Below are 144,179 nucleotides of genomic sequence, written 5' to 3'. Positions count from 1 at the left end.
GATATGCCGCAATAAGAATGGCTTCACCCCAAAACCGAAGAGGCACATGTATAGAAAACATGAGAGAACGTGCTACCTCAAGTAGATGTCTATTCTTGCGTTTGGCAACCCCATTTTGAGGTGGAGTGTCGACGCAACTAGTTTGGTGTATGATGTCATGGTTTGCTAAGCAGGAAGGAAATACACCACCCAAGTACTCAGTTTCGTTATCCGTATGAAGGATTTTGACTGTCACCCCAAACTGAGTCCTAATCATATTATGAAAATTTTGAAAGCACGAGAAAACGTCACTTTTTTGGGGAAGTAAGTAAACCCATGTGGTCCTAGTACAATAGTCAATAAAGGTAACAAACTATCTATGGCCAAATACAAACACAGTCCGAGAAGGACCCCATACATCAAAGTGAATGATTGAAAAATGAATTTTACTACGATTATTTGAAATAGGATAAACATGCCTAGTTTGTTTGGCCAAAATACATGCCTCACAGTAAAAATCATTCAAATTACACCTTTTAATCAGATCACAAAATAATTTGGACAAAATAGGTAAAGGAATGTGGCCAAGATGACTATGCCACTGTAATAAGGTAAAAAGTGCAGGAAAGGTGGAACTAGTGACCATAGAAAGAGCTGATGGGGACCCATCCATTAAGTAGAGCCCCCCTTTCTGTCTACCACTGCCAATCGTAAGCCTCGTTTCCAGGTCCTAAAACACACAATGAGAAGGAAAGAAAGTTATTTTGCAGTTCATATCATGAGTAAGGCTACTAATAGACAAAAGATTAGCCGAAAACTTAGGAACATGCATGACATTAAATAAGGTAAGAGAAGTCGAACAAATAATAGATCCTTTCCTAGAGATAGGGGAGAGAGACCCATCAGCCATTCGAACATCCTGAGCAATAGGGACAAATGAATAAGTATAAAACAAAGTAGATGAGCCTGTCATATGGTCGGTTTCCCTTGAGTCGATTACTCAGGAGGGATAAGTCAAATTGACATTGTGACAACCAAAAATACCAGTGGAGAATTGTGGATCAACAAAGGGAACAATGACAGAGGCTATACTCGCACTGGAAGTCGGTATTGGAGAAGATGAGTCAAGTCTGGACATCAACTGGCGAAGGTGCTAGAGCTCATCTAAGGAAAGAGGTGTTGGAGTACTCAAGGTGTCAGAACTGGCTTGATTTGCAGATGTTTGATTGCTACCCTTGATTCCATTTTTACCTCGTCCATGGGAATTTTTTGGACGTCTATGCAACTTCCAACACTTGTCCTTTGTATGACGCTCTTTTCCACAATACTCACACTTTACTGGGAGGGCGAAAATTACCGAACTAAATTTATTATTATTATAACCAGCCACCAATGCAGAACTATCAGATGTTTAAGTTTGTACCATACCTGTCCTTTGACTGTCCTCGGTATCTACCATTGCATAGGCTTAAGCCAGAGAAGGGAAAGGCTCTCTAGAAAGGATTTGTGCGAGAATTTGATCAAATTCTATATTCAATCCTGCCAAAAAATCATAAACTCTCTGTTTATCTTCCCATTGTTGATAGGCAATAGCATCTTTAGCATTGTTTAGTGTAAACTTCGCATAGAAATCTAAAGTCTGGTAATATCCCCGAAGAGTGTTATAGTACTGAGAAAGAGGAAGGTCATTCTGCTGTAACTGATTGATTTTTCATCTAATTTCAAAGCACTATGCATCATTGCCAACTCTAGAGTATGTATCTTTAGTAACTTTCCAAATAGTAGCCGCATCAGGAAGGAGGAGATAACTCTTTGCTATGCTAGATTCAATGGAGTTGATGAGTAAACCCATGACCAAGCATTCATCTGTATACCACTTGGAAAGTTGCAGACCAGGTGTGGAAGGTTTTGTAGAAGTCCCATCAAGATGGCCAGTAAGACCACGAGCACCAATAGTGAGGGAAATTAAACGAGACTACCTAAGATAATTTATCTCATTAAATTTCACAGTGATTATCTGAAGCGGAGAAAACTCACGATCCTTATGAATGGAAGACATGGGAGACTCTTCAGATGTACCAGATAAAGGAGATATGGGATCGCCAATGGTGGGTTAGTAGAGCGGTTAAAAGCCCAGACTCCCATGGGGAGGTCTTGGGTTCGCACCCATCCAGTGACGTTTGAATTCCAATATTTAAAAAGCACTTGTACCAAAAAAAAAAAAGGAGATATGGGATCAGTCATTATCGCAAGGAGAAATTATTCAAATTTACAAATAGCCCCTTGAAATTTTTTGAAATTACAAAAAAGTCCCTAAAATTGTTAAAAATTGCAGAAAAATTCCCTGATTATTTCTTCAAAATTACAAAAAAATGTCCTTGAAATTATTGAAAATTGTAAATAAAAAAAAATCCCTTAACTTTTTTCAAAATTTACGAAAAAGTCCCTGAAATTGTTGAAAAATTGCAAAAAAGTCCTTGAACTTTTTTAGCATTACGAAAAAGTCTCTGAAATATTTTCAAAATTACGAAACAGTACCTGGAACTATTCAAATTTGCAAAAGTTGTCATTGCTTCTCTCACGAACTGTTGTTGAATACAGAATAATTCTCACTAATTCAGTGAAAAGTATCTCCTTAGGTTATCTTCAATTGGTATATTGTTGAACCAAAATACACCAGGAAAGCACTTGTACCAAAAAAAGCACTTGTACCAAAAAAAAAAAGGAGATATGGGATCAGTCATTATCGCAAGGAGAAATTATTCAAATTTACAAATAGCCCCTTGAAATTTTTTGAAATTACAAAAAAGTCCCTAAAATTGTTAAAAATTGCAGAAAAATTCCCTGATTATTTCTTCAAAATTACAAAAAAATGTCCTTGAAATTATTGAAAATTGTAAATAAAAAAAAAACCCTTAACTTTTTTCAAAATTTACGAAAAAGTCCCTGAAATTGTTGAAAAATTGCAAAAAAGTCCTTGAACTTTTTTAGCATTACGAAAAAGTCTCTGAAATATTTTCAAAATTACGAAACAGTACTTGGAACTATTCAAATTTGCAAAAGTTGTCATTGCTTCTCTCACGAACTGTTGTTGAATACAGAATAATTCTCACTAATTCAGTGAAAAGTATCTCCTTAGGTTATCTTCAATTGGTATATTGCTGAACCAAAATACACCAGGAAAGTTTATAGGAAAGATTGGAGGGACATAACCACTTCGCTTAAATACCAGACTCCTTAGACAAAACTTTCCTAGACATACACTTAATCATCCAATATACATTTTCAGGATACTCTAAAAGAAAACAAACACATGAATAACGACTTCAAAAATTTTAGGGACATGTGAGGAATTGCTCCTCTAAAGTCTATTATTCACAAGACCCCAATGAGGTATTTATAGTTACAACTTAGTTAAGTCCTATACTAAGTAGGAAAATGAAATATAAAACAAATAGATATAAAACTCTAGACTTATTAGGAAACGTAATCCTATTCTAATTAGAAAACCTCAGTCCATGTTTTCAACACTTACAAATACTACAATTAGAACTTACCTTTGTCTAAGAAAATTTATTAGAATATGATTGGGAACTCTATAAAGATAATGAAGGCAACATACAAAAAAGACACATAAATCATGAAATAAAATATAATAAACAAGAAAATGAATGTTTAAAATCTAATCCTTATAGCATAGAATACCATGTAGACCAAAATACTAAAGAAATACAATATTTAAATGAAGTACTAAATAATATAGATGAATATGAAACAAAATTCATGAATGGAACAAGAGTAGCTAGTAATTAACACTCTACATCCTCATCACATACTGCACTGTAGAAATAAGCGATTGTAGTAGAATGGCTTATTGATCCATGATCTCAAGCCCTTTATTTATAATTAAGTGGAAAGTAGAATATTACAAGGAATAGAATTCTATATGAATACAAACTCTAACTTAACTCCTATACAAACTCTTATTAGACTCCTAATAGAATCCAACACTCCCCCTCAAGTTGAGGCATAGATATTACTCATGCCTAACTTGCCTACAATAGGAAGGAAATCTCTTTCTTTCAATCCCTTAGTGAAAACATCTGCTAATTGGTCTTCAGATCTTACAAAAGGCATGCAGATAAGCCCTTGTTCCAACTTTCCTTTGACAAAAAACCTGTCAATTTCAATGTGCTTAGTTCGATCATGTTGCACTGGATTATTAGCAATACTAATAGCAGCCTTGTTGTCACAATATAATATCATTGGGTTTGGAACTTGGACTCCAATATCTTGCAGCAAGCCTTTCAACCATAGTAGCTCACAAACTCCACGAACCATAGCCCTATATTCAGCTTCAGTACTAGATAAAGCTACCACATTCTGTTTCTTACTTCTCCAAGTGACTAGATTACCTCCAATAAAGGTACAGTAACCTGAAATTGACTTCCTGTCTGGAGATCCAGCCCAGTCTGCATCAGTGTATGCTTCTACTTTTAGATTATCAGTGGGTGACAAAAGTATTCCTTTTCCAGGAGTTCCCTTCAAATACTGTAGTATTCTGATAACAGCCTTCATATGAGCTAAATATGGATCATGCATGAATTGACTCACTATACCTACAGCATAAGCAATGTCTGGCTTGGTGTGAGACAAGTAGATAAGCTTCCCTACCAGCCTTTGGTATCTTCCTTTGTCCACTGGTTCTCCCTCTTTTTCTTTAAGTTTAGCTCCAGCTTCAATAGGGGTATCAACTACTTTACACCCCAACATTCCCACTTCTGATAATAGATCTAGGACATACTTTCTTTGGGATAGGAATATACCTTTATTTGATCGAGCCACCTCAATCCCTAAGAAATACTGTAACTTCCCTAGATCTTTAATTTCAAACTCTTTGCCAAGATAGTTCTTCAACTTTTGAATTTCTTCACCATCATTCCCTGTGATGACAATATCGTCTACATAGACAATGAGAAGTGTGATGTTAGTATTTGACTTCTTGACAAATAGTGTATGATCAGCATTGCTTTGCTTGTACCCAATAGAAGTCATTGCCTTCTGAAGGCGTCCAAACCAGCATCTAGGAGACTGTTTTAACCCATATATTGACCTCTTCAACCGACAGACTTTCCCTGCAGTATTGTCATCGGAAAAACCATGTGGGATTTCCATATAGACCTCTTCTGCTAACTCCCCATGTAAGAAGGCATTCTTTACGTCTAGTTGGTGCAAGTTCCAATGTTTGTTCACAGCTACAGACAACAGAACTCTGACAGTATTTAGTTTCGCAACTGGGGCAAAGGTCTCCTGATAATCAATCCCATAGGTCTGGGTAAACCCCTTTGCAACTAGTCTAGCTTTCAACTTGTTGACTGATCCATCCATATTTTGTTTAACCACAAATACCCATTTGCAGCCCACTGGTTTTTTTTCTGGAGGAAGTGTAACCAGCTCCCAAGTGTCATTTTTCTTCATTGCCTGCATTTCCTCTACCATAGCTTCCTTCCATCTCTTATCAGCATAGGCTTCCTGCCAACTTTTAGGAACAGATACAGATGACAGAGAGGATATAAAAGCACGGTAGGAGTCAGACAAAGAGTTATAAGAAACATATTTAGCTATGGGATGTTGAGTACAAGATCTGACCCCTTTTCTAACAGCAATAGGAAGATCAGAAGAAGATACCTCAGTAGAATCTGATTCTGGAGCAGGAGACTGAAGTGGTAACATATCCCCTTTCTCCACCTGCTTTAGCCGGTTGTATTTCTTCCTCTGATAAGTCTGCACCTCTTTATTTTGGTCAATCTGGTTTTGAAAGACCCCAACAGTGTGTCTCACAGGAGTGGTCTCCCCTTGGCTAGGTTCTTCACATGGTTCAGAAATTGAAGGGGGAGGATTAGAGTCCTCAGGTATACTGGCCGAAGTCTCCCCCTGGTCAGGAAACTCTTCTGGGACTCTTAAGTTGTGTTGGTGTGTGAAAGGAAGATCTAGAGTCGGAAAGAACACCTCTCCTCTAGGACTCTCCCCCTGGAGAGGTGTATAGTAAGGGCAAAACTCATGAAAAAGTACATCCATGGATACAATGGTTTTCTTGGAGGGAGGATGATAACATTTGTACCCTTTCTGAGTAGCAGAATACCCCAAAAATATGCAGCGTAGGCTGCGGGGAGCCAACTTACTCTGGTGGGCTGTGATTCTGGCATAACACACGCATCCAAAAACCTTTGGGGAAATAACAAAAGAAGAGGCTCCTAGAAGAATCTCATTAGGACATTTAAAACCAAGTATCCTACTGGGCATCCTATTCATAAGGTAAGAAGCAGTGAGAATAGCATCACTCCAGTACTGGTCAGGTACATTCATAGCAATCATAATGGAACGGGCTATCTCTAAGAGATGCCGATTCTTCCTTTCGGCCACCCCATTTTGGGCAGCCGTATCAACGCAACTAGTCTGATGTATTATGCCAGAGTCAGAGAGATATCTTTGAAATTCACCATCAATATACTCTGTGCCATTGTCACTGCGAAGGATCTTCACAGTGGCATTGAACTGAGTTTTAATCATATTATGAAAATCACGAAAACATCGGAAAACTTCATTTTTTTGTTTTAAAAGATAAATCCATGTAGAACGAGAGTGACAATCAATAAAAGTAACAAAGTACCTATGGCCAGTGATAGACACACGTCGGCAGGGACCCCACACATCAGTATGAATTAACATAAAAGGAATATTTTTTCTATTATGAAGAGAAGGTAAATAAGTAGAACGAGTCTGCTTCGCAAAAATGCAGGCTTCACAAAAAAAATCATCCTCATTACAAGAAGAAACTAAATCAGGAAATATTTTCTTAAGAGTTCCTAGAGGGGGGTGACCTAGCCTACGGTGCCACTGATGAAGGTCTGATATTACCGAATGGACCTGATTAGAAGATGTAGTCAGAGCAGAAGTAGATCCTTCAATCGGCTCGAGCAAATAAAGTCCATTGTCTAGTTTACCACGTCCAATCTCCTTCCCCGTTACCAGATCCTGAAAGACACAATAAGATGGGAAAAATGTCACTTTACAATTTAAGTCATGTGTAAGACTGCTGATAGAGAGCAAGTTAGTAGAGAAAGAGGGAACATGTAAAACTTTAGACAAAGACAGGGATGGAGAATGTTGAATGGTCCCTTTTCCAGCAATGGAAGAATAGGAGCCATCAGCAATTCGAACTTTATCCTTTCCAGAAGTTGGAGAATATTGTAAGAAAAAAGAGGATAAACCTGTCATATGATCTGTGGCTCCGGTATCAATAATCCAAGGAGTAGAAACTGAAGAAACTTGGAAGCTTGTATTATAGCATAGGGAGACTTTATATTATAGCATAGAAAATAATAAAGATATTCAGCAAGTAATAAGAAATTTAGAGAAAATAAACATAGTAAGTAATGAAAATCCATTAAAATATTGGGAGATAGGCAAACCCTTGTGTAACCCTGATCATAGAATAGATATAAGACAAGCTAAATATACTACCAAGGATAGTGATGAATTTAAAATGTATATGGCTGAACTTATAAAATATAAATTAATAAGAAAAATCAATTCTAGACATTCTAGTGCAACATTTATAGTCAACAAGTGTTCTGAACAAATTAGAGGAAACCTAGAATGGTTATAAATTATAAGAGATTAAATGACAATACATATGAAGATGCTTATAAAATTCCAGATAGGGATTATCTTCTTAGTTACATACAAGATTGTAAAATATTTAGTAAATTCAACTGCAAATTTGGATTCTATCAAATTAAAATGTATCCATAATCTATTGAATGGACTACATTTACCACAATTGAAGGACATTATGAATGATTAGTAATGCCATTTGGACTTAAGAATACTCCTTCTGTTTTCCAAAACGAATGAATGAACTATTTTTTGAACATATAAATTTTGCTATAATTTACATTGATGACATATTAGTCTATAGTAAAACACCCCAAGAACATATTAGCCATTTACAAATAATATTCAGAGAATTTATGAATCATGGAATAATCATTTCTAAAAAGAAAATGGAAATAGGAAAAATATATATAAAATTCTTAGGAATGAAATTAGGAGAAGGAACAATAAAATTACAATCCCATATTGCTACAAAAATTTTAGAATTTCCAGACAAATTAACAAGTATTACCCAAATAAGGTCATTCTTAGGATTAGCAAATTAGGCTAGACCTTTTATTCCTAACCTAGGAAAAATACTAGAACCATTATACCAAAAGACTTCCTCAAATGGAGAACATAGATGGAATAACCAAGATATAAAAATTATTCAAAAAATTAAAGAATTATTTAAAAACATACCACCATTAAGATTACCCACTGACAAAGACTATAGGATTCTAGAAACTGATGGATGTGAGGAAGGATGGGGAGTTGTCCTAAAAATAAAACCATCTGAATATCACCCAAAATCCACAGATTAATGGTGTTGGTTCCACTATAGGTGGGAAAATTTCTTATGCAGGAGTAGTGGGGACCTCGGTGCTACCTGAGATTGATTCCCTCCCTTCTCCTATACAGGCGGGAAAATTTCGTAGGATTGTAATCCCTCAACAAGAATACGAATTACAACGAAATCAATTACGGTTTTCTTTCATTGGACGAACAAATTTTTGCATCACTACCATGGATGAATTGCGAGAGATTGCTAGGGGCGCTTGGAAATCGTCTAAGGGGTAATCTGCATTCATTGGGGAAAGGATTTATCATCTTTCAGTTTCATAGTGAGGCAAATATGACTAAAGTGTGGCGCAGAGGATTATGGAATGTGGGTAAGCAATACATTTGTTTTCAGCGATGGCGACCGGATTATAATATCCATTCTCCTCAACCTGCGGGTAAGTTGGTCTGGGTTCGTTTCCCTGATTTACAGTATTGGCATGAGAAAGTGCTTCTTTCGATTGCTAAGTATGTGGGTCGCCCTGTTTCTCTTGATAGACGTACTCGTCAAGGATCAGTTGGTCACTATGCTAGAGTTTTGATGAAATTAGAGGTTGATGTTGTTCGTGCGAATGAGGTTTAGATCAAGCGTCTTAAACCAGGGACTATTCGAGTTTTCAGTTTTCTTCAGAAGGTGATTTTTGAGGATGGTATTCAGCGGTGTTCTCTGTGTAATCGAGAAGGCCATTTGGGGCTTCATTATAAGTTCTCTTCAAAGGTGGATGAGTTGTAGGTGCAACCTTCAAGCGTTCCAGCAGAAATTCCTACTGTGGATGGGATTCCTATTGCAGGTGTGCGAATGTAGACTCCTAGTTCACTTCAACAACCCATCTGTGTGGCTTTAGAGGAGGCAGGTTTGGAGGATTCGGCAGATTTATCCATTGAAGATTCGGTTGATTTAATTTCTAATTTGAATTCAAAACTCAAATCCAATAGAGTGGTTCCTTTTGAGGTGGTAGTTGAGTCGGGTAAGAGTTCCTCCCCTGATCTTTCTCTCTCTCTTGGAACGGATCCTTTTCAAATTCAAAAGATTTTGAATAAGGAATTGAATTCGAAGTTGGTTACAAGTCCTTCAAGTAGCGTGGACTGCTTTGTTGGAATAAGTGGAGCCCAACAAAATTTGAATGGAGATAATGATCAGTTGGTTGAGCATCAAGTGGGACCATGTGGGGCCCGACAAAATTCAGTTGGAGATAATGATCAGTTGGCCAAACAATTTTCGGAATTGAATTCGAAGTTGGTTACAACTTTTTCAAGTAACGTGGACTGCTCTGCTGGAACAAGTGGGGCCCAACAAAATTTGAATGGAGATCATGATCAGTTGGTTGAGCATCAAGTGGGACCATGTGGGGCCCAGCAAAATTCAGTTGGAGATAATGATTTATTGGCCAAGAAAATTTTGGAATTGAATTCGAAGTTGGTTACAACTCCTTCAAGTAGCGTGGATTGCTCTATTGGAACAAGTGGGACCCAACGAAATTTAAGTGGAGATAATGATTAGTTGATTAAGCATCTCGTGGGACCATGTGGGGCCCAGCAAAATTCGGATGGAGTTATTGATTTGTTGGTCAAGCAAAATTCGGATAATGAGCCATTAGTTGAGCATCAAGTGGGTTTAGGTGGAGCCCAACAAAATTTGGATGATTTGGAAGGCTCTTCTTTGGTTGTTCACTCCAGTATGGATGAGCAACAGCTTTTGGAAGTAGTTCTTTCTTCAAGCTCTCTTCCTGATCAAGTGGAGGGTGGCTCTCTCTGTCGTAAGCCTAGTCGCCCAAGGAAAAATAAGAAGGTCAGAGCAAACTGATGTTAATATATCATGGACAGCATTGATAAGGAGAGAACTTGATTTAGAGGATGTTGGTTGCTCTCGTTTCAGATTTTGATTCGTTATCTATGATTATGTGAGTTGGATCCAGTGAGGTTAGGTGTTTTTGGGGCAACTGATGTGGCAGGTTTGAGGGATGACACTTTGATAGTGTGTTTGTAATTTTTCTTTTCGCTTTTTAATACAAATGACCCTTTTAGTGAGAAAAAAAAATGTAGATATAATTCAGGAAATTTTTTTATTAAAATCTTAACATCTGTAGAATATGAAGTTGAAGCCTTAATCGAAGGACTAGAATCAATGGAATTATTTCTTACAAATAGACCCTTTACAATAAGAACAGATCGTGAAGCCATAGTAAAAGCATATAAAAATTATAATGAGAGAAAAATCAAGCATAGAAGATGGGTCATACTTAGAACACATTATTATAATAGAGGATATCAAATTAAAATTAAACACATAAAAGGCAACGATAATAAAACATCTGACTTATTATCTAGACTAAACAAATATTAAAGGACACAAAATGAGTGCACAAGATAGGCTAAGACATTTAAGAGACATACATAGACTAGAAGATAAAATAAAAGGAATGGAAGATGAATTAAATTATATGACAAGAAGAATTGCTGAAATAGCTCATGATGAACCCATAGATGTTATCCCAGAAGACCTACTTTGGAGAATTGATAATCACGCTTTAGTATCTAATAAAATATATGAAATATCTCAGTTAAAAAGACTCTTATATTTTAAACAAAATGAATTAGCTAAATTTGCTGCTTGACAATGCAGGAGGATGAATTCTTAAACACTTTTCTTGGGAGGTGGTCATCCATTTCTCAAGATCAACATTCAGAGTCCCAACCTATATCCTCTCCCCTCACATCAAACCAATCACAACCTTCGGGTACAACTAACACTCTTGCTCTAAGGAGGATCTTACCCTCCAGCATTACAGGCAATACGAATGCCTCATCATCATATTCTCCCGTCACTGGGACCCATAATCAAAATAATGGAGCATTTGTAAGAACTCTGAGAACCCAGTCACCACTTGAGACTATTAGAGTTGGACCTTATATTCTCTTTAAAAATACCAACATGATGTTCACAAATCACAATGAATATAGGATCAGTTATGAAGAAAAGATTGCCCTCGACAATCTCTGGCAATCCATCAGCATAAGCATTGGAAATAAGAAGCTTCAACCTTATGGGACTAATGCTCTGAATGCAGTAGCCCTGCTCTTTGATCAAATTAGAACAAAAAGGGGAAAATCCAAATTCTACGTGGTCTTCGACGGCAACACAAAAGGCGTATTCCTTGACTGGGAAGACGTTGTCCAAGCAATACATGACCACCCTACTCCAAAGTTCAAAGGATACGACACCTTTGAAGAGGCCACCATGCAAGCCAGGATCATTCTTGGCCCAAATTATTACTTTGGCCCTAAACTAAGGGCAACACCTCCAGCCTAACCCTCTTTTACTGCAATGACTTAGAGAAGACTATTCTGTGACCATTGTGAAAACATGAAGAAAGAAAATGCCGAATACAATGAAGAACTCATCTCTCGAGCAACCAGAATCACCAACCTCAACAAGGAAAATGCTGAAAAGGAGAGAGCTCTTCAACAAGCCAAAGATCATATGATCAAAATACATTAAGAAAAATTGGAGCTTCACAAACAGATCAAAGAACATGAAGAAGCTCTAGACATTTAAAGCAAAAACTTCAAAGCACAGCTAGAAGTTGCAGGACAGAACTAGCTCTAGAGTCATCAGACTTCCTTCAAAGTTTCAAAGAAGGGATCATATGAGAAGTCAAAAATATACTACAATCACATGCAAGCACTGGTGGGCCCATAAACCCACACTCATCATCACAACCACACATCATGCCACCTCCAGAAGATGCTGAATTTGAGGTGATCAAAAGAAGGAAGGGAAAAGACAATGAGAAAAATCTCCTTGACATGTAGATTCCTATCATAGGGTGATTCCCTTACCATCCGTCTCACACCCAAATGATGTTAAACTTAGGGATGGTTTTTGTGGACCTTAACAAAACCACAAGGATTTTGGCCCAATCCATAAAGGACCACATGGTGCATAGGACAACCATGTAAAACCTCATAATTGTCCTTAACCCTCGTCCGGGCTACAATAGGATCCATTCTAATACCAAGCATGTAAAATATTGGGTAAACTAGGCCAGGCTAGTATAAAACCGACTAACCCTGAACACGGGTTATAAAATAAAGTGTTTATCACACTTGAGCATGCTAAGGATAAAAATATGCCAGGCAAAAACTCTGCCTGTAAAATTGGGTTAATATCCTAAACCAAACCAATGTGGAAAACAGTAGTTTCATACTACGTGGAATGCCATGGGACGGTTCTTGAAGAAGTACCAAATCTACGGTCCCTAGGAGATCACATAGCTACATGCGTAGAGGGTGTTGCATGGAATCATTTTTTTTAAAAATTGAAGTGACATCTCAGTGGACAAAGATGTAAATATTATTAAAGGCTAAGGGCACTTTAGTCCCCTAAAAATGTACTTTAGTACTTTGTCTTTACTTTGTTTGTAAGTGTGACAAGTGGAATAGGGCATAGTGTCTTCCACTTGCCTATAAATAGGAATGACTAGTGTAAGAGAAGCACCCTTACATGAACTCTTCTTCCATCTTTGCTCTCTTTGTTGTCTCTCTCCAAGTGATGGTGCTCTCTTTTGTACTTAGTGCTCTTCTTGTAACCCTTCTTTGAATAAATAAATCAAGTCTTGCTTAATGGTAAGTGTCTTCTTTATTATTTCTTAAGTTTTTCTTAATCTTTTCGGGAACCCGAAAGGAAACCCAAGCACGGTAAAAATGTAAGGTCAAGGGCCTTTTTTTTTTACCTTAATTTCATAGAGGAAGGATTTGAAATGACATGCCTACAGTCGTGCCTCTACCATCTCCTAGGCCCCTCTATACCTTTTTGCATCGTATGCATATAGTTTAACACATAGATTAGCATTTGTATATTCTTTAATCTTTCTTTAATTACTTTCTTGTAAATTTTTGAAAAAATTTTCACGCACACCACCAGTCATGCAAAAAACTGGCCATGTGAGTGGGGTTTCACTTTCTCATGTGATTCTTCGTTCACCTCTTGTCACATCCACCCAGCCGGTACCCTACCTGGCATACCCGAGTATGTGATCCACAGTCCCGAAGATCAAGTATCGAGCAACCATGCCTCCCACATATGCGATAACACATCATTGAACAATAAATAAATCAAGCTTATAGCATATACATAATGAAATCATGATAAGGATAAGAAATAATATAATCGAGCGGCAGAAATAAATGATACCAATGTATAATATCAAAAGGAGAGAGAGTGAGCAGAAATCACTCCCTCGGTAACAGCGGAATGTAGATCAATCAAAGTTAAGGTTCACAAATCCAAATCTCTAAAAGAGAAATAACAAGATAAACATCTACACAATCGTTTCCTCGGTCTTATACAAAATGTCTTCATAAGAATACACATATGAGACCAAGCACGGCCGCTCCCACACCAGTGTCAAACTAATCCTAGTACGAAGCGTAATCACCCTCGGTATCTTCACTGTAATCTTCATGGTAGCTAGTACCTTGAGGGTAGTATGCCTCATTTGGGTTCGTCTCTGGGTAGGCGCCATCAAATCCTTTTGTACTTGTAGAGTAATATAACAAAACAATTGCACAGAAAGGAATGAGTTCGAAAGAACTCAGCAAGACAGTTATTCCATAATACATAAGTCACATGATCCAAAACGTAACACGATACAAGATGATATGAAAAAGATGATGCAAATATGATTCTAACTCTATATATGCTAGTCTCTATGGTAGACATGCTTTAAGTCATAGCACCATACTTCTTTGAATAGGTTTCCATCACTCTTCCCTCAACCATTTAAGATATCTTGGGTTCATCGTTGGTAATTGGGTCCTGCATCCCTCAAGACAATCCATGGCTGGGGTTTTAGTCACTTCTCTCTCATATCACCATTGGTATAAGTATTGGTGCATGTCACGGTAAATCCTAGACCAATGCAAGTCATCTACTCAGTCGTATCATGTTAGATCCGGATACTTCCCCTATGGTTACAACCAACTCGGTTTGGTCTCCTTCACACTAGAGTCACGTATCCTATGGCACCAACCAACTCGGACTACATGTCACATCCTCCCAGCCGGTACCCTAACTGGCATACCCGAGAGTGTGATCCACAGCCCCGAAGATCAAGTATCGAGGAAATCATCCTCCCACATGTGCAATAACATAATCATGAACAAAAATAAATCAAGGTTTAATATTATAAACAAGGTTCAAAACAAGAAATGAACAATCAGAATAATCAGAGTGCGGAAAGATACCAGATATCCAATGATATCAAAAAGGAGTGAAGTGAGGCGGAAACTCACTTTACCAAAATAGCAGAACGTAGTATAAAAATCAAAAGGGATTACACTGAAACAAATGTACTAATAAATAAACTAAGATCAAGCGTCTTCAAGTTTATAGATAACGTCTTCATAAGTATGGACTTTATCAATCCAATGAATCCGTTCTAACTCTATGCCGTTCTCAAAAGTAGTACGCAGCTTGATCCGCCGGGGGATCATCAAAGTAATTTTGATCGTTGCCAGCACTTTGCGTGTAATACGCTTCATCAGCTTGTGCTTCATTTCTCTTGCTCGTCATAGTATTACATACCCGTGCGGGATAATCTAACAAAAAGAAATATACAACAAGAATGAGTTTCGAAGAAACTCAGTAAGGTAGTTAATCCATAACATCATAGATAACATGTGGCAAAACATAACATGATGCAATGCAGTATGAAACAAGTAATGTATGTATGCATCTAACTCTATGTATGCTGGTCTCTATGGCAGACATGCTTTAAGTCATAGCACCGTACTTCTTTGGGTAGGTCACGCATACGGCTCCTGTTGGTAGTGGGTTCGGGCATCCCTCTCGGACAAACCATGGTAGGGGGTTAAGTCAACACACTCTCTCACAACCATTTGGCATAAGTACCGGCGCATGTCAGGGAAAAGCCTAGCCCAATGCAAGTCATCTACTTAGTTACATCAAGTCAGTTCCAGATACTTCCATTCCTCCCCTCTCGGGATCCTTTCCGGTATCCTTCACACTAGAGTCACGGATATTACTCACCGAACTCATCAACCCTATTGGTTATCCACATATGGTAAACGGGAAGCTCTCATGTCCTCTCACAGATATAACTCACCGGTCTCGAGCGCCCATGAGCCCAAGTCTAGCCATATGCAACCCTCCAATAAATGGCCCCCACAATGTGATTCCCGTCCTCTCATGGATATAACTCACCGGTCTTGAGTGCCCATGAATCTCCATTGCTACCACGGGTCGTTCGGTCTCAATACCCTTCCGAATCGGGTCTGATATAACAGGGGTATATCCTAGCCAAACACTGCTAGACATCCCTAGGTATGACAACCATTGATTCGGGAAAGTGTCGATGGGCAACCCCGGAAACATCCCATACTATTTCCGATAATGTCCAAGGACAGAAGTGTCAAAAGGACACTCCCCAATCCCAAACCAAACTTAAGCAAACACATTCTCAAAATCAGTCATGACATATACAATCAGCAACTTATTATATAAAAGAGAACGTAAAGTCATGATCAAATCATAAAGCAATATAGTAATAAGCAATCTTACATAAGTCTAATCAATAAAAGAAACATGATAAAGAGCTACTGTTCTCACAGTAGGAGATCAGAATTAAAATACAATATCAGTAGGTAATCTCATAGTTTCATAAAGTAGAAACCAGAGAACAAGCAATCTATGTAGTTAAGGAATCAACTGTCCTTACCTTCTAACTTGAATGGAATCTTAAAGAATCAAGTATGATCTTGACAAAACCTGAGAAGACAGTCCTAAACAAGTGCACACAACATGTTAGGAAAGATGCATAAAGGAAGAGATCATAAATCAATCGAAACAGACCAAGATTGAGGTTGCTGTACTCATTGGTCGATTGATTGGTCTGCTGGACCAGTCGACCAATGAGTCGACCAATCAAGACAGCAACTTCAAAACAGGGAATTGAAGGCTCAGATCAAGTCCAAACATCAAGGGGTTTTGCACACCTCTAGAGTGACATACCTAGGAGTTAGAAATGCCTTTTAATCAATACAGAGACCACTCCAAGACCATCAACTAATCCAATCTTCATCCGGGTGCAGTTTCCACCATTGGAACACTAGCATCAACACTCATGGATTCCAATCCAGCCATCAAGTCTTCAACAGAAATGGCCCAAAGGTGACTTCTTGCCTTACTTCGGGTCACTGGACCAACAATAAACAAAGTTTCCGGATTAGGGTAAGGACTGGGTTTCACACTACAGACTCATCAACTCTATTGGTCATCCACAAATAGTAAATGGGAAGTTCTCACGCCCTTTCACGGGTTGGTTACCGGTCTTGAGCGCCCGTGAGCCCAAGTCTAGCCATTTGCAACCCTACCAATAAATGGCCTCTTTTGAGTATCCGCAAGGTGATTTATGTCCTCTCAAGGGTTGGTTACCGGTCTTGAGCGCCCATCAAACCACATTACTACCACGGGTCGTTCGGTGTCAATACCCTTTCGATTCGGGTCTGATACAACAGGGACATCCTAGCCAACACTTTTATACAAGTCCTATACATGAAATCAAATAATCCGGGAAAGCATCGATGAGCATCTTCGGAGAACATCCCATACTATTCCCTCCGATGTACAAGGACAGAAATGCAATAGGACATTCCCCAATCCCAAATCATACTTATCAAATCACATTCTCAGTTTCATCATATCATACATAAGTGATACTTCATCATATTGAAAAGTAAGTCATAACATCACATGATCAATCATATATGTAATTGACAAGAATGAATAGTCATGATAAGCAATGGTACTACTATCCTAAAGTATGTACAAAATAGAACCTTTGATTTCTGGAATGGTGCACTCTCGCCCAAATGCCGGCCGAAAGTAGAACCTTTGATTCTGTTCCTGACGATGCATTCGTGAAATCGTTGGTGATGTAAGTCTTATGACGTTGAAATCACCCCTTTTTTTTTACATTTCTGATTTCTGAACGAATCTCTTGATGTTGCAAGAGTACCGTGGATAACTTCCACAAACAGGCGGAGGCAGCCTACCGGATCGAGAGAATGCATTCTGATCTTTCCAGGCTTCAGCCAGAGTCTTCGGCAAAGGATCGAGAGATTGGGCGTCTTCGAGAAAGACTTTGGGAGGAAGTCAAGGTAAGGAATATTGAGATCGAGTGTCTTTCCCAGGATTTGGATGTTGCTAAGGGGAGCATCCGTGGTTTCAAGCAGAGGATCGTGAGACTTTCGGGGGAACTGAATGATTCCAAAGCAAAGGTTGCTGAGCTACGGAATCAAATAGTTCCTCCCGATCTTGATTGTATCCTTGTCGAGACTCGGAAGGCTTGCATTCGTAAGTATTTGGACAGTAAGACTTTTTATAAATTGTTGGACATTTTCAATGATCTGGCTTATCGAGAGGGTCATAATGAGGTGTTCCAGTCAATTCTGAGGAGGGATTCGAACTTCGATATGGCTCCTCATCAGAAACATTGTCATCCCGAAGTCATCTCCAAATTACAACTTCCTCTTCCCGATTAGGCTGAAGACATTGTAGATATGCCCATTCCCAATCCGGATATAAAGCTCTTTCTTGACGATTCTCCTCCTGTGACTCCGATTATAGAAGAGATTGTAGAAGAGGAGGAAGAAGATAATGCCCCAAATGTCAATCCTAAAGGTGTCAATATTTCTTCCACAATGATCGGAGCGGGAGACAAAGTCTAAGACTTTTCGTCTGGCTCATCCTTCTTCTTACCTTTACCTGGTGGGAGCTTACGGAATTCTTCGCAGTGACCGAAGATGAAGTTCTTCCGCCAGACGAAGGGCTTGAGGTCTGGAAAAGCTAGACGAAGGGTATGAAATTGGTCCTCCCAGTCGTTTGTCTTATTTGATACGGGTGCATCTCATTCGTTCATGTCATATGCATTCATCAAGAAGACTGACCTAATCCCTGAGAAATTGTCTAGTTGTTTGTTGATTAGTACACCTACTGGTCCTGTTGTGAAACTAGATAAGGGTTTAGTTAAATGTCCTGTTTTGATTGGTGAGAAGAACTTGGAAGCCAATTTTGTACTTTTTGATATGAAGGACTTCGATGTTATTTTAGGAATTGATTGGTTAACAGCCCACAAAGCTGTGTTTCTTTGTTCCTCAAGGAAGATTCAGTTCCATATTTGTGGAAGTCCACTCTTTGAATTTCAAGGTGACAAAAGAAGGGTTTGTAAGAAGGTACTGTCTGCACTGATGCAAGTCTATGCCCTAGTGGATGATGCTTCATCTGAAGACAAGGGTAAGGTGGAGAAAAGTGTTGATGAAGTCAGGATTGTCTGTGACTTTGTTGATGTTTTCTCTGGCGATCTATCGGGAGTGCCTCCAGATAGGGATGTTGAGTTTTCTATTGATCTCGTCCCTGGTGCCGCTCCGGTATCTAAGGCTCCATATAGGATGGCTCCCGCTGAATTGAAAGAGTTGCAAAACCAGTTGAACGAGCTCATTGATAAAGGTTTCGTACAACCTAGTGTATCACCTTGGGGAGCTCCGGTCTTGTTTGTCAAGAAGAAAGATGGTAGTATGCGTCTGTGCATCGACTACCGAGAGTTGAATAAGCTGACTATCAAGAATAGATACCCGCTGCCCAGAATTGATGATCTCTTCGATCAGTTGAAAGGTGCAGCTGTGTTCTCAAAGATTGAATTGAGATCTGGATATCACCAATTGAAAGTGAAGTCTAGTGATATCTTCAAGACAGCTTTCCGAACACGGTATGGCCACTATGAGTTTAGGGTCATGCCTTTCGGATTTACTAATGCTCCTGCAGTGTTCATGGACCTCATGAACCGAGTTTTTCACGATGTGCTTGATAAGTTTGTGATTGTTTTCATCGACGACATCTTGATCTACTCGAAGAATGAAGAAGAGCATGCGAGCCATCTAAGTTTCACTTTGCAAAGATTGCGAGAAAAGAAGTTGTACGCCAAGTTTAGCAAGTGTGACTTCTGGCTTAAGAGAGTAGTATTCCTCGGCCATGTGGTTTCAGCTGAAGGGATTCGTGTCGATCCTGAAAAAGTCCAAGCTGTGGCTGATTGGGAAAGACCGAAGTCGGTAACAGAAATAAGAAGTTTTCTTGGATTGGCGGGTTACTACAGAAGATTTATTGAGAACTTTTCTCGGTTGGCTGCTCCTATGACTAGGTTGACCAGGAAAGAAGAGAAGTTTGTTTGGTCTGACGCCTGTGAGAAGAATTTCCAAGAGTTGAAAGATAGATTGACAAGCGCCCCGGTTTTGACTATACCTGATAGTTCCGGTGGTATGATAGTTTATACCGATGCGTCAAAGATTGGTTTGGGTTGTGTACTGATGCAACATGGCAAGGTTGTAGCCTATGCTTCTCGGCAATTGAAAGATTATGAGTGGAATTACCCCACTCACGATCTAGAACTTGCCGCTGTTGTCTTCGCTTTGAAGATTTGGAGACATTACCTCTACGGTGAGAAGATCTCCATTTTCACGGATCATAAGAGTTTGAAATACTTCTTTACCCAGAAGGAGTTGAACATTAGACAAAGGAGATGGTTGGAACTAGTCTCTGATTATGATTGTGATATTCAGAATCACCCTGGGAAGGCAAACGTTGTTGCTGATGCTCTTAGTAGGAAGAACCAGAAGAAGACTTTGGATTTGAATGCTTTGAATCTACCATTGTGGTATTCTATTGAGAGCTTTGATTTGGAAGTTGTCCCAGAGAATTCTGTTTGTTCTTTCTCGCCATGACGGCAAGATCTGCCTTAGAGATAAGATTGTTGCTCTGCAGAGTTCTGATCAAGAACTTATGGTCAAAGTTGAGAAGATTTCTTCGAATCCTGAGTCGGACCCCGACTTTGGTATATCCATGGATGGTGCCTTATTGTTTAGAGGTAGACTATGCGTGCAGGCAAATGAAGAAGTTAAAAAGGAAATATTGAAGGAAGCACACCAGTCAGTCTTTACTATACACCCGGGAAGCACCAAGATGTACAAGGACTTGAAGGAACATTTTTGGTGGATTGGTTTGAAGGCTGATGTTGATAATTTTGTTGCCAAGTGTGAGACTTGCCAACGTGTGAAAGCCGTTCGTCAACCCCCATCTGGATTACTTTAACCCCTCCCTATTCCTAGTTGGAAGTGGGAGGATATCTCTATGGATTTTGTAACTAGCTTGCCTCGGACAAGTAAAGGCAATGACACGGTGTGGGTGATTGTTGATAGGTTGACCAAATCAGCCCACTTCATTCCTATGAAGATCACTCATACTCTGGATAAGTTAGCTAAGCTTTATGTGGACAATGTGGTTCGTCTACATGGTGTGCCAATGAGTATTGTTTCTGATTGCGATCCTAGGTTCACCTCAAGGTTTTGGAATAGTTTGCAGAAAGCTTTGGGAACCCAATTAAATTTGAGTACAGCTCATCACCGGCAATCGGATGGACAATCTGAGCGAACAATTCAGACGTTGGAAGACATGCTCAGATCTTGTGTAGTGGATATGGGTGGTAATTGGGATGAACACCTAGCTTTGGTTGAGTTTGCCTATAACAACAGTTATCAAGCAACAATAGGCATGGCTCCATTTAAGGCTTTGTATGGAAATACTTGTAGGACGCCTTTGTACTGGACTGAGACGGGGGAAAGAAAAGTCTTAGGTCCTGAGATGATTGAGGCTACGAGTGCTATGGTTGATTTGATAAGAGAAAGGATTAAGTCTGCCCAGTCAAGACAGAAATCTTATGTTGACAAGAGAAGGACCGATTTAGAATTTCAAGTGGGAGAGAAAGTTTTCTTGAAGGTTTCACCAATGAAGGGTGTGATGAGATTCAACGTTAAGGGAAAGCTTAGCCCTCGTTTCATTGGACCTTTTGAGATTTTGGAAAAGGTTGGACCTGTTGCGTACCGATTAGCATTACCTCCGCCTCTTGCTGGTGTTCATAATGTGTTTCATATTTCGATGCTTCGGAAATACATAGAGAATCCGGAACACATTTTACAACAAGCGCCAGAAGGACTTAGTGCTGATTTGACCTACGATGAAGAACCGGTCGAAATCCTTGATAAGAAGGACAAGCATCTGCGGAATCGCACCATCCCTTTGGTGAAGATTCGGTGGAAGAACCATACCCCTGAAGAAGCTTCTTGGGAGAAGGAAGGAGAAGTTTCCTCACCTCTTTGGAAGCACAGGTACGCTTTCAATTTCGAGGACGAAATTTCTTTAAGGGGGGAGAATGTGAAACCCAGCCCTAACCTTGACCTTGAAAAACCCTGTTGTTTGTAGGACCGACAACTCGAAGTAAAGCAAGAAGTCAGTTTTGGGCCATCCCAGTGGAGGACTTGGTGTTTGGCTTTGAATCCATGAGTGTTGATGACAATGTGCTATTTATGGAAACTGAATCTTGATGAAGATTGGATTAGTTGATGGACTTGGAGTGTTCTCTATTATGGTTTGAATGCATTTCTACCTATTAGGTAAGTCACTTGGTGTGTGTGCAAAACCCCTTTATGTTTGGATTTGTTCTGAGCCTTCAATTCCCTGTTTTGAACTTGCTAAACTAATTGGTCGACTCATTGGTCGACTGGACCAGTCGACCAATCCACTCGACCAATGGGTTCTGTCTTTCGTAATTAGGTCTTGCTTGCTCTATTTAAGTCCAATCTCGAGTCTACTTCGTATTTTCTGCCTCCAAACTCTTTGGAACGAACCAAAGACCTCTGCAAGTCATCTCCCTTGCACTCTTGGTGTTTATCTTAACGGATCTTCGTCAAAACTTGTGTTCTTATACAAAAAGGTATGTTTACACTCTCTTCTTCTTCTTCATCCTTGTTTTCTTTCCTTTTTGAGTTGAGACAGAAGAGGAGATGCTGCATTCTCTGTTGCAAACATCTCTGAACTTATCTCTCATGATCTTCCTAAGGATTAATGGCTAAAGGAATGTCTGTAATCATGATCATTGCAAGCTTTTGAAGGAATCATGATCTAAATCATGATCTTGTCTTCGTTTGTCTTTGATTTAAATTCTGATCTTCTTAGATCTATTTTACTTACCATATTAGTAGTCAATCGCTGTGTTTTCCTTACATGATCCATGATCTATCAATCTCTAGTTGTTTCTCCTCTATCATACCATGCTTTCTTCAAGTATCATGACTAATACATCTATGGTAAGTTTTGTTTCCTTATTTAGATTCAGGTTCTTAGATCTATTTCTTGAAGACCTATGTATGCCTTCTATGATATCTTTATCAAAATCAATGATTCATTCTCCTATTGTTCGTGTCTATGATTTGTATTTTTAATTCTTCAAGAACCATGATTAATCTAATTATGGTAACTTTTATTTCCTAATTTGTAACTCTAAAACTTGATTCGATTGATGTTTTGAAGTCCTCTTTATGTTAGGATACTACCAATGTAGTTTACCCCTTGTTTAGTACCCTTTTGAACCACCAAATTCGGTTCTTTATTCTTAAAACTCTGATTTTGTAGGCCATTGTCTTTGTTGGTCGACTGATTGGTCGACTGGGACAGTAAACCAATCCAATCGACCAATGAGTACAGCAACTCCAGATTTGGTCTGTTTTGGATGTTTTGATATCTTTTCTTTTAGGGATCTTTCCTAATATGTTGTATACACTTGTCTAGGACCTTCTTCTCAAGTTTGTCAAGGTCTTACTTGAATTCTTAAGATTCCTTTGCAAGTCATAAAAGGTAAGGATGGTTACTTCCTTAATAACATAAATTGTATATCTTAGTTTCTATATTTGAATCTTGTTAGTTTATTTCCTTAATTAGATTCTTACAATGTTATACTACTGTTGTACTGTCTTGATATCAGTAGCATTACTTGTTTATATTAAATAGACTGATGTATGATTTACTTACCAGTTTTATACAAGTTGAATGTTATTGTTGATTTCTTTCCATATATGAAGTTACCATAGATGTGAGGTTATGGATTGATGCTTGTGTATGCTTAAGTATGGTTTGGAAAGGGGAGGTGTCCTCTTGACACTTCTGTCCTAGGACTACTACGGGAATATTATGGGATGTTTCCGGAGATGCCCTTTGGACACCTTCCTAAACTGTTGGATGACATATTTAGGACTGTCTAGTGGTGTTTGGTTAGGATGTCCCATTATGTCAGACCCTAATCGGAGGGGTATTGAGACCGAACGACCCGTGGTAGCAATGGGGATTCATGGGCGCTCAAGACCGGTAACCAACCCCTGAGAGGACAGGAATCACATTGTGGGGACCATTTATCGGTAGGGTTGCATATGGTTAGACTTGGACTCACGGGCGCTTAAGACCGGTAACCAACCCGTGAGAGGACGTGAGAGCTTCCCGTTTACCATATGTGGATAACCAATAGGGTTGGTGAGTCCGTAGTCAGGGACTATGAGGACTCTAGTGTGAAGGGTACCGGAAAGGATCGCCAGGGGCGAGGAATGGACGTATCTGGATCTGACTTGATATAACTAAGTAGAAGACTTGCATTTGGCTAGGCTTTACCCTGACATGCGCCAGTACTTAGACCAATGGTGATGTGAGAGAGCGGTGACCTATACCCCCAGCCATGGAATGTCCTGAGGGATGCCGGACCCACTACCAAAAGGCGTTGTGTGATGAGACCTTCCCAAAGAAGTATGGTGCTATGAATTAAAGCATGTCTGCCAATAGAGACCAGCATACATAGAGTTAGATTTCATACATTCATTGTTTGTCTCATACCATATTGCATTTATGTTTGCTTTGAAATCCTGCCATTTATGTTATTACAGTTTAACTGCCTTACTGAGTTTCTTTTAAACTCATTCCTTTTGTACAATGTTTTGTTAGATTATTCTACAGGTTCTGAGTATCATGACTGCTCGTATGAAGAAGCACAAGGAGAAGAGGCATATCTCCAGGAAGGTGATTGCGGTTACGACAATTACACTGAAGATTCCGCGGGTGGTTATGCTCCGTACGATGCTTAGTCCGACCATAGAATGGAAGCGCCCTTGTGCCATTTATGAGATTTATACTTATAGAGACGTTGTCTATAAGATTGAGAACAATTTAGTTACCTATTGTACCTGCTATTGGGATTAGATTTTATCTTGTTCCTTTTCTTTTAGAACTACTTTTTCGCTGGTTGTAGAGTGGGATTCCGCCTCACTTTACTTATTGATTTAGACATTCTGATTATCTTTCGTACTCTGATCATATATGTCACATCCTCCCAGCCGGTACCCTATCTGGCATACCCGAGAGTGTGATCCACAGCCCGAAGATCAGGTATCGAGTAATCAACCTCCCACATAAACAATAACATAATCATGAACAATCATAATAAAAGTGCGGAAGATAAACCATAGATCCAATAAGGAAAGAATGAATCATAAATAAATCAGAGTACTAGATATAATCAGAGTGTCAAAACAGATAAGTAAAGTGAGGCAAAATCCCACTCTACAACCAGCGGAAAAGTAGCTCTAAAAGAGAATCAACTAGACAAAATCTAATCCCAGTAGCAAGTACAATGGGTAACTAAATTGTTCTCCACTTTATAGACAACATCCTTATAAGTATAAATCTCATAAATGGCACAAGGGCGCTTCCACTCAATGGTCGGACTAAGCATCGTACGGAGCATAACCACTCGCGGGATCTTCAGTGTAATTGTTGTAACCGCAATCACCTTCCTGGAGATATGCCTCTTCGCCTTGCGCTTCTTCATAGGGACCGTCATAGTACTCAGTACCTGTAGAATAGTCTAACAAACATTGTACAATAAAGGAATGAGTTTCAAAGAAACTCAGTAAGGCAGTTAAATCCATAATAACATAAATGGCGGGATTTCAGAACAAACATAAATGCAATATGATATGAGACAAGCAATGAATGAATGAATCTAACTCTATGTATGCTGGTCTCTATTTGCAGACATGCTTTAAGTCATAGCACCGTACTTCTTTAGGAAGGTTTCAATCACTCATCCTCAGTTGGTAATGGGTCCGGCATCCCTCGGGACATTCCATGGCTGGGGGTTAAGTCACCACTCTCTCACATCACCATTGGTCTAAGTACCGGCGCATGTCAGGGTAAAACCTAGCCAAATGCAAGTCTTCTACTCAGTTACATCAAGTCAGATCTAGATACGTCCATTCCTCGTCCCTGACGATCCTTTCCGGTATCCTTCACACTAGAGTCCTCATAGTCCCTGACTACGGACTCATCAACCCTATTGATCATCCACATATGGTAAACGGGAAGCTCTCACGTCCTCTCACGGGTTGGTTACCGGTCTTAAGCGCCCGTGAGCCTAAGTCTAACCATATGCAACCCTACCAATAAATGGCCCCACAATGTGATTCCTGTCCTCTCACGGGTTGGTTACCGGTCTTGAGCGCCCATGAATCCCCATTGCTACCACGGGTCGTTCGGTCTCAATACCCCTCCGATTAGGGTCTGACATAACAGGACATCCTAGCCAAACACTACTAGACAATCCTAGATATGTCATCCAACAGTTTAGGAAGGTGTCCAGAGGGCATCTTCGGAAACATCCCATAATATTCCCGTAGTAGTCCAAGGACAGAAGTGTCAAAAGGACACCTCTCCTTTCCAAACCATACTTAAGCATACACATGCATCAATTCATATCATCACATATATGGTAACTTCATATATGGAAAGAAATCAATAATTACAATCACTTTGTATATAATTGGTAAGTAAATCATACATGAGTCAATTCAATATGAATAAGTAATGCTATTGTAATCAAAGTTATGCAACAGTAGTATATCATTGTAAGAATCTAATTTAGGAAACAACTCAATGATATTCAAATATAGAAACTAGATTCATGCTATCTATGTAATTAAGGAAATAACCATCCTTACCTTTTATAACTCGCAAAGGAATCCTAAGAAATCAAGTATGATCTTGGCAAACTTGAGAAGAAGGTCCTAAACAAGTGCATACAACATATTAGGAAAGATCCCTAACAGAAAAGATACCAAAACATCCAACACAGACCAATTCTGGAGTTGCTGTACTCATTGGTCGAGTGGATTGGTCGACTGGACCAGATCGACCAATGCGAAACGATAGCCTAAAAAAAACAGGTTTTAAGATATGAAATCCGAATTTGGTGGTTCAAAAGGGTACTAATCAAGGGGTAAACTACATCAGTAGTATTCTAACATATAGGGGACCTCAAAACACTAATCCAAACAAGACATCAAGATCCAAATTAGGAAACAAAAAGTTACCATAATTAGATCAACCATGGATCTTGAAGAATTCAAGGTAGAAATCAAAGACAAGAACAATAGGAGGATGGATCATTGCTTCAGGTAAAGGTATCATGAAAAGCATACTTAGATCTTCAAGGAAATAGGCTTAAAAGCATAAATCTAAATAAGGAAACAAAACCTACCATATATGTAACTATCATGATTCATGAAGAACACATAGTATGGTAGAAGAGAACAACTAGAGATTGATAGATCATGGATCATGAAAAGAAAACACAGCAATTGACTACTAACATGATCAATATAGAAGATCCAAGGAGATCAGAATTCAAATCAGAAGTTAAACAAAGACTAGATCATGGTTTGATCATGATTCCTTCAAAAGCTTGCAATGATCATGGTTAAGATCATTGTTCTAGCCATTAATCCTTAGGATGATCATGAGAGACAAGTCCAGAGATGTTTGCAACAGAGAATGCAGCATCTCCTCTACTGTCTCAACTCAAAAAGGAAAGAAAATAAGAGATGGAGGTGAAGAAGAGAGTGTAGACATACCTTTTGATGCAAAAGGAAGAGTTTCGACGAAGATCCGTCAAGAAAATCACCAAGGATGCAAGGGAGATGACTTGCAGAGGTCTTTGGTTCGTTCCAAGGAGTTTGGAGGCAGCAAATACGAAGTAGACTCGAGATTGGACTTAAATAGAGCAAGAAAAACCTAATTGCCAAAGACAGCACTCATTGGTCGAGTGGATTGGTCGACTGGTCCAGTCGACCAATCAGTCGACCAATGCTGACAGCAATTCCAAAATAGGGAATTGAAGACCCAGATCAAATCCAATCCTAAAGGGGTTTTGCACACATGTCAAGTGACTTACCTAATAGGTAGAAATGCCTTTAAACCAAGATAGAGAGCACTCCAAGTCCATCAACTAATCCGATCTTCATCAAGATTCAGTTTCCATAAATAGAACTTCATCATCAACTCTCATGGATTCAAAGCCAGACACCAAGTCCTCCACTGGGATGGCCCAAAGCTGACTTCTTACTTTACTTCGGGTCACTGGACCTACAAATAACAAGGTTTCCGGGTCAAGGTTATTGCTGGGTTTTACAATATACATGGTGTATTCTTTCCTTATTTGGATCTTTGGTTTATCTGTTGCACATCAATTATTATTGTTCATGATTATGTTGTTTATGTGGGAGGTTGATTACTCGATACCTGATCTTCAGGGCTGTGGATCACACTCTCGGGTATGCCAGTTAGGGTACCGGCTGGGAGGATGTGACACTAGAGATGTCCAGAATAAAAGTAAGACCTCCCCCATGTGTTAATTAGGGTTAGGTTGTACTTGGACTTCAACCCCCTGAGCAAAGCACCCTTGTATAGCAATATACTAGGGGGCGGTTGCTACTGGCGGTTGATTGGACCAAGCAACCGCCTAGTCCTGGTTGCGGGGTTTTGCCCTATTTTTCCCCCAGACTTCTATAAATTGCAACCCTCGTCTATTTTACGAATATTATAATCGGGATTGCTGTTTTTTGTGGTTAAGCAGCTGTGGAGACGTCTTGGGAAGGTGATCGAAGTGTTGTTAGTGTTCTAGAAGCTTCTACTATCTTTTCTAGATGATTTGGTTGAGGTAAGTGATTCCCTATTCACTCATACTCTACCTTTAGCTATGATTAAAGTAGATTAGTTTTCCTCTTTGGTTGTTCATGATCTTTCTATTACAGTCCCTACCTTTTTAATGATCTTGATGAGATCAGGTCCAAAAACGAAACCCTGCTTTCGTGAAAAGGACTGATCTAATCAAGGGGAGAATTCTGGATTACCAAATTGATGTCAATTGTTAGGTTTCGTATTTTCCTTGGTTGTGGGAGTGTTAGATTTGAAATTCGGACTATGATCATTCAAAAATTGGATTGAAAATGAATGATCAGAAGCCTGAGTTTCGGATTGAAACTCATTGTTTTTGGGGTGGTCACTAGTGGCAGTCGCTCAGCCTAAGCGAATGGCCCAAGCTGTGAAATCCAGCCCTTTCCTAACCCTGACCCTGACACGGATCCATTGGTGCTTGTAGGTCCGAAGACCAGGAGTAGTGGAAGAAGAGACTTGTGGGCCCTCATAGTCGAAGATTCGGTGTATGACTCAGAGCCTATGGATATTGACAGTGATGTCCCTTACTTGGATACACTGTCAGTGTTCAGTGAGAAACTGCACCTAGAAGGGGGGAGCGTAGTTGAAGTACGCGATGCACTTCCGATCTTGTTCCGAAGGTATTTATTTATTCTAAACTTGTTGATTTACTTGTAGGAGAAAACCCAACTCAATTTGGATCAGTCTGGCCTTCCATTTCCCTAATTGAAGTTGTTGTTCAGGCTTGGTCAATTGGCTAGTCGACCAGTCAATTGACCAGCAGATTAATAAATCCAAAAATCACAAAATTCCTTATTATTTTAACCCTACTTTATGGGAACTCATGAATAGAAGCCTAACCTAATCATTGGCACTCCAGAGCATGAGGAGTGAGCTTCCCTATGGCATTCCTTGAAGTTGGTGAAGGATCTTGGTCTGAATCATTGCCTCCCACCTCCATTGCTTCCTCAAGGTATGAATTCTCTCTCTTTTTCTCTAATCTACTCTTTCCTCCACTCTTTCTTACTATTGAGACTATGGCTGAAGTGCTGCAACCTTGCAAACACTTAGCCATGTGTTTCCCCTTTCATCTCCATTAATTTCTTTTCATTCTTGCTATGCTATGCATTCAATACAATCAATGGCATTCCATTTTTATGATTCTTGTCATTCCAGCTTGACTTATTGATCTAAACTGATGTGTAGGTGTATGCTAGGTCTGATTTACTATTGGTTTATGATTCTCTTTTAGTTCTTATCACTTCCTTAGCTGATTCCCCATCATTCCTTGCCATTGCAACAAATTCCATTTCAATTCTTGATGTTTAGCATATAGAACATAGGGTTTCAATTTGGGTATTCCTAATTGGACCATTGGATCATGATAATTTTCATTGTATAGTGTTCTTATATTGCTATGATCATTCCCTCCAAGTTTCAGATCGATCCGAGACCAGGAAGATTGGTTTCGGGGCCAATTTCCCTATGCTGCCCGTTACTGTTCCTCTTGGTTGACTGGTTAGTTGACCAGTCAGTCGACCAAAGGAAAACAGCAACTCAACATTTTCTCCTTTCGCTCGTTTGATCTCCGATTTGATTGTTTCCTTCTCTAATGTTGCATATATGTTGTCTAGGGTTCAAGCTCTAAGTTGGGGACTATTCTAAGTGGTATTTGCTATTATTCCAGATTCGATTAAGGTAAGGACAGTTATACCCATATGACATGGACTATGTGTTTATTCAATGATGATTGGCAACTTGATATGCTTTGCTTATCAATTCTATTTAGATATCACATGACTATTGTAGTTGTCTTTTAAAAGTAGTAATATGTTTAATTACTCTTATATATCATGTCTATTTAATTATTGTTATTTACATTACACTTGAATCATGCGATGTTATGATATGACTTTCAATATGATGATGTATCATGTATGTGTGATATGATGAATTGAGAATGTGATTGGATAAGTATAATTTGGGATTGAGGAATGTCCTATTGACATTTCTGTCCATGGACATCGGGAGGAATAGTATGGGATGTTCTCCGAAGGTGTCCATCGACGCTTTCCCAAATTATTGGATGACATATATAGGACTTGTCTAGGTGTATGGCTAGGATGTCCTTGTCATATCAGAACCGAATCGGAAGGGTATTGAGACCGAACGACCCGTGGTAGTAGTATGGTTTGATGGGCGCTCAAGACCAGTAACCAACCTATGAGAGGACATAGATCATATTACGGATACCCGAAAGGGGTCATTGTTGGTAGGGTTGCAAATAGTCAGACTTGGGCTCACGAGCGCTCGAAGATCGGTGAGTCATATCCGTGAGAGGATGTGAGAGCTTCCCATCTACTATTTGTGGATGACCAATGGGGTTGATGAGTCAGATGAGTAATATCCGTGACTCTAGTGTGAAGGATACTAGAAAGGATCACCCGGGGCGAGGAATAGATGTATCTAGATCTGACATGGTATGACTAAGTAGATGACTTGCATTGGGCTAGGCTTTACTGTTACATGCGCCAATACTTATACCAATGGTGATGTGAGAGAGTGGTGACCTAAACCCTAGCCATGGAATTGTCCGAGATGGATGCAGGACCCAATTCACACCGGAGAACCCAAGATACCTGGATGGTTGAGGGAAGAGTGATTTGAGACCTACCCAAGGAAGTATGGTGCTATGACTTAAAGCATGTCTACCATAGAGACTAGCATATGTAGAGTTAGAATCATAATTGCATCATCTGTCTCATATCATTTGCATCATGTTATGACTTGTATCATATGGTTTATGCATTATGGATTAACTGCCTTGCTGAGTTCCTTTGAACTCATTCCTTTCTATGCATTTGTTTTGTTAGACTATTCCACAGGTTTTGAAGAGTCCGATGGCACGTCCTTTGAAGCACCCTTTGATGAGCCACACTACCCTCAGGGTAGTCGCTACTATGAAGTTTATTGTGAGGGTACCAAAGAGGACTATGTTGCACACCAGGATTAGCCCGACACTGGTGTTGGAGCAGCTATACTGGACTTCAGATATTTATACTTATGAGGATGTGTTTTATGTGACAGAAGAAACATCTATTTAATGTTGTATTTGGAAATTCTTATTAAGACTGGATCTATAACTTAACTTTCTTGATATACTCCTTAGATATTGGTTTTGTAAACTTAACTTGAATTAGCTACTTTCCGTTGCCATGTGAGAAAGTGACTTTGATCACTCTCTCTCTTTCCTTTTGGATTCTATATATCTTGGTATCATCTTTATTCCGCACTCTGATTATCTATTTTATCTTATTCATGATTCTTTATTATATGCTTAAACCATGATTATTATTGTTCATGATTGTGTTATCGCATATGTGAGAGGCATGGTTGCTCGATACTTGATCTTCGGGACTGTGGATCACATACCTGGGTATGCCCGATGAGGTACCGGCTGGGTGGATGTGACACAAGCGACCGGCTGGTTTCCAATGAGCATGCAACTTTTGGATTTTGTCCGATTTGATTCATTTGACTTACATATTATTGTAACCTTATTTATAGGTGTCCTCTGTTTCCAATAAAAGTCTTATAATTGTTTCTGGTTTGCAATCCAGAGGAATTCTACTTATTTACAGGTAAGGACATACAATCTTATCTTTATGTAATGACTTGAACATGCTAGTCTAGTGTCTTTCAATACTGTTCTTTCACTTTATATACTGCTGTAACCATGAATAGCTTGCTGATCTTAGTGTATGCTTGCTGTTTGTACTGTCTTTACATCTACTTTATCAATTGTGCATGTGGTATGATGATGATGATGGTTTGTGGTTTTGATGGAAAGGGTATTCCATTGGGATATCTTAGCTTAAGATATCAAAGGGCTGTGGTATGGGACACATTCTCACTGATGTATCCAGCACTGTCATAACTACTGGATGACATACCTAGGTAGAGTCTAGAATTGCATGGCTAGGTACCCCACATATTACTACCCTTTCGGTAGGGGAATTGAAGCCGGATGACCCGTGATGACGGTGATGTGACTGTTTCATCCTACAACGGTAACCAATCCGTGCGAAGACTCAGTGGTTCACTGTTTGTCATACAATGGTAGGGTTGCATATGTTAGGGTTGGGCTCATGGACGTCCAAGGAACGGACCGGGTGTCGTGAGGAATCATGAGAGCATTCCTCCCCAATAGTATGTGGATGACCAAAGGGTTATGGAATGGAGTCCAATAGCGGAAACCAGTCCGTGAGGGTTCTCATTCCTAGGTTGCGAAGGATACTGAACCGAGTTGGTTGGTGCTATAGGGGATGTATCTAGACTTCATGTAGTATGTTATCATTATGACTTGCATTGGATTAGAAACCCCGACATGCGCCAATACTCATGCCAATGGTCGTGGTGAGAGAGTGTTGACTTAACCCCAGCCATGGTTTGAGAGCCAGTGTGGACTTTCCATTTTACCCAGGATCCCTACAGAGGTAACCAGTCATTGCCGGATCAGAGTGACTAGACCTACCCAGAGGAGGGCTGGTGTATATCTTAAAGCATGTCAACTATTAGAGACTTGCACAGTTAGATCTTAGCGGTATTCATACTTTGCACTCATACATATCATATATGCATTACTGATGGTTTGACCTATGGATGAGAATTATTGTTGTTCTTACTCAGTTCATCAGAACTCATCCTTTATTTGTCTATGTTATATTAACCTGTACAGATGGAGGATATATGCTGGAAGATGGATTGGTTTCCCATGAAGGAACCTTCTCGTATGAAGAAGATGTGGCACCGGCAATTGAAAATGGAGATAGCCTGTGCGGGAGCTCCTGCGAGCAAGGTTTAAAGTATCTCACAATACCATACGATACTAGCCGATACGTATCCATATTTGACCCAACCGATACGATACATCTCAATACGTCTCTCCATTGAATCACACTAAAATACATTAATCAAAAATGATACAATACTCAATACAGGACGATACGTCTCTTAAAATCACCGGACCGATACGATACTCGATACCGATACTTTAAACCTTGCCTGCGAGTGCATGGAATGCACTTATAGCACCCATTGATGGGCAGAGGAGACAGGTTGCCAGGCAATTTGCCCATTGTATAGGGAAGAATTGGAGAACCCCTTTTCTTGAAATACATGAGAAACATTATCTAGCTTTAGAGAAAGAAATTGGAAAGAAAATCATTTAATTCTTTTTATTGCTTCCGCTGAACTCATATTCTTTTTGATCATTTATTTCTTTCCTTGATTATTTTATTGGAGTATTTGGACTCCTATAATCCTTTTATTTAATTATTGAACTTATTCTTGCTCACGATTATCTTTACTTGCATTTATTGTTATTGGTGGACAAAAACCATGGATCTTGTGACGGATCACTCCCACGGGTTGTCGGGCGGGTAACCGAGACCGGCGGGTGGGGTGTGACACTTTTCCCTAGAAAACTCCTCGAATTATCAAGCGTTCAAAGGACTCTTTTGGTGTTACCTGAAGCCTTTTACCTACAAAATCCTGAATTTTGCAGGCGTTCGAAGGACCCATTCGATGTTACCCGAAGCCTTTTACCTATAAAACTCCTTGAGTTTTGTAGGCTTTCTAAGGTTCTATTCAGTATTGACCGATGCCCTTGACCTTAAAAAATTCCTTGGAATTTTTTTCGAGGCGTTCAAAGGTCCCACTCGATTTTACCCGATGCCTTAGACCTAGCAAATTACTTAGAATTTTTCTAGGCTTTCGAAGATCCCACTCAATGCTACCCGAAGCCTTAGACCTGAAAATTCCTTGAAATTTTTGAGGCGTTCGAAGGTCCCACTTGGTTTTAACCGAAGCCTTTTGATTCTAGATATCATTTTCCTTATGCTGTGTTGCCCTCAATCAAAATATTTGGTAATTGAATTCCAGAATTTGTGATATGTCCATTATTAATGAAGGAGAAACCCACGTGGTAGGACAGCAGGATCAGCAGAAAGGCTAGAAAGCAAAGCCCCCTAGAAGATCCCAAAGAATTATCAAACCTCCTGCTCGTCTGATAGAAGATGCTGCATGAAAGGGAGATATGAGTCACATGGAAATACCCTTCTTATGATTGGATTAAGATCCCTAGGTCTTACAGAATGTTGGTTGTTAGTATATGAGTAATATTATCAACCCTAGTAAAGGTAGAAAATATGTTATCTCTCTTGCCTCAATCGTCTCCTCTAGTATTCTGTTGAGCTCTATTCTCTTCTTATTCCCTTGCTGTAAATTTCTGTTGTTATTATCAGTTCAATTAAAAGTAGTTCATATCAATTTGCATTAAATAACTTTCAGTCTTTTACATTGAATGAACTTGGATCAGCTAAGAAAAATATTTCTTCAAATGTTTCGCATTCCACGATCTGTCAAGCTCGCGTTCAGTTGCCAGATGCTTCAATTTATAAGCTCCCAAACCTACTTGCTTTATGATCATGTATGGTCCTTCCCATGCGGGATCCAGCTTTCTTTTGTGGTGCGGGTTTGACGCTAGAGTGTTCCTTAGAACCAAATCTCCTGCTCAGAATTGTCGATGTTTTACTCGAGCATTTTAATGAGACGCTATTCTTCGTTCGTATTGCTGGGTTCGGGCGACCGCCTTTTCTCGGACTTCATCTAATAATTCGAGGCTATCTAGCAAGCCTTGTTTGTTCGCCTTTTCTTCAAACTCCCTCTCCCGAAGGGTTCTTGCCATTACCTCGACTGGTGCTAACGCTTCTGAACCATAAGTCAATTTGAACGAAGTCTCTCTAGTGGGTGTCCGTATAGTGGTTCGGTGTACCCAAAGGACATTCGGCAATTCTTCAACCCATAAGGTTTTATTGGCTTCGAGCATTTTCCTGATTCCGTCCAACAATGTTCAGTTCGTCACCTCCACCTGGCCGTTACTCTGGGGATATGCTACTGACGACATCCGATGCTCGATCATGTAAGTTTTGCAAAAGAGTTCGAACTTTAGATTGTCGAATTGTGTTTCGTGATCAGTCACAAGTATCTTTGGGATCCCGAACCGGTGGATGATTGATTCTAGCACAAATTTCTCCATTTTTCTTTCTGTAATTGTGGCCAAAGGAGCTGCCTCTACTCACTTGGTGAAATAATCTATTGCAACAATTAGGAATTCTCTTCCTCCTGATGCCTTTGGGAACTTTCCTACCAAGTCGATTCTCCACATCGCGAACAGAATTGGGTTAAGAATTGATGTTAAGATCGTGGCTGGTAGCTTTGGTACGTTCAAATGTACTTGACACTGGTTGCAGCACCGAACATATCTCATGGCATCTTCTTGTATCTTGGGCCAATATAACCTGTATCGGAGGATCATATGTGCTAACGCTCGACCGCCCATATGCGCTCCACAAATTCCTTCGTGAACCTCTGCCAAGGCTGTTTCGGCTCCTTCTGGTCCAACACATCTAAGTAATGGTCTTGCAAAGGACCTTTGGTATAGCCTCCCATTCTGAATGGTATATCTTGCCGCCCAAACTCTAATGGACCGAGCTTCTTTTGGATCCTCGGCGAGTTTGTTATCTCGAATGTACTCCACGATTGGGTCCATCCAACATCTTTTACTTTCTATATAAGATACCTCGTTCGTCTGAGCACTCGGGAAACTCAATTCCTCAATGTAGACCGATGGTCCTAGGGTTTTTTCCTTAGCGTTCGCCAATCTTGAAAGTTCATCTGCTATAGTATTCTCCTTCCTAGGTATCTGACGTACCTTAACATCTCGAAACTCTTTTCGAAGAGTTCGAATTAGCTCTTGGTACTTTTGTAATATTCCATACTCGCCTTCTACTTGGTTGACTATGAGTTGAGAATCACTATATATAGTTAATTCTGCTATTGTTAGAGCTTTAGCGAGTCGAAGTCCCATAATGAAAGCCTTGTATTCTGCTTCATTGTTACTTGCTTCGAATCCGAACCTCAGAGCATATCAAATGAGAAATCCCCCTGGACTCTTTAGTAAGATGCCTGCTCCCGATCCGTGCTTGTTGCTAGATCCATCAACATAAATATGCCACATGTTCGAGAGTGTTGGTAGGTTTTCTTCCTCGATCGGGGTTGTTGACTCTACTATAAAGTCAGCCAAGGCCTGTGCTTTATTAGCGGTCTGAGGTTTAAAGTTCACCTGGAATTCTCCCTACTCCATTGACCATGCCACCATTCTTCCAGATAGATCTGGTTTAAATAAAACCTTTTTGAGAGGGAAATTAGTCAATACCTCAATCACATGAGCTTGGAAGTATGGTCTTAGCTTTTGGGCTACTATCATAAGTGCCAAAGCTTGCTTCTCGATCGCCGAATATCTTGTTTCTGCGTCCAAGAGTACGTGAATGACATAATATATAGGCCACTGCTTCTTTTCCTTTTCCCGAATGAGAACTGCGCTTACGGCCGACAGTGAAATTTCTAGGTATATTTGTAAAGCTTCTCCTTTCTCAGGTCTAAAGAGCAAAGGTGGCTCCTCGAGCTTGGTCTTTAGCTCCTCGAATGCCTTCTGACATTCATCCGTCCATCGAGCCTCTTTACTTCCCCTTAAATCTTTTAGGGCTTTAAAGAAAGGTAAGCACTTTTCTCCCGATTGTGAAATGAATCGTGTTAGAGCTGCTATTCACCCCGTTAGGCATTGCACATCTCGAACAGTTTTTAGAGACTCCATGTTGATCAGGGCTTGTATCTTAACAGGGTTTGCTTCAATTCCCCTTTGGGAAACCATAAACCCTAAAAATTTTCCCGAAGATACTCCAAAGGCGCATTTCTCCGGGTTCAGCTTCATTTGGTATTTTCTTAAAACATAAAATACCTCCCTAAGATCTACAATGTGCCCTGCCCTCTGGAGACTTTTTACTAGCATATCATCTGCATATGCCTCCATATTTTTTTCAATCAAATCACTAAAGATCTTGTTCACAGCCCTTTGGTATGTAGCCCCCGCATTTTTCAACCCGAATGGCATGACTTTGTAGTAATAGCTTTCCCGATCGGTCATAAAGGCCGTGAATCTCTCAACTTCCTTATTCATCAGGATTTGGTTGTATCTAGAATAAGCATCCATGAAACTTAGTGTTTCGTAACCTGCAATTGCATCGATCAGAAGATCTATTCAGGGAGTGGGTAACAGTCTTTTGGGCATCCCTTGTTGAGATCCGTGTAATCAGTACACATTCTCCACTTCCTGTTCGACTTTTTTACCATAACAACATTAGCAAGCCACGTCGGCCACTCGATGGCTTCAATAAAGCCCGAGCTCTTTAAGTTCTCGACCTCTTCTCTGATTTCCTCGTGCTTTTCAATCTAGAAGTTTCGTCTTTTCTGAATTACTGGTTTGACGTTTGAGTTGATCCAGAGCTTATGTTCAGCTAATGCCCGATCAATACCTGGCATATCGTCGGCTAACCATGCAAACACATCTATGCTTTCCCAAAGGAACACCTATAATTCTTCCTTGAAGTTTCCTGGTTGCTCTTTGTCTCCTGGCTGTAATAGGATTCGTTCTAACTTTTCCATTGGTTCGAGTCTCTGCATGGTGTCTTCATCCCAATCGTCCCTTACCTCAATTGGTAAGGTTGTGGCTTTTTCAGGTCCAACCTTATCTTTTAGATAGGCTACATAACACTGTCGAGAGAGCCTCTGATCCGATGTTACTTGACTGATTCCCTTTTCAGTTGGGAATTTTATCTTCATATGCCTAGGCAATACTATCGTGCCCAGCTTTGTTAAGGAAGGCATGCCGAGGATGACAATGTAAGCAGGGAGGTCCCGAACGACCAAGAAATTTATTCGAATAGTGGATTCCTTCGGGAAATTCCCCATCAAAAGGTTTAACTGAATTGATCCTTTGGCTACAGCGGACGAACCCGCAAATCCATAAAGATGAGTGCATGATGGCTTCATTAGGTCTTCCTCGACCCTTAGCTTCTGATAAGCTTAGTAAGACAAGAGGTTGGCCGAAGATCCCGTGTCAACTAAGACTATGTGCACCTCTCATCGCCTAGTTTCTACTTTGATTACTATCGCATCGTCATGAGGCAGGCACACCCCCCCGTTCATCCTCTTCATTGAAGGTGATTGGATTCTCCTCTAATTTCTTTTGTTTCTGGGATTCTCCTATTCCCACGAACTTGGACTTCGCCTTTAATTTCTTTAGGGATTCAGGTTTGGTTCCTTCGAATATTGTAAGAATAGGGGACCGGCTAGGCCTGACCGCCTCTTTCCCCTTTTTTGACCTTGGAGCTTCAACATGGCACTCTCTGCTTCCCGAACGATCCCTTTTCTCGACTGTCGTCCTCTGTTCATTTTCTCAGCCTTTGACAAAGCTAGCCAAGTGACCCTAGTTTATTAATCTCTCAATATCAGCCTTCAAATGTCTACACTCATTTGTATAGTGCCCGTAGTCCTTGTGAAAACGGCAATATTTCTCCATATTCTTTTCTCCGGTCTTTGTTATTATTTTTTTACGGCCATTTCAAAATATCTTAGTTCTTGATTTGCATCAAGATTTCCAATCGTGGAGCATTCAAGGGCATGTAATCATCTTGATCGGGAGAGCGTCGTCTCCAAGTCGATCGTTGCTTTCTGGCCCGATCGAGGATGGGCTGCTTCAGTTTCTAGCTCCGTTCGGGAGCCTTCTGCTCTCTGTTGAGCACTTTTGGCTCTCCTTGACGTGCGTCGAGTATTTCCATCACTTCTGCTTGTTTTTGACACTGTTGTGCCAATTTTGAATAGGTGGTAGGAATGTCTTGAAGTAATAACTACAATAACTTTCTATTTGTGAGTCCAGTAAATAGAGTAGTTTTGGCCACCTGTTCGTCCAAGTTTTCAATCCCCAGGGTGACTTTGTTGAATCTCTTCAGGTATTCCCGAATCGATTCATTCTTCCCCTGCTTGATTGTGAATAGGGTTTCCTCCGTCTTCTTAATTTTAATGACACTTTGGAAACGACCGATAAACTTTCGGGTCAATTCTTCGAAATCGACAATCCTTCCTGAAGGAAGGTTTGAGAACCACTTCTATGCTGCCTCGGTTAGGGAGGAACCGAACACTCTACATAGAATTTCATCAAAGTTCGCTGCAACCACCATAGTCTGTTGGTAGTAACTAATATGGGCAATGTGATCTCCTGAACCGTCGAACAAAGTGAACCTAGGGAGTCGAAAATTGTGTGGAAACTCGTACCCAGCAATGGCCTCCGTAAATGGAGTTTTCCTGATGACTGAATAGATGTCATCGGTCCTTCTCTCTCAGGAGAGCTGCCCCAATCTTTGATTTATGTCACCCAACTCTCGACTGATATGCAAAGATTGTCTATCGTTAGCCCGAATGGCATCTCGACCCGAACGTCTTGATGTTGGGGAGTGAGTGCGAATTCCTTCGGCAATCTCGTTCTACATTCGATCCAGCTTGCTTGCAGCCTGTCATGCCGATCGTCTCTCCTTGGTAATTCCCCAGTTCTCAATTCTCTGACTCGCCTTTGGGGATCCCTTTGAGCATTCGGGCCGAAATTCTGGCCTTCGGCCTGTAGTTCGCCTCCTTCGTTGGAAGGCGCTCATGTGAGAGCTATACGCCCATCTGCTTCTCCCGCACATCTTCTAGCCTCCATCTGACCAGGAGCCTGAGGAGCGACTACTTGTGTCACATCCACCCAGCCGGTACCCTATCTGGCATACCCGAGTGTGTGATCCACAGTCCACAAGATCCAATAGTTAGTAAAATCAACCTCCCACATTCACAACAATATAATCAAGAACAAGACTAAATCAAGGGTAACAATATTATTCAAATGAATCAAAGTAAAGTAACGAGATAATCATCAGAGTGCGGAAATGATACCAATAGATATATAAAATCACATGTAGAGTGAGGCAGAATCTCACTCTACGAGTACAGCGGAATGTAGTTCGAAAGTCAAAGGAGATTACAACTGATTCTAAAGACAAGAAAGAAAGATATAATCTAACTAAGCTAGAGTCTTTTCTACTTTATAAAGAACGTCTTCATAAACATAGACTTCATCAATTACGCTCAGACACTCCCACTCCACAGTAGAGCTAATCTTGGTAACCAGTGAGACCACTCGAGGAATCCTCAAAGTAATCTTCATAATCGCCAACACCTTGCGTATGGTACACTTCTTCATCTTGCGTTTCCTCATATTGCGCTTCATAGCCATCAAGACTTGTAGAATAATCTAACAAAAGATGTTGTACAAAAAGGAGTGAGTTTCAAAAGAAACTCAACAAGGCAAGTTATTCCATAATAGCATAAATAACATAGTAACATAAGCAAAGCATAAAGTGATATGATATGAGACAAACAATGCATGTATGAATCTAACTCTATGTATGCTGGTCTCTATAGGCAGACATGCTTTAAGTCATAGCACCATACTTCTTTGGGTAGGTCTCAATTCACTCATCCTCGGTTGGTAAAGGGTCCTTCATCCATCTTGGACAATCCATGGCTGGGGGTTAAGTCACCTCTCTCTCACATCATCGTTTGGTCTAAGTATTGGCGCATGTCAGGGTAAAGCCTAGCCCAATGCAGGTCTTCTACTTAGTTACATCAACTCAGATCCGGATATGTCCATTCCTCCCCTCTCGGGATCCTTTCCGGTATCCTTCACACTAGAGTCAGCGTATCCAACTCTCTCAAATACAGACTCATCAACCCTATAGGTCATCCACATATAGTAAACGGGAAGCTCTCATGTCCTCTCACGGGTTGGTTACCGGTCTTGAACGCCCATGAGCCCAAGTCTATCCATATGCAACTCTACCCATAAATGGTCCCCACAATGTGATTCATGTCCCCTCATGGATATAACTCACCGGTCTTGAGCACCCATGAATCCCCATTGCTACCACGGGTCGTTCGGTCTCAATGCCCTTCCGAATCGGGTCTGATATAACAAGGGTATAACCTAGCCAATCACTGCTAGACAAGTCCTAGGTATGACAACCAATAATCCAAGAAAGCGTCAAAGGGCAACATTGGAAATATCCCATACTACTCCCAATGAGGTCCAAGGACAGAAATGTCAAAAGGACATTCCCCAATCCCAAATCATACCTAAACAATCACATCATAATTCAGTCATATCATCCACTATAGATATCTCATCATATGAAAGAGTATAATAAGACAAGATCAAATAAATAAGAAACATACATGAATAAGTATTCATACATGATCAAGTACATAAAGTAAATAAGGAAATAAGATCCTAATGTACTTGCAGCATTCATATCATAATAGAAACTAACATAACAGTAGCAAATCTAAGTAGTTCCCAAATTAGAGACTAAATCTATGCAATCTATGTTAATATGGTAACAACTTTCCTTACCTTAAATAGATTTGAGTATATTCCGGACAGACAAGAGGATGAATCCAAAGTTAGCAAACAAACCCTAGAATAGCATCACACAATCATTAGGAAGTAGTCCTAAAAGAATAAGCATTAGTCGAATCGAATCGAACGAAGAAATCAGATTCTGTTCTTGCGAGTTGATTGGCTGGGTTGACTAAGCCAGTCGACCCAGGCAATCTGCCCAAGAGCAAATCCGAATTCAAGAATAGAATCTTGATCCGAAACATATGCTACACAATCCGGAATGTGACGAAACTTGGAGAGAATGTCTTACACAGTAGTCTAAGACTAAAAAGTATAATTTAGACATCAAACAACCATTAAAACCATTACTTACTAATTTGGAATCATAGTTTCTATTTTGGTAAAAATCACGGTTTTCATTGGAAACATGCTATGAATGAAAGAGATGAACTAGAGATGATTAGATCTCATTCTAGTACAAGAACACAGTAGATCAGAGGTATGAATAATCATAGAGAAGCATCTACAATGCTAGAATAAATCAAAATAAGAATATGATCATAGTTTAAGAAGAAATCAGAAAAATCATGTTAAGAATGAATGAGATGATCATGGCATAAGAGAATAAAAAGAGATTGTAAAGATATGACTACAAGGTTGCAGCATCTTCATCATAATCTCAGTTCAGAGATGAGAGTGATCATGGAAAGAATAAATCAAGAACACAAAAGATTGAATACTAACCTTTGATTGATGAACAAGAGAGAGAATTTGCAAGATTGCAAGATTAGGTCTTCTTCTTCACTCTTGGAGGCTTGGAGATGGTTTCCCTTCGTTCTCTAAGTGTTTTGGAGGCTAGGGATACTAAAATCAAGAAGTCATGGGGTATATATAGCAAGATACTCAAAACAGAAGATTGCTCGCAGTTCAAGCAACTTTGGGTCGATTGGTTGGGTAGCATGGCCCAGTCGACCCAAGCAGTCGACCCAGGCAGACAACAAAGCCAAAGACAGGGATTTGAGGGCCTTCCACTACTCGGAATCAAACAAAACTTTAAACACATATATTTTACCATACCTAGCATGGAAAAATGGCTTTAAATCATATCCCACCATGCTCTAAGGTTATCAACTAATCTTCTCTTCATCAAGGTGCAGTCTCTTCTCTATATCCAACACTGTCTTCAAGTATGGGGCATCATCTTCAATCTCCATAGGTTCGGAGTCGAACACTATGTCTTCTACTAATATGGCCCATAGTTGACTTTCACTTATACTTCGGGTCTTCGGACCTACAGTCAAAGAGTATCCGGGTTAAGGTTAGGGCCGGGTTTTACAACTTGCCTGACTAGTGTATGGAGCATCTGCTACATCTCTAAGAACTGGACTTGCATTTGATGTGAAATCCAACACTAGCCTAACCCTGACCCTGACTTGGAATCCTTGTTGTTTGTAGGTCTGAAGACCCGAAGTGGTGGAAGAAGACAGTTGTGGGCTCTCTTAGTTGAAGGCATGGTGATCGATTCCGAACCCATGGACATTAATGGTGATGCCCCTTACTTGGATGCACAGTCAGTGTTTGGTGAGAAGCTCCACCTAGAAGAGGGGAAGATTAGTTGAAGTACTTAATACACTTCCAGACTTGATTTGAAGGTAATTCTCTGACCTAGACTTGTTGATTGAGTACTAGGAGAAAGCCCAAGTGAATTTGAGTTGATCTGGCCTTCCAATTCCCTGATCCAAGTAGTTGTTCTTGCTTGGTCGACTGGGCCAGTCGACCAGTAGATTATTAAATGCAAAAATTGCATTTTTCTTGATTATTTTTTGTCTACATAAGGGAACCTCGTGATTAGAACCCTATTTTATTCCTTTAGCCTCCTTAATCGTTGTCTCTTTGCTCAAATCTCTTCTCTAAGGTATGTTTTCTCTCACTCTCTCTCTATTCTACTCTCACTTCTTCTCTCTCTTGCTGTTGAGACCATGAAGATGGTGCTACAACCTTGCAACCACCACTTCATGTGTTCTTTCCTTTTCATTTGCTTAAACCCCTTTCAATCAAGCTATGTTATGCTCCCATTTTGATTCTCAAGCTTGCATTTCCATGATTCTCTTCATAGCAACTTGATTTCTTGTCCTAAACTGATTTGCATAGTATGCTAAGTCTGATTTCTTATTAGTATATGATTCTAATCTATTGCTTATCATTCCCTTAGTTGATTCCCTAATGTTCCTTGCAATTGCAATCGATTTCATTATAGAATATGATGTTTAGCATATAGATGTTAGGGTTTCAAATTGGGGATTCTTAATTAGACCATTGATTGATGGTAATTCTTTGCTAGATAGTGTTCTTTTACTGTTCCTAACAATCCCTCCAAATTTCGGAGTGATCCGAGCTCCGGAAGATAGGTTTCGGACAAAAAATCACTATTCAGCCCCAACACTGTTTACTTGGTCGACTGAGTCAGTCAACCAAGCCAGTCAACCAAGCCAGTCAACCAGCTGAACACTGAATTGTTGTATTTGCTCGATTTGATCCGTTTGACCTCCGATTTGCTTGATTCTTCTTCTGATATTGCACATATGTTTGTCTAGGGTCTAAATACTATCTTTGGGACCATTCTCTTGTGATCTTTGGACTATCTTCATCTCGATTTAAGGCAAGGATGGTTATTATCATAATTACACGGATTATGTGAATCTTGCCGCTATGTTGGAAACTTAGTAGATTTACATCCCTTGTTATCATATGACTGTTGTATGTAATTCAAGACAGTAGTACCATGTTATATATCATTTTGATTATCATGATTAGTCATTCTTGTTAATTGCATATGTGATTGACCATGCTATATTATATCTCTTTTCATGTGATGAAATATCATTTATGTATGGTATGATGGAATTGAGAATGTGATTGGATAAGTATGATTTGGGATTGGGGAATGTCCTTTCGACATTTATGTCCTTGGACATCGGAGGGAAAAGTATGGGATGTTTCCGACGATGCCCATTGACGCTTTCCCGGATTATTGGATGTCATATGTAGGACTTGTCTAGTGGTGTTGGCTAGGATGTCCTTGTTGTATCAGACCTGAATTGGAAGGGCATTGAGACCGAACGACCCGTGGTAGTAATGTGGATTTGTGGGCGCTCAAGACCGGTAACCAACCCGTGAGAGGACATAGATCACATTGCGGATACTCGTTAGAGGCCATTTATTGGTAGGGTTGCAAATAGCTAGACTTGGGCTCACGGGTGCTCAAGACTGGTAACCAATTCGTGAGAGAACGTGAAAGCTTCTCGTCTATTATTTGTGGATGACCAATAGGGTTGATGAGTCCATAGTCAGGGACTTTGACTATTTATCCTATTTGTATCATTTCCGTACTCTGATGTTCTTTGTGATCCTTCTGAGATCCTTCCTTGACTTTTATTAATAAATTACTTGAAAATTTTGATTTGTTCTTGCTTTTGATTAAATTATTGTGTTAAGTGGCTATGATCGTTCCTAAACTTGATCGGCGGGACCGTAAATCACTTCCCCGGGTAATCCAAATAGGGTACCCCCTTGGTGGATTTAGGGTGGATGTGACAGATGGTATTAGAGCCCAAGTTTTCAGACAATCATAATCATGGAACACAGTAATGAAGCATCCTTGAGTCATAGATCCAGAAGTGGCTCAAAATTTCTTAGAAGTGAATAATAGAAAACTTGGATTAGAAACTGAATAAATGGAGCATAATACATCTTAGTTGAATAATACACAATAAGTAAAGTTTATGACTTGTACTTGGGTTGTAGTCATGGTTAGAGTCAAGTTGTCAATTCTAAGTATTGTGTTTGTGTGCTGAGTTGTGAGTTGAGTCTTGAGTTGAAAGTTGTCATCATGAGTCGTCGTTGTGAGTGAGTCTTTGTTTTGAGTTGTTGTCGAGAGTAAGTTATCATGAGTTTGAGTCGTGTTGTCGTCACGTGTTGTCGTATGAGCCTGAGTTGGGAATTGTCATTGGGAGTAATGGTTGTGAGTGGTCGTCATGAGTTGCAAGTCATAACTAAACATTTACAATTTCTATTGCAACAAAAGAAAATGCATAATGTACAATAACACAAGTAAAACAAACTTAATTTCATTAATCACATAAGAGATTTTTACAAGTCTAAAAGTAAATACATCTGGGAAAGCATAAAAAGGAAACTCCTAGTACTATCTATCTAGGTGATCGACTCCGGTGATCTGTTTGGTCCCTCCGAGATCTGAACTCCTCCTCCAGTCATGCAAACTGCTCACCTAGGGTGCACATGTAGGACTCTATCCTCCTCTGTCCAGCCTCTATAGCCTCCTGACGAGCCTCGATCCTCTCATGTCACATCCACCTAGCCGGTATCCGATCTGGCATACCCGGGATGTGATCCACAGCCTGAAGATCAAGGATCGAGCGGCCATGCCTCCTACATACATGATAACATAATCACGAACAATATAATCAATGTTTAAAGCAAGTAATAATCAGATCAAGTGAATAAGAAAAGATAATCAATCAGAGTGCGGAAATTATCAAGTATTAATTACATATAAAAGTAATCTCAAAAGAGAAAGAGTGATCAGGAGTCACTCCTTCAATAACAGCGGAAAGTGGTTAATCAAACTTAGTTACAACCAGTATCAAGAATAAATCCATAAGAGTTAATACAACATATCCAGGTGTTTAACAGGTAATCCGGGAAATGGGGCACTAAGCAAGGGTTTCTTCTATTTATGATTGTTTCTTCATAAGTGTGGACGAAGTGAACCCAGCACGGCCGCTCCCTCACCACGGTGGGGCTAACCATGGTACGAACAATAATCCTCCTCGACACAATAATCCTGACTCTCATCGTAGCTATCACCCAAAGGGTAGTATGCGGGATCATAGCTCGTCTCGTAGAGTGCGCCATCAAAGTCTTCTACATCTGCAGGATAATCTAACAATTTGCACGAAAGGAATGAGTTCAAAAGAACTCAGCAAGGCAAGTCATTTCATAATACACAATTCATACGATACAAGTCACGATATGATGCAAGATGGTATAAGACAATGATGATATATGATTCTAACTCTAAATATGCTAGTCTCTAAGGTAGACATGCTTTAAGCCATTGCACCATACTTCTTTAGGTTGTCTGTCACTCCCCCTCAATCATACATTGTCACACCCCACCTAGCCGGATCCTGTCATACCCGAATGCCCGTGGGGGTGATACACCGCAAGATCTAGGTTCAGTGACAAATCCATACAAAACATGATATAGCATAATTAAATGGACAAGAATAAATCAAGTTTATCATACTAAGTTATCAAAACCAAAATAATGGTTACAATCATCCATTACTTCAAAATAAAAATATAACATCAGAGTTTTGAAAAGAAAATAGAGTAATTTTCAACGCAGCGGAAAACTAAACTAGACTAGTTCTCTAATGGAATCCCACCTAAAAGAATAGTCTTGATACTGGCATGAAGCTCCATGTGCGTCCACTTCTTCTTCGGTCACTCATTCAAGAAGATATACTAGCAACGAATCCTCCATTTGGAATAAGTCCTCATAACCTGCAGTATAATCTAATAGAAAAAGACATATAAAAGGAATGAGTTCAACAGAACTCAGTAAGGTCAACTCAACATCATATCACACATTCATTCTCAAGATTCCACACCACACATATAACATAAATATCGATAATGTAACTAATAACAATGATATGATATATGAATGATTATGCTCCTAACTCTATCATGAAGTCTCTATGGTAGACACGCATTAAGTCATACACCAGTCTTCTTTGGGCGGTCTCATCACTCTTCCCTCACGGCACTCAAGTACGTCTGTTGGGTTATCCACGGTTGTTGTGTAAAGTCCTATCAAGCCATGGTCGAGGATTAGGTCACCACTCTCTCACATCACCATTGGTATAAGATCTGGCGCGTGTCAAGGATTACTCTAAGCCCAATGCAAAGTCATACGGTCTCGTACTACATATGGTCCGAATATCTCCCCTCACGCCTAGTGCTCTGTTGGTTCAATACCTTCCCACCTATGAATGGAATCCTCAACAGGAGGCATCTGTTGGACCCCATTCATTAACCCAGTGGTCATCCACATATAATGGACGGGATGATCTCTATGTCCTTTCACAGGTCATTACACCGGTCTTGAGCGTCCATGAGCCTTTATCTATTATATGCAACCCTACCTCTCTATGATGATAGTGGGCCTACTTGACACACAGGACCCAGCCACTAACATCACGGGTTAACCGGCTTCAATACCCCTGCCGAAAGGGTAGTAGTACTCATGAGGTCACCTAACCAAACACTTCTAAACATGCCCTAAATATGTAAATCAGTAATCGGGAAAGAGCCAAGGACACCATAGGAATGCGTCCCATACCGCCTCCTCTAGTATCCTATGGCAGAAATGCCAAAAGGGCATTCCCCATTCCCAACCACAATATAAGCAATCATATAATGTCACTAGGGCAATAGGTGAACCCACAACCCTAGTAGAAAATACAAGGTAGAGGAAATAATAATATTTCTCCTCTCATACAATCACATTCCATTTCATAACAACAATAATAGATTTCAAAGCAAGGAGCAACATCAGAAGTAATAATAAACATAAATTATAGCAATTCATATTTAACAAAAAACATAAAATAACCACAAGATAATACTAAAGCAATACAAGATATCAATAATGAAAAGTAACTAACATCATCACACATGTAATATAAAGTTAAGTATATTCCTTACCTTTTACTTTGTTCTTCCTCCAAATCCAATAATCCACTCCCACAAATTAGAGATTAAAGATACATTAACCTATTTATGCAAAAGAAATAATTATCATAAATTAGAACCAATTTGGGTTTCAAAGGATATCCTAAAATCTTCCCACGAAAACCCAATTCTGAAAAACTAGGTTAAAAAGGGTAGTTCTCAACCTCACTAGTGAATGGTCACTAATTCGCCACCAATTCGAAGTTTATAATGAAGCAAAACTTTGGGGAAGTCTAATTGGCATCAAAAGGATCCTACGGGTACCTTCAATTTGATTAAATTTAACCCATCTCAAAAAGGCCCAATTTTAGCTCTCCTAAATCACCCGTGTGTGACCCGGGGAGTCAAATTCTAAAATCTTTTGCAAGGGGATAAACCATTACTCCCAAACTCAAGGGAACCTTAATACAAGAAAAGAAGATCATCCAATATACCAAACAACCTTCCCTTTCAAGATCTCCACAAAAGAAGAGAAGATAAATTCTCGCCAACTATGATTAAAGAGAAGGGTTAAAGAAAACTAACATTTCGTAGTGATTTTGCGAAGATTCGGATCATAAAAACCTTCGGAAGGATGGAAGTGGAAGTCACTCCTCTCTTTCGTTTCTCCTTTTCTCCAAAGCCTCTGCCTCTTTCTAGCCTCCAAAAATGCGTTTACGGATGAGATAAAACATAAATAGGGTTTAAAAATCCGAAATTCCAATTTTGCCCTTAAATAGAAAATGGGGTGGGGGTTGGTTCACCCAACGGCCCAAACTTCTGGTCCATGGTTGGACCTCCAAACAAACTCCGATTTTGATGATTTTTTTCTCGTTTGAAAGGTCTTTCAACAATCTTCGATTTGATATCTTATTTGCATCAATCAGATTCTCCATCGCCAATCTAAAAACGTTCCAAAATCACCCTTTTTACACCATCGGGATTAATCTTCTCTCTTCACTTAAACTCTAGGAGAGTTTTTGAGTCATTACAAGGGTCATCCACCAACATTGGTTCCATTCCAATCCTTTGGGCTTGACTTGAATGGTCCACGATTGTTGCTAAATCAAGGCCCAAGTTCTTGGTCTTGAAACCACGGGTTAAAGGGGTAGAAATATGGGGGATTTCACATACATGATATCTTGGGTCTGCCAAGGTAATTGGGTAAAGTCATCATCAAAACCATGGTTGGGGATTAAGTCACCACTCTCTCACATCACCATCGGTATAAGTATTGGCGCATGTCATGATGAAGCCTAGCCCAATGCAAGTCATCGACATGATACGGATACTTTCCCTATGGCACTGACCAACTCGGTTCTGTAACCTTTACACTAGAGTCAGCGTATCCTATGGCTGCCACCAACTCAGACTACAGACTCATCAACCCTATGGGTCATCCACAAATGGTAAACAGGAAGCTCTCACGTCCTCTCACGGGTTGGTTACCGGTCTTGAGCGCCCGTGAGCCCAGGTCTATCCATTTACAACCCTACCAATAAATGGCCCCTTCCGGGTATCCGCAGTATGGTTTAAGTCCTCTCACGAAGTGGTTACAGGTCTTGAGCGCCCATCAACCATACTCTACCACGGGTCGTTCGGTCTCAATACCCTTCCGATTCAGGTCTGGTACAACAAGGATAATCCTAACCATACATTTAGACAATCCTATGTATGTCATCCAATAACCCAAGAAAGTGTTGATGGACACCTTCGGAGAATATCCCATACTATTCCCTCCGATGTCCAAGGACAGAAGTGTTGGAAGGACACTTCCCAATCCCAAGTCATACGTAGTCATTCACAAGCTCAATTTCATCATATCATACATAATCAATAATTCATCATATAAACAAAGGCATATCATAACATGATTAATCATATACATAACCATAAAGGAAAATTAAGCATGATATTCCGAATGACATGTAACATACAATTATTGATAAAAATGCATACAATAGTCATGCATGGTTAAGGAGTACACATAGGAAGTATATCTACTGAGTTCTCAAAGTATAAGTATGTTTGCATAATCAACATACTTGAGGTAACGACCGTCCTTACTTTAATCAAGTCGGGAATAGAATTAAAAGTCACCAAGAATAGCCCCAAAAGTCAGTGTTGTACCCTAGACAACATATAATCAACATTAGAAAAGAAAGCAATCGAATCGGAGGTCAAACGAAGCATTTCGGCCACAAACAGGGATGTTGTCATATCTTGGTCGACTGGCTGGTCGACTGTCAGTCGACCAAGCAGTCGACCAAAGCTTAATAGTAATGGGCAGAATTGAGGATTTGGCCCAAAACTGATCTTCCGGTACTCCGATCGACAGGAAACTTGGAGGGCATGATTATGGCAATATGGGGACACTACACACCAAAAATTATCACGATCCAACAGTCCAATTGTGAATACCCAAATTGAAACCCTCTGTTTTATATGCTAAACATCACATATAGAATTGGAATTGATTGCAATAGTAAGAATTGATGGGGAATCAATTAAGGGGATGATAATAATTGAATTAGGATCATGACTCAATTGTAATTCAATTTAGCATACACCTACACTTCAATTTGAACTAAATAATAGGTTGAAATGAAGGGAATCAAAGCAATGCAATGTAATCAATCTTAATGGGAGTATAACATAGCAAGAGTGGGGTGATAATCATGGAATTGAAAGGGGGAAACTCATGGTTAAGTGTTTGCAAGGTTGCAGCACTTCAACCATGGTCTAAAGATCATAAATTGATAGAATAATGAGTAGATTAGAAAGAGAATAAGAGGAATCATACCTTGAGTTGATGATTGAGGTGGAAAACCAATGATTGGAGTCAAGGATCTTCACAAACACCAAGGAAAGCCCAAGAGAGTGTCACTTTTTGTTCTCTGGAGTGCCAATGATTGGGGGTAGACCTTCATTCACGAGTTCCAAAAAGGTAGGGGCAAAATGGTAAGTAATTTTGTAAATTTTCGAATTTCATTACTGTTGGTCGACTGGCTGGTCGACTATCAGTCGACCAAGGCTTGACAGCAACTTCAAGAGTGGATTTGGAAGGCCAGACTGATCCAAATTGAGTTGGGTTTTCTCCTACAAGTCAATCAACAAGTCTAGTTTCAAGAAATACCTTCGGATTGAACATGGGGTTCAATAAGTGCTTCAACTAATTCAATCTTCTTTGATGCACAGATTTTCACTAAACACTGACAATATGCTCAAGTAAGGGGCATCATTGTCAATGTCCATAGGCTCTGGATCAAGCATCGAATCTTCAACTAAGAGGTCCCATAAGTCTCTTCTACCTCCACTTCAGGTGTTCAGACCTGCAACAGTACAAAATCTGGGCCGGGTAAAGGTTAGGATAAGGCCGGATTTTACATCTCAAGTATGAAATGAATCGATGACTGATGAGAAGCCACACCTGGAACCTCAGAAGTCGTGTGAGATGGACCTCCAACCTCGAAGAATCGCGGAGTGGGAATCTCCTCGTGTCTCGGAACCCCATCCTGAGTCCGATCCTCATCTCCCTGATCATCAATGTCATCCTCACCCTGAGCTGGAACTCCATGATGATCATCATCATCTCCATGCTCATCATCATCATCACCATCATCATCATCATCATCATCATCATCATCATCATCATCATCGGTATCCTCATCCTCTGAGTCATCATCCCCAGATGCCTCCGCGATGTCACCCTCATCCTCTGATATGGCGGCACTGCGGAGCCCCATCTTCCCGATCAACCATGCACCGATGTCCTCACCTATATCTCGGCCCTGAATCACTAGAGTGTCATCAAGTCTGACATTATAGTGTCGAAAAATACGTGTCAAAAGCAGACCAAAAGCCAAGTTCCTGATCCCAGGAAACTCCACTTGATCTATCATGACCTGCTACATGATGTAGGCCAATTCTATTTGAAATCCAATGTACATATTGTAGATGACCAATGCCTCCATCACAGACACCTTGCTGTGGTGCCCTGCCATCAGAATAATATTTCGCCCGATGATGCTAGCGATAACCTGAGCTGAAGGACGAATCGAAGTACCGTTCCAAAGCCCGTAACATTTAATATCATCCCACAGAGTCATACATACCTCGTGAGACTCATGTGGAAGAAGAGCCTCGGTGATGTCCGTGCCACCAGGAATCCACCAGCGAGAATCCCCTACGTACGGAACACCCAGGATGCTAGATAATGTCCTGGTGTTGAAGAGAATTCCCGCCCTCTAACTGAGGATTTAATGATGAGCCTAATACCATCCTCTGGGTGGTCAACAAAATGATAGGTCAGGTTACTGTAGAAGCACTTGACAATGGTGATGTGAGAGAGAGGTGACTTAAAACCCAGCCATGGATTTGTCCCGAGGGATGCAGGACCCATTACCAACTGGTGATTGAGTGATTGAGACTTACCTAAAGAAGTATGGTGCTATGACTTAAAGCATGTCTACCATAGAGACTAGCATATGTAGAATTAGAATCATACTTGCATCATGTGTTTCATATCATCTTGCATCATGTTATGACTTGTAACATATGGTTTATGTATTCTGGATTAACTGCCTTGCTGAGTTCTTTTGAACTCATTCATTTTTGTCCAATTGTTTTGTTAGATTTCTCTATAGGTATTGAAGAAGCTGATGGCCCATACCTCGAGGCGGACCAGGATACCCCATACTACACTAAAGGTCCTTGCCATTATGAAGGCTACAATGAAGATACCAAGGGTGGTTACCCACCATACCAAGATTAGCCCAACCTTGGTGTGGGAAAGGCCATGTTTGGTTTCCTATGTGTACACCTATGAGGACATCTTGTATAAGACTGAGGAGACCTTAGCTTAGGCATTTTTATTGTTATTTCTTTGGAACTTGGATATGTAATTATAACTTTCACTGATATACTCCTTCAGATTTTGGATCTGTAACTTAACTTGATTTATCTACTTTTCCGCTGTGTATTGAAGGAATGAATTCTGTTCACTTCCTTCCGTTGATTATACACTTGGTATAATCTTTATTCCGCACTCTGATTATCTGTTCTTATCTTATTCATGATTTCTTTTATTATATGCTTTTACCTTGATTATTATTGTTCATGATTGTGTTATCGCGTATGTGGGAGGCATGGTTGCTCGATACTTGATCTTCGGGACTGTGGATCACATACCAGGGTATGGCTGGTAGGGTACTGGCTGGGTGGATGTGACATTTGATCCAGTTGTTGTTGAAGGAGATTTGGATGTTCATTACCATCCATTCCATCTTGTCAAACCTCTTGGGCTTGGCTTCCCTCAGGAATATCCAATGGATCATTCCCATCTTGAGGAGGGCGGAGATTCAACTATCGCTGAGCTGCCGCAGCTGTGAAACCCAACCCTATCCTAACCCTGACCCTAACCTGGATCCCTTGATGTGTGTAGGTCCGAAGACCCAGAGTGGTGGAAGAAGAGACTTGTGGGCCCTCGTAGTGGAAGACTTGGTGTATGATTTGGAGCCCATGGATATTGACAGTGAAGCCTTTACTTGGATACACTATCAGTGTTTAGTGAGAAACTGCACCTAGAAGATGGGAAGCTTAGTTGAAGTGTTTGATGCGCTTCCGGTCTTGTTTCGAAGGTATTTCTCTACTCTAGACTTGTTTATTGACTTGTAGGAGAAAACCCAACTCAATTCGGACCTGTATAGCCTTTCATTTCCCTGATTCAAGCTTGTTGTACATGCTTGGTCGACTGGGCCAGTCAACCAGAGGTTGTACAAATCCGAGAAAAAGATGCTTTTTGGATATTCCTCTCTCTATTAAAGTGTTTCTCGTGTTTTGAACCCTATTTCACATTTCTAACTTGCTGAGAACATGGGGAGAGCTTCCCAAAGCACCTCCTTGGCAGTGGTGAAGATTATTCCCTTCCAATCATTGCCAATCATTGTTCCTTGTCTCCATTAGCACCTACAAGGTATGATTCATCACTCTCACTCTCTATTCTACTCTTTTCTTTTCTTGCTGTTGCAACCTTGGAGTTGATGCTGCAACCTTGCAACCATCACTCCAAGTGTTCACTCTTAGCTAATCATTGATCTCATTCCATTTCCATTGATGTTATGCTATCATTTCAATCCTTGCATATGCATTGCTTTGATTTTCTTCTTAACTTCATGTATTCTTGTCCCAAACTGAGGTTTAGAGTGTGCTATGTCTATGTTTATTGCTAGGATATGATTATAATCCAATTCCTATTAGTTCCCCTTGCTAATTCATTCATTTCCAATGCAATTTCAATTGATTTCAATTCATGCTATGATTCTTGCACTTAGAAGATAGGGTTTCAATTTGAGGGTTTCTAATTGGACCATTAGATTGTGTTAATTACTTGATTAATAGTGTTCTTATACTGTTACAATGAATCCCTCCAAGTTTTGGATCTATCCGAGCCCCGGAAGATCGATTTTGGGCTAAAAAACACTATTGGGCCTCGGCATTATTCACTTGGTCGACTGGGTCAGTCGACCAATCAGTCAACCAATTGATTGTTGAATTGTGTACTTCGCCGATTTGATCTGTTCGACCTCCGATTTTCCCGATTTCTTTTCTAATCTTTCATTTATGTTTGTCTAGGGTCTTAATACCATATTTGGATCATTCTTTTTGTGACCTTTGGATTATCATCATCGTGGCTTAAGGTAAGGACGGTTATACCCATATGACATAGATAGACTATGAGATTATTACACTGATGTTGGCAACTTAGTAGGCTTAGCTTATTAGTTGTTTTTAGACATCATATGACTGGTGTAGTTACCTTATGACAGTAGCATCATGTTTATTTAGTTTGCTTATCATGTCTATTCATTCTTGTCACTTACTTATATACTTAATCATGTGATGTTATGACGTATCTTTCAATATGATGATGTATCATGTATGTATGATATGATGAACTGAGAATGCGATTGAATAAGTATGATTTGGGATTGGGGAATGTCCTTTTGACATTTTTGTCCTTGGACATCGGAGGGAATAGTATCGGATGTTCTCCGAAAATGCCCATCGACGCTTTCCCGAATTATTGGATGACATACATAGGACTTGTCTAGATGTGTTGGCTAGGACATTCCCGTTGTATTAGACTCGAATCGGAAGGGCATTGAGACCGAACGACCCGTGGTAGTAGTATGGTTTGATGAGTGCTCAAGACCGGTAACCACCCCGTGAGAGGACATAAATCATACTACGAATACTCGAAAAGGGTCATTTATTGGTAGGGTTGCAAATAGCTAGACTTGGACTCACAAGCGCTTGAGACCCATGGGTTATATCCGTGAGAGGACGTGGAGAGCTTCCCGTCTACTATTTGTGGATGACCAATAGGGTTGGTGAGTCTGGTGAGTAATATCCGTGACTTTAGTGTGAAGGATACCGGAAAGGATCCCGGGATGGGAGGAATTGATGTCTCTGGATGTAACATGATATGACTAAGTAGATGACTTGCATTGGGCTAGGCTTTACCTTGACATGCACCACTACTTAGACCAATGGTGATGTGAGAGAGCGGTGACTTAAACCCCAGCCATGTATTTGTCCCAAGGGATGGTGGACCCATTACCAACCGGTGATTGAGTGATTGAGACTTACCTAAAGAAGTATGGTGCTATGACTTAAAGCATGTCTACCGTGGAGACTAGCATATGTAGAGTTAGAATCATACTTGCATCATGTGTTTCGTATCATCTTGCATCATGTTATGATTTGTATCATATGATTTATGTATTATGGATTAACTACCTTGCTGAGTTCTTTTGAACTCATTCATTTTTGTGCAATTGTTTTGTTAGACTTCTCTGCAGGTACCGAAGAATCCGATGGCTCATACTTCGAGGCGGACCAGGATCCCACGTACTACACTGAAGATCTTGGCCATTGTGAAAGTTATAGTGAAGGTGCCGAGGGTGATTACCCTCCGTACCAGGATTAGCCCGACTTTGGTGTGGGAGGGGCCCTGCTTAGTTTCCTTCGTGTACACCTATGGGGACACATTATAGACTGAGGAGACTTTAGCTTAGGCCTTATTGTGGTTATTTGAAACTTGGATTTGTAACTTAACTTTCATTGATATACTCTTAGATGTTGGTTTTGTAACTTAACTTTGATTGACTACTTTTCCACTGCCATTGAGGGAGTGACTTCCGCTCACTCTCTCTCTTTTGGATTATATTTATACATTTGGTATCATCTTTATTCCGCACTCTGATCATTTGTTCTTATCTTATTCATAACTTCTTTTATTATATGCTTTTATCTTGATTATTATTGTTCATGATTGTGTTATTGAGTATGTGGGAGGCATGGTTGCTTGATACTTGATCTTCAGGACTGTGGATCACATACTCTGGTATGCCTGGTAGGGTATCGGCTGGGTGGATGTGACAGAGGCTGCTGCTGCTGATCTAGTGACCATGACTTCTTGAAGCATTTCCCACAGACGTTGCCAAATGATGCATCCAGAAAATGTTAAGCCTCCTGATCTGTGAAGATAATCTGCAAAACAAGATTAGACGTGGCCCGACTGCTGGGGTCGGGAGGCCACCTCCGAAGCTTAAGTCAGTCGCTGAACTGATCACAATGCTCTAGCTGAATGCAGAGTCTAAAATGTATACGAATTGTAAGGAAACGATTCAGATACCTCTGGGGTGAGTAGATCACCTGTTTATATAGATTTTACCTTCGATTCTCGACCGTTGAGTAGATTCTTGATCTCTTTAGAGGACCGTCTGATCATAGGGTTTTGCCCTAGATATTCGGGGGTGCAGGTAGTTACCAATCTTAGCACGATTCCCTCTCTGTCTTGACGATAGGTGCTTCCTACAAGTTAGCTTCGTCTACCGCATGATTCAAGAGGTCGTTTATGACAGATAGCTAGTGCGGCACCCTCTCGATCGTTTTGATTAGGTTAAAGTGGGTCTCGACCGTGGTTCAACCAGGGCCAAGGGAGTGAACCCAGTCCAATGGGTTCGGTGCAACTTTCCTCATATCATAACCGAACCCTCTCTTTGCAAGTGAAGCCAAAACCCTCTTTGTGCAAGCAAAGCCCTATTTCTGCAATCGAAGCCCATTTTGTACCCTGATTTTGTATATATCAAATATGATTTTGCCCCATTTTGTCAAAGAAACGTGCTAATCTATGCCCAACCATACAATATTTCAGTACCGTTCTATGCCCAATTTGTCCAATTCGGCACAGAAGCATAAAAAGTACTTTCTGTACCGAATTAGGAAATTAACAGAACAGAATCATTGCCATTCAATCATGGTACAATGTGTCGGTGATATATCGCCCTGCAGCTGGGGGCGACACGACTCCTCCCAGCCATACGAGTTATACAAAAAATCGATGATATATCGCCGAAAAATCGGCGATATATCGCGAAAAGTCGATTTTTTTTCGATGATATATCGCCAACTTCACCATATTTAATAAAACTTCATTCGATTTTTCACCATTTTTTGTTCGATTTTTGTCAAAGTGACGTAGGACCTTTACAGGCTTCGGGGGTGTTGCCCCCACACCCCTGCCAGATGGCCTCCTCGGACCCCGCCGGTTCATCGGGGAGTGGGACCCCTTGTTCGTCGACAACAAAATGTGAAGCATGAGCCATACTCAAGATAATTGTATACTGAATTGTAAACTTTAGTACATATATTCACTAGTTGTGTATTTGTGTTTTCTTTGCATTCTACATTAGTTTATATGAATTTTCAAAACTTCTAGTTTTGCTTGCATATGGCCGGACGTGTGCCAATCAAAAACTTTAGATTAAGTGATTTTCATGCTAAAATAATGTTTCCAGTGTGTTTATTAGCATCAAATTAGGTTTCACAATAAAATTCAAGCTAAAATGACCCTAAACATCCTTTGAATTCAGGAGTCAATTTTTCATCGACACCCACAAGAAGTCGCCTGACATGTCGGCGAAATCTCGCGGTGTGTAGATGGTGTCGCCAGCCACCGACACGGGGACATGATCGGACATGTTGGACCTTGCATACAATCCCTTGTATTTACTTACACTGATAAAATCTTCGTCCGCGGCGATAAGTGGCCAAGAGTTTTCACCCAAAAGACCAAAAAATGATAACGTAGCCGAGGAAAATTAGTGCCATTTGGGGGGTTTGTTCAAGGAACGTGGCGAATCATATTAATAGAATCAAATCGAAACCGTAGAGTAAAACCTTTTGAATGTGCAATTGAGTTGCAGGTACGTATAGAAACCTTTTCCATCTTGAAATCTTCCCCTGTAGGTTTCAGACCGACAAAGAGATTGATTTGTTATAGTTACGAAAAAAAAGAGAGATTGATTTGTCATGTCATTTGATAATATTTTTGACCACAAGTGTCTCTGAAATTTTATGTCTAATAATAATCAGATTTGTGATATTCACTTTGATTTCGAGGGTTTATATTTTTCTGACCTTTGTAAATGTTTCTGCTTGTTTTCTGTACTGACTTGTAGTAAAATGGTTTTGTTAGATCGCAGATAATTGTAAGTTGCAATTTTGTGGTTTAGTGAAGTATAAAAATAGTAGCTTAAATAACGTTCTTAGTCCAAGGGAAAAGTTTTCTTTGAAAGGTAAGTACCGAAAATTGTGCAGGGTAGATCAGTTATATTCAAGCGTTAAGTTATTTGAGATGGGGGATATGGGTCCTTACGGTCTCTGTTTAAATGGGAAGATAAAAGCGTTGGGAATTTTCTTCAATGAGGAGCTATAGTGAAGAATACTGGAAATGGTTGTGTCTACTACTCTTGTCTATCATCCTCCACGTCTGCTACTGGAGGCAGAGGCTTGTAATAGTTATTTTGAAAGAGTGCATTCTCAAGGTGCAATAGTGCCATTCTAGAGGGTCCATATAGCTTTAATTTTAGCGAGGTTCTAACTTCCTTCAACTCCGTCTGCTGTAATTTACTGGGAAAATGGTGGGTGGATTCTACTTTAAATGCCTCCAATTCTGAGTTCAGGTTCTCGTATGAGAAGCATTCTTGTTATCCTGATTTATACTGATAGATCCACTATTTGTGTGGGATCAGTAAAAGAACCTGATCCAGCCTTTCTAGTTCCCCCCTTCCCATCTTTCTTTCTTTGGGTATTTTTAGTTCTACTTCCGCAAATGTATTGTATTGTAGGAAAATATTTAAAATCTTGTCCGACTTATGACTTACTTGGATGGGTTTCTTCTTGTTTTTTAATCTCTATCATTGCTTAGCATGTGTTTATTTGTTCCATCATCTAAGCACCTACCTGTTGCTTACTGTTTGCTCTAGTATCTTTAATTAATTGTGTATACACCTTTCTATATTTCCATATGCATGTTCTAAATTTGTCTGTCCTTTTTCTATCTATTTGAAAGTATGTGGGAAAACATAAAAACACTTAAGAGCCCCATCCATTTATAATTTGTCTATGGTTCTCCATCCATTTATAATTTGTCTATGGTTCTATATTAAATACAATAACACCCCTTAACTTTTGGAAATTATTGATTGAAGTTATTGATATCTCCCCTGCACTTTCCTGATTTACTAATCGATCCCTCTAGTTTATGTAGCTTCATTGCTATCTCCCTCTGCCTATGTTCCACCCCCTGCCCCAACAAAAAAAAAGGCCCAAACTAGCATAATATTACAATTATTGCAGGGTTACTAATATCCCTGAAGGTGAAATATCTGATCTACCCTGATGTAGAATCAAGAGTTGGATAGAGGAAGAGTATGGAACCACCAGATGGAATAGCACTTGACAAAGCCCCCTGAAGCCAGTCCAATCAGCTTAGTTAGGCTCCTAGAAGGGCCAAAACACTATTCAGATGGTCAGAGTCCTATATTTGACTTAAGTGAGAAGATTTATGGGGCTTAAGATCATATCCATTGAAATTTTATTCTCTGGAAATTTAGAAGCTTAGTTTAGTTTCTAATATTAGTTTCTAGTTCTTATGCTGGCTGAACTATAGAGCCTAGTTTCCATTCTGGTTTCTGATTTTCTAAGTTTGTATATTCATCAGGTTGCTATGTCATCGTAAGTCTCTATATTTAATTTTAGAAACTTTCTGTTTCTCGTAAAGCTTTAGCCAAGCTATATTTTGGCCCCTTCGTTGCAATAGATCAACGCTTTTAAAGAAATTGAAATTGCAGGCCACATTGCCATTGCTTTTTGAGTAATCCATGTCCAACAGCTGAGACAGTTGTGGCTGAGCGACCTAGTGCTGAGATAGCCCCTCCCCTTCAACCCTGCTTTTCTTCTTCTATTTTCTCTTATTCCTTCCATGCATTTAAACCCTACTTGCACTGTGTAATTGAAGGTCCTGAAACCACTGTAAGGAGTATCCAAAACTGCTGTTGTTTTCATGCATCATCAGAGCTGCTACGCCATTCGACTGACGTGATGCTGTTCTTGCAAGTTGTTTTCTGTTGCAGCCGTTGAACTTGATAACATCACAAACTTTCTCCAAAAGTTGCTGAGTTTTTGATACGAACTCCAGAAGAATGGAGGGTTATGGACAACCTGAAGGGAATTGAGAAGCAGATTCAGAGCCTAGAAAGGGGAAGAAGGCAGAGGAATGAAGATAGTAATTCTCATTGCTTTCCTCACTATTACATCAGAACTTTATAGGCCTTATTTACAAAATCTAGGAATACCATGGATCTATGACAACAATCTCCTGGTGGGAAGGTACTAGAAACCAATGTTTGTTTGATTTCAGAGGAAAACAGTTGGTTCTCAAACCCCCTCAATGTACCGGTAATGAAAGCAAAGTTGAAAGCTGTCCAATGTGAAGCGTCAAGAACTCTTAAAACCAATGCTTGAGAAGCCGCCAGCAAGCTAAGAAGGTAATTTTATAGGCCTTATTTACATAATCTAGGAAGACCATGGATCTATGACAACAATCTCCTGGTGGGAAGCACTAGAAACTAATGTTTGTTTGTTTCAAAGGAAAAGAACTGGTGCTCAACCCCCTCAATGTATCGGTGACGAAGCAAAGTTGAAAGCTGTCCAATGTGAAGCTTTAAGTACTCTTAAAACCCATGCTAGAGAAGCCGCCAGCAAGCGAAGAAGGTAAAGATCCTCAACAGCTTACAAGTAAAGGGAAACAGGTTACAAAGCCTTTGCTAGCATGCACTCGAGCGGAATCCTTGCAAGCTGGTAGTGAAGCCAATGAAGCCCCTTTACCAGTGAAGCTCAAATCTGATTTGAAGATGACTGCAACCTCTTATGAACTAAAGGACACATTAGAAAAGATGTAGAGCATCAGGAGTTTATAATTCCTCCAAAGTACCTTGAGAACAGCCCTCCTTGCCTATACAATCACATTCCTAGCTACAAGGAGCTGCCTGAATTTTGCTATGGGTTGAAGACAGACATCCACAACATGAAGATCAGCCCCTCATTTTCCAAAATTCAGGGTTGAATTATTTCTAAGGAGGGGAGAGCTGGTGTAGAACCAGGACACATTGGATCCAGCTCATGAATGAACCAGCTAGGACCGATTCTAACCAGTGCTAGAGGCAAGTTCATACCAGCCAGCTAGTCAAAATAGAAGGTCCCCTGCTCCACAATTTGACTAGTCATCCTGGGTTGCCACAATAAGAAACATGAAGAAGGGAGGCCAGAACACTGATCACATCATTGTTCACAGTCCATTATTTTGCATATTGGGAAGAATTTTGTGGGGCCCATATGAGATTACATGAAGAGCTTATTCTTGGGAGATTTAGGACTTCAGTTTAGTTTCTATTTTATGCATGTGGGCTGAAATATAAAATCTAGTAGTTTCTAAATTTAATTGGTTTCTGTTCTCCGTAAGTCCTATTGCCTCTAGTTGCTAGGATATTAGTTTCTATTTTCAGCCAATTAAGTTCTATTTGGTGTAAAGCTTTAGTCAAGCTATAAATAGGCCCTTTAATGGCTATATAATGTGAGTCTTGTGAAGAAATTGATTCGTGACATAATAGGCTCAGTTATGGAGTAAAATCCATGTTCAACAGTTGAGATAGCTTTGGGTGAGAAACCGACGGCTGAGATTGCCCATCAGCTATCCCTTCTCCATTTATAAAGAAGAGTTATAATTAGTAAATTTTCTTTTCATTATTTGTATTGATCGTGGTTGCACTTGATCTCTTGCTGGTTTTACTGGTTCGAGGTTGAATGTTGGCACTTGATCTCTTGCTATTTGCTAATGTGTACTGTATATGATTGATCAAAACAATAGCCAAATAGGACGTTTCACAAGGAATCAATTTCAGATTTGATAGTCTTAAGATGAAACATAATTCATATGTGAAAGAGGGCTGAAAACTAGATTGGGATTATTAGGATAATAACATAACAATACGGGTTGAATAGATCCTCAAAAATGGGGCAGAATTATAAGCTAAATTGGGAATGAGGCTGAAGTGTAGATTGGCAGACTAGACTTGCCAATGATGTAGAAATTGAAAGAACAATATGGGGGCATTGAGAGAACAATAAGAACATAAAGTAACACCCGGGCTTCACACCGCAAGGTGGATCAATTGGATCACACACCAACCTACCTTGATCAAACACAAGGATTCTCCATAGAGAAGGAATGCTAACAAAGCAATTTGATTTCAAATGATAGGTTGTGTTATGTCTTACCCTCTTACATAAGTCTCTTTTATATAGCATTCTAAAGAGACAAATATTAATTGTAACATCTAACCACTAACTAACACCTACCTATCAATAACTCAACTACTACCTAACTCTTGACAAAGGACAACTCCTTGGACAATGAGTTTTTTATTTTTTATTTTCAAAGCACAACCCCTTTTATTGACTTTTCAAGAACTAGACTTGGGCTTGGGTCTAGACTATAGAGATCAAAATATGTGGGCTGACTTTAACCCACTAAAACAGTCCTAGCCTATGAAAGCCATGGGCTGATTTCAGTGATTGCTTTAGGCCTTTGATGGGCTTGACCCATTAAGCTTTTCTTTCTTATATATGCCTTCAATTCTGCATCAACTCTCCCCGACTTGAAAACATCGTCTCCGACGAAGGGGTGAATGACATGTAACGCTTATATAGGTCGGGATTGAGTTTCTTGAAATTGTTAGCATGAATCCAAGTACTATCATGTCGTCGACAATTCTTCCCTTTGACCACGACGAGTGATTTTGTAAAAGTCATCCACAACCTCCTCAATGGCGTCATAGATTGGTGGCTTGAGTTGGGGTAGCCTCAACATCTGTTTGTTGTCTCCATCATCAGAGCAATGTCCTACATAAATATGAAGACAAGCACGTTAAAGACATTGCTTATGTTCATTTCTTCCAGTATCTTGTCCTCTTGTCTTTCGAGTTCATTATGCTCCGTAGAGCTGAGGCGATAAGCTGGTGGGTTTGGTAACACCGAACCTGGTACCAAATTAATAGCATGTTGAATATTGTGTATGGGAGGTAGCTCATTAGGCAACTCATCAGGAACCACATCAGAAAAATCAGAAAGTAACTCTTTGATAGGTGGAAGGAATGTCACCTCAGACTGAGGGGTAAATTTTCTTATAACAAGATCTAATATCAGCCCTGTATTATGGCTAGTATGAATAAACTCCTTTTGTTCAAGCTTAACCTTTTGAGAGCCTCCAACATGCCTATTGAATGTAGGTTGTTCTCCAGTGAAATAACTCTGTATGTGCTCTTTGAGTGTTGGTTGCACAATTGGAATCCTTTGGGGTCCTTTATCTATATTCTTTCGAGTAGGAAAGTTGGTTATAGAGTGAGTTGGCTGGATTCTTTGCCAAGTGGAGGACCTGGAGCATAAGTAGAGGCAGCAACTCGGCCCTTATTGCTTGAGAGCCTCACTTCCACTGGTTTATGATTTGAAGTGATTTGGTTGCTTAGTTGCTGAAATATTTTCATCATTGCTAACATAAGATCAGTTGGACTGGATAGACCAGAATTTTCATTCCCTGTTATGGCTCTGATAGCAAATAATGTAGTACTGTATTTGATTGATCAAAACAGTAGCCAAATAGGACCTTTCACAGGGAATCAGTTTCAGATTTGATAGTCTTAAAATGAAACATAATTCATATGCGAAAGAGGGCTGAAAACTAGAGTGGTATTATAAAGATGATAACATAACATTACGGGCTGAATAGATCCTCAAAATTGGGGCAGAATTATAAGCTAAATTGGGAATGAGGCTGAAGTGTAGATCGGTAGACTAGACTTGCCAATGATGTAGAAATTGAAAGAACAATATGAGGGCATTGAGAGAACAATAAGAACACAAAAGAACATCCGGGCTTTATACCGCAAGGTGGATCTATTGGATCACACACCAACCTTCCTTGATCAAACACAAAGATTCTCCATAGAAAGGGAATGCTAACAAAGCAATTTGATTTCAAATGATGGGTTGTGTTATGTCTCACCCTCTTACATAAGTTTCTTTCATATAGCATTCTAAAGAGACATAAACATTAATTGTAACATCCAACCACTAACACCGACCTATCAATTAGACTTGTAAACGGATCGGATTCGGCTCGGATACACCAGTATCTAAATCCGAATCCGATTAGCAAAACTGATATCCGAATCCGAATCCGAATCTGGTAGAGATTTAGAGAAGGCATCCGAATTCGAATCCGAAACTATCCAATTATTAGCCTCTTTTTTTTTTTTTTTAATTTTTTAATACTTTATTTTAATAGGACAATTTCCGATTATCCGATTACCGATTATTGGTATCCGAATCCGATTATCATCCATTTTCAGATAAAAAAATGTTGAATACTTTGCTCTATCCGGATAAATTTTTATCTGGATATTATCCGATCCGATAAGCAATTATCCGAATCTGAATCCGGTTACATAGCGGACGGATATGGATATTTTCCAGTAAGAAAATTTTCGGATACGGATACCCTTAAACGAATATGAATGCGAATTCGGAGGTGGATTTTGGCTTTCCATTTACAGGTCTACTATCAATAACCCAACTACTATCTAACTCTTAACAAAGGACAACTCCTTTGACAATGAGTTTTTTATTTTTATTTTTATTTTCAAAGCACAACCCCTTTTATTGACTTTTCAAGAACTATACTTGGGCTTGGGTCTAGACCATAGAGATCAAAATATGTGGGCTGACTTTAATCCACTAAAACAATCCTAGCCTATGAAAGCCATGGGATGATTTCGGTGATTGCTTTAGGCCTTTGATGGGCTTGACCCATTAGGCTTTTCTTTCTTATATATGCCTTCAATTCTGCATCAGTTGCCGTATTCACAAAGAACCTATAATAAAACACCTTGGAGATACCTTACCAAGGGGCAAAGTATATTATCTTGACTGAGAATAGTAAAGTGGCTATAATGTTTGGTATTTATGGTATTAAAGTTGAGAAATTTCATATAATAACCAAATTTGTATCTTATTCTTTGCTATAGGGGGTAAAAAAGGGTTAAACAACGCCATGACTCTAAAAGAAATAGAACTTAAGACCCTATTAGACCTAAAATTCCTTATAGGCTTATGACTAGGGACACTTAGAATTGAAATATAATATAAGAAAATAACTATCATGCCCTCGTAAATTAAGGTGGGAAAAGTTTACATACTTAAAACTGTCTTAATACTTAAGCCAGATGCTCCCATTGAAAGCCCATTATATGGCCCAATACGCTTTAAAACTAAAGGACTAAACCATGTCGTAGGTAATCAAAACCCTAGACTTACCTAAAGAAATATAAGCTCAAATAGGTGCTGATCTTGCATCATTAGGTATGTGCTTAGGTATGAGGCATCATAAGAAGGCAAATCAAGTGTTCCTTTAGATAAGTGGTAAACTAGACAATGGACTTTATCTGTTGGAGTCAATTATGGATCTACTTTTGCTCTGACTGCATCTCCTAATCAAGTCCATTCGGTAATATCAGACCTTCAGCAGTGGCACCGTAGGCTAGGTCATCCCCCTTTAGGAACTCTTAAGAAAATATTTTCCGATTTAGTTTCTTCTTGTAAAAAGGATGAATTTTTTTGTGAAGCCTGCATTTTTTGCAAAGTAGACTCATTCTACTCATTTATCTTTTCTTTATAATAGAAAATCTATTCATTTTGGACTAGTTCATACTGATGTGTGGGGCCCTTGCCGACGTGTGTCTATTATTGGCCATAGGTACTCTGTTACTTTTATTGATTGTTGTTTGTAAAATAAAAATAACCGCAAGTGCACGGTATTGTGTAGCTAACGGGTCGATCTCAAGGAGATATGCCACTTTAGAATTTAACCTCTTAATGATAATGCAAGAGTGCAATGATTCAAATTTGTTAACTAATTAATTAAACTAAACGAGCGGTCCTAATCCATACATCTAATGCTATCTAATTGAGACGAAAAATAAAGCAAACATAACCAACGCATAATTAATAAAAGGCAGAAAAAAATGCGAACAATAAATAAATAAAAATAAAAGGGAATTGATCCGAGTGTCAGCTCTGGATTTAGGAAGGGGAGTATAATTATAATGACTTTGACCGTGGACCCTTTGCTATAGTTTACAGTCCACTGATCGGGGGAACGGATATTAGAAAAAAAAATTGCAGAAAGGAAATAATCAAAGCAATAAAAGGAAAAGGGAAATTTTAACCAAAGAGAGGCATGACTGTAGGCATCTTTGATCAAGGACCCGGGGGAAGGGAGAGCAATAAATAAATGTTGAAAGTAAATCCTAAATTAAGAATATGGAGGGGTAGATAGAAGTAGGAATGGAGGGGGGAGAGAAGATTATTGAAGAATGTTACTACTTGGATCTTTGAACTTCAAATAATAAAAAAGAATTGAACAAACGATTTAAATCTCAACCAACCCTAACAACTAGATCTGGATCTGCAATTGCTAGACCCAGAGAAAAACGAATCCTCAAACTTGAAACTTGAACTTGAACTTGAAATTGCATTACATAGAAAAATTAAACCTAAACATTCAATCTAGAAATTAGAATCTCACAAAAGGCATCAAAGAAAACTAAAGAAAGCCTAAATAAACCAAAGAGAAAAGAAAATGTGCTCTTCCTAAGCTCTAAAACGCGTCCTCCCTTGATGGAGTATGCTCTCCTTTTATAGAGTTTACAAGGGATATGAATCTTGATAGAGTTTGAATCAAACTCAAAGTTCCTATCTGACTCAACCAATTAGGGTTTTGGCGTACTAATCGGATTGACTTTGAGAGATCAAATGCACAATTCCACCGTTGGATTTGAGGATCAAGAAGTCATGAAGCTCTCCTCCAAAAATCAGCTCGATCGGACACCGAATGACCATTCGATGAAGGGCTTGATCGAAATTGGATAAAGACATTCAAAAACGGGAATTTTCCCTCTTCCTTCTCTGAATATAATTCTTTTTCCTCTTTTTCTTTCTTTGATAAAGTCCCAAATAGGAAATAAGATATTGAAGTATGCAATGACTCTTTTTCTCCATTATAACTCTCTCAATAATACCTCTGTAGATTTGATTGATAATTTCTAATCTCAGCCGCAGATAAAAATGTATCCCTAAAATATTTTGGAGTTGGCCCATAATCACATCTCTAGCCCATCATGCTCCAGATCAGGCCCATTTTAGCACTTGAGAAGTTGAACGGACCTCTTGACGTGTAAAATTGCATGTTTCATACCCAAAACTCCAAATATTTGCTTAAATCTTAAAAAGTCCTAATATCTGCAAAAACAACATAAAACCCAAGGTAGCTCCATTCTAAGTGTGTAAAATGCATGCTTTATGCCTTAAGATTTCACACGTAAATCTGCTCATCAATTGTCACTCTTATTCTACATGGATTTATTTTTTAAAACAAAAAAATGAGTTTTTTCGATGTTTTCGTGATTTTCATAATATGATTAAGACTCAGATCAATGCCACTATGAAGATCCTTCGCAGTGACAGTGGCACATAGTATAATGACAGTGAATTTCAGAGATATCTCTTTGACTCTGGCATAATATATTAGACTAGTTGTGTTGATATAGTTGCCTAAAATAGGGTTGTCGAAAGGAAGAATCGACATCTTTTAGAGATAACCCAGTCACTTATGATTGCTATGAATGTCCCTGACCAATACTAGAGTGATGCTATACTCACTGCCTCTTACCTTATGAATAAGATGTCCAGTAGGATACTTGGTTTTAAATGCCCTAATGAGCTTCTCCAGGAACCTCTTCTTTTATTATTCCCCTAAAGGTTTTTGAATGTGTCTGTTATGGTAGAATGACAATCCATCAAAGTAAACTGGCTCCTCGTGGCCTACTCTACATTTTTCTAGGGTATTCTGCCACTCAGAAAGGGTACAAATGTTATCATCCTCCGTCTAGGAAAACCATTGTCTCCATGAATGTCATTTTTAATGAGTCTTGCCCTTACTATACACCTCTCTAAGGGGAGAGTTCTAAAGGAGAGGTGCTCTTTCCAACTTTAGACCTTTCTATTACACCACCACAACACAACGTGTTTCCTGACTAGGGGGAGACTTCAGCCAGTATACCTGAGGACTCTAATTCTCCCCCTCAGTTTTCTGACCATGTGAAGAACTTGGTCAAAGGGAGACCACTCTTGTGAGGCACACTATTGAGGTCTTTCAAAACAAAATTGGCCCGAATAAGAAGGTGCAGACTTATTAGAGGAAAAATTACAATCGGCTAAAGCAGGTGGAGAAAGGTGACACATTACCACTTCAGTCTCCTACTCTAGAATTAGATTTTATTGTTCCCCTTGAGGTATCTTTTTTCTGATCTTCCTATTGCTGTTAGAAAAAGAGTTAGATCTTATACTCAGCATCCCGTAGCTAAATATGTCTCTTATGACTCTTTGTTTGACTCTTACCATGATTTTATATCCTCTCTATCATCTATATCTTTGTTCTTAAAAGTTGGTAGGAAGCCTATGCTAATAAGAGATGGAAGGCAGCTATGGTAGAGGAAATGTAGGCAATGAAGAAAAATGATACTTGGGAACTGGTTACACTTCCTTCGGGAAAAAAACCAGTGGGCTGCAAATAGTTGTTTGTGGTTAAACAAAATATGGATGGATAAGTCAACAAGTTGAAGGCTAGACTAGTTGCAAAGGGGTTTACCCAGACCTATGGGATTGATTATCAGGAGACTTTTGCCCCTGCTGCGAAATTGAACACTATTAGAGTTCTGTTGTCTGTAGCTGTGAACAAAGACTGGAACTTGCACCAACTAGACATAAAGAATGCCTTCTTATATGGGGAGTTAGAGGAAGAAATCTATATGAAAATCCCACATGATTTCTCTGATGACAATACTGCAAGGTAAGTTTGTTGGTTGAAGAGGTCAAATTATGGGTTAAAGCAGTCTCCTAGATGCTGGTTTGGACACCTCCTAAAGGCAATGACTTCTATTGGGTACAAGGAAAGCAATGCTGATCATACACTATTTGTCAATAAGTCAGGTACTAACATCACACTTCTTATTGTAGATGATATTGTCATCACAGGGAATGATGGTGAAGAAATTCAAAGGTTGAAGGACTTTTTTGGCAGAGAATTTGAGATTAAAGATCTAGGGAAGTTACAGTACTTCTTAGGGATTGAGGTGGCTCGATTAAAGAAGGGTATATTCCTATTCCAAAGAAAATATGTCCTTGATTTATTATCAGAAGTGGGAATATTGGGGTGTAATGCAATTGATATCCCATTGAAGCTAGAGCTAAACTTAAAGAAAAAGAGGGAGAACCAGTGGACAAAGGAAGACACCAAAGGCTGGTAGGGAAGCTTATTTACGTGTCTCACACTAGGCCAGACATCGCTTATGCCGTGGGGATAGTGAGCCAATTCATGCATGATCCATATTTAGCTCATATGAAGGTTGTTACCAAAATACTATAGTATTTGAAGGGAACTCCTGGAAAAAGAATACTTTTGTCACCCACTGATAATCTAAGAGTTGAAGCATACACTGATGCAAATTGGGGCTGGATCTCTAGACAGAAAGTCAATTTCAGGATAGTGTACCTTTGTTGGAGGTAATCTAGTTACTTAGAGAAGTATGAAACAGAATGTGGTAGCTTTATCCAGTATCAAAGTTTAATATAGAGCTATGGTTCATGGAGTTTGTGAGCTACTATGGTTGAAAGGCTTGCTACAAGATATTGGAGTCCAAGTTCTAAACCCTATGATGCTATATTGTGACAATAAGGTTGCTATTAGTATTGCTAATAATCTTGTGCAACATGATCGAACTAAGCACATTGAAATTGACAGGTTTTTTGTCAAAAGAAAGTTGGAACAAGGGCTTATTTGCATGCATTTTGTGAGGTTTGGAGACCAAGTGGCAGATGTTTTCACTAAGGTTTTGAAAGAAGGAGATTTCCGTCCTATTGTAGGTAAGTTGGGCATGACTAATATCTATGCCTTAACTTGAGGGGGAGTGTTGGTTGAGTTCTACTAGGAGTTCAACTATATTTTAGAGTTTTTGTTCATGTAAATTTCTATTTCTTGTTACCCAAGTAAGGGTATTTATGTAATAATGTTCTTTCCACTTTATTTTAAATAGAGGGCTTGAGATCACATTTATTGATAAGTCATTCTACCAACATTTTGTTTCTTAACAATGGGGAAAAAAATCATTGAAGTCATCTAGGAAGAGAGGCTAGTATAAGTGTATAACAGAGAACAGGTTGGTCATATAATAGGGGGATCCATGGTAGAAGCTACTTATTTTCTGAAAAGGCTTATGTAAAATTTTAGAGCTTGCAGAAAGAAATCTTGCTTGTGCTTCGTCCACACCTACTTGTCCGGGTGCTTCCCTCTAATAAGGTGGAACACTCCTCAACCAGTGCATTTTTACATCCCAAAGCTTTGGCAAATCGCTTAGCCCCATTCATCTTTGGCGCAAGAGTGCTCGATCACTGAGCTATTACTCACTCTTTCAAGGGTAGGTTCTTCTAGGCAAACCTCTTAGTTGTCTTAGCTTCCATACCTCCTTTATTACTAAGTGCTCATTCAAGGGCTTTAGCTGGTGATATGGGCTATTTTTCCCTCTTGACGATGAAGGTTGTCCCCCATACTCTCGCTAGCTGATCTTGACCCTTCTTTTTCGGGGGAGGGTCATATCTAGTATTTAGAATTTGCCTCAATTTGGTACCACTATCGCGGTCTGCACAGAAACAGTGCTTTACCCCTAGATGTCCAGGCACCTTAATGAATCCAAGATGAGGTCCCTCGGTGTATGTTTTTATAGATAACAAAGTAATTAGATAGCTTATTTGGGATGTCTTAGAGTAGAGGGAGGGAAGTATATGTGGTGTGGGAATAAGCATTAGAAGTATAGAGAGCCAAGGAACTGGCTTCCTAATTACAATTGGGTGACACCAAGGTTCAGCTCTAAGCCTTTATTTGTTTGCATTGATCATGGATGATTTAACCACACAAATCCAAGATAAGCTCCTGTGGTGTATGCTTTTCGTTGATGATATTGTTTTAATAGATGAGACAAGGAAAGGGATTATCTCGAAGCTAGAATTATGGAGACCAAGTTTGGAATCTAGTGGTTTTAAGACAAGTAAAGAACACACGAGATATAACTCTAGTTCACCATGAGAGTGGATATAGTGGTAAAAGTTGAGGAGTGAGAGCTACCAAAAGTGAATGCTTCTGATAAGTTAGGTCGACCTTTAACTGAGGTGGTGATGTAGAAGAAGACATTTTCCACCCAATTGAAGTAGGATGGATGAAGTGAGGAGATGCATCTGCATTATTATGTGACAGTAATCACGTGATCATGTTTAAGGGGAAATTTTGTAGGATGGTAGTAAGACCAGCCATAACATATGGACTGGGATGCCGTGCAGTTAAGAAACCAATACAGATATCGGTGTAACAGAGGTGAGGATGTTGAGTAGAATGTGCAGCAAGACTAGTAAAGATAGGGTAAATTATGTTTGTATTAGAAATGAATTTGGAGTTGCAACAATTTGGGACAAGCTTTGGGACATCTACTTGCAGTGGTATGTGCATATCCAATGAAGACCGATAGATGCACCAACAAGGAAAGTGACCAGATTTAGCTTGTCTTTAGTAAAACAGTAGAGGCAAGCTGTGGGCCTAGGCTGTCTATTGGAGAGGCGCCTAACAAAGGATATGCATGTGATGGGGCTTGATCCTAGTATGACTGCAGATAGAGTTGTTTGGAGGACAAGAACCTATAACACAAACCCCTTATAGGGCTGGATCACAGGATGCCTGCTTTGGCTACTGCCTTTGCTACCTATTGTCTGTTTTTACTTCTTGGTTACTCTCTTTTTGTTACTGTCTCAGTTTCCTCCAAATTGATGTGACCAACCCCATTTAGTTGGAAACTTGGGGTAAGTGGTTGTTGCTTGTGTACTAATGATTTTGTTGGCACTAAGTGGACTTCTTTTTGCAAATGTATTTCCAATGTTTAATGATAATTCCCACATTCTCTGTTTCACAAGGGTGGTTTGGAGAATTCTAAATATGTGAATTGTGAGGATGATAGTAATAAATATTTATATGGATCTATTGACTAGATGTTGCCTTTTGTACCTGCTGTTTTGGTCTCATTTTCTTAGTTCACAGCTTATGGTTTTTGGAATGCTAACTTTAGAACCTTGGATATTGCTTCCTTCTGCTCCATCTTTTTGACTAAATTTAGTGCTTCTGAACCATCCAGCAGTACTTGGTTCTTTAACCATAACTGGATAAAGAATTAGAAAGGAGTTTCTTATTTGTTGCAACCTATTTTATGTTTATGTATAAAGATAAAGTAAATTTATTATGTAATGCAACATTATTCCATGCTTCCAGCTGATATTTTCATTTATGTTGCTCTATCAGCTTCAATCTGTCAGTTGTTCCTTTAGAGAGCTTTGTATGGGATAATTAATTTAAATCATGGCGGACTTACCTGGCTATGTTGTTCATTGCTTGCACACTGGGAAAGTTGCTATTTTAGCAATTTTGGTCTCTACAGGAATCGTGTTGCAAATACTGGTGAGTACTATTATTGTCTGACAATCACCTTTATGGTGCATTTTTTGGGAGTTAAAAATTTCTCACCTCATAATTCCTAAAAAATCTTTCATTCATCTTGCATTTTGATGCAGGCATGTGCTTTGTATAATAATTGGTGGCCAATGTTAACAGGTAACTTGCGTATCCACATCTCCTAGTTTGACACCTACCTTTGGCATATGATACTTCTTAGAAAATATTTTACTAATGTTTTTCTTGAAAGGAATGAACCTAAAAAGTTGAAACGTCTCCATTAACTGTCCTTAACTAGTGTATTTATTGAATTGTTTTCCATAATTTTGCTTACCTTGTTTATATATTGAACTGTTTTAAGACAATCTAGTAGTGAAGCAATCAGAGGTGTCAGGTTCTTTATGTAAAATAAGACACAACAACATTGTAATTTCTAGGATTTGAAGAGATCTGTTACTTGGTGTATATTATGAACTGTAGAAAACAATCTGTTTGTGAAGGAATCAGAGGTGTCTCATTCCTCTATGTAAAGTACGTCATGGATTTTGAAATTATCCAGGAGTTGAAGAAAATCTGATACTTCCACTTTTTTCCTGAAAATTCTTTGAAATAATTATTGTTTCCATCAAGAGATATTTGGCTGAATTACTGAATTCCAATGTGTATGTTCAAAAGATCTTACGTACTGTATTTTCATTGTCTTAGTTTGACTAATTTTAAAATATACTTGTTATGACAATAATACCCAACCACTGGTTCATACCGGTCCAGTCAACAGATCATCGTCAGGTCAATTGATTAGGAGGTCGGATCAGTGGCCAGCTCTTGACAGACCTGGTTATCAGTTTATCTCAAGATCAGGGCCGACAACTACAGCTGGAATGATCTAACAGCAGAGAATGAAGCTGACTAAGCATAACTGACTTGCACAAGGATGGTAGGTATAAATAGGTAAACCAGAAATTGATGAGTGGTACGTAACTCTTTTCCTGCTTTCTCTCTTTCACTCCTGACATGAGACTCTCTGCAACTTCTGCTATTCGTCTTCTTTGTTGATCTTGGGCTGACCCATCCAAGGAGGTCTGCCGGTCGTCTTGATTGGCTCACTCTAATGGAGTTCTCAGTCTTGTAGGGATTCACTCAAGGGTTAGGAGGAATCTCAAGGATCTTGGAATAGCCAATATCAATTCAGAGGTTCATTCTATGGTCCAATCTCAGAGGCAATTTCAGCCTCAATATTTGGTGCTGTTCGTGGGAAACTTCTCTTTGAACAAGAAATTACAGCTCATCCTCTGGAGAGTGGAGAATTCACCACCGATTGAGGTTCAAGAAGGAAGCCTGAGGGAACTACGCCCAAGAGCCAAAAAATCCAAGAAGGATCAGGCACTACCTCTGTTGGTTCCAACATCAACCTCATGACAAAAGCACAAGAATGGAGCTGCCGGGATATCAAGAAACCCAATTGCGACTTGCAGATCCATTTCTAGAGGTTTCGATTAGAATTCCCCTTAAATGCTAGATCCCCTACTGGGTCTAGCACAATGTGGAGGTATGCATTGTCAAATCTTGCAAGCAACTGATCTTTTCAGATCATACATTAGGCAAGTTGGAATACCATCCCAGGCAGGGATTATTTCCCTAGCTAATCCTCAATTCTTACAGGAGGAAAGATTGAACAATCCTTCCCGAGTTGAGGTTGCAAGAGGCATGACTCCCCGGATGCAGGATCAGAGGAGAACTGATCACAGAGCTTACTCTCACCAAGAAGAGGAAGAGGGGCATGACCGGAGCCCTTATCCGGATCAGGAAGAGATCTCCTGCCAGGAAACGGCTGGGGGCAGAGTCTCAATCCAAAGAAACTGCCAAGGAAGTCTGATAAATAGGGTCTGAGGGACCTGGCCACTGACCCTTGGTAGTAGACGTGACAAGAAGCGAAGGAGAGCAGCCTCCCTGGTCAGCCTGCAAAGTGTCAGGCATGAGGCAGAGAGGGCAGGAAGGAGAATGATGACATCTACAGGTCACTTGGTTAGCATCCTTTTCCCCTGACAATAATGGAAACTCCTCTTCCTCAGAGTTTTAAACAATCCACATTCTCAATATATGAAGGAAATTCAGATCCATTGTTCCACCACTTCAGTTCTATGATGATGCTTGCTGGAGTTCAGATGCTTTGAAGTCTAGGTCCTTCCTAGCTTTGTTGAAAGGCCCAGCAAATACATGGTTCTTCTGTTTGAAGCCCAACTCTATTTGGAACTTCCAAGAGTTGACCAAAGCCTTCGTGACCAGATTTCAAAGCAGTATTAAAGGCAAGAAGACAGCAAACAATTTGTCAGCTATCCGGCAAAGGTTAGGAGAATTTGTGTCCAGTTACATGAGGAGATTCAACCAAGAATCTGTACAAATCAAAGATTTGGATGAAGCAGTGGCATTTAATGCCATGTATGGAGGAATAACTGATGAATGTCTTTTGGAATGATTAATTCTTGATAGACTATGGAATATGGCGGAATTGATTGATTGGTGTCATTTATATGCCAATATAAGGATCATACAAGCTAGAAAAGATGCCGAGGATCCAGTGAGCAAAAAGAAGGAAAATACAGTGGCTCATTCTGAACTCACTCCTGGGGATAGGAGCAAGGGAAGGCAGACCAAAGTGTAGAGACATATGACGTGATTAGGACTAGTATACACTGCTGAACACAAAGAGATCAGAAATCCTGATGCAAATATAGCGTCAGAGGTTCCTTAGTATAATGAACTAGAATCTCCTACTGAAGTGCAGCTGCTGGTTAGAAAAGAAAACAGAGAGCTAGAGAAGAAGAGAGGAGAAGAGAATGAGGAGAAAAAGAAGGGGGCAAAGATGATCCTGTAGTAGTACCAAAACTTTCTAATTTTGAGACAACTTTTTCTCCAAGCTAGTACTTTCTATTTTGGTGACAGCTTGAACTCCAAGGCTCCACAACTCTATTCTTGAACTTCAAACCAACAAGACTTGTTCTCCAATATCGCAACACCCCCCCCCCTTCAAGCTAGAGACTACTGATCGCCAACTCTCAACTTTGCAACATCCTTTTACAAAGCTAGACTAGGTAAAGATTTAGTGAAGATGTCTCCAGCCTGTACAGTAGAAGAAACATATGGCATAGCTACAACTCCTCAAGGAAAAAAATTCGATCGATATGAACATTTCGACCGAAACTGGATACTTTTTTTCCTGATTCTTGAAAACTCAATTTTGAGCCTCAAATGCACTCAAATTGATTTGGATTTTTGCATACTAGCTATTTCAAGCATAATAAACACTATAAAACTACTAGTTTACTAAAAAACTACTGAAAATGTAACATCCAACATTCCAAGTATATAGTACATGAATCAGAGAAGAAGCGGGAATGTTATTACTTACAAGTCTATTTTATTCAATCCTCAAGGTCTCCCTCTTCCATCTGCACCCCATACAAATGACAATATAACTCCCATGATGTTTGCCCTCGCTCCATATAGTTTTGGACATAGTCAAGAACTGCATCTCTGTATGTGGCCTCATCCACATGCATAAGATTCCCTAACGGTGGGAAGTTGTGAATCTCCAAAGGAACTGGTGGTGGTGGGCCTTGTGGCTGTGGAATAGTGTGGAAGATCTGCTTAACAAATGAAAGAGCACCTTAGCTCTCAGGACTAGGAGAAGGATAAGGATACTGATAAGGTCCCAGTGGCTGACTCCGATAATCGACAGTGGGAGGGACACCATAAGCTTCCATAGGCCGCTCCATAACCATAAGGCTCCACTCGTGGCTGACTGGCCTGACTCTGAATCTGATAGCCAGGAGGGACACCATATGGTCTATAACCATAAGTCGACTCGGTAGAACCAATACTCTCCACAGCAGTATCATATGAGGACTCTGCAGGCCTATGCCATCCGGATCCTCTGGAGGTGGAGGAGTCTCTAGCATCATCAATGCTCATCGATCTCATAGATCCCACCAAGCTCTTGGCATCGGATGGGCGGTAGGACCCATATGATGGCGTGTCCTCTGTGCTCCAGCCGTGTTGTCTCCCCTTCCCCTTCCTCGAATATGTAGAGGAAACATTTTTGCCTCGAGATGCAGCTCCAGTATGGTCTGAATCCTGTGTCGCGTGGGTGAACTGACTCTCTCCTGTGAATCTCGGTGGTCGTCCTCCCCACCCTTGACTCTCACGTCGTGGTGGTGGTGGTGGTGGTCTATCCCTAGGATCAGCTGAATTCTGATCATGAGGTCCCACACCCTCCTCATCCCCTCCATCATCACCGTCATCACCATCGTCATCATCACCACCATCGTCGTCATCGCCGGAGGCCTGAGTCACCTCATCCTCAGTGTCAGACCAGAGAATCAAATCCTCACTCTGGGTGGATGCACTAGTGTGTGGCATGAAGGGAGTCGGGACAGGCGGGCTCTGCATGTGGCCTCCCCTCCTGGGCCATGAAGTCCCCCACATCAGCTCCCATCTCCTCTGCAATCTGACTATTGAGAAGACCTCCCTCCTCATCCAACAATCCGTCTCCACTATCCCTGATCCAGTCAACTACTGGGTTATCATCATCATCCATCTCAAATATGTCAGCCAACTCGATATTGGTGCTCTCTCTATCCATCCCTTGTCTAATATGATCCTCTCTCAGTCTCATATTATAGTGTAGGTAGACAAGGTCCTCTAGACGCTTCACACCCAATCGGTTGCGTCTCTTCGAGTGAATGAGGCTGAAGGTGCTCCAATTTCGCTCACAACTAGTGGCAGAACATGTCTGGGAGAGCACTTTGCTTGCAATCACACTCAAGTGGTGTGAGTCACGTCCAAATTGCAACCACCACTCAGCTGCAACAAACATAAACTCCAAGTCATTTTAATACTTAAATAACTAAATTAAAGATAGAATATAATAATTAAATGTATAATGAAATAAATGAATGAACTTACCCGCAGGGGCGGTTTCCCGTCCTGATACGGCCACAGCACGACTGAAGCTCCCAATGGCATCCTTAAAAGCCTTTATCTAATATATAAAGAGAAAAAACAATAACTAGTTACTAGGTTAATGACTTAGTATAAAACTACGAATTGTGAATATCAAATGATTCAAATCACTATCTCACCTCTATAAGGATGATTGCTTGTTTAGCTGTTTCCGGTTCGAACTTCTCCACTACAGTTTGGACAGCATCCATCAAATCTTGCCTCATCCCAAGATTGTCCTTGTAATGGTACTTGGGATTTAAATAGTATGCTGTGTAAGAAAAAATATGTCATATGCTTAATAGTGTGATAACATAATAAAAATTAAATTAAATACTAGGCTTAACAACTCACCAGCCTTATGCAGTGGATGCTGCAACATAGACTTCCATCTACTGTTGATGATTTAAAGGATTTTCTTGTTGCCGCGTGGGTGGACCTGAGCAACTTGCTGCTTCATCTTATCTACTGCAGCAAATATGTGTGGTAGAGTAGGTTTTCTCTGCTGATCTACCATCCTCAACTCATTCACCACAGGCTCAAGCATCTTCACCACTATTCTCACATTGTGCCAAAAAGTCTCATCGAGGATGGTCAACTGTGCTCTCCTTCCTCCCACTGATGAAGAACCCTCCCAGTTAAACCACTCTTCTGATGCAAACATACTCCTAAGGCCAGTCTTCCTACTCTCAAGGCTCTGCAGTGCTATCCAATTAGTAGCAAATCTGGTTATGCCTGGCCTCACTAACTCACCCTGACACTTGTCCCTCATCATCCTTAATGCATAGGTGTGGTTATATATGAAGGTGCTAACATGTCGAGCTTGCTCCACGGTATTCTTCACAAGCTTGACCTTTCCAATCTCCTTCAACATTAAGTCAATGCAGTGAGCAGCACAAGGAGTCCAAAAGAGCCTATATTTGTCCATCCATCAAGGCATCAAGCCATCAATACAAAGTTATAAAGTGTACATGTATGTGTAATGTAAATATATGTATTTACAAATGAAAATTAATACTATATGTTTAGATACCTGGAGTTCTCTTGCATCTTCAACCCAGCTTTCTTGTAGTTGGAGCCATTATCAGTCACAATTTGAACCACATTTTCCACTCTAACCTCTTTCACCACGTGCTTCAATAATTTGTAAATGTATTTTGCATCCTTCTTCTCACCGGATGCATCTACTGACTTGAGGAACACTGTCCTCCCATCACAATTCAACATGAAATTGATGATGGATTGTCTAGTGGGACCAGTCTAACCACCAGCCATTAGAGTCACTCCATAATGATTCCACATGGGCTTTAATCCCTTAATGTACTCATTTATGTCCTCTTTATGCTTAGGCAAATACACATTATATATCTCATATGGAGTGGGGCCCTGTACACCACTCTCAGCCCTACCTATCTGCTCAATCATATCTCTGTAGTAGGGCCCCTGGGCTGTATGTGCTGGAACACTATGGTAATGCGCCCATTTGGAGAAAGCCATCCCCACTTTCTCCTTCACACTCCCCCATAAGTGCTTCAACTTTCTCTGTTTATGCTCAGGCCTCGCAAATTGGGCCGGATCATTGCGAAGAATCTCAAGATCTGGATATGTAGGATGTGCTGAGGAAGCTCGACCCCTTGTAGGGGCCCGTGGGATAGGAGTCTCTTGCCTCATACTCTGACACCTCCTTATAGGGACTTGGGAGCCACCTGTGCCTCCCATACCTCTTGGCTCTCTAGAGGACCCACAACCCAGACCCCTCTGTTGCCTCCTCATGTCATCAATCTTCTATTGCTCCCTACTCATCATCATCGCCCTCCTCAGCTGATCGGCCTCTAGATCAGGGTCACTGTCTTCTGGCTCATCCCTACCATAACCCTCAGAATCTGGAAGGTCATCTAAGCAGGCATCCTCGAACTCATCTCTGTATGTTCTCTTCTTTTTCCTCTTTTGCTTTGTACCAGTAATATATGAGGCCATTGCCCTCTTGACCTCTACGGGCACCTTTGGGCACCCTGTTACATCCTTGTTGCCACCAGCTAGATGCACCTTCAATCTAGTGGCCTCACCTCCTCCTATTTGTTTCTTACAATAATTACACTTGCTCTTCCTCCTATCAGCTGTTAGTGGCCTCCCATGTTCTCAAGCTATGTCTGACATATTTAAAATAGAGTGCCTGATACAAGAAACACACACTAAGTATCTTGAAAAGCTCCACAATGTGCTCCAAAAATGACATACATGCTTCTAATAATAACCTCCTATTTTTAAATATAAAAAAATATATGTATAGCTATATAAGTATTTTTTAATATATAAATAATTTTAAAATATATAAAATACACACAAACTATCTTAAAAATATCCACAACATGCTCCAAAAATTGCATACATGCTTCCACTAATACTCCGCTATTTTAAAATTTAAAACAGAAATTAATTGGTTTTTTTTAATATTTAAATATTTTTTTAATTATTTAAATATATATTAAATACAGTAAAATTACATAATTAACAGAAAAAAAAATTAATTCAACACCATCACAGCAATATGGTGTCTCAACTCTCACATACATTCATTTGAAGCTTATACATGTACTATACATATACATTTTTAGCAATAGACATAATTTAGTAAATAATTTTTAATAACAGAAAAATAAAAAAATAGTTGGAAGAATTAAAAAATAATTTTGACACTACAAATTCATAGATCAACACTCTAAAGTAAACATATATTAATTTGGAAGCAATTTAACATGATTTAAGGCACAAATGAAACAAAAATCAAAAAATTAGGAAGTTGGTTGTTCACCTTGCAAGATTTGAGAAAATGCACAAATGGAGGAGCAAATCAATTGTTTGATGGAAATGGAATACTAGAAATTAGGTGTAGAAGGGGATGAAAACAAGAGAAATCAGCAAAAAATTCAAAAGGAGGTCGAAATGGCTTTGGCGATATGGCTCGGTAGGTCGAAATAGCGTCGAAAAGTCAAAAATGAGCTCAAGTTGGATACTTTAAAGCCTACGCAAGTATCATTTCGGCCCGATATGGTATCGGGCCGAAATATCGACTCGTATCGACCGAAATATCGGTCGATACGTAACGATACAGGATACATTTCGTGCCTACTACTACATTTCGTTTCGATTTGGAATTTTGCAGGCATTTCGGTTGAAATTTCGACCATTTCGATCGAATTTTTTTCCATGCAACTCCTCACATGATTGCGTCCTGCACAAAATGCAAATCCATCTGCACAAGTTTGGTCCCCTCATGAAATACTGGATTACTGGAAATGTAGATCATTACCTAATTATCACAAGACATCTCAACTAGCTTTTCAATCTCAATTCCAACTTCTTTTAGGAAGGACTTACCAAAAAATTTCTGATACCATGTGAACCATAGCACGATTTTCTGCCTCAGCACTAGACCGAGCCACTGCAATTTGCGTCTTACTCTTCCAAGTGACCAAATTTCCCTTAAGGAAAGTACAATAACCAGAAGTTGTTCTCTGATCATTTTGTGATCCTACCCAATCTGCATCTGAATATCCACATGAATTTAGGTGAGCGTTTCTCTTGTAAAGAAGTCCTTTCCCTTGAGCCTTCTTCAAATACTGTAGGATACGCACCATGGCATCCCAGTGAGGCTTCTTAGGTGAGTGCATGAACTAGCTAACAACAGCTACAACATATAATAAGTCTGGACGAGTCACGGTATGATATATTAGCTTCGCTACCAACTGTCTATACCTCTAGGGATTTTCCAAATCCTCTCCTTCATCCTTGGTGAGTTTGAGATGAGGGTCCATAGGTGTATCAATAGGTTCACACCCAAGCATACCAGTTTCAGTTGGCAAGTCCAGCACATACTTTTGCTGAGAAAGGCTAATCCCATCATTGCTTTGAAGAATTTCAACTCTAAGAAAATACTAAAAATGTTCTAAGTCCTTTTTTCTGGAATCGTGTACTCAAAAAATTCTTTACCTCATTAATGCATGCATTCGTACTTCCAAAAATAATTATGTCATCTACATAAATAATAAGGATCACAATTCCAAACTTTGTCTTTGTTACAAAAAAAGAATGATCCGAATAACATTGGAAAAATCCCACTTCGGATAGTTATGAACTAAATGTTTCAACCAATGCTCTTGGCGACTGTTTCAACCCATAGATGGACTTGTGAAGTTAACACACTTTAGTAGAATTCCTCTTTGAGCAACAAGCCTAGGAGGTTGCTCCATATACACTTCTTCAGCCAAGCCTCTATACAAAATGACATTTTTGACATCTAACTAATGAAGATGCCATTCTAAGTTAGCTATCAAAGACTACAAATACACATAAAATTCAAACGACCTATAGGGGAGAAAATATAAAAAAAAAAAAAAAAATTCACCCTATAAGTCTGAGTATACCCCTTGGCAACTAGCAAGCTTAAGGCACTTTACAGATCCATCAGATTTATACTTAATCACAAATACCCAACAACATTTCATAAAATCCTTATTTGGAGGCAAATCCACAAAATTCCAAGTATCTCTAGAGTGTAGAGCCTCAATTTCAGACTCCATGGCAACTTTTTAACCCGGATCAGAGAGAACTTGAGAGTGTGTAGATGGAACTAAATAGAAGATATAAATGTGGTAAGGGTACGATACTGAACTGGCAAGTGAAGAGCAGTAACATATGAGAAATAGGATACACCACATTAGAACATTGGGAACAAGAACACTTACCTTTCTTCAAATCAATGAGAAGATCTTTAGGATTATTAGATGGTGGAGGATGATCGTAGAAGAAGTGATATCCTACTGTACCATTTAATTGTTTTTGTTTCTTCCGCTGATGATAGACTTGCATCGGTGGGAATTGAACTGGCACTCATTTGAGGCAGGAAGTACAATGGGTTCTTCAAGAGTTTCATAGTTTGGTTCGCCCTCAGGCAACTCAAAAGGAAATGCTTCAACCACAGGTAAAAGGGGGGGGGGTCAAACCTATCATCTTTAGACAGTTGATTAGGGTCATCATACATTATATCTTCAAAGAAGGTGACATCCGTTATAATGAATTCACATTTGGTCGAAGGGTTGAAAATTTTGTATCCTTTTTGGTACTGAGAATAACATGAAAAAAATGTACTCATGAGCTTTGGCTGAAAACTTATCCTTTGGTTGGGGTAAAAGTAAAACATGCACATAACATACACAGTCGAAAAACTTTAGTTGAGATTGAAAACAGTGGTAAGTCCGAATACTCAACTAGAAATGGTATTTTATCTTGCAACATTGAAGATGGCATTTGATTTATTAAGGTACAAAATGTAAGGATAGCATCACACCAATATTGCTTAAGCACTCTCATATAATACATAAGGGACTTTGCTACTTCTAACAAGTGCCTATGTTTCCTCCTGGCTAGACTATTTTGTTGTGGTGTGTACAAGCAACTAGATTGGTGAAGAATACTTTTAGAAGAACATAGATAAAAAATCGCATTTTGCATATACTCAAAAGCATTATCCGTATAATTTTTTTAATAGATGTGTTAAATTGAGTAAAAATTTTAGGAAAATTATCTGTAATTATTTTTAAAACTTCACTTTGTTACTTCATTAAAATAACTAAGTAAATCTGGAAAAGTCATCTACAAAAATGATAAAGTACTGAAAACCAAAACGATTAAGAATATGTCAAGATCTCGAAACATCCGAACTTATTAAAGAAAATAAACTTGTACTTCTGGGTTTAGTTCTAGCGGGAAAACTTGTCCTACGATGTTTACCTAACTCACATGCCTCACACTTTATTGACTTAACATCCTTTCAATCAGGTACGACCAACCTAAGCCTACTAGGAGAAAAATGTCCTAAATGATAGTGCTAGTCCAATGGTGACACAATGTACGTTTTTGCACGGATGTGTCAAAATTGGTCAGATTGTACGATGCATCTTTTTCATTTCCTCCACCAATCCTCCTTCTGGTCCAATGATTTTGAAATTCAAAGAAGATGGAAAAAACAACACAAGACAATGTAAGGCTTTAGCAATAGGATTGACAAAAATAAGATTTATTGAAAATTGTGGAACAAATAAAACAGAGGAAATGCTCAAATTTGGTAAAGGGGATACACTTCCATTACCGACAATGGAAAACTTTTCACCATCAACCATAACAATAGGAGTAGGGTTAGGAAACTTAGAAAAAAATTAAAAACATGGATAAATTACCTGTTATATGTTTGGATGCCCCAGAGTCTACAGTCCAAGAATCTAAAGCATAAGACTTGGTAGATATACCTATTTGGCCAAGATTGGTGGTAGATGTATTTTGGCTCTACTCTAACTATTGTAGGTGCTTTAGGATTTGATTGAGGTCAACACTAGGAGACGGGGAGCTTGTAGATGCCATTGGATCAGATACAGATGAATTTTCATCGGTATTCTCTCCAGTAGATGTTGTTATAGTGACATAGTTTTTTGGCCACTTTGGCCAGCTATGTTTGTCCCAACAATTTTCTTCTGTATGATTTTGCTTGCCATAGTAAGAGCACTTGATTTCCTTTAGATAAAATTGGAGGGGGAGTTCGACTGCGTCGCGTTCCTCTTCCTAGACCATTGCCTCGTCCACGTGAAGATAAGAGCCATGGCTTGGGCCTGCAGCCGTTGCTGAGTTCTTCTTGCTTCCTTGTGTACTCTTTTGTCCATTGATGCGTAATAACTTGTAGAAAGCATCACTCAAGGTAGGTATAGTTTCAGATGTCAAAATTTGACTTTTACCTGTCAAAATTCTGGATCCAAACCAGCCAAGAATTTTGAGATAGAATTCAACCCGTTGTGTATTTAAAGTTTCCAGATTGGTAATAAGGGGCTGATGTTGCCTGCAGTTCTTCAATTAATCATTTAAATCCACTATAATATTCCATCAACGAGCGACCATTCAGTGAGTAATTGAACATCTGATCGTACAAATTATAAACTCGTAAAATATTTTTCTCTTAACCAAAGGAATTGCGCAAGTCCTCCTATATTTTCTTAGATGTGGTATAAAATATGATGTTATTTGCAATAGGGGAATCAACGCTATTCCAAATCTATGCCTTTACTATAACATCTTCACGAGTCCACATTTCATGTGCGGAAATAGTGGATGTATCCTTTGAATCAACCTCAGGGCAATCTTTCTTCAAGTACTTTGATTTATCTTGGGCATAAATAAACACATACATCGCCTTTGCCCATAGAAAATAATTTTTAGCTCCCTTCAACTTGATGCTTGTGATTTGGAAGGGCGTACCTTCCTTGTACAAAATTTTTGAAGGCTGACATTACGGAAGCTTACATTACAAACAGTACAAATGACTAAGAACATAGAAGTAATTTTTTTTCTTAAAATTTAGTTCATGTGAACATCACAATTACTGTTGTAGCTTAAGGCTGTTGCTGCCACTCATGAATCCTCCCAAAAAAAAGAAAAGTAAAAAAAGATCAACCTAAGAGATGGAAATTCGATCTGACCACAATTTTAGTAGGAAGGCTATGATGCCATACAACAAATCAGAATCTGCTATTGAAGTGTAGCCACACGTTAGAATAGAAAACAGAGAGCTAGAGAAGAAGAAAGGGGAAGAGAATGAAGAGAAAAAGAAGGGGGCAGAGACTATTCTGTAGTAGTACCAAAACTTTCTAACTTTGTGACAACTTTTTCTCCAAGCTAGTAAGATTTTTTTTTTGAATAGCCAAAGAAAAAGGAGAATTTACCTGCTTCGGATGTCTCAGTAGCGCGCTTTGACCGCTGCTAATTGTTCAGTTCCTGCGGCCTGTGGATAGCTTTCAAAGCTGACTTATGACAGCATTTGGATAAAATAACTCACAGCGAAACACTCCACTTTCTTGCTTCGAAGAAAGAAGGAAAAGAACGACATGGGACGAACTTGCTCTCCTTATCCGAACTTGATCTCCTTATCCAAAATAAATACCGCACCTCTGATGAAGAAATCCAAGCACAAACATTTCATTAATCCTGATCGCGTCAAGGGAATGAGGCAGGCTAGCAACCTCCTTTTTCTTTCTTGATGAGTTGATCTCATCTCGTTCTTTATAATTATAGTATATACTACTCCATATGATAGTAAAAATCCTTATTTTTTAGCCTATATTGCCCTATATATATCCAGCTCCAGCTTTCGGTTATTTCCTGGAGTGCCGAACCAGTAGACCAATAATCCATGTTCCTAGTGGGCGCTTATTGGATTAAAGCTTGGAAGCAATAAAGGCTATTCATTAGTTTATGGAATTCCAAGGGAACACAGCACTTACTCTCTTTGAGCCCCAGTTCAACAATCAATAGTTGTTTCCAACCTAAGTTACTGGTGGAAAGGCTACTTCAAAGCCCTAACTCACTAATTGGGTTAGAATAGACTGTATAGTATCCGCTATCACTGAGAGCCCGCAATCATCCTCAGTGGAAGAAAGCTATGATAGAAGAAATGGAGGCTCTAAAGAAGATGCTTTTTATCATCTTGGCGTCGAGCTATTTTCCCGCAGGACCTCCCCTACAGTATCGTCACCGCAGTAGAGTTTAACCACCAAGTTCGGGATGGATTGGTGTGGTTCCTCTACGGCACAGACATATTGGGATGAGGCTCTCCCCCTCCAACTCTTCCACCTGCCTCTTCAACTCCTCCTCCAAGCTAGTACTTTCTATTTTGGTGACAACTTGCACTCCAAGGCTCCACAATTCTGTTTCTGGAATTTCAAACCACCACAACTTGTTCCTTAAGCTATTACTTGGCTGTTGCAATACTTAGATATCTAAGTTCGATGGTTGGGCATGTAGAGGACAAAATCCCAACAAGAACTGTTGTTTATACCGCGATCATGGACATGATATGAACGAGAGTAGGGTTTTGAAGAATGAAATTGAACGGTTAATCTCTCAGGGCCATCTGAATATATATATGTCCAGCAAAGAGGATGAAATCGCCAAAGGGATAGAGATCAGCCAAGTAGGAATGGTCGAAGGCAAGAAGAAAGAGTAGATCCCAAGTCTGAAACAAAACCCAGGGATGAAGTCCTCAAGCTGCCCCTAGGAGTGGTAACCCAATTTTTACCATATTGGGTAGTGTTGATAGGAATTCTATTTCTAAGTCAAGGGCTTATGCCAGGCTTGTATGTCCTGTAGAGTTTCAAGTGGTAGTTAAAAGAGCCAGAAGAACAAAGGAGAACACATTTTAGGAGGAGGAAATGAAAGAAATCAAGAACCACCCCATGATGGCATTGTGATCATTGGAAAGGTGACAAATAGGGAAGTCCATAGAAGTATAGTAGTTACAGGCTCCTCAGTTGACATATTGTTGCCCGTGAGGCTTCCTAGAAATTGAAGATTGACCACAATAAGTTGAAACCTTATGTGACAAGGTTTTTTGGTTTCTCAGGAGAATCTTGCTTAGTTAAAGGTACAATTGTGATAAGAATTGCTCAAGACAGTAACAACAATGTCAACTTTGTTAGTTATTAAAAGCTTGGTAGCATACAACCTAATTCTAGGCAGACCAATTCTAAATGCTTTGGGGGTAGTGTTGTTGACCAAGCATTTAAAGCTCAAACTTCAAATTAACCGTGGCATAGGAGAATGTAGGTCTGATCAAAAGGTCTCTCATGAGTGCTATGCTGCATTCATGAGGGACACTAAAGGCAAAGGTAAGGCGGTTGCCTTGTCGGAGGTAAGGGATGATAGAGATGAAAATAAGATTTAACGTGTGGAATCTATTGAGAGGCTTGGATGGAACCAATTGAACTTCCAGAGTCTAGAGAAGGGAACTATGATTGGCTCTGAATAGAGAGAAAAAGATAAGAGAGAATTGGCCCGCTTTTTGCTAAAAATAAAAACAGAAGAAAATTGGGCACCTTTGCTTGGTCCACTGAAGATATGCTTGGGCTGGTCACAAGTGTTGCTGAGCACAATTTTTGGATCAGTAGATCAGTCAAGCCAGTGGTGTAGAAGAGGAACAATTGAAAAGCTAAGGCAATCTAAATTCATCTAACTAATTGATTGTCCTATTTGGTTGGCCAATGTGGTGGTGGTAAAGAAACATAATGGAAAGTGGAGGATGTGCGTAGGTTATATGATATAAAAAAAGCTTGCCCTAAAGATTGTATTTCATTGCCACAGATTTATCAGCTAATTGATGCCACTTCTGGGCATTAGATGCTCAGTTTTATGGATGCCAACTCAAGCCATAACCAAATTTTGATGAAGACTAACTGCATACAACATTCATGACTGATAGGGAAAGTTAGTTTTAAAAGGAAATGCCATTTGGGTTGAAGAATGTAGGAGTAGCATTCCAAAGGGCTTTAAATAAGTTTGCTGATCAGATAGGCCGTTATATGGAGGAGTTGATGATTTGTTGGTAAAAAATGTTGCCAAAAGGGATCATATTGCAGACCTGGGTGAATATTTTGGACTCTTTAGGAAGCATGGAATGAGGCTCAACCTAGATAAGTATGCCTTTGGTGTGTCCTTAGGAATGTTTTTGGGCTGCATCGTTTCCCAGCAAGGCATAAAAGCAAACCCATAAAAAATAGGGCCATAATGGACATGGAACCACTGAAGAATGTCAAAGGATTACAGAACTTGACTGGTTGGATAGCAGCACTGAACAAGTTTGTAGCCAGATTAGGGGACAAATGTGCGACTTTCTTTCAGTGCTCAAGGGTCTTGGACCAAGCAACAGGTTTATATGGACTGATGAATGCTAGACAACTTTTGAAGAACTTAAGAAGAGGTTGACCACTCTGTCTATCTTGTCCAGACCAGTTCTTGGGGAAATCTACTAGTTTATCTTGCAACCTCTCTGATTGCGATAAGTATAATTCTAATAAGAGAAGATAAATCTTGCAAGCATCCTATATGCTTTTTTTTTTTGGGATGAATAAATAATATATTAGAAGAAAGTGGAACAAGTACAAGGTCTTTAAGCAGAAGATCGAAAAGAAGAACTAAGACCCTAGGAGACAACAATGAGCCTGTTCCTTGGGGTATCATCAATAGAGGGGTGGGGAATAGCTACCAATCTAGAAGAAACCTCAAAATAGATGGCATTCCAAATCTTGTCTACAGAGCGGGATTTGGAAGTTCATCTCCAAATATTTCTCTCCCACCAAAGGTGGTGGACTAAGGCACAGAACACTAGCTTACCAATCCGGTCACAAATGGAAGAGCTTGAAAAGTTTCTCAAAATCCAAGACCAATCTCGCCCAAATTCGAATGAACGTCTCGAACGGGGCCATATGGAGGAAAGGGCTTTTCCCTAGATACATCTGGAGAAAGGGCAAGAAAAGAAAAGGTGCTCAAGGGATTCCAAACCAGACCAACAGAGGATGCAGTTTTGGTTAATAAGAATGTGACAGCTAAAAAGGAAGGGATTGGGTGGGGAGGGCGAGGTTAAGGGCTCTCCAAAGGGTAAGGGAATGACGGGGAATGTGGCCTTTAAACCAAACCAAGGGGGTCTAGGGGGGCTTAGGGTTGTGGGGTCTAATAAGGTTCCAAGCCGAAGAGGTGGAGAAGGTTTTGGTGGGGGAAGCGAGCCAAATGGTGAGGTCGCAGGCGGAGTTAGAAAGAGGGGGGGAGAGATTCCCAAACATGTGTGAGAAATGGCAGGGGGTTAGGGTTCTAGGAACCATTAGAGATGAAGGCCGACTAGAGGGTGGATTTGGGAATGCAGGAGTTATAGACAATGCAGGGACCAAAGTGATTAAAAAGAATTCGGATGCCAAGGGTCAAGCCAAAAGGAGGTGGATGAGCCAGAAGAGTGGAGATAGAAATAGCTGAGATGGCACGAGGACGAAGCAAAAGGAATTTCCTCCAAACCCAAGAAGGGTTGGGAGGTAAAGGGACATTCCAGAAGGAATCCGACCGGAGAAGAGAAGAGGAGACCCACCTAACCCAAATAGAGTCATGCTTCGAAGCAATTGTTCAGATAAGTTTGAGTAGGCAAGCTAGGTTCACATTAGAGATTCGGCGGATTCCCAGGCCTCCTTCGGATGTAGGGTGACAAGTGGAACCACCAACTGATCGGGCGGATGAAGCATAAGCTTCCTGCCCTTTCCAAAGGATGGCACAGAATAAGGATTCCATCGCGTGAATGGTGTACTTGGGGATGGAGAAGATTCCACACCAATAGAGATAGGTGGATTGGAGAACAGAGCGGATGAGTACCACTCACCCCGCATAGGATAGAAGCTTACCCTTCCAAAGTTGCAATTTCTTGCGAATATTGTCAAGCATTGGAAGGCAATGGTGATGAGTGAGCCTACCAGGAATGAGCGGGAGACCTAGGTTTACCATTGGGAAAGTATTGGGAGAGAAACCTAAAATCTAAAGTAGAGAGGCTCAAAGCTAATCGGGGATACCGGAGAGGAATATAGTGGATTTGCTGAGATTGACCATAAGGCCAGAGAGGGCTCAAATTGCGAGAGAGCCGAGAGGATGGAGGATATGGAGAGGTGATCCGCTTTTGAGAAGATCATGAGATCGTCAACAAAAGCAAGATGGGTAAGGTTCAGGGATTTGCATTTGGGAATGGGGGAAATGAGGAGTTGGTTAGTTTTGGTTTGGAGGATGCGGGAGAGAACTTCCAAGGCTAGAGAGAAAAGATAAGGAGATAAGGGGCAACCCTGGCGGATTTCCACAAGGGAGGGAAAGAATCCAGCGGGGGAACCATTGGCAATGATAGAGAATCTGGGGGTGGAGATATAGGTTTCAATCCAGTGAATGAAGGGGGAAGGGAAACCCATGGCAGTGAGGACATCGTTAATGAAATCCCAGCGAATGGAATTAAAGGCTTTATGAAGATCAACCTTAAGGAGCGCAGCCGGGGAGTCGGAGGATCTATCAAAGCCGCGAACAATCTCCGCACAAAGGAGAATGTTATCTGCAATGCTGCGGCCCGAAATAAAGGCCGATTGATTCAGGTTGACAAGGGAAGGGAGAGTTGATTTGAGCCTATTCGCAAGGATTTTAGAGATGAACTTATAGATGAGATTACGAAGGGAGATGGGGCAGAAATCTGAGACGGAGGAGGCACCTTGCTTCTTGGGGATGAGGCAGAGGAAAGTTTGATGAATGGAGGAAAGTTGAGTGGGGTTAAAGAAGAAGCTGCAGATGGCATGGACAAGATCATTCTCAATGAAATCCCATGAAGCAAGGAAGAAACCCATATTAAAGCCATCAGGTCCCGGGGCCTTATTGGGCTTGTGGGAGCGGATGGCTAGAAGGATTTCTTCCGAGGAAGGGATGGCGCTGAGAGAGGAGACAATAGAAGGATCGATGACTTTGTTAATGAGGTTGGGAGGAAGCAGATTGCGAGGAGGTAGAGAGGGAAGAGAGAGGGGATTGGAAAAGGAGACAATCTCAGCCTTGAAGCTAGCGGGATCGGAAATGCAAGTACCATTATTAGTAATGAGAGATGGGATAAAAAATGCAAGTAGTATATGCTTTGTAAGGTATACCTTGTTTGATGCGGAAACAAGGTAACCTGAGGTGGATAAGCAGGCCTGGGAATTGTTGGTGCTAGCAAGGAAGTTGAGGCCCCATTTTTTAGGCTCATCCAATCACTGTACTAACCAATTGGCCTCTGAAGAAAATTCTGCATAAGCCAGACTTGGCTAGACAGCTAGTTACATAAGTAGTAGAGCTGAGTGAGCATCAAATTGGTTTCGAACCACGCACAATCATAAAAGCTTAACTATTAGCAGACTTTGTAGCAGAAGGTAACTCACCCACAGTGGAGATGGAAACTCTTATAGGACTACCTTGTAGATGGATCCTACATGTGGATGGTTCGAGTAGCTTTGTTGTGTCTGATGTTGTGCTGATGCTTCAAAGCCCTGAAGGATTTACTATTCATTGTGCTTTGCATTTTGATTTTGGGGCCTTTATTAATGAAGTAGAATATGTGGCATTAATTGCAGGCCTTCATTTGACCAAGAATGTTTGTGCTTAAAATGTAAAGGCATAGAGTGACTCAAAGTTGGGGTGGTTAACTAGGTCTTGGGAGTTTACTAGGAAAAAGAAGATAGGATGGCACAATATCTTCAGAAAGTCAACTAGTGTTGAGCATGATATGCATTGTTTGAGATCTTTTAGATCCCTCAGAAAAACAACAATATGGCTGATGCATTGGTTCATCTAGCCTTAGCATAGTTTTCTAAATTGGCTCTAGTAGTATATGTGGAAGATCTGAGTACTCTAACATATTTAGAGGTTGAAGTGATGGATATTGATGAGAAGCCTTCCTAGATGGACCCCATAGTTTAGTACCTCTGGATGATCTATCGCCCATTGATAGGGGGAGACACCAAGAACAGTAAGGAGAAGAGCAGCCAAATACACATTCAAGGATGGCCGATGGTACAAAAGATCAATTTCAGGTCTGCTCTTGAAGTGTTTGGGTCCTTCAGATGCCCAGTATGCTTAGGGTGAGGTTCATGATGGTATATGCGGTAGTCACATGGGAGATAAAGCATTGGCCTATAAGATGCTTAGGCAAGGTTTCTATTGGCAAAAAAATGCAGCAAGAAGCACTGAAATATGGTCACAGCAAAGGCATGCCTTCTTTTTTTTTTTGGGGTTGGGGGGGGGGGGGGAAGAAGACCTATAGATGGTCACAGCTGTAAGCTGGTCAGAATATGGCTAGTAAGCTAGTTAGTATCTAGTGGTTAACTGGTTAGTAAGGCACAAATGCTTACCTCAACAACCATACTTTGACAAGAGGGTAAGTAGTGTGGAAGTAATGCACATTTGGAAGAAGGCAGAATTCTTCCATCAATAAAAAAAAAGTTGCAAAATGATCTGAAGAAAATACATCAAAAGACTGTTTGACATTGCCTAGAGATTGATTGATGAGAAGCTACTAGTCTGGAGCCTATTTGTCTAAGAAATCACGCTGACTCCGGTTCCATCCAACGCAACTAGAGGTCCTTCGCCTCATCCATTTAGGACCAGGGGCGGAACCACAGTGGGGCTGGGGGAGGGGGGAGGCATGGCACACACCCCCCCCCCCCCGAATTTTAATTTTTTTTTATTAATTTCCTTAATTTTTACAAATTTTATATTAATTTCCTTAATTTTCAGTTTTTTCTCTTCCCACATGTGAAATATCACTATTTGCCTCCCCCCCCCCCCCCCGGCAATATTGAGAACAACTTTTGAAGGTAAAGTAATAGGTATAAATGTCATTCCTAATTAAAAAGTATAAATGTCATTCCTAATTAAAAACTAACTCCTCAATCCCTATTTATTCTCTCTTCTCTTCTCTTTCATCTTTTCTTCCTATTTATTCTCCTCTTTCTATAAAGAAATTTTGAAAATCTTATTAGGTATTCAAAATGTCATTCCTAATTAGAAACTAACTTCTCAATCCCTATTTATTCTCTCCTCTCTCCTCTTTTCTTCCGATTTATTCTCTTCCCACTCTATAAGCGTGGGTTAAGGAAAATTTGGAAAAAAATCTTCTCCACAATTAGGTACTCTTTATCTTTCTCAATTTATTTATCGTTTCTTTTTTCTCATTTTTTTCTTTCTATTATTCTTTTTATTTGATTTTATATTCTCTGGTTCTTTATTTCTTCCGCAATTTTTGTTATTTGATTTTATATTGTGAATAAAATGTCTATAGTTAGTAAGGTAACTACCTACCATTGGTTTGCATCTCCTACCTAAAAAAAATAAAATTGATTTGCATCTCCTACCAAAGAAAATTTTGGTTTGTGTCAAACTTTTTAGGGTCGAAGTCATGTATATATATATTTTTGTATTGGTGCTTTAATTTATCTATATTTTTTCATCATTATCAATAAATTACCCATTTTTTTCAAATATGTGTGGGCCCCACAAAATATATGTGGGCCTATTCTTTAATATAGAAAAATAATTCAGAGGTGGGACCCCAATGGGTTTTATAAGGGCCCACACAATGTGTGGCGAAAAAGCATTAGTGCTTACCCAACGGAAAGGTTATTTGGACTTTCATTCTTTGCCCCCCTCCAATGTTGAATCTTGGTTCCGCCCCTTTAGGATTATTGAGGCCAACATGGTCACATACCCTTAGGTCAATCACAGGTGGAGACATGTCCTGTGTATTGAAGTTGGCGTCTATCCTCAGGACAATTTCCCGTGTTTGGTCAGCCCCTTTGTTGTAGGCATGACCTATTTGTTTCTTCAAGAAGGCTCTTTAGCTCAGGCAACTGTTCGATGGCCCTCACAGCTTCAACCTTAGCTTCTTCTATGGAGGCCTACGTTGCTTCCTTTTCCTTCATCATGTGTTGTACGACACCTTGGAGTTCAGCAACTTTTGCAGAAAGGCACTTTGCTTCTTCAGCATTTAAATCCCTGTCCTCACGAACCTGTACCACTTCAAACTTGAGGTTGGCATTTTCTTCTCTTAGCTTTTCCTCCTCCTTGGCCAGATTCTTGAAGGATACCCTCAGAGAGTAGACCACCATCTCCGCTTCAAGCTTGGCAGCAGTCAGTGCTTTTAAGTTCCATGGCCATAATATCAAGCGTGATTAAGGCCTCAGTAGCAAATTAGTTTGAGCAGTTACCCGTCTGAACAAAAACAGACTTTGGCAAGTTGATCAGGATAACTTAATAAAAAGAAGGAAAGAAGAAACAATAAAGGAACTGAGTTCTTACCCCTAGCCAGCATCACTAAAAGCTTAGCCAGTCTCCTGACATCCTCAGGCAATTTGGCGTGTAGAGCCCAGAGCTTCCCTATTGGTGGGTCATCCATGGCAACATGACAAGCAGACAGGGGCCACTCTGGGACATATGCCTCAATCTCAGACTCTAGAATCGATGCGGAGTCAAGATTTGTTGAGCCAAAAAAGGTGGTGGGCTCCATTCCCCCATGGAACTGCCATGACACCTTCGAGTGATGTTTCCTCAGGGCACGTTGAACCAAGCAGGTGGTGGTGGGATGGTGGAGTATGCTCCTCAGCTGGGGGAGGGGTTGGAATGCTCTGGCTAGACTCCTCCCTCTGTTCCTTTGCTCAGATGAGGGACCATTTTCCGTCACCCTTTTTCCTTCGGCCTCTTTTTTCTTTGAGGCCTCCTCAGACTTTTTCTGTCCTCTTCTTTCTTCTTCTCTTTCTCTTCCTTCTTCCCTTCTTTTTCTCTCCACTTCCTCAACCTCATACCTCAACCTAGCCTCCTCCACTTCTTGTAAATTCTCTCTCATCAGCAGAACCCCTCTTCTCCTCAACAGAAATCTCGAAACCCACTGCAAGAGAAGACAAACATATCAGAATTTATATATTACTTAGGAATCATATGTTAGGTTGATTAAAGGAGGATATATGCAGGGGGTGAAAATCACCTGGGAGGAGTTTAAACAGGCCAAGTTGGTTGTCATCTTCCAGCAACCTATTATAGTGAAAGGAAGGCCATTTAAATGTTTGCATCAACGGATAGGATTTGTTAGGACGGACAGCAGGATTAGCAGACTCATCGTGTTCCTGAGCAGCATCAATGAGAAATCCATGTGGAGTCACTGGTTGGAAGGAAGAGCTAATGTTGGATAGTGCTTTTCCAAAATTTGACGTTCTGCATGCTTCATATATATTAATGGCAAGGATGCCTGGGCTAAGCAGAATGGTTCACTGAATATAAGGCGACGGACATCCGTTGCATTGAAGCCTTTTTCTGTATTCCTCAAGCAATGATTATTTAAGGGCATGGAAAAACCTAAGGAGAGCAAGGCACCAGATGTGGTCAGTCGTACCACATGAGATCCGTGGAATCTTCAGTTGCCTGATCAGCCAACTCACCAAACTGCTTCATTAGTTATTAGGAAGAGCAAGTTAACAGGCATCAGACCAAGTGACTTCATCAGCTGAAAGTGGTCATCCTTCATCCATTGATTGGGTGAACTGGTCAGAACCCTCCTGGTCAGCCAGTCTGACCAGCAGCCTAAGGGGCTTGTGTTATGACAATAATACCCAACTGCTGGTTCACACCAGGCCAGCCAAGAGATTATCATCAGGTCAATTGATTAGGAGGTTGGACTAGTGGCCGGCTCTTGACGGACCCGGCTATGAGTTTATCACCAGATCAAGGCCGTTAACTGTAGCTGCAATGATCTAACAGATGAGAATGAAGCTGATTAGGCATAACTGACTCGCACGTGGATGATAGGTATAACTAGGTAAACTAGGAATTGACACATGGTATGTAACTCATTTCAATAGGTAAACTGAGAATTGACACACGGTTTGTGACTCATTTCCCACTATCTCTCACTCACTCACATGGCAGTCTCTGCAACTTCTGCAATTCGTCTTCTCCTTAGACCTTGGCTTGACTTAGCCATCGGAGGCGTCTGTTGATCGTCCTGATCGGCCCACTCTGACGGATTTCCCTAGTCTTGTAGGGATTCACTCAGGGGTCATGAGGAATCTCAAGGATCTTGGAATAACCAGCATCAATTTAGAGGTTCATTCTATGGTCCAATCGCAGAGGCAATTTCAGCCGCAACAGTACTCAATTATGAATGACAATTGAAAAAGAGTTTCTGAAAGGACATTAGAATTTATATGTTATGCTGGTTATGTAGTTAACCATTTTTTTGTCTAATCATAGACTTCATGACTATCCTTGAGTTGTGGATATTGGTAAGTGAAACAACTCTCTTTTATCATCATTTTGTTTAGGAGACTATCAATAGAATCTTGTCATATGCGTGTGATTGCAGATATTGGTCTCTCATTCCCCCCCCCCTCTCTTTGTAACAGAATTAAAATTAAAAAAACTAAAAATAATATAGAGCTGAAGGAAGAGAGAAGTGGTGGAGAAGAAAAAGAGATGAAGGAGGGAATGGAGAGTTGTGCAAGATGCAGCTCTCCCCCTCAACAGCATATTTATTATTCAAAAGTTTCCTAATTAGAGTAATCTTCAAAATATCCTTAAATTTGGTTAAAAGATCTTCAAATATTTTCAAACATTACTATTCTAAAATAGACTAGCTTGATACCCAAGTAACAAGAAGGAATGGAAACAAATCTCCTTAAATATTGCTTGCTAGTCAAGCTAAATAGAAATAGAAAGTACAGAAAATAAAAAGTAATATCCTAGTCTAATAAATAGGAGCTAAGGAAATAATATAAAATCTAAGCTAGTCTATGGTGGACCCCACATAATGTAGTTACCACTGAAGTGGTAAATTGCTTATATTTAACACTCCCCCTCTAGCTGGAGTATACATATCAAAGGCTTTAGCTTGGAATAATAGGAACATGTATTAAAAGCTCCATCATCTTTAACACCTGGAACCGTAGTAGATGCCAAAAAACACCAAGAGAACTTCACCCAGGATATAATCAACAACTTAAAATGACAATCTTTAATTCTTTATGTTGAGTGAACCATCCAACAATGAGAATAATTGGCGTATTGAAGATGAACAAAATCCACAAGTAAAGCAGCATCAAAGGCACTTTCCAAATAATGCCAGTAGTAGGGAGGAATTTTCACACTAATAGATGCAAATTATAGCTCCAATGTCCACATATAAGCTTTTGCAAGAAGGCAAGTAGTAGGTAAAAGTTTGGGTAGGTAAAAGACAATATTTATTACTACGGACCAAATAGATAGGTAAAAGGTAGTATGGGTTACTGCAGACCAACTAGGTAAAAGGGCAGTATTGGTTATTGCAAACTAAGTATGGGTTACAACAAACCAAGAAGGTAGATAAAAAGAAAATTAGTATGGATTATTGTGGACCAAGTAGGAAGGTAAAAGGACAATATAGATTGTTGCAGACCAAATAGGTAGATAAAAGGTAGTACGGGTTATTGTGAAATAGTTAGGTGGTAAAAGACAATATAAGTTATCGACTAAGTAGGTAGATAAAAGGTAGTATGACTTACTGTAAATCAATTAGGTAGATATTATTATTATAGAATACTACAAAAACAAGAAGAAGAAGAAGAAGCAGCCTTTTCCCAACTAAATGGGACCGGCTACATGGATTATTGTAGAATACCATCATCAAATGCAAGCCTTGAGTAGATAGAGTAAGTCTTTATTCTCCTGCTCATGTGTAGCATTACATGTGGCAATTAATAACTAGGAGTAGCATTGTAACCAGATTCTAGTAATTTCCAATGCACCTCTTCGTGGTAAAAGTAATCACCAAGTAATTAGATCCCAAGTGACAACTCCCAATCTCTCCTCATGGTAACTTATAATGTTACACATATGGCTAGTTTCAAAAGTTGGAACCCTAAAATTGATATGATTGATATCTAGTGACTAAATATGTCAAAAAAGTAGTGGCAACCATGACCTTGAACATGTAAATGTGTAAAAGCAGTGCCTCTCAAGAATGAGATTTAAAAAAGGCAATGGATAATTCTGGAACATAATATGGGGATCGGTTTTAGTTTCTAATAAAATTTCAGAAGCAAGGATTTTGTAATAGCGAGAAACAGGGATGTGTGGGTAAATAAGAAGGAAACATGTCATAAAACCAGAAATAGTTAAGAGTTTCCAATGGAGAAAGTAGGATTTCATATATTTAATAAGGACAAGCTTGGAAGTGACTGTAACTAAAGGGGTTTGCTGGAATTCAATGTAAAAAAAGGAGTAGCCATGAAAAAAGTAAGGGAGAAAAGAGCAGGATGGGTTAATAACGATTGGTTGTTCATCTTTAACCTTTAACCTCACCTAAAACTAGCAGAGAACTTCAACTTGCAATAGAGAGTTCTTAGGCACTAGAGATATAAACAAGGTGGGATTCTCAAGAACAGGTTACCACTTCAATGCCTCACATAATAAAGCACAACTTGCGTGGCAGCAGAGATAATGATAAGTGGAATAAAAATAAAAAAATTAGGCCAATAGGGAGTTCAGTATTCAGCAACTAATGATGAAACAAAATAGTAAAATTAATTAAGAATTCTGGTTTCAAGTAACAAGTTAGTAGCCATGCCTAGTCGTAATATAGGTCTTCCTTTTTAGTACCAGATTTGAATTGATGTAACAACTAACAAAGTTGCTGACTTTTTTCAGAAGAAAATGAACTTCCAAAATATCAGGAACATCAATTGGATTAATGAGACTAGACTAAACTTCAAGAAATTCTGGAGAGTGTTGGCCAGAAAACAAATCACAGCAAGATATTCAGATAGTCTAAACCACAAACATACTCTTTAAATAATCAGACTTTAGAATCTTCAAGCCTTCATAACCTTGTTAAGAATAAGGTCTAGTTCATGCTTATGACAGAAATAACTAAGCAAATGGTAGTAGATAGGCAGCAGTGATAGAACCCGAATATCCTCGGAGATGATTCCTAATTTCTAACAGAACTTGTAGTCACTGCTCTGATACCATGTAACATAGTTAAAATTAGAGAAAATTACATGGCATCCACAATTTTTTTGGGTGAAACCAATGACCACCCACTATTATCTCCAAAATTACATGGCACCCACTTGCATAATCACAAGTTATCCATAGTTAAATTATGTTGTTAAATGGTTACTAAAATTACTTAAATAGCCTTGCCCTTGTTTAACTAATTTAAAATTTGAATTTCAAAGTACCCAAATGCCCTCTGGGTAGGGAAATGACAATAATGCCCTTAGTTTGATACCCTTCCATACCCAACTAGGTGAAGGGATTCAGCTACATCCCCACCCCTTCCCCCTGCCAGCGACCAACTACCCCCATGGCATTCCTCCAAATCCAACTCCTACAGATCCCCAAAACTGCCCCACTGCAATTCTCTACTAAATGATTGAACTCAAAGCCAATTCAAAGTGCACGCTCAGATCCACTGAGTTCTCTCAATTGAGAGACTAGTGTTCAATCAAAATTTTAATCTCAATCTTATTCAATCTCAAGGATTCAAAACCCTGTAAAATTTCAAGAACATTAATTTATTTTATTTTATTTTTTAATTCCAGATGGTTGTTGGAACTCTATATTCAAGTCTGATCAGATTCGATTTTTTTATTCCTGATGGTTGTTGAACTCCAGATTCAAGTTCGATCAACATTACCCCAAAATTTTTGGATTTCAGGTGGTGATGAAGGAAGGTCTCTCCATGTTCCATAGATTCTTTCACGGCGTCTGCTAGTGAATTTTTCCCATGGTTACTTAGCAAAACCTCTTCATGTCGACTTCTTCTCTTTTCAGTTGCAGACACATTTTCACTGGGAAGGAAACCCATAACTCTTCACTGCCCCTTATCTATCTTCTCCGATACATTTAATTTGAATTTAGAGTCCATTTAAGGACTAGTGAGCTATCTTTTCTCTCTTCGAAGTTGGTGTTCATACACCTTTTTCTTACTTCTTTGCTTATATTATCTTAAGGGAATTCCATTTTATGGTTTTTGCGATTCCTATTTACCAAGAAATTGTTGGAATTGAACTGAGTAGAAGCTCCCAATTAAATCTGCAAACTGGAAGGCTATGCATTGAACGATCTTCACTGACTTAGGAATGTGGATGGTGACTTAGAATTGAAGCTCGATTTCTCAATGTTCTGTGTCCAGCGATAACGGAACCATTGATGTTGAAAGCAAATCGTCATGGCACTAGGCTTTCATGAGAGGGAAGAGAGCAAAACTCGAGAGAGAGAGAGATGTAGGTAGAAAATGGGTGAAGGGATTCTCCCAACTAAGGGTTGGGTAGGATCATTTTAAATGAGTCAAACAAGGGTAAGGGTATTTAAGTAATTTTACTAACTATTTAATAGCATAATTTAAGTGTGGGTAAACTTGTAATTATGCATGTGGGTGCCATGTAATATTAGAGGTAATAGTGGGTGGTCACTAGTTTCACCCCAAAAATGCTGGGTGCCGTGTAATTTTCTCTTGAAATTAAAATAACTAGAAATATTGGAGTGCTGAAGAAAGAGACAAGAATTGGTGAAGAAGAAGAAAAGATAGAGGAGGGAATAGAGAGTTGTGCAAGATGTAGCTCTCCCCCTCAATAGTGTATTTATCATTGAAAATGATCCAAATTGGAAAAATCTTCAAAACATCCCTAAATCTGGTTGCAAAATCTTCAAATATTTTCAAACATTTGTATTCTAAAATAGATTCGCTTGATACCCAAGTATCAAGAAGGAGAGGAAATAAATCTCCCCAAGTATTGCTTGCTAAACAGCACCCCCCCCCCCCCAAAAGAAACCCCCCCAAAAAAAAAAGAGGAAACAAAAGGGAGATAGAATGTAATTTCTTAATCTAAGAAATTGGAGCTAAGGAAATAAAATTAAATCTAGCCCAGTCTATGGTGGACCCCACATAATGTGGTTACCACTGAAGTGGTAAATCATGCGCATCTTAACAGTCCTAGTTGAAGAGGAGTCTATACACACACTATTGTGTTGTGGCATTTTGTAATGAATAAGGAAAATGGTTATGCTTAAGGGAATTGTTTCTCCGTTGCTTTCTCCAAAATACAAGATACCGTTGAGAGCAAAACATTGGATCCAGAGTTTCACCTTCCACCTCTTTATTTCATGTGCAGCTATTATTTTATCCAATATCTTGCTTGCTTCCTGTACATGCAATTGAGATTCTATTTTCTAAAATTTTAAAACTAGTTTAATCATCTAAGCTTATGTAGTTACTGGCTGCTTGCTCTTCAGAATCCCCCTTCTCTCTCTCTTTCTCTGTGTGTAGAAAGCTGATAGCACTTCTCTTAAACTTTTGCATTCTTGTAATTAGCAAGTTTGGAAAGAGAAGATGTGGGATATATTTACCAACCACTCGGTTGGAGTACCAGAAGATTTATATATTTGTCTGGTAAGATTGGGTACATTACAAACACCGCAATGCATCAGGTACGTGATCAGTAGAAAGTGCAGAGCGCATAACCACAGATTGGTGCAAGGGTGAAGGTGGACTTGATCATTTGCATCTTTGTGACAAGTGGAAAACTGACAGCTGAACCAGCCTGATAACAAAAAATTTAGATGTATAACCTGTATTCAGCTGCATCAACTCATAGTGTTGCCAGGCAGAACCATCTACGTGTGGGAAAATTCTGGATTTCCCACATTAAAGTGTCTACTTAACATGAAGTCTGCCATTTATTCACCTTATTCTAATCTTCCCATTACAGTCCACACCATGAAGTGCTTCCTGCTTACCCTCGCCCCCTCCCTTTTATGTTTAAATTGATAAGGTGTAAAGGACTTCTTTAGCCTGTTAGATTATTAGGCTAAACCTGCTACTTCTTTTCCTCTCTTTTTATAGCTACCCCACCCTGTAGATGGGACATATCGACTGGAGGATTTGATGCTTCTAGGCTATAAGTTTTAATTCTCAGAAATGCTTACCCAGAAACATTTGCTTGTTTATTACCTATACTCTTGGACATTAGAATGCAAAAATGAAATATTCTATTGGGAGAATTTCTTTTTGATCGTTTACTGGAACTGTTATGCTGATGTTTTACATTGTCTTCCTGCAGCAATAATGTATATACTTCTTCCTATGCCTCTCATATTTTTTGTTGGGTCTGATTCCTCGTCTCTCTCTTCTGAAACTGGGAATAGGTGAGTCCTCTGCAGATTAGGTAATTGACCTGATTATTAATTTGGGACTGAAATAAAAATTCATGTCTTTAACTTTCAGTCTCTATCAAACCTTGTATATCACAGTTGGGTAGATGCTACCAAGTTCTTGACTGGAGCTTCTGCAGTTGGATGCATTGCAATACCATCAATCTTAAAACATGCAGATGTTATTGGTTGGGGAGCACTTGCAATGGAGTTATCGTCGTTTCTTATCTTCGTGACTGCCAGTATATGCTACATTCGAATTAATGCAGAAGATGAGTACAGCATGTTCTGAGTAACGATTCATTCTGGGCCCAGACTTCCTCTATATTTGAGTTGCCTATGGTGATTATAAAAGGCTTAAGTCCTTGGTTTCATTGATTTGAATATCTTTTGCTTAATCCTTTGTGCTCTACAGTGGAAGGCAAAGAAAATTATATGGTTGATTGAGTTAATTTGTTGTGCATTCTTGTTGTGTTTTCTTTTGCTAATAGAAAGTGAGTCTTTTTTATTTATTTATTTATTTATTTATTAAAAATTTTTTTTTTGGTTGCCAACCCCGGTTCCAAGGCTTTGCCCTGACTAATTCGGTGTTCGACCTGGGTCGCACACCTGGCTGTGGTGGGTGAGTCTTCTAGCGGGGATTTTTTGCATCTAAGGTTGGTAACCGCACTAGGCGAGTTTTCTAAACAAGCCATGGCCCTTTGAATCCATGCCAAATGTTTTCTACGTGAAATTGATTGTTTGAAAATAGAACAGCCAAAAATTCATCAGCCATCAGGGTTGTATATGTGGGAATGATCCTCGTAGATGGATTGCAAGGCAAATGTACCCTTCTAACGTTTAGCGCAACCCTACAGATTAGGAGAATCCTTTGCAAATGACAGGCGTTGTAAATAAAATTGCCGACTGTTATTACCCACAAGCCGACTCAAGAGATCTCATATTGCTTAGGGTATTTTGGTCATCTTAAATACAAGATTCACATGCTTATTGATTCAGTTTATTCCCCCTCCCCCACCCCCACCAAAAAAAAAAAAAAAAACCAAGAAGACGATTTGGTTTATGTTAATATTATCTAATTGTAGGTGTCCAAAATTCATTGACTGGTGAACCGGCAAAATTTTGGCATTATATGGCCAAGTTTCGGCGAGATTTCGGCCCTCCATTTGGGGGGGGGGGGTATTAGGTCATTTTGGGCCCAAATTTGGTGTCTACCTTAATTTGATGTCAATAAGCACCTTAGAATTGCTGGTTTTGCCCAAAATCTCACATAAAATGGTGTTCTTGATTGGCATATATCCGTCATGTATACATTGTTGTTCTTGATTGGCACATACCTGACCTGTATATGGGCAAAATAGGAATTTTATAACATTATGTTAAACAATTAAACCAAAATAAATATGCACAAAAACAATAAACATCATTATAAAATATTAGGATACAAATATAACTAAGTATATGCATGTGCTGACACAACTTGTATCATGTCAATATCAAGTATTATGCCCTGGTGGATCCATCTGCTGTGAGTCCTGTGTCTCATGCTAAAAGGCCCAAAGGTTACAGTTATAAGCTTCTTTTCCATCATATTTTTAAAATCACCATGACATTTCATGCTAATGGTTATTGAGGTACATAGAAACTAGAGATTTGTAATTAGCGTCATCTATGGATGCAAAACTACTCCCATCAGGAGGGTAATGAGAATAGAGATATGGAAGAGAGTTAAGAGACCTACTGGGTATGGTGGTGCTTGTGTTGGTTCATATGATGGTAGGTTTGGTTGCATACCATATTGGTATAATGCCTCCAACATACCAGTTGTCCCCGAGCCATTAGGAGGGATAATCAGGATGCTATGATGATGATGACCCCAACCATCATAACCCCATAACTAGATGTGGTTCGTGTGGAGCTTCTGGAGTCATCCAAACTCATGGATGATCCATCATTGTACGCATAGTAGTGCGAACTCCTAGAAGACGGGTATGTATCATCGTGCCCATGAGCGGGAGGGACGCCATAACCATAAGCAGATGTGGAGCGCCTATGGACTCCTCCAAACTCATAGACCCTATCGCTCCCGACAAGCTATCCGTCGGATTGAAATGGTTGTATGAGCCATACGATTGAGTATCATCACTATAACCATAGCCATGCATGTGCTCCTGCTCCCACCATGGCCCTCCCCCCTCCCTGGCCGAGTGTAGCTCGTAGGACGATCACAATAAAACTCACCACCATGATTGTCATCTTGGGTGGCATGTTTGTACTGAGTCTCTCCAGTGAATCTCTCCGGAGGATGCTGTGTCTTTGATAATGGAACATGTAATCGCTCCTGTACTCCACCACCACTAAGTTCATCGTCATCATCATCATTATCCCTCCAAGTCTGATTGGGACTGGGAGCAAAGGTGTCATTTGGATGTCCTCGTGCGTGCCATACTCCACCATCCACAGTGGCAACAGCTGCCTGTGTATGTGCCTTGCCCTCTTGAGATGTCATGTGCTCATCTACATCAACTCCCATAGCTTGAGTAATGAATGGGCCTGGCCTACCTTCAGGCTGGTCTAACACCGGCCCTCTGTCCAACAACCAATCAGTGAGGGGATGTTGCTCATCTGCAGTGACCTCGAAGATATTTTCAAGCCGGATGTCCCTGTCCCTATCCCTATCACGATTAGCATGTATCCTATCATGCTCTATCTTCAACCTTATGTTATAGTGGCAATACACGAGGTCATTTAGCCATTAACTTCCCAACCTATTCCTCCTCTTAGAGTGAATCATGCCAAATGTACTCCAAATCCTCTTGCACCCAAAGGTAGAGCAAGTCTGGGAGAGGATCTTCACTGCCACTCTCCAAAGGTCCTCTGCATCGCCCCCTTACAACATCCACCACTCAGCTGCATTATCACAAGTACCTAAAGTTAATTCTTTAATGCTTAATAAAAAAATCCTACTTATTAACCTGGATCGTAATTTTGTCGATTATATATAACAACATCTGAACCAAAGACCCCAAGTGCATCCCTAAACATCTTTATCTACAATGATTAGTATTGATGGTTAACTAAATTCTTTCAAACATAAAAAGCAAGTACTAAGTTCTAAATGCTTGATATCTCATCTCCATGTGGCAATTTGACTAGACCACTGGGTCCAACTCAACTTCGAAATAACCTGCATGATGGCATTGAGCAGGTCTTACCTCAACCCCAAATTTTAGCTATACGTATATTTGGGATTGAGATAATAGGCTGCACAATTTATAAACTCACAGTTAGAGATTTAGATCTATCATTGAATAAATTACTAATATATACTATAGTACAAATTAATAACCCACACTAATTACTTACCCGCCCTATGCATTGGATGCATTAGATGAGTGGTCCATCGAGCATGAATATTCAAGTAAGCAATGTGAACTCTGGGGTTTGCTCTTTATATGAATATCTTTATGTGCTCAAGGGCTGCATAAATATGGGGCATAGCAGAGCCCCTCAGGGAGGAGTCATTCATATGCAAGACCTTGATTATGGGCTCCAAGGTCTCTAGCACATTAGTCACATTCCTCCAAAAGTCATCAGATGAGATTGTTGCCTATGTTGTGTGCCCACTCTTCGTACTGAATTATCACAAACACATTTAGTAATAGATACTACATACTAGATATTCATATTATAAATGTATAAGAACTTGTTAAATGAAACAGTAGAGAGAAAAGAAAAAAAATACTTACATAGATCCAACCCGAGAAAACCACTCCTCTGATGCAAACATAGCTTTGAGGCCCGCCTTCCTCTCCTGGATACTACTTAGGGTGACAAAATTCGTGGCGAATGTCACTTTCCCCCAACTGATACCCTAACTGCAATACCTGGAGGTGTGATTCACAGTCTCGAAGATCAAGTCTCAACAATCATCCTCCCACATAGCACATTAGTATAATCCATAGCAATAAATAATCATTGTATTAATGTAATTTAAAAGAATAAACAATGAATGGATCTCAGACGGATCTCAAAAACATAATCAAAGTGCGAAAAAATGATACTAATATAATCACAGTAAAAGAGTAAGCGGAAATTGTCACATCCACCCAGCCAGTACCCTACCAGGCATACTAGGGTATGTGTGATCCATAGTCCCAAGGATCAAGTATCGAGCAACCATGCCTCCCACATACGTGATAACACAATCATGAACAATAATAATTAAGGTAAAAGCATGTAATAAATGACATCAAGAATAAGATAAGAACAGATAATCAAAGTGTGGAATAAAATGATACCCAGTGTATAATCAAAAGGAAGGAAGTGAGATCAATCAAAGTTAATTTACAGATCCAACGTCTAAAAGAGTATATCAATGAAAGTTATAATTACAGATTTAGGTTCCAAAATGACAGTATAAAGGCCTAAGCTAAGGTGTCACATCCCGCCCTAAATCCACCAAGGGGGATACCCTATCTGGATTACCCGGGAGTGAATTACAGGTCACGCCGATCAAGTTTAGGAACGATTGTAGCCACTTAGCACAATAATATAATCAAAAGCAATAATAAATCTTTATATTCAATTACATTAATAATAAAAGTCGAGAGAAGATCTCAGAAGGATTCACAATTAACATCAGAGTGCGGAAATGATTCAATTAGGATAAACAGTCAAGTGCGAAAAGGAGGGAGGAAACCCATCCTTACATAATAGCGGAAGATGAGTCAACTAAAAGTAAAGGTTACAACCGATTCACCAAATAACAAGTGAAACAACTAAGCTATAGTCCCGACAATTCAAATAAAAGGTTAAAAAGGGAATGAGGGGACATCCCATCCCTAACACACAAATATAAAACTGAACTGCTACAAACAAGTCCCGATCTCGGTTTACTCATCTTTATCAACTGGTTCATCGCCACTAGTATGATACAAGTCTTCAACTCGGCCTCCAGAGGGTTGACTGCCATAGTCAACAGTGGTAGTACCTGTATAAAAGTCTAACAAAATATGTTGCAAAAAGGAGTGAGTTCAAAATAACTCAGCAAGGTAGTCATTCCATAAATTATAAACCATATGATACAAGCCATAATATGATGCAATATGATATGGAACACATGATGCAAGTATGGTTCTAACTCTATGAATGCTGGTCTCTAAGGTAGACATGCTTTAAGTCATAGCACCATACTTCTTTGGGTCGTCTGTCACTCTCCCATTCCATATCTTGGGAATGCCAGGGGAATATCGGTAAAGTCATCTCAAAAACCATGGTAAGGGGATCGGTCACCGCTCTCTCACATCACCATTTGGTATAAGTACTGGCGCATGTCACAGTAAAGCCTAGCCCAGTGCAAGTCATCTACTCAGTCATATCATCTCAGATCCAAATACGTCCATCCCTCGCCCCCGGCGATCCTTTCCGGTATCCTTCACACTAGAGTCAGCGTAAACCCGGATTATAGACTCATCAACCCTATTGGTCATCCACAAACAGAAACGGGGAAGCTCTCACGTCCTCTCACGGGTTGGTTACCGGTCTTGAGCGCTCGTGAGCCCAAGTCTATCCATTTGCAACCCTACCAATAAATGGCTCCCACAATGAGATTTATGACCTCTCATGGGTTGGTTATAGGTCTTGAGTGCCCACAATTCCCCACTGCTACCACGGGTCGTTCGGTCTCAATGCCCTTCTGATTCGGGTCTGATACGACAGGGACATCCTAGCCAAACCACTAGCAGTCCTATGTATGTCATCCAATAACCCGGGAAAGAGTCGATAGGCACCTTCGGAGAACATCCCATGCTATTCCCTCTGGTGCCCAAGGACAGAAGCGTCAATAGGACACTCCCCAATCCCAAGTTATACGTAGGCAATCACATATTCAAGTTTATCACTTCTCATGCATCCAATACATCTTCATAATACAAGTTAAATCATGATATTGAAATGAATCATCATAGACATAAGTAAACAAGAATAGTAATGTAACATGACAAGAGTATAAAGATTTCAATACTACTGTTCTAACACATGTATAACAGTCTTATAAAGATTAAAAGTAATCAAGAGATTCTATTCATAACTAAGAACATGAATCATAAGTTGATGATCTATATGTTTATGGAGATAACCATCCTTACCTTGGGTTGAATTGATGATAAATTGAGAATACCAAGAAATAGTCCAAAAGAATTGTTAAGACCCTAAACAAACATCAATAATAAGTTAGAGAAGAAGTCGGGAAGATCGGATGTCAATTGGATCAAAACTGGCTAAGGTTGCTGTTAGCAACAACTTTGGTCGATGGTATCGACCAAAAGGATTGACCAAAATTCTCTTCGGGACAGAATAGTGGATTTTGGGGGTTTTCATCCGAAATTGGTTTTCCGGTGTTCGGATCAATCTGAAACTTGGAGGAATGCTTAACAACAGTAGTAGGACACTATAAGTCAAGAAATTAACCCAATCCAATGGTCCAAACAAAAAGCCCCAAATTGAGCTAACAAGTTCAAGTGACAAACATCATGGCATGAGTTGGAATTGACTGCATTGATATGGAAATGGCATGTAATAGCTAAGGGAACTGATAGAAATTTGATTGGAATCATATAGTAGTGATAAACATGAACATAACATACCAAACAACTCAGTTTGGTACAAAATGGCATGATGTTAATAGAAAAATCAAAGAGTACATATGCTAGGCATGAGATGGAGGCATAGCATCAATGAATGGCTAAGAAAATCATGGATTGAGCATGAGTAGACACTAGGAGTGGTGGTTGCAAGGTTGCAGCACCATCTCCAATGTCTCATCAGCAAGATAGGAATAGAAAAGAATAGAAAATGGTAGGATAGAGAGTGGAATGGTGATTCATACCTTGGTATTGAAGATGTAGACAAGAATCAATGATAAACAAGGAGTTTTTGTTGGAGTACCCTTCACATTAGCCAGGGAGTTGCTTTGGGAAGCTCCCCCACGTTTTCAGGTGAGAAAATGATTGCAATAGGGCTCAAGGCTCGAGGTTATAATAAATAGAATGGGAATATTCTATGGAATCATTAACTTGGCAGACTGGGAAACTTTGGTCGATGGTCCTTGGTCGATGGTATCAACCAAAAGGATCGACCAAAGTGTTTCTCAGCAGAAAAACAGGTTTAGTTAGCAACTTCAAGTAGGGTTTTGAAAGGCTATACAAGGTCAATTTGAGTGAGGTTTCCTTCTACAATTCAATCAAGAAGTCTAGTTTCAGGGAATACCTTCGGATTGTGCACAAGAGGTCATTAGGTACTTTAACTAGATTAATCTTCTCCGATGCGCAGACTTTCCTTAAACACTGACAATGTATTCAAACCAGGGGTATCATCGTCAATGCCCATGGGTTCGGGTCAAACACCATGTCTTCAACCAAAAGGGTCCACAAGTCTCATTTCCCCCACTTCGGATTTTCGGACCTACAAACATAACAGGTCCCGGGCCGGGTCAAGGTTAGGATAAGGCCAGACATTACAGATCTACCCTAAGGGAAAGGTCTGACATGGATTCCTAAGGTTTTCAAAGATAATAATATTGAAATTAAAGTCCAACTTTTAAGGTCTAACATTGAACAAGTCTTTCTTTATCCCAAAATAAATAGGGTGTCCGGGTTAGGTTTGGGCTGGATGTTACATAAGGTCTCCTCAGTTTTATACAATATATCCTCATAGGTGTACACAAAGGAAACTAAGCAGGGCATTTCCCACACCAGGGTTGGGCTAATCTTGGTACGGAGGGTAACCACCCTTGGTATCTTCACCGTAACCTTTGTAATGGCCAAGACCTTCAGTGTAGTATGAGGGATCCTAGTCCGCCTCGAGGTATGAGCCATCAGCTTCTTCGGTACCTGTAGAGAAATCTAACAAAACAATTGCACAGAAAGGAATGAGTTCGAGAGAACTCAACAAGACAGTTATTCCATAATACATAAACCATATGTTACAAGTCATAACATGATGCAAGATGATATGAAACACATGATGCAAGTATGATTCTAACTCTACATATATTAGTCTCTATGGTAAACATGCTTTAAGTCATAGCACCATACTTCTTTAGGTAAGTCTCAATCACTCAATCACCGGTTGGTAATGGGTCCTGCATCCCTCGGGACAAATCCATGGCTGGGGTTTAAGTCACCGCTCTCTCACATCACCATTGGTCTAAGTAGTGGCGCATGTCAAGGTGAAGCCTAGCCCAATACAAGTCATCTACTCAGTCATATCATGTCAGATCTAGATACGTCCATTCCTCCCATACCGGGATCCTTTCCGGTATTTTTCACACTAGAGTCATGGATATTACTCACCAGACTCACTAACCCTATTGGTCATCCACAAATAGTAGACGGGAAGCTCTCACGTCCTCTCACGGATATAACCCACCGGTCTCGAGTGCCCGTGAGCCCAAGTCTAGCTATTTGCAACCCTACCAATAAATGACCCCTTTCGGGTATCCATAGTATGATTTATGTCCTCTCACAGGGTGGTTACCGGTCTTGAGCGCCCATCAAACCATACTACTACCACGGGTCGTTTGGTCTTAATGCCCTTCCGATTCGAGTTTGATACAACGGGGATGTCCTAGCCAACACATCTAGACAAGTCCTATGTATGTCATCCAATGATTCAGGAAAGCATCGATGGTCATCTTCAGAGAACATCCCATACTATTCCCCCCGATGTCCAAGGACAGAAATGTCAAAAGGACATTTTCCAATCCCAAATCATACTTATCCAATCACATTCTCAATTCATCATATCATACATACATGATACATCATCATATTGAAAGATACGTTATATCATCACATGATCAAGTGTATAAGTAAATAACAAGAATGAATAGACTTGATAAACAAAGTAAATAAACATGGTGCTACTGTCATAAGGTAACTACAATAGTCATATGATGTCTAGATACAACTAATAAGCTGAGCCTACTAAGTTGCCAACATCAGTGCAATTGTCACATAGTCTATGTCATATGGGTATAACTATCCTTACCTTAAGCCGTGATGATGATAATCCAGAGGTCACAAAACAATGATCCAAGGATAGTATTAAGACCCTAGACAAACATAAATGAAAGATTAGAAAAGAAATCAGGAAAATCGGAGGTCGAACGAATCAAATCAGCGAAGTACACAATTCAACAACTACTTGGTTGACTGACTTGGTCAATTGATCCAGTCGACCAAGCAGTCGACCAAGTGAACTGTGTTGGGGCTGAATAGTGCTTTTTGGCCCGAAATCGATCTTCCGGGGCTTAGATCGATCCAAAACTTGGAGGGATTCATTGTAACAGTATAAGAACACTATTAATCAAGTAATTTACACAATCAAATGGTCTAATTGGAAATCCCCAAATTGAAACCTTATGTTCTAAATACAAGAATCATAGCATGAATTGAAATCAATTGAAATTGCAATGGAAATGAAGAAATTAGCTAGGGGAATTGATAAGAAATGGATTAGAATCATATGCTAGCATAAAACATAGACTTAGCACACTTCATACCTCGGTTTAGGACAAGAATGCATGAAGTTAAGAAGAGAATCATAGCGATGCATATGCAAGAATTGAAATGAGAGCATAACATCAATAGAAATGGAATAAGATCATAGATTAGCTAAGAGTGAACACTTGGAGTGATGGTTGCGAGGTTGCAGCAACAACTCCAAGGTTGCAACAGCAAGAAAAGAAAAGAAAAGAGTAGAATAGAGAGTGAGAGTGATGAATCATACCTTGTAGGTGTTAATGGAGACAAGAAACAATGATTGGCAATGATTTGAATGGAATAATCTTCACCACTACCAAAGAATTGCTTTGGGAAGCTCTCCCCACGTTCTCAGCAAGTTAGGAATGTGAAATAGGATTCAAAACACGAGAAGCACTGAGGTAGAGAAGGGAATATCCAAAAAGCATATTTTTCTCGGATTTGGGCAACCTTTGGTCGACTGGCCCAGTCGACCAATCAGTCAACCAAGCATGGACAACATGCTTGATCCAGGGAATGCAAGGCTAGATTGATCCGAATTGAGTTGGGTTTTCTCCTACAAGTCAATAAACAAGTCTAGAGTAGAGAAATACCTTCGAAATAGACCGGAAGCTTATCAAGCACTTCAACTCAGCTTCCCCTCATCTAGGTGTAGTTTCTCACTGACCACTGACAATGCATCCAAGTAAGGGGCATCACTGTCAATGTCACATCCACCCAGCTGGTACCCTATCTGGCATACCTGAGTGTGTGATCCACAGCCCCGAAGATCAAGTATCGAGAAAATCATCCTTCCACATATGCAATAACATAATCATGAACAGAATAATCAATGTATAATAATATAAACAAGAGATCCAAATAAGGAAAGAAAAGATAGTATAATCAGAGTGTGGAAAATGATACCAGATGTATATAAAATAAAAAAGGAGTAGAGTGAAGCGGAATCTCACTCCAAAGTTACAGTGGAAATGTAGCTCATAAATCTAAAAAGAAACACAACTGTTCTCAAAGAAAAGTAAAGAAAAGAAAGTCAAACTAAACTAAGAGTCTTCTATTTTATAAAGGATGTCTTCATAGATTTAGACTTCATCAATCCAACTCAGACGTTCCCACTCAACATTAGGGTTAATCATGGTACGTGTCATGATCACACGAGGAATCAGTAATGTAATCCTCATTGTTGCCAACACCTTGCGTGTAGTACGCTTCTTCAGCTTGCGGTTCTTCATATTGCCCTTCATAGTATTCAGTACATGTGGAGTAGTCTAACAAAAGAGATTGCACAAAAAGGAGTGAGTTAAAAGAACTCAGCAAGGCAAGTTAATTCATAACAACATAAATAACATGATTGCAGAACATAGCATGGTGCAATGCGATATGAAACAAACAATGAATGTATGAATCTAACTCTTTGTATGCTGGTCTCTATAGGCAGACATGCTTTAAGTCATAATACCATACTTCTTTAGGAAGGTCTCAATCACACAACGCCGTTTGGTTGTGGGTTCGGCATCCCTCAAGACAATCCATGGCTGGGGTATAAGTCATTGCTCTCTCACATCACCATTGGTCTAAGTACTGGCGCATGTCAAGGTAAAACCTAGCCTCATGCAAGTCATCTACTTAGTCATATCAACTCAGATCTAGATACGTCCATTCCTCGCCCCTAGCAATCCTTTCCGGTATCCTTTACACTAGAGTCAGCATAGTCTCTGACTACGGACTCATCAACCCTACTGGTCATCCACAATTAACAGATGGGAAGCTCTCATGTCCCCTCACAAATTGGTTACCGGTCATCAGCGCCCATGAGCCCAAGTCTACTATTTGCAACCCTACTAGTAAATGGCCTCTCATGAGTATCCACAATGTGATTCATGTCCTCTCATAGATTGGTTACCAGTCTTGAGCGCCCATGAATCCCCATTGCTACCACGGTCATTCGGTCGCAATACCCTTCCGAATCGGGTTTGATATAACGGGGACATCCTAGCCAAACACTGCTAGACAGCCCTAGGTATGACAATCAATAATTCGGGTAAGTGTCAAAGGGCATCATTGGAAACATCCCATACTATTTCCACTGATGTCCAAGGATAGAAATGTCAAAAGGACACTTCCCAATCCCAAATCATACCTATTCAATCACATTCTCAAATCAGTCACAACATACATAACCGATATCTCATCATATAGAAAGATTCACATACACATGATCAATCACATATGTAACTGACAAGAATAAGTATTCATAATCAAAAGAATACATGAACATGATGCTACTGTAGTCAACGTACTTACATCAATAATAGAATAATAAGAAAATATATTTATGGTAGTGAATCTAAGAGAATAAAAAATAGAAACTAAGATTCACGCAATCTATGTAATTATGGAAATAACTGTCCTTACCTTAAATAGCGTTGATGATTATCCAAAGATCAAAGAGAGAGGTTCCAAACCTAGCAAATGATGTCACATCCCCCCAGCCGGTACCCTAACTGGCATACCCGGGAGTGTGATCCACAGCCCCGAAGATCAAGTATCGAGGAAATCATCCTCTCACATATACAATAACATAATCATAAACAGGAAATAATCAAGGTTTAAATATTATAAACAAAAGGTTTAACTTAAGAAATGAATAAATAATATAATCAGAGTGCGGAAAATGATACCAGATATCCGAAGATATCAAAAGAAGTAAAGTGAGGCGGAAACTCACTCCACAAACATAGCGGAACACAGTATGAAAGTCAAAAAGGAAATAACAACTGAAACAAATGTACTAAGAAATAAACTAGGAACAAGAGTCTTCTAGTCTATAGATAACGTCTTCATAAGTGTGGACTTCATCAACCCAATGAATCCTTTCTAACTCTATGCTGTTTTCAAAAGTAGTACGCAGCTTGATCCGCCGGGGGATCATCAGAGTAATCTTGATCGTCGCCAGTACCTTGCGTGTAATACGCTTCATCGGCTTGCACTTCACTGTACTGCTCATCATAATAATCTGTACCTCTAGGATAATCTAACAGGAAAATATACAAAAAGGAATGAGTTTCAAAGAAACTTAGTAAGGCAAGTTAATCCATAACATCATAGATTACATGTGACAAAACATAACATGATGCAATGCAATATGAAACAGATAAAGTATGAATGCATCTAAACTCTATGTATGCTGGTCTCTATGGTAGACATGCTTTAAGTCATAGCACCGTACTTCTTTGGGTAGGTCAGTCACTCCCCCTCAGCCATCCTGGTATCTTGGGTCTGCCGGGTAATTGGGTAAAGTCCTCATCAAACCATGGTAGGGTATTTAGTCAACACTCTCTCACAACCATTTGGCATAAGTACCGGTGCATGTCAGGGAAAAGCCTAGCCCAATGCAAGTCATCTAGTCAGTTATATCATCTCAGTTCCAGATACGTCCATTCCTCGTCCCTGACGATCCTTTCCGGTATCCTTCGCACTAGAGTCAGCGTATCCTATGGCACCGACCAACTCGGAATACGGACTCATCAACCCTATCGGTTATCCACATATGGTAAACTGGAAGCTCTCATGTCCTCTCACGGGTTGGTTACCGATCTTGAGCACCCATGAGCCCAAGTCTAGCCATATGCAACCCTCCAATAAATGGCCCCCACAATATGATTCCTGTCCTCTCACGGGTTGGTTACCGATCTTGAGCGCTCGTGAATCACATTGCTACCACGGGTCGTTCGGTCTCAATACCCTTCCAATTCGGGTCTGATATAACAGGGGTATATGTGAAATCCAGCCCAAACCTAGCCCGGGATACCCTATTTGTTTTGGGATAAAGAAAGACTTGTTTAAGGTTAGACCTTGAAGTTGGACCTTGATTTCATTGTTGTTATCCTTGAAAGCCTTAGGAGGCCATGTCCGACCTTATCCTTACCCTGACCCGGCCCGGAATTTATATTGTCTGTAGATCCAATGACCCTAAGTGGTGGGAAAAGTCCTTGTGGACCCTTTTGGTTGATGATTTGGTGTCGGAACCCAAGCTCATGGACATTGACGATGATGCCCCTCACTTGAGAGCATTGTCAGTGTTAGTTTTGAATCTGTGCACCGAAAAGGGGTGAATTAGTTGAAATATCTAATGAACTCCTGTGCACAATCCGAAGGTATTTCCCGAAACTAGACTTCTTGATGGACTTGTAGGAGAAAACCCCACTCAATTTGACCCCATATAGCCCTCTAAGTCCACACCTTAAGTTGCTGAACTATGTCTGGAAAATCCTGCTTGCGCATCGAAGAAGGTGAGCTTAGTTTATGGACCTAATGAAATCTCATGCTTGATCCAAAGGTATTTATGGAAACTAGACTTCTTTTTTGACTTGTAGGAGAAAACCTCACTCAATTTGACCTTGTATAGCCTTCCGAATCCCTGTTCGAAGTTGCTGAACTATTCCTGAAAATCTTGTTGAGACTCTGTTGGTCGATACTATCAACCAAAGGTATCGATCAAAACAAGCCCAGAATCGTGAAAAAGATGCTTTTTGGATATTCCTTTGTCCTTTTAAGTGAAACCTCGAACCTAAATCATTATTTCACTCATTTCAACATCTGAGAACATGGGAAAGCTCCTCTAAGCCTCCTCCTTGGCTTGGGTGTTGATCTTCTTCAAGAATCATTGTCTCTCTTCTCTAATCTCTTCTCCAAGGTATGTAATCTCTCACTCTCTCTCTAATCTTCTCCTACCCCATCTTGTTCTTGCTACTGAGTTCGTGAAGAAGGTGCTGCAACCTTGCAACCACCTCTTCTACAAGCTCTTTTGCTTTGATTAAACCTCTCTTCATCCTTTCCATGCTATGATTCTCATACATGATGTTCTTGCTTTCTTATTTTGATTTTCCTCTTCTTTACAACATGAATTCATCTCTTAATCTGATTTTCTCTTTCAATTAGGTCTGATTATATGTTAGTAATTGTCTATATTCTGTTGTTCATCATTCTATTGCTTAAATTCCTAAGTTCTCTTGCAATTGCAATTGATTTCATTGAAGAACATGATTCTTGCAAGTTTGAACCTAGGACCTCAAATTGGGGGTTTTCAATTCGACCATTGGATCATGTTAATTCTTGCTATGTAGTCTCCTGCTACTGTTCTTAAGCATCCCTCCAAGTTTCGTATCGATCTGAGACCTGGAAGACCAATTTTGAGCCAAAACCCAAAGAAATAGCCAATGCCATGATTAACAACTCTTGAACTTGATATGCCAATTTGGGGATTTCTAATTTGACCATTGGATGATGTTAATTCTTTGATAATTAGTGTCTCTATATTGTGTTTGAACTGTTCCCCAAGTTTCGTATCGATCCGAGACTCGAAAGACCAATTTTGAGCCAAAACCCAAAAAGCCAGCTTGCTGTCCGAAATTCTTTTGGTCGATGCCTATTGGTCGATACTATCGACCCAATGTATCGACCAACAAGGTTGCTGTCAGAAACTTTTGCCCAGTTTTGATCCGTTCGATCTCTGATTGTTTTGGTTTCTTCTCTAATCCTTCATGTATGTTTGTTTAGGACTTTAAGACTATAATTGGACCATTCTCTTGTGACTTCGGATCATCTTCTTCACAATTTGAGGTAAGGATGGTTATTGCCATATAACATAGATTGTGTGACCTTTACACTATTGTTGGTAACTTAGTAGACTTAACTTATTAATTGATTTTATACATCATATGACTATTGTAGTTACCTTATGACAATAGCACCATGCTTAATTACTTGATTTATCATGTTCACTTATTCTTGTCATTTATTTATATACTGTATTATGAGATGTTATGACATGTTTTCAATATGATAATGTATTGTTGATATGTAATGGATGGAAATAAGCATGTGATTGCTTAGGTATGATTTGGGATTGGGGAGTGCCCTATTGGTACTTCTGTCCTTGGACATCGGAGGGAATAGTATGGGATGTTCTCCGAAGATGCCCATCGACGCTTTCTTGGATCATTGGATGACATACATAGGACTTGTCTAGATGTATGGCTAGGATGTCCCTGTCATATCAGACCCGAATCGGAAGGGCATTGAGACCGAATGACCCGTGGTAGTAGTGTGGATTTGTGGGCGCTCAAGACCGGTAACCACTCCGTGAGAGGACATGAATTGTATTGCGGTTACCCGAAAGGGGCCATTTATTGGTAGGGTTGAAAATGGCTAGACTTGGGCTCACGGGCGCTCAATACCGGTTAAATGATCAGTGAGGGGATGTGAGAGCTTCCCGTCTACTATTTGTGGATGACCAATAGGGTTGATGAGTCCAGTGAGTAATATCCGTGACTTTAGTGTGAAGGATACCGGAAATGATCCCGAGAGGGGAGGAATGGACGTATCTGGAACTGACATGATATGACTAAGTAGATGACTTGCATTGGGCTAGGCTTTACTTGGACATGCGCCAATACTTAGAACAAATGGTGATGTGAGAGAGTGGTGACCGAAACCCCCAACCATGGATTTGTCCGAGAGGGATGCAGGACCCAATTTCCCCCGAGTGATGAGTGACTGAGACTACCTAAAGAAGTATGATGCTATGACTTAAAGCATGTCTACCATAGAGACCAGCATACTTAGAGTTAGAATCATATTTGCATCTTATGTCTCATATCATTTGCATCATTTCATGATTGATATCATATGGCTTATGTATTATGGAATAACTTTCCTTGCTGAGTTCTTTTGAACTCACTCCTTTTTGCAACATATTTGTTAGACTTTTCTGCAGGTACTACTACTGTTGACTGTAACGGTCAACACTTTGAGGACTAAGTTGGTGACTCATACCACTTTGGCTACGGTGACTACATCGGTGAAGGCTATCAGTTCAAGACTCATATTTGTCAGGAGTAGATCCGGCCTGGCTTAGTTTCTTGTGATTAATGTTATTGAGGAGACATTGTATAAGTTAGAAGAAACTGTAACTTAGTTGCTTACCTTTTTATTTCCCTTCTTTGGAGATCTGGTTGTAACCTTTACCTTATTTCGATCTACCTTCCGCACACGTTTGTAGAGTATATTTCCGCTATACTCTATAGTTGTCTTTTGATTTGGTACTTGTTATTTCGCACTCTGATGTTCTTTGTGATCCTTCTATGATCATTTCTTAACTTTTATTATTAGATTACTTGAATACTATAAATTGTTCTTGCTTTTGATTATATTATTGTGATAAGTGGATACGATCGTTCCTAAACTGGATCTGTTGGGCTGTGGATCACTCCCGAGTAACCCAGATAGGGTACCCCCTGGGTGGAATTGGGGCGGGATGTGACAGTATATCCTAGCCAAACACTGCTAGACATCCCTAGGTATGACAACCAATGATTCGGGAAAGCGTCGATGGGCATCTTCGGAGAACATCCCATACTATTCCCTCCGATGTCCAAGGATAGAAGTGTCAAAAGGACACTCCCCAATCCAAAACCAAACTTAAGCAAACACATTCTCAGATCAGTCATGACATATACAACCAACAATTCATCATATACAAGAGAATGTAAAAGCAAAATCAGATTAGGTAATAATAAGTAATTCATATAACATGAATAATGAAAAAGATAATATAAACAAGTGCTACTGTTCTCACAGTAAGAGATCAGAATTAAATTACAGTAACAGTAAGTAATCTCATAGTTTCATAAGGTAAAAACCAGAGAACAAGCAATCTATGTAGTTAAGGAAATAACTGTCCTTACCTTGATTATCGAAGAAGATGATCCAAAGATCAAAGTGAGCAACTCCAAACTTAGCAAATAAAATCCTAATAACCATAGATACAACATTAGGAAAGATGCCTAAAAGATCAGAGAGCAAACGAATCAAATCGGGTGAAAAACAAAGCTACTGATTCCTTTGGTCGAGTGCTTGGTAGACTGGCCCAGTCGACCAAACAGTCGACCAAGCAAGTCTGTACGGAATTGTACAGACCGCTTTGGCCATAACTTCCTCATTTGAAGTCGGATTGATCCGAAATTCGAAGGGGAACTTCCTAGGATGTATTAGAATCATATGGGATGATAAAATCATCAAGTCATGGTAAAAATATGGGTTCTTGATTTAACCCAAGAAATTAGGGTTTCAACCTTTATGGCTCCCCAGGAAAGGTTATGATCACAGAATGAAAGGGAATTAATGATTTGCCAATTATAACAAGAAAATCATAGAAATTATAGTTTAGGTTACTAGAAATATTACCCATGAGGTTTCCCTAGCATGGGAGGTCACCAAAGTTTTCCAGAAATCAAGCAAGGGTTAGGGTTTCCAGAAAAATATACTGCCAGGGTTGAGATCATGATGATGATCATAGATCTCAAAGAAACGAAGGAGATCACGAAGGGATGGTTGCAAGGATGCAGCATCTACTTCCTGATCTCAATCAAGAACAAGATCGAAGAAAAGAAATTCGCAATGTTGAAGCGATTACTAACCTTGAATTGTAAGAACAGCGATGATAGGCTTCAGATCTGCAGAGGAGTTTTCGAAATCACGAAAGAGAGTTTCGGAGAGGTGTTCTCACGTTCACAAAGTGTTTAGGAGGCAGCTGTAACAAAGAAATACGAAGTAGGGTTTAAATAAAAGTGAAAAACCCTAAAATTACAAATTCTCGGATTTCACACTCCTTTGGTCGAGTGCTTGGTTGAGTGGCCCACTCGACCAATGAGTCGACCAAGGCAGACAGTAAGGAATAATCAGGGATTGGGAGGATCAAATGGGCTTTAAACCTTATGGGCTTTTGCATACACATCAAGTGACATGTCAAGTGTAAGGAAATACCTCCAAACCAAGTCAGATAATACTCCAAGTCCTTCAACTAATCTCATCTTCAGACAGCTGCAGCTTCCTTTCCAAATCCACACAGACATCCAAGGATGGAACTCCATCAACAACATCCATGGGTTCAGAGTCAAACACCATGTCTTCTACTGAGATGGCCCATAGTTGGCTTCTTTCTTTACTCCGGATCTTCGGACCTAAAAACAACCGGGTTACCGGGTCAAGGTCAGGGTTAGGTTAGGGCTGGGTTTCACATTCTCCCCCCCTTAAAAGAAATTTCGTTCTCGAAATTGAGAGCGTACCTGAACTTCCAAAAAGTTGAGGAAATTTCTCCTTCATATCTTCTTCCTTCTTGCAAGAAGCTTCTTCAGGGGTATGGTTCTTCCAACGAATCTTTACCAAAGGGATGGTGCGATTTCGCAATTGCTTATCCTTCTTATCCAAAATTTCAGCTGGCTCTTCATCATAGGTCAGATCAGCACTAAGTCCTTCGGGGGCTTGCTGTAGAATATGTTCCGGATTCTCAATGTATTTCCGAAGCATCGAGACATGAAACACATTGTGCACAACAGCAATAGACAGCGTTAATGCCAATCGATAAGCAACAGGTCCAACTTTTTCCAAAATCTCAAAAGGTCCAATGTAACTAGGGCTAAGCTTTCCTTTAACATTGAATCTCATCACACCCTTCATAGGTGAAACCTTCAAGAAAACTTTCTCCCCAACTTGAAATTCCAAATCAGTCCTTCTCTTATCAGCATAAGATTTCTTTCTTGACTGAGCAGACTTAATCTTTTCTCTTATCATATCGACCATTGCGCTAGTAGCTTCAATCATCTCCGGACCTAAGACTTTTCTCTCTCCAGTCTCAATCCAGTACAAGGGTGATACTGAATGTCACAGTCATAATTAGAGACCAATTCCAACCATCTTCTTTGTCTCATAATTAACTCCTTTTGGGTAAAGAAGTACTTCAAACTTTTATGATCCGTGAAAATAGCGATCTTCTCACCATAGAGGTAATGTCTCCAAATCTTCAAAGCAAAGACAACAGCGGCAAGCTTTAAGTCATGAGTGGGGTAATTCCGCTCATAAACCTTCAATTGCTGGGAAGCATAGGCTACGACCTTACCATGTTGCATCAGAATGCAACCCAAACCAATCTTAGACGCATCAGTGTAGACTGTCAAACCACCGGAATTATCAGGTATAGTTAAAACCGGAGCACTTGTCAATCTATCCTTCAATTCTTGGAAATTCTTCTCACAAGCGTCAGACCAAACAAACTTCTCTTCCTTTCTAGTCAGCTTAGTCATAGGAGCAGCCAACCTAGAAAAATTCTCAATAAACCTTCTGTAGTAGCTTGCCAAACCAAGAAAACTTCTTATTTCCATTACAGTCTTCGATCTTTCCCAATCAGTAACTGCTTGTACCTTTTCGGGATCAACACGAATACCTTCAGCAGAAACCACATGGCTGAGGAATACCACACTCTTGAGCCAGAAATCACACTTGCTAAACTTAGCGTAAAGCTTCTTTTCTCTTAGTCTTCGCAAAGTGAAATCTAGATGCCTTGCATGCTCTTCTTCACTTTTCGAATAAATCAGGATATCGTTAATGAAGACTATCACAAACTTATCGAGCACATCGTGAAAGACTCGGTTCATGAGATCCATGAACACACCAGGAGCATTAGTTGATCCGAAAGGCATAACTCGAAACTCAAAATGACCATACCTTGTTCTAAAAGCCGTCTTGAAAATATCACTTGACTTCACTTTCAACTGGTGATATCCAGACCTTAAATCAATCTTCGAGAACACTGCTGCACCCTTCAACTGATCAAAGAGATCATCAATTAGGGGCAACGGGTATCTATTCTTAATGGTCAACTTGTTCAACTCACGGTAATCAATGCACAGACGCATACTACCATCATTCTTCTTAACAAACAAGACAGGAGCTCCCCAAGGCTAAACTCTCTTCTCTTCTTTAACTTTTCCCACCTAGTGTTTCGCCTTGGAATTCAAACATTGAACTTCCACTAATCTGAAATTGAATTCTCTTCGAAGAACACAAAATTACAGCATTATGGGTAGTCAACCAATCAATACCCAAAATGACATCAAAATCCTTCATATCCAATAGTACAAAATTGGCTTCCAAATTCTTCCCACCAACCAAGATAGGACACTTAACTAATCCTTTATCTAGTTTCACAACAGGTCCAGTAGGAGTACAAATCGATAAACAACTAGATAAAATCTTAGGTTCCAAATCAATCTTCTTGATAAAAGCAGACGATATGAAAGAATGAGACGCACCCGTATCAAATAAAACAATTAAAGTACCTGTAACCACTTCATGATTCGCATCCTGTTCAGTACTAGTAATACTGAACACTCTTCCAGAAGGAAGAACAGGAGCATTCTTCACTACAAGAGCAGACTGTTGAACAGACCTCTTCGAACAACCACGAGCAAAGTGACCAGGCTGCTTATAGAGAAAGCAAACAGGATTGCTAAGTCCAACAGAAACAGGTGCAACCAGAGGCTTCTGATCCAAAGGCCTAGGAATAGCATTCACGAGCCTAGCATTCACATTCAGCGGCGGCCGATTCCCACCAAACTAACCAGATTGGCCTGGTTGCTGAAATCCAGGTCTCTGACCTACACTCCTAGACTAAAAAGCAGGAGTAGGGTAAGGCGTAGGTATCACAAAACGTCGATCAGTTCGATCCACAAATCCAGGATTCCTTGGCTGCCAGGGTCTTTGCACTCTAGCATTCTCTTTCTCAGTTTCTTCCAGCTTCTTGGCATCCTGCACCACCTGGGAATAACTTTCAATAGGCTGAATGGTGAGATATGCCCTGATTGTAGGTCGCAATCCCTTGAAAAATTTCTTCGCTTTGGCAATATCAACCTCCAAAGAGTCTGGAGCAAAGAAGTGAAGCTCTTCAAACTTCTGTTGGTATCCAACACTGATAAAGATCCTTGAGTAAGAGCCATAAACTCAGCTTCCTTCGCCTCCTTCACCGCTTCCAGGAAGTAGTTCTTGCAAAAAGCTTCCTCGAACAAATCCCACGACACAATGCCAGCATGTAAACCTTCCAAAACAGACCGGGTGGAAGTCCACCAAGCGTCAGCTTCATGTTGCAATTTCTGCTCGGCAAACAAAATCTTTTGGGCTTCCGTACATCGTACATTGCAAATGACGAAAAGCTTTTTCCAACTCACGCATCCACTTGTTAGGAAACAAGATATCTTTGGATACTCCAGTGAAGTTAGGAACTTGCATCTTCAGAAAACTCTCCATCAAACGAGTATGAGGAGTTTCAGCTAATCCACCCGCATTCAAAACTGCGGCATGAGGATTTCCATTGACACCAACACGAGTCTTATTATGTAGAGTCATGAAACCGGTCAACATCTGGTTGAATTGAGCTGCTTGCTGCTGCATCATATTACCCATAATATTTGCAATATCACGAAAACTTCTGACATTCGGAGCACTGGGAACATCACGAGTACCTTGGTCACCAGTGTTAGTCTGCTGATCATGACCACCAATTGGCATCTTGTCACTTCCGTGACCACTGGATTCACCACGACCACTTCTTAAAGTAACCATTCTGCAAAAACCGAAATGTCAAAAACAACGAATTTCGAGGTTTCAACATAATCCACAAGTCCAAATGATTAAGAATCTTAAATCATTCTTAAATACACCCATTTAGTCATCAAACAATAAATCATAGGACAAAAATCACATTTTTCCAAAATCCAACAGCACTTGGGGCTACTGGGTCCTTTGGTCGAGTGCTTGGTCGAGTGCCCAGTTGACCAATGAGTCGACCAAAGCTCACAGCACGCGAAAAATAGGTTTTAAGTGCCAAAAACCCATTCCAAACACACTTCAAACCTTGCACACTTAAGAGGGGACTCTAGAGGAGAGGTACTAAGGCATTCCTAAGTGTTTTCCAAGTAGTTTGGTGCTTCAACAACAACACTACAACACTCAACAACTTCACATAAGGTAAATCTTCATTCCCATCTCATTTTCATCTTTTAAATCTTGAAAATCATCCAAAAACCATGTGTTGCTTGTATCTAATGCTAGGAATCATGCTTAGGAACACTTAGAAAAATGTTCCCTAGGTTTTTAGCACAATACCATGCTTAAACAACAAGTTCTACAACAATCTAGCACTTCTCATATCGCTTTCGTACCGAAATCGTTAACTTTAGAAAAACTTCGATTTCTCTCAAACCGCTTGGAGTTTTCGCATGAAATCAAATGCTACGTACTCAAAATGATACTGTGAATGTGAGCATGTACTTGATCTTACCAATTCCAAAATTTCCAAAAATCCAATTTGACCTAGAATGCAAAATCCCCAAATTCCTTCTTGCTGAATTTTCAACTTTAGACCAAGATTTCGATCGATTTTCTTCCAGTAAACTTCATAGACATGCAATTCCAAGTATTGCGCACATGCTAGTATGCTCAATTTACATTTTCCCCAAATTTCCAATTTTGATGAAAATTACGAAAATGCCCTTCTAGCAGAATTTTCGAAATAATACTAACATGCAATGTCTCTTATCTTTTCCAACAGACATCACACCATGCAGAGAGGTGGACGAGGCAGAGGCAGGATAGTTGGAGCTAGGCAAGGCAGAGGTAGAGTTCCAGCTCAGCCTAGAGCAGAGGTCAACCGACTCGATCTCTTCGACACACCACAGGCAGAGTTCCTGTACGAGGCATACTTCGAGTACTGCCGCATGGAGTACAGGAGACTTCTTCACTTGCGAGAGCTTCGGGTCTTCCGGATCCGACAGCGATTCGACACACAGGCATGGACTCATCTCTTCACAGCAGACTTACCTGTCTATCCTGAGCTAGTGATGTTGTTCTTCAGCAACCTTACATCCGTCGAGGAGGCTAGAGGACAGGGTTGTCCTTTCAGACTCATTATCGAGAGTAGGGTCAGAGAGACACAGATCCGCTTCTCCACTAGGGATCTGGCACACATTCTCCATGTACCACACTATCCACGACAGTGCTTATGGATACCTATCGGGGTAGAGATAGACCAATTCTTGATGCCATACGAGCTTCATGAGATATGCGCCACTCTCTGGGATGACACAGAGTGCTACCTTCCGCGAGACAGTGGACAGATGACAGATTTAGCTAGGATCATCAGTCGCATCGTCGGCCGAAACATGATGCCGAAGGCCGGACATCACAACCGGGTTTCTGTGATGGAGGCCGTAGTCATTTATCGCATCTACACAGGATTTCAGATAGACCTGTCCTACATCATCCAGCTGGTCATGATAGATCTGGTGGCACGTCCTGGTATGAGGAACCTTTGCTTCGGGAGATTACTGACATTGATCTTCCGACACTTCGGGGTTAGTTTGGAGAATACAGAGGAGCTTACTAGATCATTGGGACATGCCATTGGGACTAGGACAATCAGGCAGATGAGGCTCACTCAGTCTGTGAGATCTCCGGGTCCAGAAGGTGAGGAGGATACAGATGAGGATGAGGATGAGGTGGAGGCTCCAGCAGATGAGGGTGATGCTGGTCCAGATTCTGATGATCAGGCAGAGGAAACAAAGATGCATGAGGTTGTTCCTGAGCATCATGAGATTCCCAGGTCACCACACTTTGAGACAGGAGGCCCTTCACATTCAGTTCCAGAGACTACTGATTTAGGTGCTCAGATGAGATTGATGACTTCCATGCTAGAGAGGATGGAGGTCAGACAGGAGTAGATATATGAGAAGATGGAGTCACGGCAAGATAGGATAGAGTCACAGATTACTCAGATGGCCGAGGACTTCATAGCATACAGAGATCAGAGGAGATCACCTAGATAGATTGTACTTAGGATTTCCCTTTATGCTTTTCAGATGTAAACTTTTCTTAAAGTTAATGAAGTTCTTTTTGTTTCACTTTATTATTGTGTATTATGAACTTTTCTTTTATTGCTTATATGATATTTGTTCAAATATAATTATTGTGCATTATTCAGAAATATTCAGTTATGCTTCATTAAACAAGTTTCTAATCCAAGTGTTCTATTATTCACTTCTAAGAGTAGATGAGTCACTTCTGGATCTATGACTCAGGAATGTTTTGTTACTGTTTTCTATGGTTAGGATTTCCTTGAACTTTGGGCTCTGATACCACTCTGTCACATCCCCTCAGCCGGTACCCTAACTGGCATACCCGGGAGTGTGATCCACAGCCCCGAAGATCAAATATCGAGGAAATCATCCTCCCACATATACAATAACATAATCATAAACAGGAAATAATCAAGGTTTAAATATTATAAACAAAAGGTTTAACTCCAGAAATGAATAAATAATATAATCAGAGTGCAGAAAATGATACCAGATATCCGAAGATATCAAAAGAAGTAAAGTGAGGCGGAAACTCACTCCACAAACATAGCGGAACGCAGTATGAAAGTCAAAAAGGAAATAACAACTGAAACAAATGTACTAAGAAATAAACTAGGAACAAGAGTCTTCTAGTCTATAGATAACGTCTTCATAAGTGTGGACTTCATCAACCCAATGAATCCTTTCTAACTCTATGCTGTTTTCAAAAGTAGTACGCAGCTTGATCCGCTGGGGGATCATCAGAGTAATCTTGATCGTCGCCAGTACCTTGCGTGTAATACGCTTCATCGGCTTGCGCTTCACTGTACTGCTCGTCATAATATCTGTACCTGCAGGATAATCTAACAGGAAAATATACAAAAAGGAATGAGTTTCGAAGAAACTCAGTAAGGCAAGTTAATCCATAACATCATAGATTACATGTGACAAAACATAACATGATGCAATGCAATATGAAACAGATAAAGTATGAATGCATCTAAACTCTATGTATGCTGGTCTCTATGGTAGACATGCTTTAAGTCATAGCACCATACTTCTTTGGGTAGGTCAGTCACTCCCCCTCAGCCATCCTGGCATCTTGGGTCTGCCGGGTAATTGGGTAAAGTCCTCATCAAACCATGGTAGGGGATTTAGTCAACACACTCTCTCACAACCATTTGGCATAAGTACCGGCGCATGTAAGGGAAAATCCTAGCCCAATGCAAGTCATCTAGTCAGTTATATCATCTCAGTTCCAGATACGTCCATTACTCGTCCCTGACAATCCTTTCCGGTATCCTTTGCACTAGAGTCAGCGTATCCTATGGCACCGACCAACTCGGAATACGGACTCATCAACCCTATCAGTTATCCACATATGGTAAACGGGAAGCTCTCATGTCCTCTCACGGGTTGGTTGCCGGTCTTGAGCGCCCATGAGCCCAAGTCTAGCCATATGCAACCCTCCAATAAATGGCCCCCACAATATGATTCCCGTCCTCTCACAGGTTGGTTACCGGTCTTGAGTGCCCGTGAATCACATTGCTACCACGGGTCATTCGGTCTCAATACCCTTCTGATTCGGGTCTGATATAACAGGGATATATCCTAGCCAAACACTGCTAGACATCCCTAGGTATGACAACCAATGATTCGGGAAAGCGTCGATGGGCATCTTCGGAGAACATCCCATACTATTCCTTCCGATGTCCAAGGACAGAAGTGCCAAAGGACACTCCCCAATCCCAAACCAAACTTAAGCAAACACATTCTCAGATCAGTCATGACATATACAACCAACAGTTCATCATATACAAGAGAATGTAAAAGCAAAATCAGATTAGGTAATAATAAGTAATTCATATAACATGAATAATGAAAAAGATAATATAAACAAGTTCTACTGTTCTCACAGTAAGAGATCAGAATTAAATTACAATAACAGTAAGTAATCTCATAGTTTCATAAGGTAGAAACCAAAGAACAAGCAATCTATGTAGTTAAGGAAATAACTGTCCTTACCTTGATTATCGAAGAAGATGATCCAAAGATCAAAGTGAGCAACTCCAAACTTAGCAAATAAAATCCTAATAACCATAGATACAACATTAGGAAAGATGCCTAAAAGATCAGAGAGCAAACGAATCAAATCGGGTGAAAAACGAAGCTACTGATTCCTTTGGTCGAGTGCTTGGTAGATCGGCCCATCGACCAAACGATCGACCAAGCAAGTCCGTACGGAATTGTACAGACTGCTTTGGCCATAACTTCCTCATTTGAAGTCGGATTGATCCGAAATTCGAAGGGGAACTTCCTAGGATGTATTAGAATCATATGGGATGATAAAATCATCAAGTCATGGTAAAAATATGGGTTCTTGATTTAACCCAAGAAATTAGGGTTTCAACCTTTATGGCTCCCCAGGAAAGGTTATGATCACAGAATGAAAGGGAATTAATGATTTGCCAATTATAACAAGAAAATCATAGAAATTATAGTTTAGGTTACTAGAAATATTACCCATGAGGTTTCCCTAGCATGGGAGGTCACCAAAGTTTTCCAGAAATCAAGCAAGGGTTAGGGTTTCCAGAAAAATATACTGCCAGGGTTGAGATCATGATGATGATCATAGATCTCAAAGAAACGAAGGAGATCACGAAGGGATGGTTGCAAGGATGCAGCATCTACTTCCTGATCTCAATCAAGAACAAGATCGAAGAAAAGAAATTCGCAATGTTGAAGCGATTACTAACCTTGAATTGTAAGAACAACGATGAGAGGCTTCAGATCTGCAGAGGAGTTTTCGAAATCACCAAAGAGAGTTTCGGAGAGGTGTTCTCACGTTCACAAAGTGTTTAGGAGGCAGCCGTAACAAAGAAATACGAAGTAGGGTTTAAATAAAAGTGAAAACCCCTAAAATTACAAATTCTCGGATTTCACACGCCTTTGGTCGAGTGCTTGGTTGAGTGGCCCACTCGACCAATGAGTCGACCAAGGCAGACAGTAAGGAATAATCAAGGATTTGGAGGATCAAATGGGCTTTAAACCTTATGGGCTTTTGCATACACATCAAGTGACATGTCAAGTGTAAGGAAATACCTCCAAACCAAGTCAGATAATACTCCAAGTCCTTCAACTAATCTCATCTTCAGAGAGCTGCAGCTTCCTTTCCAAATCCACACAGACATCCAAGTATGGAACTCCATCAACAACATCCATGGGTTCAGAGTCAAACACCATGTCTTCCACTGAGATGGCCCATAGTTGGCTTCTTTCTTTACTCCGGATCTTCAGACCTAAAAACAATCGGGTTACCAGGTCAAGGTCAGGGTTAGGTTAGGGCTGGGTTGCACAAATAAAATCATAGATACAACATTAGGAAAGAAGCCTAGAAGATTGGAGATCAAACAAATCAAATCGAGCGAAAAATAGAGCTACTAACTTGCTTGGTCGATTGGTTGGTCTAGTGGCCCAGTCGACCACCTGAGTCAGTACGAAGCAAAAAAGTGAATTTTGACCCGAAACTCAATCTACAAGATTCGAAACTCTACAAAACTTGGAGGAAACCTATAGAATAGTATTCTAACACTAAAGGAGTGTAGATTAGCCACTAACAATGATAAAAAAACACTACTACCAATTTGAAATCATGACTCTCCAATTTGGTAAAAACCCTAGTTTTCGATGAAAAATATACTATGAATCCATGGGAAAAACTAGAAATGATCAGATCTCATCCTAGTAGAAAATAATTAGAAGTCATACACAATTCCATCATGAAAAACAGATCTAATCATTCTAAGAAATTGAATTGAAAAGGGAGATCATGGTTTCATGAGGGTTTTACAAGGGTTAAGTTAGGATCATTGTGTTGATCATAAATCCTTAAGAATGGAAGGAGATCAATGAAGTGATGGTTGCTAACAGAGAATTCAACATCATCTTCATAGTCTCAACCAAGAAAAAGATACAGGAGGAGTAGATCAATACAACATAAGAGCGATTACTAACCTTAAATTGAAGAATTGGAGTTAAGAGGCATGAGATCTTGCAAAAGTTCTTCGAATTTACCAAGGAAAGCTTTGAGAGAGTCTTCCCACGTTCTCTGAGAGTTTTGGAGGCAGAGGATACTAAGAAATACGAAGTTTACATAAATAGAAAGCGAAAAACCCTAAACAGAGGATTTTCTCGGATTTCTGGTCCTATTGGTCGATTGGCCCAATCGACCACCTAGTCGACCAAGCTAGTCAGCAAGGCCAAACATAGGGAATTGAAGGCCCAACTCAAGTCCAAACCTAATGAGCTTCTCCCAATACAACATATGGCTTACCTAGTATAGAAAAATGCCTTCGAATCATGTCCAACTTTACTTCAAGTCCATCAACATGACTCATCTTCAACAAGTTGCAGCTTCCTTTCTTGTTCTGAACAAGCCTCCAAGTATGGAACACCATCATCAACTTCCATGGGTTTTGGGTCAAACACCATGTCTTCCACTGAGATGGCCCATAGTTGGCTTCTTCCTTTACTCCGGGTCTTCGGACCTACAAAACAACCGAGTTTCGGGGTCAAGGTCAGGATTAGGATAGGGCTGGATTTTACAGTCAATGTCCATGGGCTCTGAATCATACACCAAGTCTTCAACTACGAGGGCCCACAAGTCTCTTCTTCCACCACTTTGGGTCTTCGAACCTACAAACATCAAGGGATTTGGGTTAGGGTTAGGATAGGGTTGGGTTTCACAGAAATGAACTCTAATAGTCAGATGCGGAAGAATAGTCAACTCTTGGATTACAACTGGAAGAATTAAAGAAGTGCATTACACTTATCTATATCTTCAAAAGGTTCTTCTTCTTCTTCTATTCTAGCCTTCTTCTTAGTGGGCTTGTGTTCTTGCAGCTTGGGATCCATATCAAGCTCATACTCTCATTTGTGGACAAGGCGATGTCTATCATTATTGATCGGTGTTGTGATTGTCACACCCCACCCGCCGGTCTCGGTTACCCACCCGACAACCCGTGGGAGTGATCCGTCATAGGATCCACGGTTTTAGTCTATCAACAATAATAAATACAAATATAGACAATCAAGAGCAATAAATGTTCAATAAATGAATTAAAGAATTACAGGAGCCCAAATACTCCAATAGAAATAATAAAGGAAAGAATAATGAATTAAAATGAATACGAGTTCAGCGGAAGCAATGAAAAGAGTTATATTATTTTCTTTCCAGTTTCCTTTTCTAAGGCTAAATAATGTTTTTCATGAATCTCAAGAAAAGGCGTTCTCCAGTTCTTCTCCATTTGGTGAGCGAACTGTCTAACCACTTTCCGTCTCTATCCATCAATAGGTGCGATAAGCGCACTCCATGCACTCGCAGGAGCTCCCGCATAGGCTATCTCCATTTCCCACTGACGGTGCCACATCCTCTTCATACGGGATGGTTCCTTCATAGGAAACCAATCCATCTTCCGGCACATTTCCTCCATCTGTGCAGGCTAATAGACATATACAAAATAAAGGAGTGAGTTCTAGAGAACTCAGTAAGAACAATTACAATTCCCATCAATTATCCAACAAAGCAGAAATGCATAAATGATATGAATGAGTGCAAAGTATGAATGATACTATGATTTCTAACTATGCGAGTCTATAACAGCTGACATGCTTTAAGATATACACCAGCCCTCCTCTGGGTAAGTCTAGTCACTCTGATCTGGCAAGGACTGGTTACCTCTATAGGGATCCTGGGCAAAATGGAAGGTCCACACCTGGCTCTCAAACCATGGCTGGGGTTAAGTCAACACTCTCTCACCACGACCATTGGTAATGAGTACTGGCGCATGTTGGGGTTTCTAATCCAATGCAAGGTCATACTGGTAACATGTCTACATGAAGTCCAGATACATCCCCTATGGCACCAACCAACTCAGTTCAGTATCCTTCGCAACCTAGGAATGAGAATCCTCATGGACTGGCTACCACTGTTGGACTCCACTCCTTAACCCTATGGTCATCCACATATTATTGGGGCAGAAGCTCTCATGACTCCTCACGACTCATGGTCCGTTCCTTGGACGTCCATGAGCCCAACCCTAACATATGCAACCCTACTATTTATATGACTAACGGTGGACCAACGTCACATAACTGTCATCACGGGTCATCCGGTTTCAATCCCCCTACCGAAAGGGTAGTAGCATGTGGGGTACCTAGCCATGCAATTCTAGACTCTACCTAAGAATGTCATCCAATAGTCATGACAGTGCTGGAGACATCAATAGGCATGTGTCCCATTCCACAGCCTTCTGATATCCTAAGCTAAGATATTCCAGAGGAATACCTCATCCATCAGAACCACATACTAACCATCATCAGTACATAACATTCATAATCAACAAAGTATATATGTAAACAAGACAAACAACAGTAGTATAACAAGATCAGTATATAAAACATGACTACAACAATATATATAATGAAAGGCTAATGCTAACAGACACTGGACTAGCATGTTTAAGTCTATTCATAAAGATAGGATTGAATGTCCTTACCTGCATATAAGCAAACTGTCTGTAAAAAGAGATCCGTAAACTATTACAAGACTTTCTTTTCAAACAGAGAATACCTAAACACAGGGTTACAATAATGTATAAGTTAATTGAATTAAAGTGGATCAAAACCAAAAGTCATTTGGTCACTGTTTACCAGCCGGTCGCTTGGGCCGGTCGCTTAGGTTGAGCGACCGCCACTAGTGACCACCCCAAAAATAGAGAGTTTCAATCCGAAACTCAGGCTTCTGATCACCCATTTTCAATCCGGATTTCAAGTGATCATGGCCTAAGTCTCGAATCTAACACTCCTATATCCAATGGGTGAAAGGAAACCTAACAATTACCATCATTGGATTACCTAGAACTCTCCCCTTGACTGGATTATCCTTTTCACGAAAGTAGGGTTTCGTTTTCCGATGAATCACCTCAAGAAGATTGGAAAGAGAGTTACAATTGATCAAAAGGGTAACCACCATGATGAGGGGATGGGTTAACAAGAAATTGAAAGACAAAGGAGATAAAGGATGAAGGGTGAATCCATTACCTCACTTCAGAATACCAAAAATAGGGAAGGATTGATCTCTAGATCACTGCCAGCACTTTAGATCCGCTTTCGGCACTTCTCCGCAGCCGTCTAACCTCCAAAAATGGTAACCACGAATAAAATATTCGTAAATTGGACGAGGGTTACCTTTTATAGAAGTCAGGGGGAAAAATAGGGCAAAACCCTGAAAACAGACCGGGCGGTGGCTCCAGTCGGTCGCTTGGTTTGATTGACCGCCACTAGCAACCGCCCCCATGTATTTTGCCATACAAGGGTGCTTTTGCTAGGGGGTTGATATTCAAGTACAACCTAGCCCTAAAGAAGAGATGGGGGAGATCTTACCTTCATTTCGGACATCTCCAGACATCACTTGCCTTCCAGAAGACCAACTACCAAGCAAGGCAGGCTCTTTAGACAGAGGATCCAGATCCATGGGTTCAGGGTATGGATCATGGACTTCTATCCGAACAGTCCACAAATTTACCCGACTAGACCTTCGGGTTCTCGGACCTACAATATGGATCTCGGGTTAGAAATACAGCGGTTGTTACAGTGATAGTACTCCATATTGGTAGTCGGGTAGTACCACGGGCCACTGTCATCTCCCATTGCTTCCTCAGCTGCATAAAATTGAGAAGGGTCCTCTGAACCGGAGCTCAGATCTCTTCCATACTTGCATGATCATATAAACAAACATTGTCCCCAAAGGGTGACCTCAAAAGAACTTAGCAAGTAATTCAATTACAAATAACAATTATAATCAATATTCAAGAACAAAGCATGATGCAATATGATATGAGACAATGTGCAAGTATGCATCTAACTCTAACATATGCTAGTCTTTAATGGCTGATATGCATTAAGATAGAACACCATACTCCTCTAGGTAGTCTCAGTCACTCTCTCATGGCTCTTAAGCACGTCTTTTGGGTTCTCCACAGTAGTTGGGTCAAGACATCCATCTCAGACAATCACCATGGCTGGGGTTTAGGTCACCACTCTCTCACTCCACCATTGGTATGAGTAGTGGCATGTGTCAAGGTTATACCTAGCCCAATGCATGTCATTTACTGAGTCATATCAATCTCGGGGTCAGATACTTCCCTTCCTTGTCTCTCTCAATCCGTTCTAGTATCTTTCCCCATAGAGTCATCGTATCCTATGGCTCTAACCAACTCGAACTATAGACTCTTAACCCTGTTGGTCATCCACATATAATAAATGGGAAGCTCTCATGTCCTCTCATGGGTTGTCTACCAGTCTTGAGCACCCATGGGCCTAGGCTTATTATAATGCAACCCTACCAATAATGGCCCCCACAATGTGATTGTGTCCTCACATGAGTTAGATACCGATCTTGAGCGCCCACAATCCCCATTCTACCACGGGTCACTCGGTCTCAATACCCATGCCGATAGGGTGAGATATTGTGAAATCCATCCCTAGCCTAACCTTGACCCTGACCCGGAATCCTTGATGTTTGTAGGTCCAAAGACCCGGAGTGGAGGAAGAAGAAAGTTGTGGGCCCTCTCAGTAGAAGACATGGTGTTTGATTCCGAACCCATGGACATTGATGATGGTGCCCCTTACTTCGATGCACTGTCAGTGTTTGGTGAGAAGCTGCACCTAGAAGAGGGGGAGATTGGTTGAAGTACCTAATGCACTTTTGGAATTGATTCGAAGGTAATACTCTGACCTAGACTTGTTGATTGAGTTGTAGGAGAAAGCCCAAGTGAATTTGAGTTGATCTGGCCTTCCATTTACCTGATCTAAGTTGTTGTCACTACTTGGTCGATTGCTTGGTCAACTGCGACTGGGCCAGTCGACCAGCTGGTTATTAAATACGAAAATTGTGATTTTTGAATTATTTTATTGCCTACATAAGGGAACCTCATAGTTAGAACCCTATTTTATTCATTTAGCCTCCTAAGAATGTGGAGAGAGCCTCCTAAGACCCCTCCTTGGTAGTTGTGAAGCATTCTTGCAATATCATTATCTTTCTACTCAAATCTCTTCTACAAGGTATGTATTCTCTCATTCTCTCTCTAATCTACCCTCACCTCTTCTCTTTCTTGCTGTTGAGACCATGAAGATGGTGCTGCAACCTTGCAACCACCTCTTCATGTGTTTCCCCCTTTTCATTTGCATGAACCCCTTTCAATCCATCTATGCTATGCTCCCATTTTGATTCTTAACCTTGCATTATCATGATTCTCTTCATAGCAACTTGATTTCTTATCCTAAACTGATTTGTATAGTATGCTAAGTTTGATTTCTTATTAGTATATGGTTCTAATCTATTGCTTATCATTCCCTTGATTGATTCCCTAATGTTCCTTGCAATTGCAACCGATTTCATTATAGAATTTGATGTTTAGCATATAGAAGTTAGAGTTTCAAATTGGGGATTCTTAATTAGACCATTGATTGATTTAATTCTTTGCTAGATAGTCTTCATTTACTGTTCCTAACATTCCCTCCAAATTTCAGAGTGATCCGAGCTTCGGAAGATAGGTTTCGGATAAAAATCCATATTCAGCCCCGACACTGTTCACTTGGTCGACTGCTTGGTCGACTGAGTCATTCAACCAAGCCAGTGGACCAGCTGAACACAGCATTGATGTATTTGCTCGATTTGATCTGTTTGACCTCCGATTTGCTTGATTCTTCTTCTAATAATGCACATGTGATTGTCTAGGGTGCAAGTACTAAACTTGGGACTACTCTAATTGATCTTTGGATTATATTCAATTCAATTTAAGGTAAGGACGGTTATTATCATAATTACACGGATTATGTGAATCTTGCCTCTATGTTGGAAACTTAGTAGATTTACATTCTTTGTTGTATTTTAAACATCATATGACTGCTGTATGTACTTCAAGACAGTAGTACCATATTATATATCCTTTTGGTCATCATGATTATTTATTCTTGTTAATTACATACGTAATTGATCATGTTACATTATATATCTTTTCATATGATGAAATATCATTTGTGTATGATATGATGAAATTGAGAATGTGATTGGATAAGTATAATTTGGGATTGGGGGAATGTCCTATTGACATTTCTGTCCTTGGACATCGGAGGGAATAGTATGGGATGTTTCCAATGATGCCCATTGACGCTTTCCTGGATTATTGGATGTCATATATAGGACTTGTCTAGTGGTGTTGGCTAGGATGTCCTTGTTGTATCAGACCCAAACCGGAAGGGTAACCGAACGACCCGTGGTAGTAATGTGGATTTGTGGTCGCTCAAGACCGGTAACCAATCCGTGAGAGGACATAGATCACATTGTGGATACTCGTTAGAGGCCATTTTTTGGTAGGGTTGCAAATAGCTAGACTTGGGCTCACGTGCGCTCAAGATTGGTAACCAACCCGTGAGAGGACGTGAAAGCTTCCTGTCTATTATTTGTGGATGACCAATAGGGTTGATGAGTCCGTAGTCAGGGACTATGCCAACTCTAGTGTGAAGGATACCAGAAAGGATTGCCCGGGGCGAGGAATGGAAGTATCTGGATCTGACTTGATATGACTGAGTAGATGACTTGCATTGGGCTAGGCTTTACCGTGACATGCGCCAATACTTATACCAAATGGTGATGTGAGAGAGTGGTGACTTAAACCCTAGCAATGGATTGTCCCGAGGGATGCAGGACCCATTGCCTACCGGAGCAGAGTGACTAGACCTACCCAAGAAAAGTATGGTGCTATGACTTAAAGCATGTCTGCCATAGAGATTAACATACATAGAGTTAGATTCATATTTGCATCATCTGTTTCATATCATCTTGCATCATGCTATGCTTTGGATCATGTATCTGTGTTATTGTGAAATAACTTGCCTTGCTGAGTTCTTTTAAACTCACTTCTTTTGTGCAAATGTTTTGTTAGACTATTCCACAGGTACCGAAGAACTGGATGGCCAATTCTATGAAGCGCCCTTTGATGAGTCACACTACCATCAGGGTGCTGGTGACCACGAAGACTACTATGAAGATCCCTCATTGGATTATGTTGTCTACCAGGACTAGATCTTCTCGGGAGCGGATTCGGCCCTATCTAGTTTCATTAGTTTATGTCTTTGAGGATATTTTATATAAGACTGAGGAAACATTTGTTCAGATATTTGTCCCGTTATTTCTCTCTTTTGAAACTTGGATTGTAAACTCTTAACTGTTATTTCGAACTACTTTCCTCTGCGATTTAGGGAGTGATTTCCGCTCACTCTCTACACTCTGATGTATTTATACTTTGGTATCATTTACTTCCGCACTCTAATTATATTATCTCTTTTAATCTTGTCTTGATCTTATTGTTTATGTGTCATTACATTGATTATATTTGTTAATGATTATGTTATCGTGTATGTGGGAGGCATGGTTCCTCGATACTCGATCTTCAGGGCTGTGGATCACATACCCGGGTATGCCTGGTAGGGTACCGGCTGGGTGGATGTGACAGATATTGTGAAATCCAGCCCTATCCTAACCCTGACCCTGACCCGGAACCTTTGATGTTTGTAGGTCCGAAGACCCAGAGTGGAGGGAGAAGAGACTTGTGGGCCCTCGTAGTTGAAGACTTGGTGTATGATTCTGAGCCTATGGATATTGACATTTGACAGTGATGCCCCTTACTTGGATACACTGTCAGTGTTCGGTGAGAAACTACACCTAGAAGAGGGGTGAATTATTTGAAGTATCTAATGCACTTCCGGACTCGATTTGAAGGTAATTCTTTGATCTAGACTTGTTGATTGACTTGAAGGAGAAAGCCCAATCGAATTTGACCCCATCTGGCCTTCCAATTTCCTATTTGAAGTTGCTGTCACTGCTTGGTTGACTGACCCAGTCGACCAACTAGTTATTCAATATGAAAATTACAAATTTCTTGATTATTTTAAGCCTACTTATTGGGACCTCGTGAATAGAACCATACCCTAATCATTTGGACCCCAGAGAACGAGGAGGGAGCTTCCCAAAGCACTTTCTTGGGTTTGGTGAAGATCCTCTTCAAGAATCCTTGCCACTTCTCTCAAATTCCTCTCTAAGGTATGATTTCTCTCTCTCATCCTCTATTCTACTCTATTCTCTTCTTCTTCTTGCTGTTGTAACCTTGGAGTTGGTGCTACAATCGTGCAACCACCACTCCAAGTGTTCATTCTTTACAAATGTATGATCTCTTTCCATTCTTGCCTATGCTATGCTCTCATTTTGATTCTTGCATATACATTTATTTAATTATCTTCTTAAATTCTTGTATTCTTGTCCTAAACTGAAGTATGAAGTATGCTAAGTCTATTTTCTATGCTAGAATATGATCCTAATCCATTGCTTATCAATTCCCCTAGCTAATTCCCTAATTTCCCTTGCAATTGCATTTGATTTCAATTGATGCTATGATTCTTGTCTTTAGAACTTAGGGTTTCAATTTGGGGATTCCTAATTAGACCATTAGATTATGAAAATTACTTGTTAGGTAGTGTTCTTATACTGTTACTGTCAATCCCCCCAAATTTTGGAGTGATCCGAGCTCTGGAAGATGGGTTTCGAACCAAAAATCACTATTCAGCCCCGTTACTATTCACTTGGTCAACTGAGTCAGTCTACCAGTCAGTCGACCAGGTGTGTACAACAACCTTGTATTTGCTTGATTTGATCCGTTGGACCTCTGATTTGATTGTTTCTTTCTCTAATGTTGCACATATGTTGTCTAGGGTGCAACTGATTTGGGGACTATTCTAAGTGATCCTTGGTATTAGTTTCGAAGGTAAGGATGGTTATTGTCATAATTACATGATTTGTGTGAATCTTGCCGCTATGTTGGAAATGTGGTAGATTTATATTCCTTGAAGTATTTTAAACATCATGTGACTGTTGTATACACTGCATGATAGTAGTACCATATTATATATCATTTTGGATTACCATGCTTACTTATTTTGATAACAACATATGTGATTGATCGTGTTACATTATATCTCTTTTTATATGATGAAATATCAATCATGTATGATATGATGGAATTGAGCATGTGATTGATTAAGTATGATTTGGGATTGGGGAATGTCCTTCTGACATTTCTATCCTTGGACATCAGAGGGAATAGTATGGGATGTTCTCCGAAGATGCCCATTGACACTTTCCCGGATTATTGGATGTCATATATAGGACTTGTCTAGATGTGTTGGCTAGGACATCCTTGTTGTATCAGACCCGAATCGGAAGGGTATTGAAACCAAATGACCCATGGTAGTAATGTGGGTTTATGGGTGCTTAAGACCTGTAACCAACCCGTGAGAGAACATAGATCACATTACAGATACTCGTTGAGGCCATTTATTGGTAGGGTTGCAAGTAGCTAGACTTGGGCTCACGGGCGCGCAAGACCGGTAACCAACCCATGAGTGGACATGAGAGCTTCCCGTTTACTATTTGTGGATGTCCAATAGGGTTGATCGTCCATAGTCCGAGTTGGTTGTAGCCATAGGATACGGGACTCTAGTGTGAAGGATACCGAATCGAGTTGGTTGTAGCCATAGGAGAAGTATCCAGATCTGACTTGATACAACTGAGTAGATGACTTGCATTGGGCTAGGCTTTACCGTGACATGCATCGATACTTATACCAATGGTGATGTGAGAGAGCGGTGACTTAAACCCCAGCCATGGATTGTCCCGAGGGATGCATGACCCAACTACCATCGGAGAACCCAAGATACTGAGATGGATGAGGGAAGAGTGATTTGAGACCCACCCAGAGAAGTATGGTGCTATGACTTGAAGCATGTCTACCATAGAGACTAGCATATGTAGAGTTAGAATCATATTTGCATCATCTGTTTCATATCATCTTGCATCATGTTATGTTTTGTATCATGTGACTTATGTATTATGGAATAGCTGCCTTGCTGAGTTCTATCGAACTCATTCCTTTCTGTGTAATTGTTTTGTTAGATTAATCAGCAGGTATTGAAGAACCTGATGGCTCCTTCATCGAGACGGACCTGGATACCTCATACTACTCTGAAGGTCTTGGCTACTATGAAGGTCATGGTGAAGATCCCGACGGTGGTTACACTCCGTACCCGCATTAGCTCGACTTTAGTATGGGAAAGGCCGTGTTTGGTCTCCTATGTTTATGATTATGAAGATATCTTGTATAAGATAGAGGAGACCTTGGTTTAGACTTTTATACTATTATACTCTTTTAAATTTTGGATATGTAAACCTTAACTTTGATTATCTACATTTCCGCTGTTACTGAGGTAGTGATTTCCGTTCACTCTCTCTCTCTTTTTTGGATTATATGGTATCTTTTATTCCGCACTCTGATTTTCTTGTTCTTATCTTATTCATGATTTCATTTTAATATATGCTTTAACCTTGATTATTATTGTTCATGATTGTGTTATCGTGTATATGGGAGGCATGGTTGCTCGATACTTGATCCTTGGACTGTGGATCACATACCCGGGTATGCCAGGTAGGGTACCGGCTGGGTGGATGTGACATATATGACGAGGTTTCTAAACACTTCTAGACAAGTCTTAGGTATGTCATCCAATAATCATGGAAAGCGTTAAGGGTATCTTTTAAAACAAAAATCAGATTTGCTTGCTGTTTTTCATAGATTCAGAGTTCTAGTTGAGAATCATTTTAAAACACGAATATATTCATTTCAAGCTGATGGTGGTGCTGAATTTTTGAGTTTATCCAGAGTTTTTGCTGAACTTGGTATTGCTTCTCGGATTTCTTGTCCTTACACTCCTCCTTAAAATGGAGTTGCCGAAAGGAAACATACACATGTTTTGGAATCAGGATTAGCACTTTTGTTTCAAGCTCATTTGCCTCAGTTTTTTGGACTTATGCTATTCAAACATCAGTTTATTTGATTAATCATATTCCACTTCAAGTGTTGGGTAATAAGACTTCTTTAGAAGCTTTGTTTGGAATTCAACCTGAATATGAAAAGTTGAGAGTTTTTGGATGTTTATGTATCCTTGGCTGCGTCCTTATGCACAGTCAAAGCTTCATCCTCGGTCAAAGCCTTGTGTTTTCTTAGGTTATCCTACAACATACAAGGGCTACTTGTGCTTTGATTTTTCTACAGGAAAGATTTATACATCTTGGCCTAGTTTATTGTCTTCATCTGCTTCTTGTTATTTTGATATTACATCTTCTGTAGTTGATCCCTCATCTGTACCTTATACAAAAGCCCCTAATGATGTAGTTTCTCAACATTTTGTATCTCCTGTACAATTCCAGACTGATGTAATTTGTAATCTTGGCCCACGGGCTATCTCTACTAGTTAAAAACTCTCTACCCCTTTTCATGGGTCTGCTGGTTCTTTAGTTCCTATTGGGCTTTCTACAAATTGTTCAACTGAAGCATATCCCACTTCTAAAGACAATGGGCCTTCTGCTAATGGGCCTTCTAAAGATAATTGTTTTCCAGCTGAAGATAATGTTGGGCTTTCTATAGATAATATTTCGCCTACCCAAGTCCATAACTCTAAGCATCCTATGGTCACTAGGTTGTGTACTGGTTCTTTAAAACCACATTTGCCACTTAGTCTTTTGACTTCAAGTGAGGATGTTGTTGTGCCTACCACTTATGCTCAAGCAGCTAAACATGACTGTTGGTGAAAGGCCATGCATGGCGAGTTTAATGCTCTCATTCAAAATGGAACCTGGGTTTTAACCCCCTCTTCTTTGTCTCAAAACATTATTGGATGTAAGTGGGTTTTTCGTATTAAATGAAACCCTGATGGTTCGGTGGATCATTACAAAGCTCGTTTAGTGGCCAAGGGTTTTCATCAACGTCCGGGATTTGATTTTGGTGATACTTATAGTCCCGTGGTTAAACATGTTATTATTCGGCTTATTCTCTCCATTGCCATTTCCAATAAATGGCCAATTCGTCAACTTGATGTTTCTAATGCTTTTCTTCATGGAGATCTTCAAGAACAAGTGTTTATGCAACAACTTGCTGGTTTTGTAGACATGACTCGGCCTTCACATGTTTGTATCCTTACAAAATCTCTCTATGGTTTAAAACAAGCTCCACACACTTGGTATACTAGGCTTACTACCTTCATTGTTTCCCAAGGATTTGTTGGCTCTCGCACTGATACGTCTCTATACTTCTACAAATCTGCTGATGTGACTTTATATTTTCTTATCTACGTGGATGATATTGTCGTCACTAGTAACAATCTCTCGGCTATTTCCTCTCTCATAAAAGCTTTGGCAACAACTTTTGCAATTAAAGACATTGGTGATGTACATTACTTTCTTGTCTTAGAGGCTATACGTACTTCTCATGGATTTTTCTTATCACAACAAAAGTACATTAATGACCTTCTTACTCATACAAAGATGCATGAAGCTAAGTCTGTTGCTACCCCTCTTGCTTCTAGTGCATTATTATCTCTTACTGATGGGATTCCTTTAGAGGATGGTACTGAGTATCGGCATACTGTAGGTGCCTTACAATACTTAGCCAATACTAGACTTGATGTCACTTTTGTTGTTAGT

General features: G+C 40.0%; 1 protein-coding gene across 1 annotated transcript; it reads left to right on the top strand.

The window, feature by feature from the left end:
- Window positions 1–58,626: 58,626 nt before the first annotated feature.
- LOC149028919 (Vacuolar protein sorting 55 (VPS55) family protein) lies at window positions 58,627–103,766 on the top strand. The gene is made up of 5 exons (XM_089139390.1): window positions 58,627–58,873; window positions 73,519–73,674; window positions 73,788–73,827; window positions 103,167–103,251; window positions 103,357–103,766. The coding sequence occupies exons 2-5, from the start codon at window positions 73,576–73,578 to the stop codon at window positions 103,547–103,549; spliced, it is 417 nt and encodes a 138-aa protein (XP_088995516.1). The 5' UTR covers window positions 58,627–58,873; window positions 73,519–73,575; the 3' UTR covers window positions 103,550–103,766.
- The last annotated feature ends 40,413 nt before the right edge of the window (window positions 103,767–144,179 follow it).

The sequence above is a fragment of the Hakea prostrata genome, chromosome 1 (genome assembly GCF_041222555.1).
Source record: "Hakea prostrata isolate BN-2017 chromosome 1, UWA_Hpros_2, whole genome shotgun sequence".
NCBI classification, from domain to species: Eukaryota; Viridiplantae; Streptophyta; class Magnoliopsida; order Proteales; family Proteaceae; genus Hakea; species Hakea prostrata.
Note: the sequence above shows the minus strand (reverse complement) of the source record. Positions and strands in the feature narration are given on the sequence as shown.

Coding starts and splice junctions, on each gene's coding strand:
- LOC149028919 (XM_089139390.1), top strand. CDS start 73,576: ATGGCGGACTTACCTGGCTATGTTGTTCATTGCTTGCACACTGGGAAA. Junction 73,675..73,787: donor GAATCGTGTTGCAAATACTG/GTGAGTACTATT, acceptor ATTTTGATGCAG/GCATGTGCTTTGTATAATAA. Junction 103,252..103,356: donor TCTTCTGAAACTGGGAATAG/GTGAGTCCTCTG, acceptor TGTATATCACAG/TTGGGTAGATGCTACCAAGT.